Genomic DNA, 137,910 nt, shown 5'->3' with positions numbered 1-137,910 from the left:
GAGTCCCGGCGAGGCTGAGGTTGTGGTCCCGTCACGCCGCCCAGCGCCCTCCTCCCACCAGCACCCTGCGTGCTCTGCCAGCGGGCATCGCTTCGAGCACCAGCGCTCAGCCGGCTCGGCCACCCCCACTGGCCAGCACCACGCTGGGAAGTGACCCGGCCCCCGCCTGCCTTAAGATTGCCTCAGAGCATGTCATGGCGCAACACCGAAGTGTGTGAATGAACAATAAAGGGGCAATCAAGGGGCCAGAGATGGTCACACACGGCTGCTGTGGTGTTAACAATTGGGAGGGTAGAGAGACAGCCAAGGGGCTGCAAAGACATACAGGGCTGGTATGAAACACTGTCACCTCAGATGTGTAGTGGAATGGAATCATTTGCTGTATCAGAGAGTTTTGGAGCACTGGGCTATTCCTCTGCTTCTGCAAGTTGCAGAACATCAGTGTTAGGTAGAGTACAAAGCCCAGCAAGCTGGCTCGCCTGTCTTCAAAGCAGGAGGCTACTGGATTTTGTGCATTTATCTTCCACCAAGCCCAGCACACAACTCCCACAGCATACAATTTACACCACCAGGTGTTGGCTGCTGGCTTACCTGGCTCATCCACCTTTAATGTGGGAACTGGGAGCTTCCTGAACTCCCCCCAGCTTTCAGACATCAGCGTTTCCTTGATCACTGCAACTTTACTCCAATATCCATGCATCAGGACTTCCCGCTGCAAAGGTTATTTCAACTTGTTCTTGTATAGAGGGAGGAGGGAAGAAAAACCACTGTCTGTTCTATCCATTTCTCCCAGTTTGCACTATAGAACAGAATTAACCAGGTTGGAAAAGATCTTTGAGATCATCGAGTCCAGCCTATCACCCAACACCATCTAATCAACTAAAGCATGGCACGGCACCAAGTGCCTCAGTCAGGCTCCTCTTGAAACACCTCCAGTGACGGTGACTCCACCATCTCCCTGGGCAGCACATTCCAATGGCCAATCTCTCTTTCTGTGAAGAATTTCCTCCTAACATCCAACCTAAACCTCCCCTGGCACAGCTTGAGACTGTGTCCTCTTGTTCTGGTGCTGGCCGCCCAGGACAAGAGACCAACCCCCACCTGGCTACAACCTCCCTTCAGGTAGTTGTAGAGAGCAGTAAGGTCTCCTCTGAGCCTCCTCCAGGCTAAACACCCCCAGCTCCCTCAGCCTCTCCTCATAGGGCTTGTGCTCCAAACCCCTCCCCAGCTTTGTCACCCTTCGCTGAACATGTTCCAGCAAGTCAACATCCTTCCCAATCTGAGGGGCCCAGAACTGGACAACAGTACTTAAGGCACTAATAACATCCCTTCCAACCTCTTAACCACCCTTCCCAGGAAACATTTCTTTTCAGTCTGTAGAAGTCTTTGCGCTACACGACACCTCATGCTGCACGTAGAGTGAAGCGCCCGAGTTATCACCGTTCCCAACAGTAACACAGCTCAGCTAACGCTACACAGACAGGACCACAGTGTTTGGTTGTGTTTCTCAATGATCTGGACTCTGTAAACAATCAGAAAAGGCCCAAGCACTATATAGGCCCCCAGGGAATTCTGTCGCATCACAATCTTTCCAGAGGTAGATTAAAGGGAAATGTTAAGTAACACGGCACAGTTGGTTTAATTCTATTATCCCTTAGGCTTGGGCAGGAAGAAGTCAAATGAGTCTTCCTACTTGCATACAGGTAAACATCTGCTCTCTCGGGAATTTTCCAGAGTATTTTGTCATCTGAATGCTCTTTTTTATTCAAGCCCACAAGATTTGACTCTTAAATTTGTACCCCTGAGATACGTGGAGCCGCGTTTTAAAGTCAAGATGAGGAAAAACCCGTTCCCTCTGCCAAAGCCAGTTTAAACATGCAGCTTTAGAATCCTAAACCTCCAGTGTTTCTGAGGCACCACACCGATCCTGACTGCAGGAGAGTCTTTAAATAAAAGCTGATTATTTACCCAGAACAAGACGAAGGGAAGTTTATGAAGATGGGGATGGCAAGTGGGCTTGTGATCCTTCTCAGGACGATGACATGGGACCAGAAAAATTCTCAGCAGCTGTTTGGAAAACTCAGACCCCAAACAATTCCACCTGTTGTTGAAAATCAGCCAGCAAAGATTGCAAAACTCATCTGGAAGCTTGAACAAGACTCCAGGAAATGCAAGGGTTAGGCAAGGAGAGATGCCATCCATTTGAGAGAAGCCTCAGCTTGGTCATCCTCCCATGACCAAGAGTTTCCTTTTTGTGCCAGCCTCTGCTACATACAGCACAGTCACAAAGAACATTCTTTATTCCAAGCACATCATCCAAAGAGGTTTTGACACAGTCCTGTCTTCCCTTCTTCCCCCAATTCATTCACAGCTGAAGGTAAAAAGTAAACCTCAGCTAATAAATAATCCTTGTTACAGCTGGATTTGCAGCTGCCAAAGACTTTTGCACCTGAAGAGAGGCAGAGTGGTGGAAATTCAGCAGAAGGCTGGTACTCTACGGCAGATCCAACATTTCTCCAACTGAGCAGATGCTGCAGCTTGCAAGAGTGGGGAAAGTTGCTTTGGTGCCTCTTCAGGTGCAATTCTTAACAGTAACTTACTGTTTGGGTAGGAGGCTTTGAACCACACTGTCCAGACTCCTCTCAAAGGTGCAGAGATGTAGTTATGAACAGCGTAACAAGCAGAGTGGGCAACTCGCACTGCTGTTCTTGTCCGGGCATCCAGCGTCACAGACAGTGTACTCCAAAGCACTGCTCCTTGCTGGATAAAAAGATAAGCACCACTAGAAGGGGAAGTCAGTGCCCTGACAGAGTCTTCAGAGAGCTCCTTTCCTTCCCCTTTTGCCTTGTCCAAGCTTGCTTGAACTGTGAGGTTTTTCTAAGTGATCCTTCAAGAGCCCTTGCAGGGCATCAGATGGGCTTTGAAAAGACCTGTGGGCTGCACACTGCAAGGGGCTGATCTAAGCCAACAAAGCACAAAATTCATCACAAAGAGTGTCCTTTGTGTTCATTTCCTCCCAGAGAATATTCCCTCACTAAGGAGAAACAATATATCTGGGCTTCCACAACCTCACTCTTTCCCCAGTGCTCTAAAGTCATCCTCATCTCAGGACTGGTTGTTACAACCTACAGCTCTTCTCCATGATCCCCACTCCACTGCAGCTCTTTGCCTACTCACACTTCTGTTGTCTTCCTACAGCACCCCACTGATCCTCACTCATCACCTCTGGTATCTCACCTGACAGCGACACACTTCTCTCCTAGATCTGGCCCATCCCTTCTGCATACACCAAAATTCTTCACAGAGTCACCAAGGTTGGAAGAGACCTCAAAGATCATCAAGTCCAACCTGTCACCACAGACCTCATGACTAAACCATGGCTCCAAGTGCCACATCCAATCCCTTCTTGAACACCTCCAGGGATGGTGACTCCACCACCTCCCTGGGCAGCACATTCCAACGGCTAATGAGTCTCTCAGTGAAGAACTTTCTCCTCACCTCAAGCCTCAACTTCCCCTGGTACAGATTGAGACTGTGTCCTCTTCAGGGAAGGGGGAAAATTCTATCCCTCAAAGGGACTCAAACCATTTCATAAACACCAGTGGGGCCTCCTAGCATCTCCATGATAGAGTAAGCCCAAGAGTCCCATGTGATGAGTGAAGACATCAGGAAAGCTCTGTGATTAAGCACCTTGAAGGCCAAGTAAAAAAAAAAAAAATTACAACAAGGATCAAATTCCATTCTTCTATCTCCCATTTTATCCTCACACTCCTCCATCCCAAGCAGCAGGGAGAAGAGCTGTAGCACCAATTCATTCTGGCACAAAGTACCAAAACATAAAAAGAAGGCAAGATAAAGTAGAGCATTAAATGATTTGCTATCAGAACACATCCAGTTTGGCAACCACTGAACAACCCTCAGTAATCCAGAGAATGGAATGTATTCATTACAGTGGTAATATCATTAAAATAATTCCAGTTATTTAAATGCTTGTGAGTTGCCTTTTAGTACTCCACACCAGCTGATGAAAGTGTGCTGAGAAAAGGCCACAATACAAAAATATCCTTCAGCTTATTGTTCGCTTTCCATTTAAGAGATGACGATCAAGGAAACCTCAGTTGGGTTTGAAAACAAATTGCTATCCCTTAGAAATCCAATTCTTTCCAAGTGGCTGGAGCACAGGAAGTAGTCTCTCTTTGAGGCAGTCATATTATACCTTGTCATTAATGTTGCAGTAACAGTCACAATAGAAGCAGTACCCCCAAGACAGAACGACAGCGCTCAGGTTACATCCGCTGCCTCAGAAACAAAATGAAGGCACCAGAAAGGAATATTCCTTGCAAGAAAATCATCTTGCTTTGGCCACAACCTTTGCAGAGATGCTCTGTTTTGATACTGTAGTTAAATTGAAGCAGCAGCTCTTAGTACTATTGCAGGGTATTTCCTTTTGTGAACACCTCCACAGGCCAGCACAACGATCTCTCTCACGTTACCACTTGGAGCATTTCCTTACACTCTCGGCAGTTTAGGTGGTTTTATTTCAGAGCAGCCTTGCACTCCCCCTGCCCCTTCTGAACCAACATCTTAGGCCACTTAGGAATGATCCTCCGAGAGCCCTACTTAAATGGGTACATCCCCACGGTGCAGATCCTCTAAGGCACCGATTTTCAGGTGCTCTCTAAGGGTCTCACCAAACCCCACTGTGATTATCCCCATTACAGGAATAAAAATGCTGCCATTTGGGTGCCTGAAGCAAACAATTTTGGTCACATGTTTGTCAATAACTGGTAGTGTCCATTGCCACCACTGCAGCTAAACCTGTCCAAAGGACTAATGACCCAGTGAGTGCTGAAGGTAAGGTCTCACCATCCGTAAGAACCCGCTATTGGATCCAATTACAACTTACTCCACTCCTTCTAATTTAAAAACCACAAGAGGAATATTAACTAAATTGCAGAGCAATCACTTTAGAATACATTATTTGAAAATTGAGGGTAATAATGTAATTTGCCCAGGCTCCTGAAAGATCCCAGCTGTTTAGCAAACAGGAAAATCTTACTTCCCAGCTCGTGACAAGTTCTCTTTGCCCAGCTTTCCTTTAGCCTCTGACGTGTGGACTTGTAGCAGTCCGTTAGGCTAACACTGTAAACATGAGAACTGCTGGAAACCCAGCCAAGCTAAATAGCTAAGTGAACTCCAAATTGATCCAAACTGTTTATATCCCTGGACTTCCACCACTTCTGAATCATTACCCCTAGCAGCAGCTTTCTTAGTGAAGTCACAGCACCTAGCCTAAGGCTTAGGTCGCAGCTAACAGGAATCGACAGGTACTCTCTAGCAGTGAAGGAACAGCGCCAAAATTCAGCAAGTTCTGTTGTAAGAAGAGTTATTTGCAAGACCATGCAAAAGAGTTCTAAAAAAAGCAGGGTTCAAAAGCACAGGTTAGTATTTCTGCACTGCTGTGTACACAAACAGGTGATCAGAATGTGCCAGCCCACAAGAGTTTGCTAAATGAATGACAGTTAAATATACGAGGCTCTTAAGAAACTAAGTCACTTAAGGCCTTTTGATTTTTATCTCAAGAAAACACCTCTCAGAAAAGACCATTTTATCAGTTTTTGCCTGCAGTCAACATAGTTCATAAACACCATTTAGAGGCAGCCAGATTGCATGAAGCCTTGAGCAACCTGGTCAAGCAGAAGGTATCTCTGCCCACAGCAGGGGGGATGGAACTAGATGATCTTTTAAGGTCCTTTCCAACCCAAACCACTCTATAAATCTATGAATACAAGGAGCAAGCTCAGGTGAATAGCAAAGATGTTAAAAGAGATTTCAATGCCCCTTTTTTTCTTCCCCTCTAATAGCCTGTTGCTAAAGGCAGTTTTGATTTATGCTGAATTAAGGTGTGCTTCCAAAGCTGCCACACCAATTCAAAGGCTGCAAAAGCCCCTGGGTTTCATTTTTGGCAAGCCAATGGCAATTCATGTTAAATGGTCTCGTTTCATTCATGCAACATTACCTTACATGAATCCTGCAGATAAGCTCATGACAGACAAAGCACCACTCTACTAATTCAGGAGATGCAAGACATTGTTTTTGAAAGCATGCTGTTCACTACCTGTCACTTGACTTGCGTTGCCTCAGGAAAGAAAAAAATCCTAGGCAAGACAGAACAAGGGAGCTTGGAGATTCAGTCTTAAACTGGGCTAAAAAGAACCTGTATTTAAGCAGACCTCACCCCTTCTTCAGAAAGTACAGCAAGTCCAAACATCTTTTTTGGCCAAACAAGATAAAGACAGCTTTTTCCTGGAAAAAGCCTTGGCAGGATGTCAAGTTGAAAGCATTTTATACTGTTACCAGAAATCTAGTCAGGTTGAGATCCAGATTCAAAGCCAAAGAGGAAGAGATTCCGTGTCTAACCTATGACAGGTATTAGAGTGTGTTCCCCCCACCAGCCCTTTATTTCAAAGCAGCTTTTTCCAGGCTTTTGTGGGTCTGGGTATGAAAACATCTGCTCACAAGAGGGAATTCCAACCTTGGAATGTACCACCAAAGTCTAGAAGATATGTATCAGAATAAGAAATAATCTGCTTAGCAGAATTTCCTAGAATTGAAACAATGGTGTGTAGTGGATTACATCCTTCAGCTACACAGTCAAAAGCAACTGCCAAAGCAGATGCTGGATTTCTTATAGCTGCATTACATGCAATTAATGCAATATCAAAGGTCTTACAATGATGCCAGAAACCAAACAGATCGCTGCCCATCAGCTGAATGCACAGACCTGCCGTTTTGCCACAAAGTCGAAGGATTTCCAGTGCCAGCAGGCACAGGCCTAGCATTGTCCCAGACAGCTCTCCAATTCACTATTACAAAAACTGCCACCAAAAGAGTGAGCTCTGCTAGCAGGTCAATACCTAAGAAGAGCAGTAACTCACTGCAAACAGTAAGAGGTATCAGAACGTTCCTAGGACACCAGAGAATGCCTTGGGGCTGTCAAAGAGGTACACGACTCCGTGGATTTCACTGCAACCTTGAAAATTCCCCATGAGACAACTCAACAGCCTTGTGGAATGGAAAACATGACTGTCACTACCTCCCTCCAGCACTTCAGAATTCCCCCTTTCAAACAGGAACAGCAGAATGGTAAAGCGGAGCTTGGAATCTACACCACCATAGCTAAATACATCCGAAACCAGAACTCAATGCTTTTATTTTTCGCTTTACATTTCCAAGCATTTCCCATTTGATACCATGGCAAACTGAACGGTTCAAGGAATGATTTTGCTCTTTTTAACTGAATTGTTTACATCAGAAAGCATTCAAATACAAAGTCTTAAATAAACTGTAACAATACTGATGTTTCTGCTAAAGAGCGACACAAAAAAAGGAAAGGTTCAACCCAAAGGCATTAGTTAAGTAGTCCAGCATTTTAGAAGTTTGCTCAATCAAACGTTTTTTTGGCTTAGCAGAAAACACACACCACACCCCCCCCCCAAAAAAAAACAAATAATAATGTCAAATGAAGACAAAACTGACTTCCATTTCCAGTTCAGCTACTGGGTGAGTGAGAGGGCTCAAGGAAGCCTTTCATTTCTTGACTCTCCTGACTGAAAAGGAGGATTACGCTTGCTTACTTACCAGACAGAAAAGCTGAGAACTGAGAAGCGTTAATGCGCTGCAGGGAAAGAAAGACAAGCGCTTTGAGTTTGCTGGTACTCCCCAGAAAAATCAATCAAGCTGGTTATTTTAAACAAGAAGTTTATTTAAACAACAAGACGCTTTACTTGAAGGGAAAACTAGCTAGGATTTTTTTTTTCTCCTTTTTTTTTTTTGTTTTTTTTTTTTTAAAGAGTAATTTACCCCTACTTAAAGACAAGAGAGATCGCTCTACGTGTAACAGCTACGTACAAAAAAGTTATAAAATTGTCCTTGGTTTTACAATGATGAAAGAAAAAAAAACACAACCAAAAAAAAAAAACAAACAAAAAAAACCCCAACAAAACATTGAAATTATCCAATCCAACAAGGTATGCAAGGTTTGTCTCTTTTTTTTTTTGTTTGTTTGTTTTGTTTTTCAAACAGTGAGAGCAAAATAACTTACTGGAATATAAAGATAAAAGTAGGAGGAGCATGCCGCTAAACGGAGAGAGGGGCATTTCTTTCTTTTGTTTTTTTTTTTTTTTCCCCACAGAGCCAGTTTGTTTTCCCACACCCACCCCCCCATCTCCATTCAATGTTGATCAAAACATACCATTGGCCATTTAGTTAAAAAAAAAAAATATGCATTATGTCTGTGCACATACACCAGTTACTTTATGTACAATAGAAGGAATAGGAAAAAAAAAAACCAAAACAACCCAAAAAACTTCAGAGAGAGAAGAGAGAAAACTATACTGCAGTAGTCAGGATGTGGCTGAACCAAGTCTCATTTTGTTGGTTGTTTTTTTTTTCTAATTGTAGATGTGTTGCCTGTGGGAGCACAGTTCTGGAGAGGAAAGTAGCAGGTTCTTTTTGTGTGTGTGTTTGTGTGTGTGTGTTTGATTTTTAGTAAACTCCTCCTGTTTGCTGCTGGAACACATCAATTGTATCTTCATCCTCCATTTCCAACTATAGCAGAAAAGAGAAAGGGGGGGGGGAAACAAAAAAGCTTTCAGCTCTTCTCAGATATCAACTATAAGCAGGGTTGTTGCCACACTTTTCCTATATTCCTGTTCACTTTTCATGCAAGTTAACCAGCCCAGCCCCACCGCCCTCCACCACCATCACTGTGTACATCTGACCTCGCCGTCACACGAAAGCAAAGAAATTAAATGGAAAGAAAAATAAAAGCCAGCTGCTAGCTGTTGTCCTAGAATGAATTCTAGTATGGAACTTCAGGCTGCTCTGTGTGACTCCTGTGGAAAAGACTGACATCCATAATGTTAATTCTGTTGCCTGCACCTTCCTTCTCCTCTTTACTTCCTCAGCTTACCTTAGAACAATTGTCACAAATGCACTTTGCTGCTGCTGTTCCAATGGCTTCAGCTGCAGCACTAAAGCAAGCAGACTGTCATTAAGGCCCCCAGGCCAATCAGGCAGTAAAACTAACCATCAGCAAGCACAGAACAGTTAAAAATACTCTGTGGTCAAAGAGGTAATAAATTACCAGTAATACTTCATTATTTTAACTCCTTTTTGACTGATTAACACCCTGGGATGTTAATGTTACCTAGTGACAGAGTCTGTCCCAAGACTGAAGGAGCTGCTATAACTAATGTAAGTTGTATTTCTAACAGTCTCAGTTTCTGCTGCAGGAAAACAAACTGGTCTATGGCAATTACCACAACTATAAATAGATTGATCCTTGGCTTCAGCAGAACATGGATGGAAAGAAAAGCATCCTGTTGCCTCAATGATCAGTATTCTGAGGTAAAACGTTGCATAGACTGTGGCTGTAAGAGACACTTTCTTTGGAGCAACTGCTTATGAAACACAGAACTTCTATAAACCTTAAACCAAGAGTCTCTTATAATATAACAAGTGGTCCTGGAAAGCACATAAAACTGTATCACTTGGAGAGGCTGATTAAACACAGTGATGTGGAGCAGTGCAGAGTAAAACTTGAGTTGCAGTGAACCATTCTGTTCTGGCAATGGCCTTTGTTTTAATCAATTACAGATAGACAAGCCAAACTTCACAGGAGCTATTAATTTTATGCTGTTGAACTAAGAGCTTCAGATTACAACTAAGAGAAAATGACTTTTTGCATTACAAATGCAAGCTTGCTGGTAACATCCTGGCAGGCTTTTACAAGAGACTACAGGCACTGCTTCAGGAAAAACTCAATTCTTAACTCACCAATTCTGGTCTCAGAGCTGTGACTCAATGAAGTGACAGTTTCATAAGACTCACCATCTGTACTTCACATCACTGTGCTTCATTTTGTTCTTTTATTACTACAGCTATACAGAATTACAGAACACTAAAGAGTGCACAGTTTACACTAACTCTAAACTGGCTGTATCAACATAGTGGTGGGAAAAAAAGGGGGTGGGAAGCTCTGTCACTACTGTGTACAGAAGTATTTTCTATGAAGCAGAAGCCTCCACTCCAGCAGCAAATGGCAGGCCTCAGTGCTGTGGTTTACCTGTGCAGGTGTGTCTGTTTCATTAATTGGCTGCCCATCGAACCGGAATCTGATTTGCCTCATCGACAACCCCTGGGGGACAAAGAGAAGCAATACAAAGGGAGGTTAAGTCTCTTGTAAAAGCACTCAATCATTACAAGCCACCATTCATAACACAGCATGCAGACAGTTTTTGTGCTCCTCTCATGCACTGACTTTAAGGCAGCTCACCACAAAGCCTTTGCAATCTGTTTTCTATTAAAAAAACTGTGCTGTGTCCAAGGGACTGAGGGAGGCAACACTGCCCCCACTGACTGCAAGGTCAGATAAAACCACTTCTACCACTCAAGTCTCACCCCAAAGGCTTTGTAGCACTTTCTAGTACCAATTTACTTAAAAATTAGATGCAACTCTTGAATTCAACACATGTCAAACAGTAATGTTCAACACTCCTTCTGATCTTCCCCCACAGCCTAAGTATTCTAAAAGCTTTTTCTTTTTCCCCAGAAATGCAACCACCATCTATTAATCTGCAGCAGCCAGCAGCAGGCAATGGTAACTTTCAGACCTTCAGTGCCTAGTAACAAGAAATCAATGGATCAAGGTTTTTTTCCCATGTGTGGCTGGAACTTCCTAAGAAAGTAAAGCAATCTGCTTCCAGAAGCTACTGCATAGTATTTTGAACTAGCATTTCTGCCCTACAATGGTCATCTTGCTGACATCTTCCATTCCCAGAAGATGGCTTCTCATTCTCACTTGAGCCAACACATTCCAAAAGATAACTAAGGAGCAACAACCCCTTGTACTAAGCTCCAAATTCCTAAGTTTTCCAAGGTGCTCTACAACAGGAAGAGGAATGAAGTTTAAGGATATAACCAGAGCCAAGAGCTTTGGTGGCTACTTCTTTCCCCTTATTGACTCTCTCTGAGAGTCCCTGAACCAAGTGGACTGCTCATAGCTTTAAAGTAAACCCAGTACTGCAGGGTGCTCCTCTGACATCTCTGGCTTAGAAAAACAGCCTTCATTTAGCCATGCAGGAGCAATGTTAACACACAAAGGAAAACTCAATCTAGTAATTATTGCTGGGATTGCTTGTAGTAATTAATGCTGCAATGTTTGTTCCCCAAGAAAAACACCTTAACAGAGAGTATGAGTAAACTTTTTAGTAGGACTTTATAGTGCACAGCAGAAAGCCTTCTAAGGTGTGACTGAGATCCTGCAGTGCTCAGAACATCATCTTCAAGAAGACCATGTGGCTAAGTGTCATGGCAGCAGCACATTTTTGCACAGCACCATTTGGTTTGAGCTGTTTTCTCTGACATTTTGTATCTTAAAATATGTAGTTCCTATTCCAAGTGTTCTTTTTTTTTTCTCCTCTCCTCCCCAGGTTCCTGACAACTTTGTGAGCTCAATAAATGGTAGCTAAAACCAGCCTGAATAGAACTTATCATGGTGAGATTACTATCCACAGAACAATTAGGTATATTCCATGGATGGGGTTTTTTCCTATTTAAAACAATGGTGTGGAGTCTTGGACCTTCTAAACACATCAGTCAAGGTTTAGTTACCTCCATTTTAGGTTTACACTACATGCAACACAGGATTTTCATCCCTGAAAGCTCCTGAATTCTCTGCATAGCTTCCACCTCTCCAAAATGAAATGAAAAGGCCACAATCCTAAGGATTTTTAGGATTGGATATGCCCAGTTAAGAACACAACCAAAATTTACCTTTTAGAGGCATACAGTACAAATGCTTTTAGATAGTTTGAGAAGTAAGCAGCTAAGAAGTAAAATTTAAAGACAAGTCCATCTCCACAGATATAACCTTTGGATACCTACTAGCTTAAAACCAAAACCAGTAAAAAATGTCTCCCAGTCTAAAGACTTTTTCCCCCCTCTCCAACTGACATCTGTGGTTTTCTGTTGGTTTCAGGGTGGGGGTTAAAGCAGATCAGAAATCTAAGTTTTAGATTTTTACTTCTCTTTGTAGCCAAGTAACTGAATTATCAATGGTAGTTCCGAACTCATCTTTCCCAGGACTTTACAAGCAATTACCCAATCCTCAGAAGACAAGATATAGCTGGGACTTCATGTGTGCTATCACACACAGTCACTTGCCTACTAGAACATGAATTTGTATGGCAGAGGTAGGAAAAAATGAGCACACAGCCTCAAACTTTCACTAGTTTATCACTAGAACATCCAGACAAGAAGACATTCACATGTTCCATGAGAGCTGATTCTTCCTGCTTTAATTCACTGTCCCACTACAGCAAAGGGCACACTAAAGAAGTTTCTCCAGTCTGTACATAAATTAGACGGTTTTTCCCAGGGGTGAAACAGTTACCTCAGTATTTTATATACTGATGTTGTTGCATTTGACAGTGTCACTGATTATTTGTGGAAGAAACCCACCCTTCTCCAATCCCAAACACTTCTGATAAAGCTTTTTAAAGGCAAACATTCATTAAAAAGTAATGCACAGCAGTGACAAAAGTTTTCCTAACCTAAAGCTTTACAGGGAAACTCTGAAGCAGCACTGCTCTTCCACAGGTGTTTTTAAAACTGACAACAGCGACCTGCAACCCAGCAGGCTGGCTGCAGCAGCCAATAGCAAAATAATTTCTTTGTTGTCTCTCAGAGGATTAATTTGACAACCAGGCCATGAAAAAAAAACCAAAAAACAACCCAAAGCTCATAATTAAATGCACAAGGCTCATTTCCAAGCTAAACATGAGACACCTTTAAATCCCTGGAATTCTCCCTGATATTCCATCATCTCAATAGAATGATTCTAAGGTAATAAATCAGAGGTATATGACCAGATCAAGAAGTTAGTCACTTAGTTATAAGAATACCTGTGAGTATCACTCAACTCCCTCTCCTAAAATCATGCTGCAGGTTCCTAATCCACCTTTTCCCATACTGGTATTTTGGAGCAGTGGATTAGCAATTGCCTCCCCACAGCCTACAGTTAGAATGCAGATTTTACAAAGACAACAAGAGATCTTTAGTTTACCCATTTCCTGTCACAACCCAGTCAGTCCACGTTGTAACAGATCCCAAGAACAATACACTTCCCACAACACAATTACTTTCTGTTAAGCATTTATCATTTTGCATATTTACATAGTTTTCTTAAGACTTCACTGTCTCATCTATCTCTATGGAGATCATCTCTCCCCCAGCGTTCTCCTGACGATCACACAAGAGCCATACCTGTCGTTCACAATAGGCTTTCATTAGTTTACTAAGTGGTGTGTGCCTCTTAATCTTAAACTGCACCACAGACCCATCTTGCCCTGCCACCTTCAGATTAATGTGGTCATTGTTTTCAGTCTTCACTCCTTCCTGTTGAGGAAATATAAGAAGAGAGGACAACAACAACAACAAAAAGAAAGAACAACAAGAAACTCTTTTTTAAAAGGTATGAAAGAAGAAGTTAACGTTCTAGCAAAGTGCAACAGGTCATTAAAAAGGAGGAAATAAAAATACTATAGCTGTTTGCCAGCTGGAGGCTTTGGATTGGGAACTAGAGGTCAATCGTTTTTATTTGAAAATACATTAAAATTAGCTGCACACGAAGCCCCCGGTTCTACTTCTGAGATCAGTTCACATGCAAAGCCACAATGAGGACTTACTAGGACAGATGCTTTACAGCTAACTTTTTCTTCTTTAACATTATTTCTATCAAGGGCACGACAATATGCAACAAAACAGTCGCAAATCAAAGGAATAAAATCGTGTGCGTTGTAAGTATGATCTCAAGGACTATCAGGTCCCTTTTCTGCCGGATCTCAAACTTTCTCGTATCAGTTGAAATACCTCCGAAGAAAACTTCAAGATACTTTAAAGGGCTGCATTTGAAAAGGTGACAAAACCCGAAAAAGATTTCTCCTTCACGAAACAAGCGCTTAGGAAAAAGCCCTCCTAACCAAGCAGCCCCCATCCTCTCGCTTCGATTCGAAGCCACACGCAGAAAACACGCAGCCAGCCAAGTTTCAATTCGTGTTCTGATCCCGAGCAAGTTAACCATGGCAGAAGCAAAGAGAAGCTTCAACATTTATCCAGCTCCTAGGCAGCGCCCGTTCCTGAGGTGTCCAGCGGCATTTCCACCTTTTGTTTTCTTTAGGAAAAGCTGCCAGGGGCCACCGCAGAGGGTGGCGAGTGGCCGGGGCCGGGGTGCGGGTCCTCGCCATGTGACAGATGTCCCGCCACGCCACGCCGCGCTCCAGGCCTGGCCACCGCGGCCCCATACACATCGCCGCTGGCCGCTTCCTGGCGCCTTCAAACTCAGTTCAAAAATGGGGGGGGGGGGGGGGGGGGAGGGAAACGATCAAGAAACGGGGGGGTGGGGGATAGGGGGGGTGTGAAGAAGGGCGGCAGCACGGCGTTGAGTCGTTGTGGTGGTGTTTTGTGTTTTTTTTTTCTCGTTATGGTTGTTTTTAATTCCTGCCGTTGGAAAAAAACGAAGCTTCCCTCCTCCCGCAGGACTGCCCCCGGCAGCCCCTCCCGCGGCCGGGGCGGCCGGGCCCAGAGTGCAGCACAAAAGGGGCAGGCAGCGGTGCCCGCCCGCCCCTCCCGCGGCGGAAGGGCCTCGGCGCGCTCCCGCCAGCACCGTATGGGAAGGGGCTGGCGAGTGCCCCAGCCGGAGGCTGCTTACTAGTAGGGATGCTGCGCCCCGGCCAGCCCCAGCCGCCACCAGCCGCGCAGGGGAGGCTGGATTCGGCTCTGCGAGGAGGAAGAGGAAGGCGGCGGCAGCAGTCGCCTCCGGACCTGCCTGTCTCTCTCTCTGAGGAGGGCGGGAAGGGAGCCCGGATTCGCCCCCCTCGCCCCCCCCCTTTCCCCGCCGCCCTCCCCGGGGATCCTCCGCCCGCCCCGGGAGGCTGCGGCCCCAGCCCCCCTCCCCCGGCGGGGCGGGCAGGGCAGGCGGCCGCGGCCTGGGTGCGCAGGGAAATGGCGCGCACAGCCGGCGCGGCCGAGCCCTGGCCGCTGGCTGGCCGGGCCGGGGCTGGCCCCGCGGCCGGGCCCTGGCCTCCCGCCGCCGCCGCCTGAGGGGCGAAGTGAGGCGCCGGGGGCGAGGGAGGGAGGCGGAGGAGGGGCGGGAGGGTGCCTGCCTCACCTTGGGCTTCTCGTCGGCCATGGCGAGTCAGCGATGTCCGGGCCGCTCCGGGCGCCTCACAAAGGGGGGGGAAGAAACGACCGAGCGCGGCGGAGAAGAGAGGAGAGAGAGAGAGAGAGGGAGAGAGAGAGAGAGGGGAAGGCGGGGGGGGGAAAGGGAGCGCGCACGCAATGCCGCGGGGCCGCGCCTTGTCCCCGTGCGTGCGCGCGCCCGCCCCGTCCGCCGGCCTCTTTCCCGCCCTCCGCCCCGCGCGTCCCCGCGGCCCATTGGTCCCCGGCGGGCTGGGGGGGGCGGAGAAGGGGCGGGGAGAGGCGAGGCGGTGGGGGGAAGGGAAGGAGCGCGCGCGCGCCCCGGCCGTTACATAACGCGGCGGCAGGAGGCGGAGCGTGCGCGCGCCCCGGCTGCTGCCCGCGCTGCGTGCGCGCGCCCCGCCCCGCCCGCCCGGCGCAGCGGGGCCCTGCCGTGCGGCGGTATTGTCCTCCGCAAAATGGCCGCCGGGCCGCGGCGCCCCCGCGCCACTCCCCGCCGGCCGCCGGCAGCCCTCCGCCACACACCACCCTGGCGTGCCCCACGGCCCGGCCTCCGCCGGGGCACCCTCGGCTCTGCCGCTCGCCCTTTGGGCGCCTCCCTTCCGTGGCCGCTGCGCTCTCCCCACGGACGCTTTTCCCCAGCGCTCCCTCGTGGGTGACCCTCACTGCTGACCTCTTGGGCATCCCCACACATCACTGATTCTGCCCTGCTCATAATGGCCTCGGTGAGGCTACAAGGCACCTCTGGAGCCCTTGGCCTTCCCCCAAGGAAGGTGAGGTGCCCTGGAACATACAGGGGGAACTGAGGCTGCTGCAGCTGTTTCTGAACATGAAACAACCACATCAGGCTTCACTTGCATCCTTCAACCACCTAAGGACATGAAGCAGCACCTCACCCATCACAACACATTCATAAGAGGATATAGTACTAGTGTGATGCCATCATCAGAGGGCTGGAGCTCCTCTCCTATGAGGACAGACTGAGTGAGTTGGGGCTGTTCAGTCTGGAGAAGAGAAGGCTCCAAGGAGGCCTTATTCTGGCCTTCCAGTATCTGAAGGGGGCTACAAGAAAGCTGGGGAGGGACTTTTTAGGATGTCAGGGAGTGATAGGACTGGGGGGAATGGAACAAAACTAGAAATGGGCAGATTCAGATTGGATGTCAGCAAGAAGTTCTTCCCCATGAGGGTGGCGAGAGACTGGCACAGGTTGCCCAGGGAGGTGGTGGAAGCCTCATCCCTGGAGATTTTTTAAGGCCAGGCTGGATGTGGCTCTGAGCAATCTGATCTAGTGTGAGGGGTCCCTGCCCATGGCAGGGGGGTTGGAACTGGCTGATCCTTGAGGTCCCTTCCAACCCTAACAATTCTATGATTCATTCCAGTGAAGGGGAGGAGGAAATTCTCAGTCACTCGGGGGGGGTTTTGCTGAACAGGTTGCCACAAAATAGTTTCTGAGCCATTTTTTACATGCACCAGCATCATTTGTCCCGTTTCTCAAAAGAAATAAAACACTACAAAAATGACCTTTGTAAATACTACAGGGGTGGATTTCTGCTCCAGGTAGGCATTAGTCCATACCAGCACTGTTCCATGTGGTAAATACTGTGAGGGTGACAGAGCACTGGAACAGGCTGCCCAGGGGGGTTGTGAAGTCTCCCTCTCTGAAGATACTCAAAATCCACCTGGATGCATTCCTGTGTAATCTGGTGTAGGTGATCATGCTCTGGCAGGGGAGTTGGACTGGATGATCTTTTGAGGTCCCTCCAGCCCCTGAAATTCTGTGATGACATGGAGGTGGTCATTTCGTCACACACACCCTCTGCTCCTGGCATGAGAGATCATGGGCCTGTCCTGCACCACTTCAAAGCTCTTGCAAGACAGGATTTGTCTAGAATAAATCACGCAAGTAGTGGAATACTAACTGAAGAGGAACTTAAGAACAAAGCACAGCCTGCAGACTCCCTTTTCACTGATCCCCCCTCCTCTGCCTTTTCGTCACTTCACATTCCAGTGAGCACATAGGGGATTTTTTTCATTGCCATTTTCTGGAAATTGTAGAAGAGTAACACCTGATGAGGTCAGGAGGATGAAGCCAAACCTTTACCTGAGTCCACAACTGAGAAGACAACACAGCCACAACCCTACCCCAGGCAGTGAAGACGGCCCGCGCAGCCAGCTGGGTTTCCACAAAACATCGGCTATGAAGTCTTTTAACCACCTCCTTGTAGGCAAGACTCCCATATGTTGTACAATTTTCCCTCTGCTCCAGTGCTCTCTAAATAATTTCATAGAATGTTTTGGTATTTCACTCCTTCTGAATATTTTTTATGTCTCTGGTCTGAAAAAACCAAACAGCCAAACAACAACACAGGCACTAGAAGAGCTCAGTCTGACCCAGGAAGGCAACTGAGATACTGTTTTAAATTGTGACTGCAACTCAAAGAGATAATCCTTTGAGCTGGTGCTTTCCACTCCTATTTGTGTCATTTTCCTTATCATCAAAAAGACTGTTCCAATCAGTCTGTCCTGCCAGTTTTCCCTGCATTTAATTACTCATGCTGTTATTTTTCTGTTTGTTTAAGCTACTGGGAAGCAAAGAAGGACTTGTGGCTGGAGAAAACAACAGAGTTTATCAGTCTCCTATGATAGTCCTTCACATGGCAATGCCATTTGGACTTTCTCTACTCCATTATCACCACTAAGAAGCAGGACTCATATGGAAGAACAAGGGAATAAAGCATCTTAAACCCCACTCTATGCTACTTCATACAGGGCTTTTTTTAAGCAGGACTCAAAACACACAGGGTACTTTCCAGAACAAAAGACAAGTGCCATTTCCCAAAGGGCCTCAAGTTCTATTTTTAAGAGATGATGCAACATCATGGAGAAGTTGTGAAGAAGGGCATCACAAGACTGATGTGGCTTGATGGTCTTATTTTGCTCTTCCAACATCTTCCACCTCCATCTCAAGATTTCTCTGCCGCAGGTCAAGTCAAGGCCTGAGAGCAGCATGAAAGAACTGAATACAGGAATGGTGGTGAGATGTACACTAAGGCCAGCATCACAAACAGAACAAATGTGCTTAAAAGGAGACAGGAAAATACACTACATTTTATGAGAGCATATGGGATTTTGCCACCACAGCAGAAGTTCTGTGTGCTCTAAAAAGCTGGAAACTGTTTCAGCTCTATCACCCTTGGTCTCGCCACACACATCTCCAATCACAGAGCAGGTTTTCACAAGCCTCATATTTATATGGGTTTTTTTTCTTCTTACATAGCAACAGAATAAACTGATGTTGTACAGGAGCTAACAATAATGTTAGCACCACAATGTCTGTGGTGCTAAACCCCACAGAGATAACTGGCTGGACAGCCTCGCTCACAGCGAGCGGCAGGGGAGAAGCCACACTGGGAACTACAAAGGACCCAGTCCTGCAGGGTCCAGCCTGCAGCAGAGCAGGGTAATGGCAAAGCTTTTTGTCTCTCTGAGCTCCTCCTCTTCGATGCATGGAGCTGAAGGGAAGTGAATGGGGTAGCATCACAGTGAGAATTCCAGAGAAATTCCATCTCGGGGGGCGGGGAGGGGGAAATAATCCATGTGTTGTGTCCTAAAATATCTCCATGCCTTGTTTCACTCCTGTACTGCAGAAGAAATGTGATGTAGCTAGATCTTGCAGAGCATTTTGGCTTGACTCTCCACCCTCTTCTGCAGAAGGCAGGGAACAGGGATGCTCAACGTTCCCTTTCACACTGGGATTTTAAAACATGAAGACGTTTCAAACATTAAACAGCTACAAGCAGAAGGTGTCTGCTACTGCACATTAGCAAAGCAACTCTAGCCCTTCCAGAACTCTCTATCACTGTGCAGGTATTTCCACGCAAGAATAGAAAGCAAACAGTTATTTGAAGGTGTGAGTGAGTAGGGCTAAAGCTGCTTTCTCAGCCTGGACCCTGAAAGTCTGAGTGGTTTATTCAGGCTTTGCTCTTTGTTAACACTAGTTTAGCACTGGGAATAGAAAGTACCTTTTGCCTGGGGCACTGTCTGTTCTGTGCCTTCCCTATTCATGATACTGATCATTCCCTCTGTTTCCCAAGTCAGAAAGTAGCTTCCAAAATACCCATTTCACAGCCTGCTAACTCCTTCATTGGGAGAGATTGATTTTTTCCCCTTTTTCTTTTATTTTCTTTATATTTTATTTTTCTTTTATTTATTTCTCTTTCCTTTCCCTCCCCCCCCCCTTTTATTTATATTTTCTTTTATTTTAGTTACCCACAACTATTATTTGGAGTATTCCAAAGCCTTTTTTGAGCAATATAAAGTTCCATGCTGACATAGTGGTTCCAAATTCTGCTTGATTACATAAACTGAACAGGCACAGAAGCCTTGTTGCAAGGCATGCACGAAGGTCTCCCAGATATGTGCAGACCTGCAGCCAATGTTGAAGGGAGGACTAAGAAAGGTCAAGATTTCCTACTAAAACCTTTCCAAAACTGACTTTCCCAGGAACCAGTCACCTTCCTTTTCAGCCCAAGAGCAACAGACATACTGCAGATATGAAAAGCTACTTACACTTCTAGTGAGTGAGCAGAATGGACTGTACATGCCAGGAAATGGTGGGAGAGGTAAAATAGTTCCTGGACCAGCTTTGAAGTGTTTCTCTATGCAGAATAGATCCTGGGTCAGAGGAGGACACTGTCCCACTCTTAGATCTACCACCTCCATAGCCAACACTTCTCTCCATGCTGGTAAGAGAAAATAAGACCAGTGAGACCAATGTACACACTCCAGGGAAGTCAGGCCCTGCAATACAGCTGGGAAAGCTTGATGCCTGTCTTTTGGCTGCCTCTCCCTGAAGGCTGTGCTTCCCTACAGACTGATCCAGAGACACAAGTGTGTGGAAAAAGATAAAAGGAAAGCAAGAAAAACACAGGTGGCACAGTGAAAGAACACAGGAATGCTCCAGGCACTTGAGTGTCCCTAGGAAAGCCTCAGGTGGCAAGTTCTGCTACCACAGTCAATACTCAAATGAACTCACATGGAGAGAACTCCTTAGCTTCACTACAGAAGAGAACAAATAGTGACTCCCATCCTTCTAACAAGGATCTCACTTGGTAGGCAAGTCTCAGATTTCCATTAAGAGTTAGCCAGCTCTATAGTAATTATGCATTTTAGTTCATGAGTAGCATTTAGTGGTGATGCCTATACAAGCAGCAGGCTCTGGATTTTCCTCCAGCACACCATCCGATAGCATAAGCCATTAGAAAACTTCTACCACTCACCAGGCACTGATGCACTTCAAGAGGCAGCACCTTACACTTGAAGAATGGTGGCAGAAGACCTCTTACTGGTGGGTTTTCAGACATCCAGCTTTTTATCTGGAGCATTTTAGCCATGTGTGGAAATGTATTTTAGATCCAGATATCAGCACTAGCTTCCTCCGAGGTCTGCAGCACAGAGCAGCCTCATTCTATAAGGCAGCAGAGAAATCTTTGTACAACAGACTCACAATGCATGCACATTCCCAAATTCCCCCAAATAGACTCTTGCCCACAATACAGCATGAGCTTTCTTAAAACTGATGAGTCTTAGTTTCCCAAGCAGGTTTATCAAGGTTTATTTTAAGTTCTCCCACCCTGCAACAAGCCATTCCTCCTGACTGACCTGAGCAGACACTTCCTTTCCTCAGCATGACTGGTGTCACAACAGGCTCTTGCCAAAGCTAACTGCTAGCTTTATTTTTACTGGAAATGGTGGATGTAGCAGCCAATAAGCTGAAAAAGGGGGAAAAAAGGCAATTTAGTCGTGGAGAGTCACAGCATTTGTCATAGGAGGGCAGAGAATGATTTGAGCTGTCCTGAAAAATTAATTCTTAGAGAGCTTCTCTGAAAAGCACCAGTCAGAGAGGGACCCAGCTGCTTCTTGCTGTGAGTTCAGCCAGGCAGCATGGCTAATAGTTTCTGAGTTTGGCATGGAAAGGAAGAGGCAAAAAGTGAGCATGCCAAATGGAAGGATGGAGCAGTGTGTGGTTAGTGTTCTGTCACACCAAGACTTCACTGCATACTCGAGCATATGAGCTCCCACAGTTAGGAAGCTGACTGGGCAGTCTCCATGGGCAAACTCTGCCCAGTATCCTGGGGCTTTTAACTCCCACCCTGACCCCTGCCAGGCAGAAATAGGAAAAAAAATCCCATGACCCCAAGTAAGGGACTAAGGCACAGGAGTTCTTCCTGCCAGCACATCTTCCCAACCTGCTGTGATAGATCTAATGCTTCCTTAGTCCTCCAACCTGCAGGCAACTCACTGAAGTCATAAAGCACATCATTTGATTAGCCAGCTTTATCGGGGAGGTTGTCTAAGAGCTCTTGCAACTCTACTGCAGAGAAGGTCACCTTCAACAACCTGGAGGCACAACTATCTGCAAGTGCATACAGAAATAAGAGGTATTGGTTACTGTAGGACAATCAAGTCAATGAAGCAAACCCCAAGACAGCGTTGCCTGATCAACCAGCTCACGGCTCACCCACAGCCAGCACTGCATCACGCAGCACTGAAACCCTGGTGACAAGAACACCAAGTAGACAGAGATGGGCTGGCCTCCTCCGACTCGGGCCCTGCGAGCCGGGCACGAGGTATGGAGGGGCAGCTCCAAGCTGCTCGGAGGGCGTCTGCCCGAGAGCCACCGTTCACAGAGCCCGGGCAGCAGCAGCCCGCCCAGGGCAGCCGCTGCCTGACGGGGCTCCGGAGGCCAAGCCCGGGCCGGAGGCTCACCCGCCCTCCAGCCTCAGCGAGGCACCCGAAGCAGCCCCTTCGAGCGCACAGCGCGGCCCGTCCCGACCTGCCCTGTCCCGCCCCGGCGGGGCCTTGGGAGCCGGCTGCGCTTCCGGGGCGAGCGGCCACCGCCTGCCCCGAAGCGGCGGGGAGTCGCCGCGTCCCATCCGCCGGGCGATGCCGGAGCTCGGGCCGGCAGGGAAGAGCCGGGAGCGCGGCCGGGGCTGCGGGCGGAGGCTGGCAGCGGCGCGGGCAGCGCAGGCAGCGGCGCGGGCAGCCGCGGTGGGGCCTCCCCGCGTTGCCGGCGGGCGGTGAGGCGGGAGAGCAGCGCGGCCGCCGCCATGGAGGAGCTGGACGTGGAGCCGCCGCTGATGGTGTGGGCCGGGGAGGGCCGGGCCGGGCAGGCGGGAGCGGGGCTGAGCGGGGGCGGCGGGCGCCGCTGACAGGTCGCCATCCCCTCACAGGTGGTGCCGGGCGCGGACCCGTCGGCCAGACAGCTCTGCTTTGCCTGGGGCCCCGCGGAGGTGCTGGTATGCGAGACACTCTTTGGCCGCAGAGGTGGGTCCCCGTCCCGGGGGGAAGCCGGTCTGGGCCGGACCGAGAGCTGCTGCCCGGGGCGCTGACCGCGCGTGGTGTTGCAGGGTCCGGGGAGGGAGGGCCGAGCTCCTCCCGCGTCTTCGTGGTCCGCAAGGATCAGGACATCTACATCCAGACTCTGCGGAAACTCTTCAACGAGTCGCACGGGATCTTCATCGGGCTCCAGCGCAGCGAGGAGGAGCAGGCAGGGAAGTCGAGGAAAGCGCAGTGAGTGGATGGGACGTGGGAGGGTGAGAGACAACCGCTGCCTGCTGCTTCTGCCAGCCAAATGCCATTGACCGACCAGGCTGCATAGAGCTGCAGCGATCGTAGAATCATTTAGGACGGGAAAAAAGATCGAGTCCAGCTGTTAACCTAGTATTGCCAAGCCCACCACTAAATCAGGTCCTGTCCCTCCGTGCCTAATCTACGTGCCTCTGGGGATGGTGACCTGGACAGCCTGTTCTAGGGCTTGACAACCCTTTTAGGAGAAGAAATTGTTCCTCATGTCCAACCTAAACCTCCCCTGGTGCAACTTGAGGCTGTTTTCTCTTGTCCTGTCACTTGTTACTGGGAAGAAGAGACTGACTTCCAGTTGGCTCCAACCTCCTTTCAGGGAGTTGTAGAGAGCCAAAAGGTGCCCCCTCAGCCTCCTCTTCTCCAGACTGAAAAACCCCAGTTGTCTCACTCATGCCTTATGAGACATGTGCTTCCATTTAAAAGTATTTTACAGCCACTTTTCTATACGTGTGTGTCTTGCACAACCAGTGCACAGCACGATACCACTCAGGCCAATCAGCAGCAGTGCAGAAGCAGTGAGTGTTCGGGGGAAATCCTGATCCTTCCAATAACCATGCTGACCAATGCCTCCGCCTGCCTGCAGCCACCACACGCAGCCTCACTGATTCCCACTGGATTCAGCCAAGTGCTGGGAATTTCTGCTGCTGCAGAGAAACTTGGAAGGCTTTAGTGGAGCATAGTCATGAGATTAAAACTCCAGACATCTTTCTCTGACAGAAGCCTTTTTGTGTTTGGCAGATTGGTTCAAGTGAGTAAAAACTACCGATCGGTGATAAGGGCCTGCATGGAGGACATGCACCAGGCAGCCAGTAAGTTTGTGTCTTCTCTTGCTGCAATAAAAGGAAATGCTGTTTGTGATTTAAGAAAATAGCATCTCAATTGTAGGTTAATGCAAGTGCTGTAAAACAGCATGGATGGATTTCAGGAATTACCAAGATTCCGTTCCTGGCTGGGAGATTTCCAAGTTGGTTTGTAAATCTGGGCAGAGATTTATTTATCCCCCCCCCCCCCCCCCCACACAGAGTATTTTAATTGATTTTCTGGGTACTTGCAATCATTTCTTATCTGAGGTTGCAGCTTTATGGGAAACTGAGACCAAACTAACACCTTGTTTCCCTCCAAAAGTGGTAGATTTTGCTCTTCCCTTCCATCTGTGCCCTGGAGCGATATGCAGATTTGCACAGGATTTATAGGGGAAAAAAGAAAGTGATACAGTTCTATGTAAAAAATAGCTCTGCTGTGTGTGTACTCAGTAAAGTCTGTGCTTGGTGAGTGCTCAGGTATTATTGTCTTTGTCAGCCCAGAAGGGGCTGTGAAAGGGAAATACGTCACCCTTTGACTTTCCTCATTCTTCCCCCAGTTTCAGCCCGGGACCCTGCCCTGCATGGCCAGTATAGCACTCAGGTAACCTGCAGTAAACTGAACATGAATCACTGAGTGGGGAATGGAATGAAGCTGGAGGTGGGGAGATTCAGACTGGACGTGAGGAAGAAGTTCTTCACCGTGAGAGTGGTGAAGCTCTGGAATGGGTTGTCCAGGGAGGTGGTTGAGGCCCCATCCCTGGAGGTGTTTAAGACCAGGCTGGATGAGGCTCTGGCTAGCCTGATCCAATGTGAGGTGTCCCTGCCCATGGCAGGGGGTTGGAACTATGTGATCCTTGTGGTCGGTGTTCAAGAGGGGATTGGACGTGGCACTTGGTGCCATGGTCTAGTCAGGAGGTCTGTGGACAGGTTGGACTCAATGATCTTTGAGGTCTCTTCCAACCTTAGTGATACTGTGATAACCCTGACTGATTCTGTGACTAGGAAATTCATCAAGGCCAGGGATGGGGCACTGGCTTTTCAGATTTAAGTCTGGCTTAGTATAGTGGATGTGTTTATAACAAAGGGGAATAAATAGCTCCTGTATGAGAAGAGCAAATTGCTCACAGTATTCTGTCCAGTGGGCTGCAGTAATGTTGCTTCATTGGCCTTTTCCTTTTTTCTTTCTTTCCTCCTTTAGTGTTTGTATTCTTGAATCTCAGAACTGCAAAAAGGCCGAAAATAAAACTTTCTATGCTCTTTAGTATTTTTTTACTAATGGCAGATTGTCATCACACTTCCAGAGACAGTTTAATATGTGTAAAGAAGTTGTGCTCTGTTCCTACCTTCATTTGTACCTCTGAAATGTCAGTATTGCATCTCCTGTCTGCAAGAACTGAGCTTAACCAATTGCTAGGGGCAGCAGCTGCCTTGATGTGGTTAAAAATCTTAACTGGAACAATTACTACAACTTGAAGCATGGCCTTGCCTTTTTTCACTCTTCAGGTTTCTATTCTCTCTGCAATGGAGTTGATCTGGAACCTGTGTGAGATTCTGTTTGTTGAAGCAGCTGCAGGTGAGCACTGAACTATCAGTTAAGACTGAAAGGCTCTTTATTTGCATGTTTGTGTTTAAAATGTGTGTCATATTTAACCTGGTTCAGAGATGACAAGTGTCAACAAGCCTTTTAATACCTCCTTTGCTTCAGGAAATTGCTTTCTACCATGTTGAATTATGTCAAGCTCCTAGATTTGCCTTCCACTTTTCCCCTTTGTGTAGAGCACTGCAGTTCAAATTGCTGTTTTAACAGAAAGGTAGCAAAGAAGAGGGATATCAAAAGTTGTTGCAAATTTATTTGACTTGTAAGCAGAAACACATCTTGAAGCAGCAAATGTGTTGATGCCAGGCAACATTATACATTTCTTTGATGCAGCTGCTTTAGGAGGCCAGTTTTGAAGCCAGCATTTTAAAGGAAATGGGATTGTGCACACAAAAATACCACTCACACAGTCCCAGAACTCAGACCCACAAATTGGAGATTACTTAATCTCCAAAGATTAACTACCTAGTGCCAGATTCCCTCCTCACACTCAGTTAATGCTGATGAGTCAATGATAAATTAAACAGAAGCCTTCAATTGGCTTCTTTTGGCATTGCAAGATTTGTGATTGGAATCACTCACCATTTATTTCTGCAAGTAGCTGGCTGGGGTACTTTGCCAGGCTCCACCGCTGTAATGTCTAACATCTGCCACACAGAGATCCGTCAGCAGCCTGGTGCGCACCGAAGGAACTCCATTCCTTTGTGTTTTGAGGGTGGCAAATAGAAATCCAATCACTAAACATGACCTAAAGGACTGGCAAGCCACTAAGGTTAGAAGTATGTGAACTAGCAGGCTGGGAGCTAACAGAATGAAACCTTCTCTGCATAAAGCTGGTCCCCTTCTCCTTCGCCTGCTTGACTGGGTTCGACTTCATGTCTGTGATGTGGACAACATGGTCCGTGAGGTTCTGAGCAGCGAAAATCCGTCTAAGCATGAGCTCTTCTGGAACGTGGTGAGTACAGTCACCTGGGACATTCTTCAAGAGAATCCCTGCCTGTGTATTTTGCTTTCCTCCTCCCCCACTCAATGCTAAACTGCATCTCAAACCCTGCCTATACAGGTCTCAAAGTGAAGCCATTCTGAGGATCATCCCACCCTTCGTTCCCACCCTGATCCTTTCGCTTTCGTGCTCCACAGAGGGTCAAAACACGGTTTAAGCATTCTAGCTCCACTTAACTTGCCCAAATCACGAGTTCAGCTTCCTCTCTGATAATCTTCTTGGGGATTTGGTGTCCTTGCACAGCGTGGTGCTCACGGGTGGCTTTTGCAGGTGGATATCTTCGTCCTGCAAGGCCGAATGGATGAGGCACGGCACTTGCTCTCCAAAGAAGCCAGTGCTGATCCCACCTCACTGAACATGTACAGAATCTTGGATGACTTGATGAAGAAGATGCCTGTGCCCAGTGTATGTACAAAGTGGACTATTTTCACATGGTTCCATGGGGAATAGAGATCAGAGGCATGGCAGCGTTAGTCCAGTCTGTTTCATCTCTGCTGTGGCTCCTGTAACACTGCAGCTTGTTGACCACTGAAACACCTCAGTCTCAACCATTTACAGAAATAATATTTTTGTTCTTGAATTGTCCAAAAGAGCCAACCATACAGACCAAAAACCTGTGAGGTGACAAACCAACACACTTAGGAGGATCATTTTTGCAGCAGGATACATTATCCAGCTGCTGAACCAGTTCCTGTGGAGAATTGATCTCTTGTAGAGAGTATTTTCTGAAGACTTTGCCAGCAGAGGTTCCTTTTGCAGCAGTCTCCTTGTGGAGGGAAAACTGCAGCTGCAGCAGGGTTATCTTTCATGGGACACTCTTAAGGTCCTCTGATGGGTAAGGAAAGACACTTCAGGTGCAACTGTAGGGCAAGGAAAAAGGTGTTAGCAGCCTTGTGTTTAGCCTTGGAGCATGAATAGTTCAGCACAGGCACCTGTTGTGATTTGACTTGGTGTTTATTTTATGTATCTTGTCTCTGTCCAGCTTGGCAACACCCAAACACTGACCGAGATGGAGCTGAAATGGCAGCACTGGCATGAAGAATGCCAGCGGTACCTACAGGATGGAACTTTTGCTTCCAATTCCCACATGGAATCCATCTGCAAGGTGTGTTGCTGCTGGGAAGGAAGGAAACCGAACAAGTATTTGATCCGCCCTTGTTATTTCAGGAGCCCTGTGTAGCTATAAATAACTTCAACAGGCTTGATGATCCCTTCATTGAATCAAGAAATGTCAAGCCAGTCTTCTGGACTGTGTTCTTTGTTTTGCAACAGTCTTTGCAAGCCTGGGCAGATCATCTTCTCTTTGTGTCCAAGGCCATTAAGGCTGATGAGTAAACAAGGCTCTGAGGAGGATCTTTTGCAGAACGGGAGTAGTGCCTGTGAGGAGTTGCAGTGCAGCTGTGCTCAACTTGCAGAATTACTCCCTGTTTTCCTCCTGTTAGGTCCTGCTGGGAGATGAGGATGCCATACTGGAGAAGAAGGAGCTCATGACCACTTGGTACCACTTCTTGGTTACACGACTCCTCTATTCCCACCCCACCGTGAAGCCCATGGAGCTGCGCTTTTATGCACAGGCAAGGAGGACAATCATTTGTACATTCTCCATCATTTCTTGCACACAAGGCTTGCTGTACTGAAAGGAGAACTTTGGGGAGGGCTGGGTAACTTTTGGGTTACCTTACAGCAACTGCAAACCTGTGAGATCTTTCCTAGAGAGGGAAGACTTCCCTAAAGAGGGAGGCTGATAGAGCTGACAAATAATTGTTTAAGACCTGGTCTCTTCAGTGTCTGGTGTCACCAGTTTTAGAATCATAGAATCAAACAGGTTGGAAAAGACCTCAGAAATCATCAAGTCCAACCTATTACCTAACACCTCCTGACAACTAAACCATGGCTGCAAGTGCCACATCCAATCCTTTTTTGAACGCCTCCAGGGACAGTGACTCCACCACCTCCCTTGTTCCTGTCTTCCCAGTTTCCTTATGCTAAAAGAAGGACAAATCTTTTCTGTTAATGTGTTCAGTCTCTATGACTTGATCATTTCCCATAAAATAACCTAAATGAGGCTGCTCTATCCAAACAAATGTCTTCCTTTTACCATCTCACAGCTTCTGCATTTATCTTGTCTTGCAATCTCATTCCACAGTCTAGCATGGACCTGTTCCTGGGTGGAGAAAGCAGCCCTGAGCCTCTAGACATGATTTTAATGGCAGCCTTTGAATTTGAGATCCACCAAGTGATCAAGGAATGCAGGTTGAGTTTTCAGGCTTTTGATTCTCTGGTTTTACCCTTGCTTCTGTGTGCATGCCCTCCAGTAGCAGCTGGGGTAGGGGGGGATATGGGTACACCCCACCTGCTCAGCCTTCTGAAGCATTAAACAAACAGAAGTGAAGCAGGCAGCAATCAAAAGTATTCCATTAGGCCTGGGACATTGCAGCCAGACATTACAGCTTCTGTGTTGGTGAGAAATGGCTGTGGAAAACCTGACACATCCCTTGGCAGTGGTAGGCTCAGTTCTTTGCTTTCTTTTGCTTGCTTCAAATCCAGCATCGCCCTGAGCAACTGGTGGTTTGTGGCTCATCTGACTGACCTGCTGGATCACTGTAAACTCCTGCAGTCTCACAATCTCTAGTAAGTGTTTATTGGCATTAATTATTCAGACACCCAGCAGCAGGGAGGATGGAAGCAGCACGAGGAGTTTGGTTTCAAAAGGAGCATCTTGGGCCTAGAGAGAAGATGGAGAATAAAGGGGCTGCAGGTGCCTGAAGTTACAGGCAGCCCAGATGTGCTGAGAAGCACTTGCTGACCTGATGAGTTTGCCATGGTGTTCAGCAGTGCCTCAGTACAGTTGGGAATTGCTTTTGAAAACATATTTGAATCTGAAATATAATCAAGGGCCCAAATGTTTGTGGTTATTGAGAATGGTAAGAGGCTCAGCTAAAAAAGAGTTTCTGTACCTATTTTCTGAATAAATTCAACTCTGAGCAACTGAATTTTGCTCTCTGCATTCCCCTGATGTTTCTTAAAGCACGTTCAGTTATTGAGTGCTGTAAGTAGTTGGGCAGGCAGAGGAAGCTGACCTGCATGCTTAGGCCCGAGGTACTAAGCTTAGGAAGACAGCCCATGAGAAAACATGCTGCATAAATTAAAAGGGCTTGTGAAATAAAATCAGGCTCTTCTTTTCCAGGGAGGTGCACAGAATAATGCCTTCTTTGCTCTCTTCCTCCCCAGTTTTGGTTCAAACATGCGTGAATTCCTTCTGCTGGAGTATGCCTCAGGACTCTTCTCCCATCACAGGTAGAAACTGCTTAACTCAGAGGACAGACTAACACTGAGACAGCCAAAGCCAAAAACCACACATTAATGAAGTGGAAAAAAAGGAAAAACTTCTTAAAGCCACTGTTGGAATTTCAGCAAAGATGTCCCTAAGGATCATATAACACCAGCACATCTCCTTTCCTGAACCAAAGACAGAAGCTAGCTATTAGAGCCCATCAAACATACTGACCAGTGCAGAATCGCTCCTGCCACTCTGGCTGCTTTCACACAGAATGCATCAGGCTGGGAGGGCCTCTCAAAGGTCATCTTGTCCAAACCCCTTGCAGTCAGCAGGAACATCTCCAACCAGATCAGGCTGCTCAGTGCCCCATGATTTGACCATGAATGTTTACAGGGATGGGGCCTCAACCATGTCTCTGGGCAACCTGTTCCAGTATTTCACCACTTTCATTGTGCAGAACTTCCATCTTAGATCCAACCTAAACCCTTCCTTCTTATGTCCAACCCTGCCCCACTTCCAAACCATTGCCCCTCATTGTTTCAATCCAAGCCCTTTTAAACAGTCCTTCCCCAGCCTTCCTGTAAGTCTCTTCAGATACCATAATGCAGCTCTAAGGTCTCCCTGGAGCCTTCTCTTCTCCAGGCGCAGAGTAATTGGCACCAGAGCACTTGTGAGCTGCAGGTATTCCAAAGCTGTGCAATAGGCAGCAAGTAAAAGCCAAAGTCTGAATCCCAAGTTAATCAGAGCTGTTATCAGTGCAGACTCAGACTCTCCTTGTGGTTTTCCTCTTGTATTTAAGGTTTCTGACTGGAATGCTTGATGGTTTTTTTTCCTCTCTCAGCTTGTGGCAGCTGGGGGTAGATTACTTTGACCACTGCCCAGAGTATGGCAGAGTGTATCTGGAGCTGCACATTGAGCGGATCCCCCTTAACACGGAGCAGAAGGCCCTCAAAGTGCTGAGGATCTGTGAACAGAGGCAGATGCATGAGCAAGGTGATTGATTTTTTCCTTTTGTTTACATCTCATTGTTTTCTAGTGATAGAAGTGAAACTGCTGAAACTAATCCTGTCCCCCCTCTCCTCTGTCTTCTCTGAAGTCCGCAGCATCTGTAAAATCATGGCCATGAAGGCTCTGCGCAACAACCGCCTGGGCTCGGCCCTCTCCTGGAGCATCAGAGCCAAGGATGCAGCTTTTGCTACACTGATATCTGATCGGTGAGTCAGCCAGCAGCTCTCAGGGGGCTGCTGCTGTGCTGGGGTGGGGAGAAGGGGAGAAGGCAGCTGCTCTGCAATGGACCAGGATAGGTCCCGCTGCAGAGGGGGGGATTGTCTTTCCTGCAGACCAAGCGTCTGCTTCTGGACTAGAAAAGGACATCCTTGGCTCCTCTCATCTGCACCACCCTGTTTATTTTCTGCACTCCATGAAGTGTAGATGTACAACAGATTGGCTTCATCTAACAGTCCAGTCCTCCTTGACCTTGCTTTGCTAAACATTTCTCTCGACAACATCTCCGTCTTATGCTCTGCCCTTTCACTTGCTGTTTGCTGGGCGGCACAGTGAGCCAGGGAACTGAGCTGGCTGGGGGATAATCCCCTTCTGTGCTTCATTCAGCTTTAACCAGTCTAGTGCACCATGCAGTGTCCAGACAAGTCAGTGGAAGGGAATCTCAAGCTGCAATGACAAAATATGTAACAAAAAAGGGAAGGTTTATTGTATCCCTGGTTTTGCATAGGATTGTCACACTATCTGACCTTACAGGGATGGGAAGGTTGGTACACAGTTAAGAGGATGCTAACCTTAGCTTAGGCCTAGGCAACATCTACAGCACCTTTTCTGGTGCTTTCTAATCTCTAGCAGTCCATCTCTGTCTTTTTTTCTTTGGCTAATTGGAAACAGGCAGGTACCAAACCCTGTGCAGAGCTGGAGTATCATTGTGAAATCACCCCCTGGGTAGGTGGCCAGGCAGTACCCCATCCTCAGCAGTGTAAAACATGAGCAGCAGGAGATTGCTGGTTTGGGTATTGCTGGTTTGGTTCTGTTTTTCCATTTGCTCTTTGAAGTGGTGGAAATCATTAGATTTCTTTCAACAGAAGGTGAAAGAAAACATCACAGAAAGCAGCTTTTTTTGTTTCTCAGAGCAGCATAATGAAGGCTGTGACAAAAAGAGATGAAAAGCTCTTAGAATTGTTGTTGTTCCTGCTGCTTACCAACTGGGTGGGGTTTTTCTTTTGCCACACAGCAGAAAAATGGAGCTTTCCTTGTGATCTGGGAGTGTTATTTATGCATCCACCAAGCCTCAGCTTCCTGTGCTCCTTCCTTCACCTACTCCTTCTAAAGAATGGATCACAGCTATCACAAAACTAAAGAGCTGGCTGAAGTGTCTGGTTCAGCACCCATTACCCCAGGTCACTGGCCACTCCCAGGAAATGGTTTGATGGCTTCTGAAACCCTCGCAGGAGGCTGATGGAAGATGGAACTCAGTCGTACAGCAGAGTTTTCTGGGAAGGGATTAGGAGGTGCAGAATGAATGAGGACAGTGTTGCCCCCTCTGAGCTTTGATTATGCTTTACTTTTCTCCCTAGATTCCTTAAGGACTATTGTGAAAGAGGCTGCTTCTCTGACTTGGACCTCATTGATAATTTGGGACCATCCATGCTGCTTAGCGACCGCCTAACGTTTCTTGGTGAGAAGCGTCCAGGGTTTGCATTCTGCTGTCATTTAGAACCTAGTTAACTCCACAGAATCACTTGGATCTGTCTCTTCCTCCATCTGGCTAGGCCCTGCTTTAGTGATGAAGGGAAAACAAGTGACTGAAGGTGATTTTGGGCTGCAGTCTGCTTGCTCCCAGGGGACTGCACTCACAGCAGGCACTTGTTCTGCACTGCGTGGTACGGGAGAGTCCTGAATTCTGACTCGTGGAGGCTTCCCCTTTCTTAGTCTTTTTTCCAGACTTTGAAATATTAGCAAACACTATTTGGAAGACCTTAGAGGTCTTCCTTGGAAAAGTAACCCACTGGTTTAAGTTATTTTGGCAGTGTGGTGATTTTACTAACTTTGTGAAGTTCTCCAGTGCCTTCAAAGCTTACTCAAAGAACAGATCTCTCCTACACCTTCACCAGAGCAGCTGTGCCAAAGCAACAGTGGAGGCCTCTAGCTTGATTCCTGCACATACCACAGCTTCCTTCTGGCTGGCACATGTGTGGGCTGTGGTAACCTCCCCAGCTGGCTGCAGCTGCTCTGGCCTTTGATTAATGGTCTGAGACAGGAAATGGAGCTAAAATGCACCTTTCTCTGGAACTGGGGCAGTTAGCAAGCCCCATTACCAGGGCCAAAATCTAAGAGAAATCTGGAATAGCTGCTGGTAATTGGACTCACTTCTGGCTGACACCAGCATTATACTGAGGGTGATCCTGAATTTGATCTGTTCCCACTGAGTGCAGGCTTGCAAAGCTGGAACTATATTTCCTTCATTTAAACTTTAGCCTGAATTAAGCCCAGAAGCCAACTGTGAGTTACCCAATTGGTGATCCCTCATTTCTCTCTCTATGCCCAGCATCAACCAGTGACCCTTGCATCAGCCCCAGAGCTCTGTAGTGTAGCTGTGGTTATAGAGAAATCACCTCCCTTCCTGCTTTTTGTAGAGAATCATAGAAGGGTTAGGTTGGATGGGATCTCAGGATCATCTACTGCAACCCCCTGCCATGGGCGGGGACACCTCTCAAGTAGACTCAGCTGCCCAAGGCCTGATCCAACCTGGCCTTGAACAGCCCCAGGAAGGAGGCATCCACAGCCTCCTGACATCCAGCAGCCCAGGTCTGACAGACACTGACACCTTTTGCCCTCCACCACCACCACCTGTGTGCAGGCAAGTACCGGGAGTTCCACCGGCTGTACGGGGAGAAGCGCTTCTCCGAGGCTGCCAGGTTGCTTCTGATGCTGATGACAGCTCACATTGCTCCTTGCACCTTCTGGATGACCCTGCTGACAGATGCCCTTCCCCTGCTGGAGCAGAAAGAGGTGAGCACACAGCACAAACAGCCCCACACAGCCTTTCTTTAATTCTTGGCGAGGTATCTCAAAGAGGTGAGGCCCTGTCTGCCCCCAGGGCAGGACTTGCACTGCCAGTGCAAAAGGACTTTTGGTGGCAGTTTCAGAACTGTGTGGCTGTCCCAGTGTCCTGCCAGTGGGAGCACACAGGACATCCAGGACAGGATATTCAACTCTCACCTAGCAAAGAGCAGCAGAATTCCTGTATGCTGATGATTTAAGCACACACTTGCATCCAGTCCCTTCTGCTGTTTGCCTTGGAGATTTTTCTGATGTGCTCCCTTCTTCTAAGCCAAATTTTTGCTCTAAGATCCATCCCAAAAATGGCAACTTCAAAGTTGCAGCTCCATGTCTGGATGAAGCTCAGAGCACCTCCTCTGAGCTCATAGCTGACCCTGCTTGGTGCGGGCAGGAGGTGGCACTAGAGCCCTCTCGGCCTGAATTATCCTTTGACGCTGTGATGTGAAGGGTGAGGCTGGATCTGTGGGGGTGTGAGAGCATTCCCCCTCTCTGAGCTGTGTTACCTGGGGCAGGGTGATATCCCTCACCTCGGTCCCTTGCACTGTCACTTCCCCAGGTGGTGTTCTCAGCGGAGCAGACTTACGAGCTGATGCGATGCCTGGAAGACCTGACAGCAGGGAAGGCACAGCAGCAGAAATTCCAGGTAGCTCCTGCTTTGAGGACAACTGGACAGTGAATTGGTGGGGCTGTGAGGAGGGTTGGGGAAAGCAAGCTCCAAATCCTATTCCTCTGTGAGGGCAGAAAAGAGGGAGGGAGCCCAAGCTGCTGAGGCTGCTATGTGCTGGTACTTTTTAAGGGCAGCCAAATGAGGCATCAACGAGAGAGGTTTCAGTGGAGGCAAACTCAGCACAGGAGGGACTTCCACTCCTCACTGATCTGGATTGAATTCTGCTGCTTTTCCAAGAGAAATAATTGCAAATGACAGAGGCAGTGAGGAGCTGAGAGGCTGCCAACTAACAGCTCAAGCTCTGGGGCGTTCAGGTGCAGAACAAGGAGCCATTTGCTACACAGGCAAACTGCTGCAGCTGCCAGGAAAAGAAAAGGCTGAGTAGTGCTGCCTTGGGCTGATCTCTCTACAGCTACCTGAAGGGAGGTTGGAATGAGGAGGGGGCAGACTCTTCTCCTTGATGGCAAGTGGCAGGACCAGAGGAAATGGTTACAAGCTTTGCCAGGGGAGGTTTAGGCTGGATATTAGGGAATATTTCTTCACTGAAAGGGTTATCAAAGATTGGAATGGGCAGTGGTGGAGTCACCATCCCTGGGGGTGTTCAAGCAGTGTGTGGACCTGGTACTTAGGGACATGGTGTAGTGTTTGACCCCTCAGTGCTGGGTCAAAGGTTGGACTGCATGATCTATAAGGTCTCTTCAAATCAGATGTATTCTGTTAAAAGCAGGCAATGTAGCTTTTGTTCTCAGCCCTGGAACAGGTAAATCTACTCATAGTGTCTCTCTTAATGACCTTTCCTTTCCAAAACCCAGCTCATGAGTGGGTCTATCAGCCTAACCCAGACTCTGCTTGCTTTCAGGATGATGACATTGAGAACACCAAAGTGGAGATGCTGAGGCTTGCTCTTGCACGAAACCTTGCACGAGTCATCGTCAAAGAAGGCACCTTGGATGGATCCTGAAGGTGGCAGCATGTGATTTTCCTCCTCCTCTGTGGCTCACTGTACATAAACCTGACTGCTTTTCTAAGAATAAATGTCTTGTTTTGCATATTGTTTGGACATTTCTTCTTCTTTTCCGTGAACACAACTTCAAAATAAACCTAAATGCAGCGTTGAAGAGGAAGCTGCATCTAACCATTGAGGTTGCTTGTTCCACACGGCCTGGCAACCCTCCCCTGGTGAAGTAAACCTCACTACCAACAGCAGCATAAAATCATTAGGGTTGGAAAAGACCTCTGAGAGCTTTGAGTCCAACTGTTAACCCAGCACTGCCAGGTCACCACCAAACAGTGTCCCTCAGCACCACAGCTAGATGGCTTTGAAACCTCTCCAGGGGTGGGGATGCCACCACTGCCCTGGGCAGCCTGTTCCAGGGCTTAACCACTTTTTCAGTGAAGAAATTGTTCCTAATGTCCAACCTAAAGCTCCCTTGGCACAACTTGAGGCCATTTCCTCTCATCCTGTCACTTGTTACTTAGGAGACAGACCAACCCTTAACCTGGCTCCAACCTCTCAGGGAGCTGTAGAGCCAGAAGCTCTCCTTTTCAGCCTCATTTTCTCCAGGCTCATCAGCCCCAATTCCCTCAGCTGCTCCTCACCAGCCCTGTTCTCCAGACCCTTCCCCCAGCTTTGTTGCCCTTCCTCTGAGCATATTCCAGCACCTTCATGTCCTTGGAGTGAGAGCCCCAAAACAACCCAGGGCTGGAGGTGTGGCCTCAGCAGTGCCCAGTACAGGAACCCAATCACTTCCCAAGCGTTGCCTTGGCTTTTTCAGTTGCTTTTCCTCTTAACACCCAGACCTGACGTGAAGGCCACCTTTAAACCACTGGACTTCTGCAAAACAGCAACTTCTCCATTTCTGCTTTAGTTTGGGTGGTCCCAAGAAGCTGGGCTGAGAGCTGGGAATCCCAGAGCAGTGGTCAGTGAGGGCCTTGCACAGCACAGGGTAGGGAAAACCATTTATTGACCATGCAGCAGAGCAGACGCGTTCGAGCTGTATGTACAGGTGTGGCTGTTGGGATGAAGCAGGACCCTCACCCTGCAGACAAGGGACATTCATAGTTTCATTTCCAAAGCTTTGAACACTGGATTGTCACACAGCCAGACCACGGCACCGAGAACAAAGCCATTCTGTAGAGGGAACTCGAGCTCCGCTGACTCCCTCCAAGTCACAGTGAGATTCACCTGTAGGCATCTAAAGCAGTGAGACTCGCTTCCTCAGGACACACTACCCTCATGCCTACTGTGTCTAAAGTGCTGGCAAGAACATGTCTGAGGCAGAAAGGATTCTCCCCTTGTCCTCTCTATCCTAGTCCATCAATTAAAAACCCCTTTCTCTAAGGATCCAGGTTACCCATCCCTCTCACCTGCATTCCACATCTACAAGGCTGGGGCCTTCGTGAGCTTCAGACCAAGAGATTACAGGAAGCTCCCTGGCCAAGCTTTGATCCCATCTTCAGTGCTTCTACAACTACCTGGTGCTTCCATTTAGGACCTCAGGCCTTTGAACCTGTTGAGTTCACCTCTACTGGTTTTTACTTTGCAACACAGTAAGGAAAATTCAACTACAAGTAACTCCAAGCTGTGTTTGCAGTGATGGCTTTATCAGCCAACGTTAATTCCAGCAGCAGGTTCTCCTCTGGAGTTCTCCTACAACAGGCAGGGCTCTCCTGTACCGAGTCTCTCAGTGCTTGAGCTGACTGCTCCCACCCACAGCTTGGTGAGAGCTGTTGCTTCACAGCACTGCTAGAAACGCTGAGCTCAGAGTCCAAGGGCCCACCCTGCCTGTGCTTCAGTCAATGGATGATAAAACCCCTGATAATTCAAACCAGCCTGTCCCAAAGCCCATCTGAGGCACTCCTTCAGGTTGGAATTCAAGAGGAAGAAGGAAGAGGCTGCTGGAATCAAGCTCTGGTGATTTAAACCTCGTTTCTGTGAGACTGGAGCTGGAGGGGTCAGCTCTTCTGCCCCTGATTGTGCAGAACACTGATGTCCAGCCAAACTGCTTTCTCCTTTGTGGAGACAATTGCACTTAGCCACTTAATACAGGGAACAAATAAAAGAGGGCATTAGACCCAGCACATGCATTGTCAGAGCCCAGCAGAGCCTTCTTTCCTTTCACTGTCTGCTTGTTCTTATTTAGGTATCCTATAGCTCTATTATTTACATCTTGTGTGTCATTGCACTCCTCTCAATAAAACACTTTATTCTACTACAATAATAATACTGCCTGCATGAGGGGATGTGAGAGACACCTCTCCTGTCCCTGGATTCAGTCACTACACCTCACTAGTGATTGCAAAGACATTTCTGCACTCCAGGTGCTGTCCTCCACCAATACTGACCACTCCTCTCCAGCCCTCTTTACCTCCTCACTACACATTTCATTTCCTCCTTCCCCCACACGATGGAACGCAACAAAAGCAGAAAACTAACCAGTGGAACCCTTAAAATGGAGCTCAGCCCCTGCTGCCCAAAACAGATAGGAGAGGGACAATGTAAAACAAAGAGAACTGCAGACAGAGCAGTGTGGCACAACAAGCAGCCAGGCTCAGCTGACACTGAGCCTTGGGAAGGAGGCAGGGAGCTAAGTGCCACTTCAGTGTGACAAACAAGCATCCCCTCACAGAGCCAGCATTACTGCTCAACATGCTTAGTGGGTCCAGCACTGAGGAGGTAAAGTCCAAGGGAGGGCACATGTAAGGGCTCTGCACTGAGGAAGCTCATGGTGGCATCATCACCCCACCAGCCTGTAGGTATCTCTGGACAGCAGCACAGGAACAAGCCAACTAAATCCCCTCCTGCTGACTGGTCTCCCTTCAAAACACAGTAACTTCAAGTTTAAATAGAGTGGAAGATAGAACCAGATTCACCCAGAGGGCAAGATAAAAGCAGCCAGCACTGCCTGTTACTGGCTGCCACTCAGTTCACGCTTGGCAGAAATGTTCCAGGACCCCTTCAACGTGGGGCAAAACATTCTGGACTAAAGCTACAAGCAGAGTGGTCAGGACATGTAAACAAAGCTGAACATCACCAGTGGATAGCATGTGTGTCCCTCCCCACGGCACATTCCTTCCAGTCCTGTGGGATCCTCTCCTGGTCCTGTCACAGAGTCTCTGGCAGTGTCCTAAGGTCATAGGTTCCCCCACTGCTCTACCGGGGGAAACTGATCCACTTCTCCAACCTCTGTGCTGGGCTGGTCTCCCAGTGTGAAGGTCAATCTGTATCTCAGCCTCACCTTCTCCTGCAGGGAAAACAAAACCCAAGAGCAACGTGAGAACAGCCCCACTTGCTCCTGAATGAAAACACTTCACTGTTGGAGCTCTACAGAGAGCACGAGGCTCCTGCTGCGTGTAGCAGGGGGAGGAGGGCCAAGGTTAAAGGTCATGAAGCAGTTCAGCTATTCAGCAAACCTGAGTGATTTACCTGACAGGTTTTATAGCACAAAAGCTTTACTGCTGAGCATGGAACAGCAGGAGAAGAGCAGGAATGACCTGAGGTAACAGTTTGGACGCACGTGGCCAGCGCCCATTGCTCAGCTGCTCTCCAGTGTGCCTGAAGTATGCTGCTGGAAGAGGTCAACATTTTCAGAATTGAATTCCTCATCATGTGGAGGAAGATAAAAAAACAACTCCTGCTCTGCAAAAATCTCAGTGAAAAGGGAAGCAGGAGATGGAGCCAGTCCTTCAGTGAGGGGAACTCCATGTGCCTCCTGGGCTTTCAACAACCCCCTCTAACAATTCTCCTCTTGGACCTCAAAGCTTCCAGCTGATGCTTCAAGGATCCTTTTGCTGTAATTCTCAAGCAGCAACCTGTAGATTTGTCAATCATTAGAAACTGCTTCAGCACACAGCTCTGAGCTCTGTGGAACAGGCTACTGCAATGAGTAACTACAGCAAGGAAAAAAGAGCTCATCAGCAAAGGAAGTGTGAGCCACCTTGGGCTGCTCACAGGCACTTCCTCAAATACTGGAGCTGATGTGCTCTGACATCTGTCTGCTGGTTCAGGTCTGTCAGGCTACATCCCCTACACAGCACAAGTTATTTCTGCAGCACCAGCTAATTTGACATCAGTCTCACTATCATCACAGCCAGGCACTTGCAGTGCATCTGGGAGTCAGACCAGCTACTGACAGAGCTCTGACAGCTGCCCTTTAAAGCTGAGCTTTAGATGACTGTTGCCCTTTTGCTGGGACAGAAGAACAGGACCTCCCTGTACCTCTCCTTGCTTACAGAGTCTGTTGGAGAAGAGATTACATAGAGCCCTGAGCTGAAACACCAACGTTGTGCAGTGACCTCCTTTGGAGGGCAAGGTAGGAACAAACAGCTCTATCTGCTCAAACGTTTGGCTCATCCTCCCCACAGAACTCAGGTCAGAGCAAGGAGGACAGGAGAAATCCCATTCCATGATGATCTGCCCCTCTCACCTTCGCAGGGTTTGCCAGAAGCATGACCTGGGTGATGGCAGCAGGAGGCTGGATGGGATTGAATGGAGACAGCTCTGTGCCAGAGGGTGGCTGTAACTTCACTTTCATGGACTGCAAATGGAAAAGAACACAGAACCTCAGGGATCAACTCCTGCCTTGGGGACAATGAGAGATTCATACACAGGCTGGGGAGATAACCACACACATCCAGACTGGAGAGAATCAACCCAGATGTGAGGATGAGGAAGCAAGAGTCAGCCCAGCTGGCACAAGATGACAGGAACAGGTAGACTGACAAATCAGCATTGGTCAGCTGAACACCAACAGCACCTTCTTATCTGAGCTGTCTGCTGTTGGAGAACACCTTCTCAACAACAGGTAGAGCACAGCTGAGACATGCTGGCTATCCAAAATTACCACACAGAATGATCTGGGTTGGAAGGAACCTCCAAAGACCATCTAGTCCAAACCCCTCTGCAGTAAGCAGGGACCTCCTCCACTAGATCAGGGTGCCCAGAGCCCTGAGCACAATGGAACTCACTGTCAGATTTAGGCTGTCATCAGGACCAGAGAAAATGGCTTCAAGTTTCGCCATGGGAGGTTAGGTCAGATGCTGGGAAAAACTTCTACACCAAAAGGGTTCTCAAAGTCTGGAACAGGCTGTCCAGGGAAAGTGGCTGAATCATATCCCTGGATGTATTTAAAAGCCATCTAGATGTGGTGCTCAAGGATATGGTACAGTAGTGGCCCTGGCAGAGCTAGATAATGGTTGGATTTGATGATCTTAGAGGTTTTTTCCAACCATGGGGAGTCTGTGAGTCTGTCTTTCAGAAATTCTGACTCTAAAGACCTCACAGGTGGCTCTGTCCAACAGCCCTGTGCTGGACTGATCTTAGCAAGAAAACCAGAACTACCTGCAGTGCTTGCCTCACCCTGCTCAGTGTCCTCTGCCCCTGACAACCACCTTTATGTTTTGGAAGCATCACAGCTATAGGAAGGTAGAGCCAGGCCGCCCCCAGTCTCTGAATTCATGCCCAAGCATTCCCGACCACAGAGTCAGGGCCAGGCTTCCCTACCTTGGGCACAGCAGCCTGCAGCACAATGTTCTTCACAGGGAGTGGTGCTGTGTTCAGCATGGAGACCACCACCACCAGCACGTCCGACCTCCCCGGGGGGCACTCCCTGGCGAAGTGCAGCAGGATCCGGAAGCCGTTCTTGTCGTAGGCTGTCACCGGGAGGGCACTGCCTGCCACGGGGAGAAGGGCAGAGGGAGGCAGGTTTGTGCTGCAGGAATCACCTGCAGCAGCAGCAGGCAATCTGGCTGCCCAGCTGGGACACCTCATCCTTGCTTCCTGCTTTGTCAGCTTTGTCAAGAAGCTTTGCTTTCAGAAGGCATTCGGAGAGAGGTGAAAACCGTGGGATACTTACTGGGTTTGATGGACTCCAGGGGAACGTGGACATTGGCCAAGGAAATCTCAGCTGCTTTCATGGGGCTGCCTTGCTGCTGGAATGATGCTGGCTGGAAGAGAGGACTTCCTGTGCCAGCAGTGCAGCTGCTTGGGAAAGGAACTGGAGGGGCTCCTGGGGCAGTGGCTGGCAGCCCTGCGGGTGCTATCAACGGGGCGGAGGTGGCGGCGGTTGGCAAAGTAACCCCAGGGTACCCTGAGGGTGTTGCCATGCCCTGGGTGACAGTCCTGCAAGAGAGACAGAAACACATGGGAAACTGAGCTGAAAGGGAACCCAGAGAGAACTGCAGATCATGAGGACAAAGCACTGGCCTGAAGGGAGCCTGTGACTCAAGATGGTCTCATGTAAGAAGCAGAGCTACAAGCTGTGCCAGGGGAGGTTTAGGCTAGATGTTAGGAAGTGGTGGTGCTGGCAGGGTCAGGCCTCACTCCTCTAAGTTAAAAAGAAAGCAGAATTCCACCCGGCAAAGATGAGCAAGGCTCAATGGGCGAAGGCCTCTGTACCTCAGCAGCCTCTTCAACTTCACACCACACATCTGTATCAGGCAACAGCACAGCTGTTGTGCTCTACCAAGCTGTGCCTGCCTTTCCCTTGCAGAGGTGGCAGAGCAAAAGCCCCAGTGAGACATTTCTACCAAAGCAGAAAGTCTGCCTCTGAACCTGGTGCAGCAGCAAGCTGGACTTTGTATCTGCAGAGACAAAGCAAAGTCCAGGACTTTTAGTTACCCTTTGGCTTCTTCAAGGAGTTGTCCCAATGCATCCATCTTCTGTGATGTATTGCTCCCTACAGATGAGCTGAAGTACCCAGGAGCAGCTGGAATAGTCTTAGGAGGCCCAGCAGGGGCAGCTGGCCCAGCAGAGAATACAAATGGTGCCGAGTTTGGTGCTGGGATGCTGGGAGCAGTCTGAGAGGCTGTGAAAGCTGAGGGCAGCGTCACTGATGTTCCAGACGTGGTTTGTGGTGCGTGATGGAGCAGTGGGTTCCCTGCAGGGTTGCAAGCAGTCCCCATCTTTGGGTTAAAGAAGTCCAGGTCCAGCTGGTCGTTCTGAAAGAGAGGACAGACAGATGCTCCAAGTCACTGCTACCCCTGTGGCAGGCGGCACCGTGACAGAGGGAGAGAGATTTACCACCAAAACTGGTGCTGGGTGGCAAGCAGCAAAGGCTGAGGCCTACGTCAGGGCTACATCTGATCTGTAAGTTAAGCAAAGGAAGTGCTAACATCATGGGCAGCAGGATGGGAAGCTGAGAAAGCCACATTCTGGGGTGTCTACTCTGTTCAGACACAGATTTCAGGGCTAAGCCAGACTTGCCCTCAGGAAGAGCTGCCCCTATGTGTGTAGTTTCTCTGAGGTGAGAGAGTGTGTCCTGAGACCTCCCAGGATGACAACCCCTCCCTCCCCTTCCCTTGAGTCCCTCCTTTGTACCTCAAACATGCTCCACTGATTGTTTTCTGATGTCTCCTTCGCTGCTGCAGGGGCTGGGTCGTTCAGACCTGAAAGGAAAAACAAGTAGGTGACTGGAGGAGAAAATGAGCTAGGTGCCATCCCTTGGCACTTGTTCCAGAACCACCAAAATACTTCATTCAGCCCTGCCAGAGCCCAAGAACCTGATGGAAGACTGAAATGGGCTGCAAGTCTGTGTTAAGGAAAAGAGACTGACAGCATCAGCAGCTGACAGTCACCCACAGCTCTTCCTGATCTGTAGGGCTCCACAGGCAGGCTCTCTAAGGCACCTTGCTCTTTAGCACAGTCACAAAGTCAGGGGTGAAATCCATACCAAACTGCAACCTGCATGTCCAAGCACCTACAGAGAGCAGACTACAGCTGCACTCAACTCTCACTTCACTCGCAGCCTGCTCTGGGGAGATCAGAGTCCTAACACCAGCTCACTGACCGGGTTTTACACTCAGAATGGTGCAAGGGTGTGTTCTCTGGGCTCCTCTAGAAGCCAAAGGCATCTCATGCTCCTTTTAGGTACACCACACACAGCCAGCCCTCACACTCAGGCTGGAGGAAGAACACAGCATGGCTTGAGGAGCCCTTCACAGAATCAGCCAGGTTGGAAGAGGCCTCCAAGATCAAGCCCAACCAATCACCCAACCCTATCTAATCAACTAGAGCATGGCACTAAGTGCCTCATCCAGGCTTTTCTCAAACACCTCCAGGGACATCGACCCCAGCCCCTCCCTGGGCAGCCCACTCCAATGGGCAATCTCTCTGTCTGGGAAGAGCTTCTTTCCAAGACCAAGCCTAAACTTCCCTGCACAGCTTGAGACTGTGCCCTCTTGCTCTGTTGGTGACTGCCTGGGAGAAGAGCCCCTTGTCTGGGTCCTTCAGTGTCTCACCTAAGCAGAGAAGCTCCTCATCCAGCAGGGAGAGGGAGTTAGCGGTGCTGCTGTGCGGAGCCGGGGCGGCTTCCACCTGGCTGGAGGAGCTGCTCCGGAAGGCCTGGGGAGGAGGCGGGAGAATGGGGATCTCAGCTGGGGCTGGGGCTGCTGTGGGGGCTGCTGCCAGGGTGCTGGGTGGCACTGGAGGTGGCGGGGTGCTGGTGACGTCCAGTCCAGCAAGGTCAATGAGGGTGTTGAGGTTACTTGTGGAGTTACTCCCTGCAGCAGACAGAAGAGCACTACTAGGAAAGAAGGCAAAAGGCTCAGAGCAAACCCAAGGCACAGAAGATACTATGGGAGAGATGGTTTGGATGACACAGAGCTCCTCCTCCCATCTTGGCTTGTGGCTCTTTAGAACAAAGCAAGCCCACATGCTTCCCACATAACCACTTGTTGGCCACGAGCTACTCCAAACAACCCAGACCCTTAGGAAAGGCCTCTGTGAAAAGCAACACCTGCTCCAGCCACTGCTCCTCCCCAGGTACTACTTGCAGCAGAATTCAAAATCCTCTCAGCTCAGCTAAGGCTCAGGGAGAACTCACAGAATGGCAATAAACAAAAGCCAGCAGAGAGGAAAATGTGTCCTGTCTGGATCTTGGTATTCAGGACAGTCTTGCCCAGTGAGGTGCTGCCAAGAGGCATTACGCATTCCTCTGCTGCTCCCCATGGAGCACCGCTCAAGTGGCTTCCAAACGGTCACTCTGTCACACACATCTCCAGAGCTCTCAGTGGTGAGGCTGCAGTGGAAGGTGGGCAGCTGGCCTAAAGTCACAAATAGAATTGCTGGCCAAGTCAGGAACAGGACCCCTGGCCTGGCTCCCACTCTCCTGCTCTTATCATAGAAGCAGTCAGGGTTGGAAGGGACCACAAGGATCACCTAGTTCCAACCCCCCTGCCATGGGCAGGGACACCCCACACTAGATCAGGCTGGCCACAGCCTCTTGCTCTTGTCCTTTTGGGAAAAATCCTCCTCTCCCACACCACCAGTAAGAAAGAGGACAAAGGCTGAGAGGAGAATGTGTGAGAACTTCCAGCCACACAAACTCTTCAGATGCAGGTTGTCTACTGATGGTATCAAAGGGAGTCACAAGCAATGGAAACAGCAAAGCTGCAGCACCGTTGCTCACATCCAGAGCTGCCCTGTCCTGCTCTGATCCATTATTTTGTTGGCCACAAGTACCACCAGAGCCTCACTTTACCACAATTACTAGTCCAAAAGGCTCAGAGTTGCAGGATTTCAAACAGCTGGCTTCCCAGGAACTCACCTTCCACTGCAGGCATCACAGGGAGCTCCACCTCACCATTGATCACCTGCCCTTCGATGATCTTCTTATAGGAATTTATCACACGGGATAAGTTGTCACTGGCCTGCAGAATATCCCCTGTGTGCAAGAGAGACAAAAATGACCTCCCCAAGACTTCAGGCACTTTGCCCCCACTCATGAGGAGAGCACTCAGTTTTCAGCTAAAGAATCAGCAAGAAGAAACAGAATTATCTGGCTAGGAGCTCCATTGCTCTGGGCTTCCATGTCTTTGCCATGTTTCTCTAAGCTCTACCCTGACCTTCCTAGGTCCATCCACGTTACAGTAACAATAAAAACCGTGAGTCCAAGTCTTTGTTCCCCACAGCAGCTCCCTCCCCACTCTGAAGCAGCAGCTGTCCCCCATTATTTCCCCCAAGCCTCCCTAACCTCCAGCTCTGCTGTCAAATCCTTGCCTGAATCGAAATGATAAGCTTTAAGAGGCGAGGATCTTGCCTTTCATCTGCTTGCTCAAAGCAAAGTGCGTCTACAGTGAAGAGGGGTCCTCACAGCAGCCACTCCCTCCCTCAGCCCTGGCACAGTCCCATGCCACAAAGGCAATTCAGAGCAGGAGAACTGTGCCTCAGTTTACCCAAACTGCTGTCATTATCCTCAGTCTCACTGGCCAGCTTGAACAAGGTCCGTCTCTTGGTTTCACACCGTTCATACAGCTCCTGGGAAGACAAAGGTTGTCATCAGCAATACCAGCCAGCACAGAATGAGCCCTCAGACACACACTGCAAAGCCCAGAAGAGAGAAACCAGCCTCCTTGTGCTGAACATGCCAGCGTGGCTGGACACCCAAGATCCCCTGTCCCTGCCCTGCTGAAGCATTCCATGAGTCTGGGAGTCTGAGCACAGCCTGCATCACCAACACAGTATCTCTCAGTCCTCCTGCACATCAGCACTTCTGGCCAGCTCTGGTCCAGGAGGGATGTGTGTTCCATTTCCCCTAAAAGCCTGAGGAAGAGGAGAATTGTGCTTCAACTATCATGCTTCAGTTGTGCTGCAAACACTGCTCAGAGCCTGCAACCACGCAAGAAAGGTGGCAGGAAGGAAATGTTTCACAGACACAAAGCAGTTCCTTTAGCTTCTTATCACCATTTCAGGAGCTCCTTGTTAAAAATGAGGAGGTTTAACTTTTTTAGTTAGATGAGCTGCAACTCTTGGAGGCCCTGGGCCTATCCAGGCAGCCCTGGTGGATGATTTTTACCTTCCTGATGGTCTCCCAACCTTCTAACACTTGCTAGAAGTCTTCCACGGAAGGGAAGGACCTACTGTCCACTCCACTCAGCCTTTAGCTTTTTCATCCACAGAGCTGTAAGGGACAGTGATGATCTGCAATCACTGTGTCCTAACAGGAGCAAGAATTACAGCCTCCTGATTCAGCCACACTGCACTTCTGGAGAGCAGCTGTAGTTCATTTCAGGCAGAAGCAAAACTGAGTCCCTTGGTGACAGGCTTTCAAACGGTGGGTATTTCCTTTCCTGCCATTTCTAACAACTACTTGTGTTTCTCCCTGGTGCTCTCCATTTTACTGCACCTTTTGTAATTCCCTGCAAAACTCCAGGCTGAAAAAAACCCCCACAAAAATCATGGAATTGTTCTGGTTGGAAAAAGTCCTCCAAGGTCATGAAGTCCAACCACAGGCCTAACACCACCATGGCCATTAAGCCTTGTCCCAAAGTGCCACGGCCACAGCTTTCTTGAACACCTCCAGGGATGGGGACTCCACCACCTCCCTGGGCAGCCCCTTTCCAATCCCTCACCACTCTTGCAGCAAAGAATTTTTTCCTAATCTCCAACCTATCCCTCCCCTGGCATAACTTCAGGACATTTCCTCTCCTTCTATCACCTGATATTAAGAGAGAAGAGACCAACCACCACCTCACTCCAAGCTACTTTCAGGGAGTTGTAGAGAGCAATGAGGTCTCCCTTCAGCCTCTTCTCCAGGTTAAACATCCCCAGCTCCTTCAGCTGCTGCTCTCCAGCCCTGCTTTCTACAACTGAAGGGAGGTTTGTAGCCAGGTGGGGGCTGGTCTCTTCTCCCAGGCACCCAGCACCAGAACAAGAGGACACAGTCTCAAGCTGTGCCAGGGGATGTTTAGACTGGATGTTAGGAAGAAGTTCTTCCCAGAAAGAGAGATTGCCCATTGGAATGTGCTGCCCAGGGAGGTGGTGGAGTCACCATCACTGGAGGTGTTTAGCAGGAGACTGGATAGGGTGCTTGGTGCCATGGTTTAGTTGATTAGATGGTGTTGGATGAGGGGTTGGATGTGATGATCTTGAAGGTCTCTTCCAACCTGGTCTATTCTATTCTGTGTTCTCCAGACCCCTCACCAGCTTTGTCACCCTTCTCCGGACATGCTCCAGCAACTCAATGCCTTCCTGGAGTGAGAGGCCCACAACTGAACCCAGAAGCAGCTCACACTCACCTTCATGAGCTCCCTATCAGCCTCTGATGAGTCCTCTTTGCTGTAATGAACCAACATCTCATTCAGCAGCTTGACGTTGTTGTTCACCTCCTCCAGCGTGTGCATTCGTTTTGTCACCTTCTGGATCCGGGCCTCATCCTTCAGGGTGTAAAGTACAGACATAAAAAAAGTGAGTTTCCCTCTCAAGGTCTTCACTATCACAGCAGCAGAGACCAGCTGCAAATCCTGCCAAGTAATGCCTGTTTAAGGTTAAGCCAGAAAAAGGCCACCACATCCCCTCTCTGTTCATGTGAGGCTTTGCTTGCTGTCACTTCACCACCATTTAGGAACAAGTTCTTTACTATGAGGGTACTGGAAGTGGCTGCCCAGGGAGGTGGTTGAGGCCCCTTCCCTGGAAATATTCAAGGGGAGGCTCAAAGAGGCCCTGGGCAGCCTGGTCTAGGTGGGGATGTCCCTGCTGACTGCAGGGAGGTCGGACTGGATGACCTCTGGAGGTCCCTTCCAGCCTGGACCATTCTGACACAACAGAAAACCTCTGCTGTTTCCAAGCACTCTCATCAGTTAGACTTGAAGGTATAATGACACCACCAAAAATGGACAAGTTCCCCAAAGCTCCTTTCTGACAATTTCAGACAGGGGGTAGGTTTTTCTGGGGGGGGTCACTTGATGCCATTTTACAATAAAGATGTGTTTGAAGCAAAATATTTACTAGGAACAAGCAGCACACCCTGGTGGAACACATCCACCCATGCCTGATTTGAGATTCTAACTAAAGCTGTAGGAGGGTCCACCCTGGGGACAAGGGAACCCTGAATGGAAAGATTTCAGTAACCTATCCCTCCTCTTCAGTCTAGAAGCTATCTTTTCTTGGTGAGATTCACAGTGAGTCATCTCCTGGAAGCCAGGGTTTCTTATGACAGCCATGGGTGGATGCATCACAGCTCTGCAAACAGGAAGGTGTTTCCATGAAGCCTGCCTGGGAGAAGAACCAGTCTAAAGACTCAGCTGGGATGCTCCCATCAAAACCTGACATGAAATGTCACCCTGAGTGAGGAGAATGTGGTTAATTACAGGGGGCATTCAATCTTTGCCCTTCCTGGCCTTGTCCTCCACCAGAGACACCAACTGTAGACATTTGTCTGATACAAACATCTCCCACTTGTAAGCTGGAGTCAAAGTTACAGCACCCTCATGTCACACAGAGCCCTGCTAGGGCATCAGGTGGCATCCCCTTTATGCAGTAACCACAAGGACTAGATCCAAGTCAGCACTGTTGGAGGATTTCAAAGACATCAGAAGGCTGCATGTTGTTGACGGGCAGTTTCATTGGGTCCCACAACTCCACTAAGGAATTCTGTACTCACTCCCAGAGCCTGAAAATCCCAGGTTCTGCCATCTACATGATCCTAAAGCTCTCCCACCCCTTTGAAGTCCAGTTGCTTAAAGCCTGGAAAGCAGACTGTTGACTAGGACCAATCCCACAGGGATTCCTTACCTCTTTTACCATGGATTTTATGAGTTTGTTGGCCTCCTGTAAATCATCTGGGTTTTTGCTTTTCAGCAGCTTGGCTAGGAGCTGTAAGAGGAGAAGATGATATTCAGGAAACAAATCAAGGGCAAAGGGAGGCAGTGAAAGGAATCCAAATGAACAATTCCCCTTTGCTCTGCTGAGACCCCACCTCGAATACTGCTTCCAGTTCTGGTGTCCCCAGCATAAGAAGGACACAGAGAGGTTAGAGTGAGTCCAAGGGCTGGAGCACCTCTGCTGTGAGGACAGGCTGAGGGAGCTGGGGGTGTTCAGCCTGGAGAAGAGAAGACTCTGGGGGGACCTTAGAGCTGCCTTTCAGTACCTGAAGTGATCCTACAGGAAGGCTGCAGAGGCACTTTCCATAAGGATGTCTGGAGACAGGACAAAGGGGAATGGTTTCAAACTGAAGGACAGCAGGGTTAGACTGGAGCTCAGGAAGGAGTTCTTCAGTGGTGGTGAGACTCTGGAATAGGCTGCCCAGGAAGGCTGCAGCTGCCTCAGCCCTTGAGCAGCTGAGTCTAGTTTAGAGGTGTCCCTGCACACGGCAGGGGGTTGGAGTAGACGGTCTCTGAGGTCACTTCCAACCTGAGCCATTCTACGAATTCAGGGGAAAAGGGATACAGCCCAGTACTACAAAGCTTACACTGCTTCCATGGACTCAGTGACTTCAGGAGTCATTTCTGGTTTATCACCCTCTGTGAGTTGCTGCATTCTTGCTTCTACACAGGACACAGACTGTGAAATCTTGGGAGACTTCTGCCACTAGGTTAATTCTGGTCCTGTGTGTGAAACAGTCTCTGCTTTCCAGCAGGAAGGTTCTTTAGCAGGAACAACTTCACTATGGTAACACAGATAAGGCCTTAACTGGAACTTCAGGTTAGGTGGTTGGACAAGGCAATGAGTTCTATGAAAGCCCACACCAACCCCCCCAGAATACAAACCAAACCAGTGTACTTCCTTGTTCAGAGCACGCACTGAGCAATCGCTTTTCATTAGTGATTACCACACAAGTCTTCACTGTACCTTGGATTTCTCCTCATCATCAAACACAGGGTTTTTGGGACGGGGTGGTGGAGAAGGAATCAGGGTTCTGTCTGCAGGAATCACAGGATCAAACATAACAATCCCTGAAAGCAGAAAGGGAGCCCAGGTGGGTTGGCAGCAGGTGCAGCCACGGCAGGCAGTGCACCCCATCACCCACGGGCTGCTGCCAGCACGAGCGGGCAGGCAGGCTGCCCACGGGTACACTGCCCTAATGAGCACTACAGGAGCAGCTCACTGAGTGGTGCCAGCTGCAAAGACAAAGACAATTTTCTTTGATAAAAGCCAGAACCCCAGCAAATGTGTTGCCACGTCCATATTGCTCCTCTAATAGCTCAGTACAATCAATAGCTCTCCACTATTTGTCTTTCCCCCCTTTCACTTTAGCTGTTGAACCACTAAGTGAAGTCCCAGACAGCCCAGCTGTGTGCCAGCTCAAGGGCATGACACTGGTTAGGATAAATGAGCTGAGCAGGAAAGCAGGCAGCACTGCAAAAGGGGGTGAGGAGTGGACCCCTAACCACGAGTGGGGAAAGAGCTAAGCTCCCTGTGGTTCCATTGGCTAACCCTTAGATCCATGTTCCACATCAAGGGCTTTCCTGGAACCACTTTTCCTTGTGCTGAAGCCACATGGCTTCTCAGCTGGGCTTTCTGCACGCTGCCTACACAAGAAATTTGTACCAGTTGAACTAGAGGTACAACTGTAAAGCAACCTAGTTGAGAGCACAAAAGGCTACAAGGAGGCTCTCCTTGCATTTCAAATTGGCCTTCCTCAAATCATTTAACAACCAGCTCCAGAGAAACTAGAGAAAAACCAAAACACCAAGGCCTTGCAAACCAAACCAGAAGTGTTTGCAGGGCAGTAAACTAATCTGGTTAAAAAAGCCAACTCAGCCCAGCCCAAAGCATTACAATACAATGAGAAGGTTTGCAGGGACTTTCTCCCTTGTCCTGCCTCCCCTCAGAGCTTGTCTTGACTCCATGTAATTAGAGGCTGTGTATTAGAAGCTGTGTTCAGAAGGTCTAGGGAGGTTCTCCTCTCCTTCTGCTCTGCCCTGGTGAGACCACACCTGCAATACTGTGCCCAGTTTTGAGCTCCCCAGCTCAAGAGAGACAGGGACCTGCTGGAGAGAGTCCAAGAGAGGCTTCAGGGGTGGTTGGAGGACTTGAACATCTCTCCTATGAAGAAAGCCTAGGAGACCTGGGGCTGTTTAGTCTGGAGAAGGCAGAGAGGGCATCTTATCAGCATCCATAAGTATCTGAGGGGTGGGTGTCAAGATGAAGGGGCCAGGCTCTTTTCAGTGGTACTCTGTGATAGGACAAGGAACAATGGGTACCAGCTGGCACACAGGAGGTTCCACCTCAACATAAGGAGAAACTTCTTTACTGTGTGACAGAGCAGTGGAGCAGGCTGCCCAGAGAGGTTGTGGAGTCTCCTTCTCTGAAGACTTTCAAAACCCACCTGGATGCATTCCTGTGTGACCTGCCCTGGGTGACCCTGCTTTGGCAGAGGGGTTGGACCCAATGATCTCTAGAGGTCCCTTTCCAGCCCCTAACAATCTGTGATTCTGTGACTCTCCTGCCCAAAGCACAGGCAGGAGAGAATGCACGAACGAGCAGCTGACTTCCCACCTTGTCTCTTCAGCATGTAGTAGGCATCCTTGATTTTGGATTCCTCTGGCAGTGCCACTGTCCAGCTGTACAGCAACTCAATGACTTTGGACTTCACCTTCTCTGAGACTCGGTCTCCCAGGTACTAGCAAGGGGGAAAAATAGGTCAATTCTGCACAGCCTTTTGAGAAAGAAAGCCTACAGCCTAAAGCCTACAGTGCTCTACATTGAAAGGTGATGATCCAAGTTCCAAGATGATCTAAGATACATCATCTTAAGCGGAAAAAAATAGTGCTCCTCTACTGTATTTGAAAGAAGAGCGAAGAGGAGCTTTGTGATCCCCTTCAGCAAAAGCAGCAGCAGCTATTCTGCTGGCTCCAGGATTTTGCCCCTTAAAAACTACAGAGTACAGATAACCACCCCCTCCCCTGTCTTAGGGGAAAGAATCTGGGAATGCTTTGCTGCATCAGTCATGCCATGGGGTGCTTCTCTCTGGGTTTTGCCAGATTAAGCTGATCATGAAGGTGGGGGTTGGTCTTTTCTCCCAGGCAACCAGCACCAGAACAAGAGGACACAGTCTCAAGCTGCACCAGGGGAAGTTTAGGCTGGAGGGGAGGAGAAAGTTCTTCCCAGAAAGAGTGATTGGCCATTGGGATGTGCTGCCCAGGGAGGTGGTGGAGTCCCCATCCCTGGAGGTGTTCCAAAAAGGCTTGGCTGTGGCACTTGGAGCCATGGTTTAGTTGTCAGGAGGTGTTAGGCGTTAGGTTGGACTTGATGATCTCTGAGGTCTTTTCCAACCTGGTTGGTTCTGTGATTCTATGAGTGCTGAGGGACACAGCCAGGCACTCTTCACACAGCAAGTCAGCAGCAGCCCAAGGACTGGAACCCTACAGCGCTCTAACCTCTGCATCACACCTCCCTTGCACTGATGCTGGAGTTTTGCTTGGGTTTGTAAGACATGCAGCCAAGCTTTAGGAGCTCTTGAGCTACAGGAAGGCTTAGAACAGTGCAGAGATGGCAAATGAGTACAACTTACTGAGAAAAATAGTAAGCAAAGCATTAAAACCCCCCAAAACTTGGCCCTGGAATAAACACAATGAGCCAGCCAGAGCACTGCAAACATTCTGTGTGTTGCCCTGTAGCTTACTGAGGCCACACACACAAAAGGTAAAGCCATAAAGCTCAGGCACTAACCTTTGGAGACACAACTTTGATTAACTCGTTTAAAAAGCGAAACTTCCCTACTTCATTATGAAATCTTCTTCCACAATTCTTCATGCAAGCTTCCAGCACCTGCATTCAAAAAGCAACAAAAGCAAGGGGCTGAAATGAACACCACAACTCTGCAGTAACAGTGCAGCTCAGAGGGCAGCTGAAGGACCCATGTCAGTGGGACCCATACTCCAGCTCTGCCATGCAGGCATGAGTCTCCTGCCTCAAGGCAAGCTGGGCTCCCATCCTCAGCTGTGTGGACCTGGGTCAGTGACATCACCACAAGGTCTCACAAGGAACACAAATCTTGCCTGAAGGAAACAACCAAAAGCAGCTGAAACTAAACCCAGCCAGAGTTGTTTCTGATTGCTCTACTGCTCATGAGCAATCTGGAGTCTTCAGTCAGTAACTGAGCTCCCTCTCACTGCCCACTCCCCCAGCAGAGGGGAATCAGGGCATTCAGCCCCAGTGAACCCCACTGACACTATGGGCCCCTCACCCTCTACACAGATGTCATTAAATGATACAGAACTAGATTTAAGAGGAGGGGTAAGGACTACCTACTGTCAAGGCTTGGACTGCCTCCCATTCCTGTGGTGACTGGATTTTATGAGCCAGGAGTCTCACAGCTATCTGTGGCCTGAAACAAAGCAGATCCCCATTACAAACAAAGCAGGTGAACACTCTGAAGGCTTTTCCAGACTTGCACAGGTTCTGCTGTGCTTAAATGAGACACTTCTCTCACAATTCAAAGGAAGTGCCATTCAGTACTTTTCATCTTTTCCACTGGTGCACAAAGCCTAACAAGAAATGTTTGGGGCATCTCCACAAGCCTGTGTGTTTGCACACAGGATAGGAAGTGAGGGCTGGTAGTCCAAGCCAGCAATTCCAGATTCCTGCTTGGGAGTGGCCAAACAACTCCCAGTACAGTCCCCAGCTCAGGAAATCACTTCATTTCTCCTGCATGAGTTTCCTTTTTCCAGAAGAAAACACTCCTTCCTTAGCTCACAGGAATGTTGTGACCCAGGAGGTTTCTCCAGTTAAGCCTTGTGAAGATTTTAAAGGCACAAAGCCCCTCCAGGCACCCAGAGTTATAACCCCATTTTCCAGCCTGGCCAACAGACCCAGCCTGGCTGGGTGAGAGCCCTGCAGCTGCAGGAGCTGACAGCAGAGGCAGATTCAGAATTCCCTTCTCCCAGTGCTCAGCTGTGTCTAAGCCATGCTGCCTTTCATCAAGGAGAAACCACACTTTGCAGCAGCTTGTTTCTCTTGCAGCCAGATCTTCCTTGTGGTATCAGCATTTATGAAAGGGAAACATGAAAGTCTGAGGAACAAATGACACATTTGAAAGTGTGACTGCTGATTTAGCAAGTTCTACCCACCCTTCAAGTTCTTTGTTGATCTGGTCACAGAATCCAATGATGTATTCCCAGTCCTCCTGCCTGTTAGATGGGTTAGTGGCTTTATCTTTGGCAAGGGAAAGAGAACATATGACGAGTCAGGCACAAGAAACAGGACAAAAGGCCATGCATTTCCTAGAGAAAAGCATTTGATAGCCATTGCTAGCTGCATAAAAAGGAGAAAGAAGTTCCCACAGGGTCTGTCTGGTCAGGGGAAAGGGTGTGTCCCAGCTGAGACATCCCAACCTCCAGCAAGAATCCCTGCTTTCCAAAACACACAGGAGCCAAGCCTCCAGCACTTCGAAACGTGCAACTTCCAGGCTGTAACCGAGAGCACAAGAGCAACCATCTGAGCTCTCTCAGCTTCCCTCTGCCTGAGATGCTTAGCTCTTCCTTGAAATTCCTTAAAGGCCAAAGACTCACAATTTTCTACAGAGGGAATTCTTTTTGTATTCCATGGGAGTTTCACAGAAGAGCTGCCACATCAGCTGTTTAACAGAAGTCATTCAGCACTGACACTTGCATTGAGAGTGCCAGATGATTTGGTAGATGTCTTGAGCATTCCCCCTGGGAATTATGAACTGAAATTTATTATGAGACATTGAGTTGTTCTTGCAAGTAATAAACACCACAGCCTGTACCTGATCAGGAATTCCAGCCCTACACGCACTGCTGGCTGGGCTATTTCAGGCTCCTGAAGGATCCTCCCTTGGGTACCAGGCCTTGCTCATTGTACTGATTGCAGAATAGTGAGGCTATCAGCATCTCTCTTTTTTTCTGTTGTGAATGCATCTTCTGCATGTGTTCTACTTAGCTCTGATGGAGCACTACATTTACAGCAGACAAGATGCCTGCTGTAACCCCATTTCCCAGCCAAGATGACTGGACATGATGATTCTTCTTTCTTGTGAGGGAAGCAACACCACACTGTAGCTATGTATCTAAGGGTTGGCATTTAAGAAGCCTTCCTCCAAATTTTAATGCAAGGGAAGGAGCTAGAGAAAAGGAAATACTGCTGAGCCAGATAGTACAGAGCAGAGGATGATGGAGAGGAAAAACCAGCACACATCCCTGTACTTTCATCACAGAGAAATAAACACATGCTAGGTTACAAAGTGTCATTTGTTTTCCCCCCCACATCATTAAAACATTTCTTTTTACCTTTCCACAGGCAGATGAAACAGCTGCCAAACATCTACTCCAACAGCTCACTTTCACAGAGCACCTTAGTCCTCCTACCGTGGCAGCCCTACAAGGCTTGCTCACGTTTTCCTCCTCAGGAAGGACAGCTGGAAAGCCATTCTGTAAACTGTTCCATGGATTCCATCTGCAGAGGTGAATCTGTGCCTGCTGCTGACTGGATTCCTGAGACCCTGGGTAAGCAAAAGGCAGCAGCCAGGGAGGACTAACTGTAGGATCACATCTCGTCGTACAAGCTAAGCTGCCAAGATACTTCTTGAACTCAAAGAGATTCAAAGGAGGCCCAGTTTAAATTGCAGCCTCTGCAGAGCCAAGCAACTGTTTAAAACATATGTGGCACTCAAACCTTATTACCACACTCACAACTGCTGCACACTCTGGAAGCATCACGAAAACAGGGGCTTAAAACAATCTGAAGTCTTTTCATGCAAGTCAAATGGCATTGAGCATGGTTCAGCGCTTCAAAGCACCTCCGCTGCTCTGCAGGCCTAGATGAGACAGAGAGTTCTTGGCTGGAGTTGATGGAATTTATTTACTAAATGCAGGAAGAGCACAAAGAAGTAAAGACACTCAGCTAAATGAACTCCTTGTTGGTTGCACATCCTGAAAGCAGGAGGAAGATCTGGTGCAAACAGGAAAACCCAACCAACGTTTCCACATCCCGAGTGTTAATTTTAAACCCGCTCTGAACATCTCCAATGACTTCTTGGAGTGACCCTGGGTTGGTTACTTCACACTCTCAGACCTGGTTCAGACTCATCTAAGCTTCTGCACTGAAGGCTCTCACACAGTGGAGACTCAGAAGGAGAGATTACTGAAGGGAATTTACATTCCACATGAAGAAACTCCCTGGTTCCAACATTCATACAATCTCCATGTGAAACCCTTGTTCATAAAAGTTAAGAAGCTTGATCAGGAGTCCTGCCCTGGCTCTGGAGCCACTCAGTTACAGCTACATGAGCACAGCACCCCCAGTGAGCTGAATTACCTTGCTTAACCTTTTCAGGACACCCCTACCTGAAGGTGCACCACGTCTATCAAGGCATCTATGTTTATGTAGAAGGCTTAAAATGTGGGCAGGGAGCTCCTCTGCACTGCCTTATAAATACGCTTCAACCCTTATCTGAAAGGTTTCATTCCAGGAAGGAGAGTTTGGTGCTCTGGAATATCAAATCCTTGGCTTCTCTGCTGAAACCTTGTCCATGGCCCATTTGGTCACAAAGCTTGCTTTCAGAGACACCTGTCCACCAGGTCCCATCCTGAAAATCCCATTTCACATTGGCAACCAAGTGAATCTGAATTGACAACCTGGGAACAAAAGGCTCAGCACTACTCCAGTCCTACCACCGTCTCTGCCTTGGCTTCCAGACACAACTGCACTGAGGACACGAAAAGCTGCTTCATACCTGACCTAAGTGTCAGAGCCTGCCAGACCCTGAAACACTAATGAGTCAACATTCAGATGCATCATTAGATATGGAACAAAGGTGCTCATTTTCTCTGTAGAGAAAAGATGCTGGAATGCAGAGAGCCACAGACCATTAACTGACTGGTAATGAATGCCTTCTGTTCCTGGGTTTACTTCTCTACTGAAATGAGCCAAAAGCCACCCCAAGAAAGAGTTTCCCCAGGACAGGCTTAGCATATGAACTGGGAAACTCCAGCCCAGGCACACTGAGTCCAACCTCCTCCCGGGGGTAGTTTGTATCCTCAGGAGAATGTCGACATGCAACAATAAAAGGGGAAAAAGAAATTAAGACAATGGTAACATTTTATCCATCTGCATCTACTGCACACCTGGACATTGCCTAGGCCTGACATGAGCATGACACAATAAGCTTCCCAGTGGATGCAGCAGGAAAGGCAGCACTGAAGTCAAAGGATCCAGCTGTGTTTGCACAACTGACATTATTTTCTCACCTCCTGTTTCAGCTAAGAGCAGAAAAGGAGCCTGCCCACGAGGAAAGCACAGGAAGGGATCACCTGCTCTCATGGCAGCTGCCTGAAATGAGCAAGGAGACACGAAGATGCCAGATCAGCCCTGGCTTAAGTGCAGATCTTGCTGCAGTATCAGGACACGAGGATGATGTTACTTCATGGGCCTGTGACTCCACCTGATGACAGAGACACGGCAGCGTGGCAGGCTGCACACCGCCGGTACAGGAGAAAATCATTGGCAGTAAGACATTTTCCACCTTCCTGTGCCTGGGAAGTTGGCTGGGCAGGGCTGGCCCTTCCCTTTCGAGCACACCCTCAAGGTTAGCATTAGACACAGCTCTGTGATGCTTACAAGACAAAAGCCCTCAGGAGGCTTGGTGAAAGCTCTCAGACGCAGGAGCTTTGCACTCTGCTTTCCTGGCCTGCAGGACTCCTCCGGTAATTCACCTACAGCAAAGGCTGCTCTGCCATGGGAGGAGCGATGCAATCACACCAGCACAAATCACTGTGGCAGTGACCTGGCATAAATGCATCCTCTGCCATGAGAGAGCAACACTCAAGCCCTGAAAAATGTGTGCACCCCTGCAATCAGCTCGCTGCAACATTTTCTACAGTGAGTAAGGCCTTTGCTACACCACCACCCCCCTTCAGCACACATCCCCCGGTGGAGAGGACCCTAATGCTTTGGCCAAGCACAGAGAACTTCTCTCTCAACTTCCACCATCAGAAAAATAACCCCCACCAAACAACCAGCCAGGAAGCTTTCCAGGCTATACAACCCAAAATATCCTTCCTACTAGAGATATTTTCACACACAAACTGAACTTGGTGAGTCAGTTCTCCTTGGAGAAAGATTAAAAGGAAGGGATGTGGGTGTTGCTTCATGTGTCTCACTGGCTACAATAAAAGATATTGGCAAACTGTGGGAGTTCAGAGGAGGAGCAAAAATGCTAAAGGGACAGAAAGGACTGATCTGTAACAAGGAATAAGAGCTTTCAGCTCATTTAGCCATTAAGTCCTGTAACAGATGAGGAGATGCTGTGTATGCATTCATATTTTAAATATGACAGTAACAAGAAAGAATAAGAATTATTCCATCTTGTTAGAGAAGAAGAACCCCAAAAGGACAGCTGGGTTTATACTTTAAGATCTTCAGGGTAATGGCCACCTTCTGCTGGTGCCTGACTACTTAGGAACCTCACTCACTGCTGCAATTAAATAACTATTAAAAAAAAGAGAAGAAAACCTAGGCAAGAAGCTGGTGATGTGCAGGACAGGCTGCTGGGGACAGCAGCAGGAGCCCCTGTGCATGCAAGATATGGAAAACAATTCCTCTTCTGACTGATTCATTCCAGAGTCACCTCCCAAGCTGCCAGCACCAAGTCAGGATCCCGCAGCACCAGATTCTGTGCAGCCAACAGCCCCAAAGCTCACAGGCAGCATGGACAGACACCCAGCAAGGAGATAATCAGCAAAGGCTGTGGATCAACAAGCCATGGCTGGGGCTTTTTCCCTCCCCACACACACACTATCTCCAACGTTTATGATTCTGTGTCAGAATCACCTTATCCTGACAAAGGATTTCTAAATAGTCCAGTCAGTGTGGAATGGACATTGACAACTCCTGCCCTGAAACTGCAGCTAGGCATAAAGCAGAATGTATCTGCTTGAGAATCAGGGTTGTGTAACACACGGATGCAATTTATTTGGGAAAACCCTACGGTTCTCAACCTCACCAACAGCGCCGAGGCTGTACACTTGGCCAACCAAATCCAGTCGAGGGAAGAAGAGGCAGCAGGGACCGGCACGGGCCACGGGCATTTATGGCCAAATAAACTGAACATCCTTGCAGGTGTTGAGCAAGACGAGCTACGAACCCGCCCGCTCCTCACATTTCCCGACAAGGAAACTGACTAACGGCCCCAAGCCGCTGCCTGCCCCTACAACCACGGCTCTGCATCTGCCCTGCTGCTGTCGCGCCGAGGGCGCTGGCACCGGCGCGGGCGAGTGACCACCGGGCAGGGAAGGCCCCAGCCCCCTGCCCCCAGGAGGGAGCGTCCCCCCGCAGACAGAGCCGTGTGCTCCGGGGAACCATCCTCAGGGTGCCCACATGCCCCCCAGCCTCCCCTGGGCAGCACCGACCCCGGGTCAGCTGCGAGGCTCCCGCCTCGCTAATGCAAGGAGAAGGGGAGGGCAGGAGGAGGGTGGCGGTGAGGCGGTGGCGAGGGCACGGGTAGAGGGGAGCCAGGGCGGAGGGGAGCGGGGCTGCGAGCCCCAGGCAGGGAGGCTGGGGGCAGGGGGTACTCACTCAGCCACGACTCCAGACTCTCCCCCTCCGCCTCCGCCATGTTGCCGGCCCGGCCCCGGGCCCCGCCCCGGCCGCGCGAGAGCCGCGACAGGAGGGCGGGGCCAGCTGCAAGGACCGCCCCCTTCGCCGCGCTGGGCCCCGCCCCGCGCCTGGCCCGGCCCTGCTCGGCGCGCGCAGGGAAGATGGCGGCGCCCAGCGCGGCGGGGCTGAGCCGGAGGCTGCGGGCCTGGCTGCCCCGGTGAGCGGGGCTGGGGAGCGGGCGGGGGGCAGCTCTTCCCCCGGGGACTCACGGGCGAGCGGCGGGGCGCTTCCCGGGCCGGGCAGCACCCGCCTGAGGTGTTTTGTGGGCTCGCATGGGAGGCCGTGCAGGCAGGGCCGGGGGTTGTCTGCGTGCGGGGCACGGCGCAGGCACTGCAGGCATCTGGGCACCCTCCTTGCTCCTCTCCAAACCACACTAAAATGCCCCCTATTCCTGCGAAAATTAACGGAATTCCAGTTTCAGGTACCCAGCCCATTCCTACGAGCACAGAGCTGGCCGCAACCTAGGGGTCAAGCCGCGGGGCTCTGGGGAGGTCGATCCCTGGGTACAGGGAGCTGTGCTCAGCACTGCCTGGAGCTGCGGCGTGGGGCTCCTGTTCGGACCCATCCAACTCTTGCCTGATAGTTTTGCAGCAAAACTGGTGGCCTCGTTGATTTCTGGCTCTTCTGCAACAGAGAAGTGCAGAGGAAAGCGGAGATGCCGCTCGCATCTGACACACCCTCCTGAGATGTGCTCACTTCTGTCCCCATCGCGGCTTACAATCCCCCTCCTCCTCTTGTTCTTTGCAGGCTGATGCAGGTGAGATGGACTCGCTACAACCCCAGTTATTTAGAGCCAGAAGTGAACAAGGATTTCTATCAGAAGCCTTTGGAGGAACTGTCTGAAGAGGAAAAGGAGAAACGGGCCCTTAGGGAAGTTCAACCCATAAAAGCTGCTCCTCCCACAGTCTCCAGCTCTGTATTCAGCGACCCTATGATCAGGTCAGAGAAAGCGTTGTCTCCTCTCTTACAGCCAGGTTCCATGGAGCCAAAACACTTGGAAGCTGTGCTGTCCTCCTCAGCCTTCTCTTGCTGTGCTGCCCATTGCCTTTGTGCAGCACAATCCCTTTATTCAGGTTAATCTTTTCCCACAAAGCCAGTCACTGACGTGCAGTGATTAGAGGTAATTGCAGCAGATCTAGCAGCACCCAGACTTAACTATGGCAGCAACACAAAAGGGGGGTGGAGGGGCTTTTTTCTGTGGGTGATAACAATCAGAATGTAAGTCAGACCTCATCTGGCTTTGTGTTTCCAGTAAATTCACCAATATGATGATGAAGCATGGAAATAAAGTGCTGGCCAGAAGCCTCATGGCTCAGGTGAGAACTCATGTTTCTTCTCACTATTATCTTTAAAACAATGCAAGATGGAAAGCTGGGATGGCAGCCCCACTGGGATTGGGAATTACCAGCCTTTGGGTCATCCCTGCACACACATTGTCACCATTGTTTGTCTGATAAGACATACTTTGTACAAGCCCAAACCTCACTAAGCTTATAGCCCAGCTGGTGACAGCTTAATGCAAAGCATTCTCTTTCCACTCTTCAGTATCTCTTGGACCTTTGTACTGCAATGAGCTCAGAGGATACCCTTAAAAGCATCATTTTCTCAACAGATCATCATTCCAGCTCTCTTCTGTATAACTTGCCAATTAAATCCCATAGAAGTGTCACCTATATGACCCATCTTTGACCCCTGCTCTGACCTACAGTAACTGGAATTAGCTGGTGGACCCATCTGGTGTGTTCCACCCTTGAAATGGAGACACAAAATGCCCTGGTGCTCCCCAAGTAACTGCTGGTTCCTTAGGAGAGAAAAAGACACCTAGGCTCTGTGCTCCTGAGTCCAGATTTTGGAGGGGGGGGATGCTCAGTGAACACAGAGCTGTGTTCCTGTATCCACTTTGTCCCTGTCCTTCCCTCCTGGCCCAGATTTGTGCTATTTGGCCCCCTCACCCCAATGCAATGTGTGATCAAGGGCCTGAAGAGCTGGAAGAGAGTGAAGTAAAACTTGAGTTAGAGAATCCCCTACCAGCCTGTTGCCTATAGGGCTAGAAAGCAGCTGCTCAAGTGAAAATGGGGTGCTTGTGAGAGTGATGTAACTGCATGGAGTGGAATGATCTATCTGCTCTGCATGTCTCCTCTCTTGTCTTTGTCCCAAGACTCTAGAGACCATTAAGAGGAAGCAGCTGGAGAAATACCACAAAGCTCCAGAAGGAGAGAAGGAGACAATTGAATGCAACCCTTATGTCATTTTCCACCAGGCTGTGAAAAACTGCCAGCCCATCATTGGGCTCAGCAGCATCACAAGAGGAGGCAAAACCTACCAGGTGAAAAGAGGGGAGGGGGAGCTGGGAGCACACCTGGTCAGGAGATAATTAGCTGGGGAAGCAGATGAACTGGTTTCCACCCCTTGGGAAGAGAGGCACTTTGCAATCTGGATTAAAGCAGCAGCTAGAAACTCTGTCCAAGATCAGGACTCCAGCCTGTGAGCATGGCAGTTCCTCTATCAGCAGTGGTCTCTGCTGCTCTCACCAGATAAGAGGAGGAATATGCAGGAAATGTTGTCCAAGGAGACAGAGATCAGTAACTGGCAGTCCCAGGGCTCCCAGTTCCATCCTCTCTGCTGCATCGTGTTTGGGTAGAGGTCCCAAAGCCCTGGGGCAGGTCAGTGTATCAGAACAGATCAGCTAGTTACAGTGTGATACTTAAGAGAGGAGCAGACCCTGTCTCATGGTATGAGCTCTGCAGTACTTGAGTTCTGTTGGAGAGAGGAGATGTGGAGACATCTCTCTAGTCCTTCAGTGCAGGGAAGCAGTGACCATCTCTGCTAGCACAAACCAGCCTGGATCCAGTGCCCAGATCAGCCAGAATTCCTTAGACAGGCCACTGTCTGCAGTACCCAGGGCTGATCAGAACTTCCTAGGTGGTAGCAGTGGCCAGGTTTCTACAGACAGAGGAGGTGACCTCATCCATGTTTATGAATAGGTGAAGGGTGAGTGCCCAGAGGATGGAGCCAGGCTCAACTGGATGATGCCCAATGGCAGCACAAGAGGGCAGTGGTGGAAGTTGAGGCATAGGAAGCTCCATGGAAACAGGAGGGAGAATTATTTCACTGGGAGGGTGACAGAACACTGGAACAGGCTGCCCAGGGTGGGTGTGGAGTCTCCCTCCTGGAGATATTCAAGACTCCTGTGTGTGAGCTGGTACAGGTGCTCCTGCTCTGGCAGGGGGCTGGACTGGATGATCTCTCGAGTTCCCTTCCAGCTGCTGACATTCTGTGATTGGGCACAGAGCAGCTGTTGGGACCTGGTCATACTGCAGAGCACAGCGTGCTGCCCCTGGAGCTGCAGCACATCCACACCTGTCCAGCAGGGCCTGTGTGGCTGCTGGAGCACCCCTGCAGTGTGGTCACTGTCGGTTTCATCCTCGCCCAGGTACCAGTCCCTCTGAAGGACAACCGGAAGCGCTTCCTGGCCATGAAGTGGTTGATCACCGAGTGCAGGGAGAACAAGCACCGCAGGACGCTGATGCCTGAGAAGCTCTCCCAGGAGCTGCTCCAGGCCTTCAACAACGAGGGGCCCATCATCAAGAAGAAGCAGGTGCTGCACAAGATGGCAGAGGCCAACAGGGCTTACGCACACTTCCGCTGGTGGTAGAGACTCTGTGCGTGGGACGCGGTGCCACCAGCCCAGGGCTGCCTGCCTGCTGGAAGCTGGGGAGAAGAGGGAAAGGTGACACAGCCCCCTCCAGGCAGCTTCTGAACTAAACCAGGGACAGCCCAGCCCAGCCCCACAAGGTTTAGTTCCTGTGTGCTCGTTTGGGTGGGGGAAGCCTGAGTTACCAACCCTGCAGATGATTCTGTCATGATCGCTGCTCTGTGAAGAGAAGCCTGAGATGTTTTTCTTGGAGCAAGGCTGTGCAAAATAATCTTCCCTTTCTGTGTTTCCTGGGGGACCTCCAAGCCTCTCTGCTCCTGTAATCAATGGGTTTGGTTGCACTGCTGACAACAGAGCTGGATGTTTTTTTCCACACCACAACCAACCTTCGTGGGGTTGGTACAAAAGGCAATAAAAGGCCCTGTTTGATTTTTTTGTGGGTTCTGGTCATCAGCAGCAGTGTCTGCACAGACCTGATAGGCTTGTTAACAGCAACAATAAATCCAGTTTTATGGGGAAGGCCTCTTGATTCCAAACCTTTGTCTGTGTTGTTTGAATCCCACGCTGCTCTTTCCACACCCTGATTGTGTAAAGCCATGCTGAGCCTACACGGAGGAGAAAATGAGCATTGCAGCCTTAAGGCTTCAAGCAGGAGCAACCTTTCTAAGTATTGTTGATAGCCCAGCAGCTGCACAGAGAGCAAGCAGGGCACAGGATAGTGGAAAACTTTTTATTAGAAAAAAAAAAAATCCTTCAATAGACCTAGTTATTTCCTTCCTTCCTCTCCCATGCCTATAAGAAACCACAGCTGAAACTTGCTAAGTTCTGGAAAAAACCATGGCAGTTATTGTATAAAACTTAGAAAACCTCTTCCTAGCTACGTCTGCTGCTGCAGGCTACCCTGGGGTAGGTATTGGTGGCTTGTGACCTGTGGGGCAGGCTGTGTGCATGCAGGTGCAGCCAGCATGCTTGAAGGATAGCCTGGGAAAAACAGCACTTGGCTGAGCCGTCTGTCAGGCCACTGTTTTCTGTGACTTGTCCCAGGGAGCCAGGTACAACCTGAGCTCTGAAAGGTTTTCCCTCTGCCTCCCGCAGCTCTGCTGGTGCTCAGGTGAACCAAAACCTCCTCAGCCTAGACTCTGCTTTCCTCAACACCCATCTAAAATGCTGGTTGGACTCAAAGCCTTCCTTGCCCTTTGCTGGTAGCAGCCCAGTGTTGGGCAAAACCCAGCGGGAGAAGCTGGGGGGGGTGAAACGTTCCCTTGCCCTTTCCCACCTCGCCAAGCCGCCACGGTCAGGCCGGCTCCGGTTGGCAGCCCGACAGTTACCTGCCCCGAGGCTCTGGCCAATACAAATCCTATTTACAGGAAGTGCTAGAAAAACACCAATGTGAAAAGAAACTCAGACTTGGTATGAAGCTTGCTGGTGAAAGTGCTGGGGAGCTCTCTTCCCCCCCGGTGCAGAGGTTAGTCTGTCACTTCGCTGTAATAGTATTTCTGGGCAGCGTCCGTCATCTTCCAGTCGGCTGCTCGGAACTCGATGATCTCCAGCAGCAGGAGCTGGGAGAGGGAGCTGAGCCCTTCCTGCAGCAGGAAGCCGTCCCGGAGGAGGGAGAAGAGCTCGTCCATCCGCTGGGAGTTCATCTTCTCCAGCTGCTCGCCAATGCGGTGGAGCTGTAGCACCAGGCAGTCCACCTGCAGAAGGAAGAGAAGAGGGCTTGAGTACGCTTGGGTGCACCTCTGTGCAAGTCCCCAGCAGTCACTTAGGGATCAGCTGAGGCTGTTCCCTCCGTTCTGCATTGCCCAGAGGCTACAGTTCTGCTTGCCCCAAGTTGACAGGAGAGGCTGAACGTCTCTGGCAAAAGCACATCCTGAAATCCCCTGTCACGGACAAAACTCCCATAAAAAGGCACCCACAACAAGGGGAAAAATGTTAATGTCCTGCAGGACACCCAAGAGATGATGGCAAGGCTGAAGCTGAGGCTGGAGCAAGGAGGTGCCTCTAAAGGAACACAGGGAAGTGGTTGAATGTGCGCTGAAGCTCTCAACAAGTCCAGTGTCCCCTTGCAGCCTGGGCAAGAGAGTCACAACGAGCACCTCCATCCTGCTTCCTTCTGGGCTTCAAACCCTCCTGCCTGGTGGTCTCCTTCCAGCACACACTGGGGAGGCAGCTCTCCCTGTTCTGCACCCCCTGGGCTGTGCCCTTGGCAGGCCAAGGGGGACATTCACAGCCCCTCTGCCCTGCACTCACCTCCTCCTCCTTCCGCAAGCTGTCAGGCTGTGCCAGCCGGAACAGGCAGTCGTACACAGGGTTCACCAGAGCCATCATGGGCATGTTGTTCACCTGCAAGGAGGCAGGAGCCAGGGTCAGCTCAGGGGCAGAAAGGGGAGAGGCTGCACTTACTTGAAAGAGCTGTTCCCTTGCTGCTCTTCAAAGGAGAAGAGCAGAATTCAGTTGTGCTGCCAAATGCCGTCCTGGTGGGATTTACACAGAGCAGGCATTCAGGTCTCCATCGGGCAGAGAAACTGAACAAATGGTGTAGGAAACATCTAGTTGTAACTGTTAGCAGGTAGCCATGGGAAACAAACTTGTGGCCACAGCATTTTTCCTGCCTGCAGCTCTACTTGCATCATTTTTACATCTACTCCAAGTGAGTATCCAAGCACACAGCACAGCGAAGGCCTGGGGTCAATCCCAGAATGTGGGCTGGAAATTACACAAGCACCCACGGGACCCCCAGCACCTCACAGCCACTAAACTGGGGGGCATCTGGGAGCAGGCAAATCAGGGGACTGCAAACATCAGGTACAACGTGAGGAAGCTCAGGCTTTGTGACTCTTCCCAGAGGTGGCTCTGCCTCTCCAAGCCTGTTTGCTTTCCCGTGGGTAGCACCACCTCCAACACCATCCTCGTGCTGAGAACCAGCTCAAGCTCCCACAGCTGAGCCTTGGAGCTCTGTCCAACACCTACCCAACCCCGCTGCCCTGGTGTCTATGAAACCCTGGGCCCTTCCAGCAGCTCTGGGCTGCTCCTGCTCTGGCTCCTTACCCTCAGGTAGTCGAAGATGTTGCAGATGAAGGTGACGTAGCAGATCCAGGCCTGGAGCGAGCGGCTGCGCAGCTCCTCCCTGTCCTTGTACTCCTGCTGCAGCCGGTTCAGCAGGCTCCTCCGGAAGATGCTCTGCCCAACTTGTTTGCTCTCTGCCTGTGAGCCCACAAAAACAGGATGGAGGGATGAAATAAGGGTGTGAGAGGGGCAGAGGGATGCTGCTACCCTACAGAAGCCCTCCTGTGATGGCCCAGAAAGGCAGAAAAGCTGCAGCTAACTGCCTGTGCTCACTGGTTGCTGCTCTGCATGCTGCTACTGCAAGAAGCAAGTGGCAGGAGAGGAAAACTTGGCTGAGGGGACAGAGCACTGGCCTGGGGCAAAGCCTCTCCTGGCCCAGCCCAGGGAGAGCCCACACAGCTGAAGTGTTTCACAGTGTGGACAGGAGGTGCTCTCACCTGGATGATGGTGTAGCAGATGCGCCCTGCCTCCTTGCTGAACACACAGTCTTTGAGGGACTGGTCCACAATGATATTGGCCACTTTCTCCAGGTCCACATTGCTGGGGTCTGCAGAGAGAAGAAAAGGTCAGGATCCAGCACCCTTTGTTCCTTGCTTGCTTTGGGGTAACTGGCAAGAAACCAAGGTATACCCTGCTGCATGGTGCAAAACCTCATGCTCGCTCCAACATCAAGTGTCACAGCCATCAAGTGTCACAGCCACTCACACACCAGCTGCTTTGGAGTGGTCCTCCCAGGCTGAAGACACAGCCAGCATGATGGAAAAACAATGGAGGAACAAAGATGGTACAGAAAGGAAGTTGATCTGAATCTGAAATCCCAGCAGTCCTTTAAAGCTGGCTTAGCAGGAGCCAGACATACAAATTCCCACTGGGCTTAAAACAGAGATGTGACTGGTGAGCAGGAGACCCCAGGGGCCAGGAGGGCAAGGTGGCCCTGCAGCTGGGAGGGGCAGAGAACAGCACCAGAGAGGGGTGACAGACCAGGCCTGGGGAGAGAGCAAGAGAGAAGAGTACCCTGAAATTAGAGAGAGCCCTCCATGATGAGAACCTGGAGCTGAGTTGGATCAGTTGCACCATTAAACACTCAGGAGGTGAGAAGGGGCAAGAGGAAGCAGGACACAAAGACCTTCCCAGAGGAGATTCACCAGCTGGACCCAGTCAGGGATGAACAGCATTTATGAAACAGCTCTTCTGCTCTTAGCAACTGGTGTTCCTTAAAGGGGTCCAAGCATCCAGCCTTGTCTGCCGGCCGAGCTGCACCCCCCAGCGGAGCTGGTAAGAGGCTGCTGACCTTTGAGGGCTGTTTTCAGCAGCTTCTGAGTCTCGGTGTCGAACGACTGTATTTTGTACTCCTCTTTGCCCGTTTCCCCCATGGCTGGATTCCTCAGGCCAAGCGTCAGGGCAATGGATGGGCTAGTGACAGTCCCTGGGGAGAGAGCACACACAGCTTAGTTGGATGCAGAGGTAGACCTCCCCCCAGCAAATCTCATCTAGTGCTGGAGCACTGGCTGCCATCTGACACCCCCCACCCCAAGGAAACTTCTCTGCTATTAGAGCAGCCTGCTCCAGCCCTAGATCTGAGCAAAGCTTCACTCCCACATCTTTTTAAGCCTTATTTCCTAATGGCCTGTCATAGGAGTCCATCTTACATTTTTCTGGTACAAAAACTGTGTTGCTGTCTGTTACCTGCAGGTTCAAAGTGGACAGCACACCAAGGCAGCCCCAATATATACCAGCCTCCTCTCAGAAGGCTTTCCTGTGGCTGTATCATGGGGAAGCACAGGCAGGAGCATCCCATGCAGCCTCTCCCTTGTGCCTTTGAAACACCAGTTCTGCTGGTTTCACACAACAGCCTGGGAAGAATCAAAGCTGGCTCCTAAGCATCCAACACAGACTCACCAGAGTGAGCAGAACCCCTGTGAGTCAGGCTTCCCCAGCTCCTGGGACACAGCAAGCTCTGCAGCCAAATCCCCAAAAGCAGCAGCTCCTATCTCATCCCCTGCAGCCAAGCAGAACTCTGCAGCACCAACAGTGCTCCTAAGGAGTCTCTAATTTTCTTCCACTTCATGCTAGAGTGAAGACAGCAAGGAGGTACACATAGAACAGAGGAGAGGAAGGGCTTTCTTTGCCACAAACATGAGATGATCAGCTGGGTTCAAATTGCTGGGCTGGCCAGGCCAGCAGCACAAACAGGAGAAGGCAATTGGCTAAAGGAGTTTTGCCAGCTCGTCGAAATTCCTGGGCCATTACTCATCCCTCTCTGCAAGCAGGTTCCCACCCGGATTACAGCTGACAGCCCATGGCCCTTTAGAGGCATGGGACACAGAATGAGGCACCACCGGCAGCCCAGCCCCTCGGACACACCACTTGCCATGAAGCTGGGGCACGACAGGTAGAAACAGGAGTTTGCTGGTGGGTAGAGGTCCATCCCTGCCTTCCCCACGAAGACCAGGGCAGACCCTGCCCCACATGATGACAACCTGCTCCTGCTGCTCTCACAGCGATGCTCTCACCTGCACAGGGTTACCTGCCCTGGGACCCACACGAAGCTTTCTTCCCCAGGTGGACTCACAAGCAGCTGGGTGCCCTCTGTGCCACGTCTGGTTGGCAAACACCTTCCCAGCTGGCCTCTTCTCCTTCTGCACCGCCCTGCCCCCCGGATCTGCACTCACACTATTCTGCACCATCAGCAGAGTGGCCCCAGCTCTCCAGCAGCCCTGTGCCCCCCACCAGCAGCACCTCTGCACAGAAGGAACCCGGCCGGCGGGAGCTCAGCGCTGCGCACAGTGAAGCACGAAGTGCCCGAGCCCGCCTAGCAGCGTCACTGCTGCCACCGCCCAGCACCTCCCGGAGCATCCTTCCCCACGGCCCCCCGGGAACGGGGCACGGCTGCTTTGAGCTGCTGTGCCAAATAACCCTGCCCAGAGCAAACCACAGCGTGTGAGTACAACCTGCCAGACCTCGTGTGCACCACAGATCCTGGCAGCACCAGGACCACCCGGCTGGTGGCAGTGGGTGACACCGGACACCGCAGCACCCGTGGGTACCGATTCCTCTTCTGCAAGTGGTCCCCGCTAGAGGAGCTGTCCCAGGGACTAGCGTGGTTGGGGTCAGCACCCTCGGTCATCCTGGGTTTTACCCGGCAGGGTCACACCCGGCCATGGGAAGGAGAGGGAGAGGAGCAGCCTTGCTCTGCCTCCCCTGAACAGCCACCCGAGGGGCACCACCAGCCGCCCGGGAACCGCGTCCCATCCCTGCCCAGCCGCAGGAGGAACCCCGAAAGCCGAGGCGCCTCCTGCCTGGAGCTCTGGGCCACCCGAGACTCCCGGGCACCCCCGCTGCCGCCCCGCCGAGCCCCAGCCCCGAGGACGGCACAAGCCGAAGGGCCCTGGGGATGGAGAGAGCGACGAATCTCGGGGAAAATACCCCACCCCCGGTGACCCCGGGCAGGGCAGGGGGAGTCGGCCGCAGCCCCACCGACCTGCCGGCCGCCCCCGCTGGGTCCTCTGGCCACCGGGGCATCGTCGGAGCGTCCCGGGCCCCGCCGCCCCGGCCCCGCTCACTCCCGGCACGGCCCAGGTTTCCTCTTAGGTCATTTCCTCGCCCGAGCCGGGGGAGGGACGGGCCGGGACGGGGCGGGAGAGCGGCTGCAGCCGCCGCAGCGCCACCGCCTGCGAGCTTCGGGCCACGGCGGCCCGCGGGGCTCGTCCCCGGAGCCTCCGCCTGCCGCCACGGATGGCCCCAGTAAGTCCCGCAGGGCACGGTCGGCTGCCTCCTGGCTCCCCCAGGCATCCTCACCTGCGCCTCGGGCACTCCTAGGTACCGCCAGTTACGCCCCGGCTGCTCGGTTGTTCCCCATGGCACCTCAGGGAACCCCGCCAGCCAGGGGCGGCTGCTCCCCGGTCCCTCCCACCAAGCACTTACCCATCTGTCCCAGTCCCCTCTCGGGGCTCCCCCGCCGAGAGCTGCCGCTCTCCGAGTGACAGTCGCCTTTAACCCGCCCTTCCCTCCGGGCCGGGGCAGGCTGCATGGGGCTGGCATTGAAAATCCCATCAAAAAAGCTAAGGGAAGGGGAGATGCCCTGAAGCAGCTCGCTGCGAGAGGAGCCGCGTGTGGCACAGAGCACTGCACCGCTGTCTCTCAACTCCCCACCGCTTCGCTGTGAAGATGCCTCAGGGGGTGAAGACTTTGAAAGGTTTAGAGCATCCAGGCTGCTGAAACCAGAGATGCCTCAGGCATTTTCTGCAGCGCTGCGTGGCCTGGCTGCATACACACACAGCCAGACCTCATTCCCCACGGGTGCAGGGCTCGGGAGCAGCTGCCATGGGTGACGGGATGGGGGCTGCACAGACCGCCTCAGCTGATCCTCCTTAGTGTGGTGGTTCTCAACACCACCCAAATCGTCACCTCACACCACACAGGAGATGGGGACAGCTCTACCTGCTGGTGGTGAGCACTCAGGAGCCAGTGATGGGAAGGGAAAACCAGAGGGCTCCTGCTGCCCCACACTCTGGGCTCCAATTCTCCCTTTTGGGCAGCAGGAGGGCTCTGCGTGTGTGTGTATCCCGTGGGCTCCAGCTGAACCTACGCTCCAGGAGGGAAGGAATAATCAAACTGCAGCCAGACAGGAGCATAACAAAATATTTAATGCACCTCTCTCCAGAGGCAGGCAAGTGCTGTGCACATCATGCTCAGGGGCCTCCAGACAACAGCAGCAGCAAAACGCCACAGAGGACGACAGTTCTAGGTCACAGGAGAAGCTTCACCCCAAATTAAATACAATCTACTCCAAGCTCCACTGTGAAACATTCATTTCTTTTTCAAACACCATGCTGTGCAGCTCTAGATGAGCACCCTGAGGACAGCACTGTGGTAGGAACTCGGTGAGCCAGCCGAGGACACAGAGCGTTCACCATGGAACTTGTGCGTTGGTGTCCTGAACACTGCGTCCCCCCCAACAACCACAGCACAGCTTGCATTCAGTGCTTGGCCTGCTGCTGAAGTGCTTTTTGGATGCTCTGATGGTAAAAGGCACCAGAAGAAAACAAGTGCAACTGCTGAGCAGCTTGTGAGGTGAATTTCAGGCGACGCAATGCCCACTGATAGGATTACATGGGAGTGAGATCCCAGCTCTGCCAACGGGAAAGCCCCATGCAGCCTCACAGCGAGTCACCCACCCTGTGGAGTCACTCACACTGAGCTGCTGTCTAGTCTGAGAGCAAATCTGTCCCAGCTCATGGGAGAATAAGCTGACTGCAGACCTCTCCCCTCTTCCACTCCTCTGATTCTAGGAAGTTTAGCTTCACAGGGTGTGTGTTGTGCCAGAGCATCATCAGAAACCAGACCTGCCCTCCTAGTGCTCTGCGCTGACTCCTGCCCAAAGAGAAGACAGCTTTCCTTGACAGTCCTCACCCCTGCTGTGACTCCACTGCACTGGAGGCCAGGGATGAAGTGTCTGCTAGATGCAACTTCTAATACCCCACAGCTGAGGTCCTCACTTCTTTCTCCTTCACTCACTAGACCAGGTGCCTTCATGGGCTGCAACACTTAGGACCAACAGCCCCAAGGGATATACAAACCAAAGTCCTCCAACCAGGGAGTGTCTCTTCCACAGCCTGGGCCAGCCCGGCACAACTTAAACTGGCTTTGCCATCTGTTGGATGGAGGCAAGCTCATTTAATGAGGCATGGAGGAGAAGACTACTCTAGAAAGGAAAAGCTGCTCAGTGTCACCCTCTCTGCAGAGCAGCCAAGTTACTCGCCCCTAAAGCTGTTTGCCTGCATCACCTCAAGCTCCACAGCACACTTGGTGAACATCACCTCAGCAGAGCACACGGTTTATGTCCTTTATTCTTTTACCCCTGTGTCAACCTAAGCAGCTCACCTCCTCCTGTTCCAGAGGCTGCTCACTTCCTGCCAGTCTTCCCCTGTTTTGTGCAGTTTAACAGCAGCTCTTTGACATGAAGTGGTAAAAAAGAAGAGTCTCATAAAATTTAGAGAAGATGGATGGGATCCAATTTCCTATGGAAGCCCAGGTCAGCACAGAAAGCTCCCTGCTGTGGCCAGTCCTGTGGCTGCTAACCATGAGGGCACTCCTCTCCACCAGCAGGCAGCAACAATCCTGACCTGTTTGTGCCTACTTCAGATGAGACATTCCTGCCCTTCAGAAGGATGTCATGGAGCTAAGTTCATGCTGGTTATGATGAGTTTCCAACAACAAGAGAAGAAAGGCAAAATACTGTTAAGAAGATTTAAGTGGACTCTCAGAAGAGCCTAAATAACACAGAAAGTGTTTCTCAATAGGACTGAGAAACTTCACATTTTCTCCTCCAAGCAAACCATTTTTAGAGTACACTAAAACTAACACCAGTAGTAGGTAGCTAACACTACCTCTTTGAAGCTCACATATTTATCAGCCTCCTGCCACTGATGCTGCTCAGTAAATATAATTTTAGGTAGCCTGTCACCTGCAGTCAAACAGCCTCTTTGCACTCAAACCACAGCAGATGCAGTCCTTTGGCCTGGGCTTGCAAGGGATCTCTCTAGATATCTCAGCCACCAGTGAAAGAACCTCTCCCAATAGCTCAGGGTAAGTGAGCCACACTGAGATGCTCAAAATCCCCAGGAGAAGTCGCATCAACAGAATGGAATTGGTCATCGTGGAGCCTGGCCAGACCTTTTGGGCTTAACACCCTGAATGCTGCAAAAGGGCCACCAAAAGCTCTGTGCTAAGAGAACAGCTGTCAAAGCATGCTCTGAATAACTGCTGTGCTCTGCCCTATCCACCACTGGCCAGATGACTAACATGCTTTTGTATCACAGTGCCTCTCCCTCGATGTCTGCCTTCCACACACTGCTCCCACCACACCCTGCTCCGCTTGAAAAAACAGAGAATAAAAAAGGAGGAAGAAAGTAATTTTCCTCTTTTCCCCTGTTACGTAAATCAGAGCTGTTTTCCTGGGGCTTTAACCACTCACAAGCCCTTTGAAACTGCAGAAAAACACTTCTCTAGCTCTAACTCAATCATCTTTTCCTTCTCAAACACCATGTCACACCGACCAGATCCCACCGGGTGTTCAGTCCTCTCGCTTAAATCTAGTCAAAAGGTTTTCATCGCTTACCACCACTGCAGGACTGAAGATCAGAAGTGTTTTGAGGCCACTGCAGGAATACTTTCTAGAAACATGCAAAGGTGCTACTAAACAACAACAACAAAAGACATTTAGTAGTTTCCACAGGATTTTTCCTTCATTCTCCCAACTTAGACTAAATATTTCTAAGACTCTGTAAAGCTTTTGTTTACTCACTGCATTGAAGCAAAGAACCCTGAAGTAAGAATTGGGCTTGTGCATTGAATCCCCTTGAAGAGGGGTTCCCAGTCTTCAGGTCTGCTTGGAAAAAGGGTGACTGAAGCAATGCAGGACCCCAAGAAATGTATGGCAAAACACAAAGGAAGACAAGTGGGCACTTGGGATACAATCAAGCTCACCAGAGTTGATGAAAGAGAAAGTTTGGGACAGCATGAGCCACTAGATTCTGTGTTTAAGGTGGCTGAGGACATGCAGCCAGCAAGTGTTAATCAGGAAGCAGCAGCTGGCAGCAAAGAGAAGGCAGAATGAGGAGCTGTGCACATTAAGGAGGTGTAACTGACTTCACAACAGCAGGACAGAGCTACCTGTGCAACACTGAGGGAAAAATGTGCTGCAAGCAGCAGGCCGCAGAGCAAGGAAAGAAATCTGTGCGGATGCAGCGACACAAAGTGGCTTCATGTTGGGTAAGCAACACTAGCCAGGCCATGAGCCAGGCAACTGCAGGAATTCACCCACTTGAGCAGGTGCCTTGTGAGAGCTCAGGCTCTGATAGGTAGTGTCTGCTTGGTTCTCCTGCTCCCCACCAAATGTGTGTGCTGATACTGGGGGAGACAGAGACAAAAGTGCTCAGTCGAACAACTTCCAGCAAAGCAGCTCAGTGTCTTCTTGCAGAACTGCAGTTGCCCTCTCCTGCTTGGTCCCAGGAGGTGACTTCCCACAGGCTGGTGGAGCTCTGATGTTTCCAGCATGCCTGTGACAGGGCAAAGCCACCAGTTTCTGCTCCTCCAGGAGAACGCCAAGTAGCCATGTACACGTGCCTGTCAACCTTCCTTCCTCGGAGTTCTATCGCTGCTCTTTAGGGCACACAGCAGGCTGCAGAACAGCTCATACCAGAAGAAGATCAGGCCAGTAGAGACAGCAGCCTTCAGCAAGCTGGGTGAAAGGCCCTTAAAGAACCCACCTGGGCCCTCCTCTCTCATGATCTGCCTCATGCAGTCCAGGAGCCCCCTGTACGTCCGTACCTGGGAGAGGCACAGCAAGAAGGTTAAACAAGAAAACTCCAGCACAGACTCCCTGGAAAAGAACAGAGACAACCCCAGACTACACAGGAACATCATCCAGCCATGCAGCCTGGAGATGCCTTTCTGTCAGTTTGTGGAGTGGGGGTAGAGGAAAAGCCACCAGTGCTGGCTTATGCAAATCATTCTGATTGAATGCCTGTACAATCTTTATGCTGCCACAGCACCAATTATTCGTGGTACAGGTTTGTGAAGGAATGCTTTCAGACTTGAATCTGATTAGATTTAGAATCCTCCTGCTACTGGTGGTTTCCACTCCCTTCACTCTCTAAGGAGGGACAACTTTCCAGTTTTCTGACAGAAAGAAAAGACAGCTACAGCACCAAGAGGTCTCTAATGAGCCACCTTACATGACCGTGTCACACAGTGAAGGTTTAACATCTTTCTGACACATCCATGCTAAGATCAAATTCTGCACCTCACTGGAAAAGCATCCAGTGCAATGGGCTAAGACTTCAAATTCATATCCTAGAGTTTCTTGAGGTACAGACTGATTTGCCTCTGAGATCCAAGGAATTTGAAGGAGAAAAAGAAAATGTCCCCATTTCACAGAGAAAGAGAGAGTTCCTCCCATCTCTGTACTTCGAAGTGGTAAGGATGGTGCTAAAGGACACTGGAAGTATTTAACTTGCTTTGAATTTCAGGATATTCTGGTCCATAAGACACACTCTGAGCACTTGGTGCCCATTGCTTGCATCAAAATATTAAGTGCAAAAGGATCCTAAACAGCCAGGTGATCCCAGCATAAAGCTGGTGTCATTCGCTGCTAGGAATTTAGTCCTGAACCAGAAATACCAAGCTGCAGCTAGGCAAGTAAATTGAAACTCCTGTGCCTGCCTAACTCATCACCAGCTCTGAGAGCCAACCTGCTGGAGATGAATGAGAAGGCAGACCACAACTACACTGAGCAATGTCATAAAATGATCCCAGCTTACTCATTTATTATTCCTGTTACTAAGTGAGACCAATACTCAGCTCCCAGAAGTTCCCTGGGAGCTCCCAACCCGAATCTGAACACGACAGGTCCAAGGGTGAATCAGCACTGCGTTCTGGTGCAGTGGACTGCCTCTGGGCTGCCTTGATGCAAATCCATGCTCATGAAAAATCAATCTCTTCCCAACATTTCTCACCTGCCCAAAGGCTGCCCGGGCATGCTCAAAGCCACCCACTTGCAGTCTTTTTTTGAAGACATCGAAAGGGTAGGTGAGGGTTTTGCTGAGGATTCCAGCACAGCTCCCACAGATGAGATTTTTCATGTTGCCTGAGAAGCAGAAACAAGGAGAGGGGGAAAAAAAAAGAGTTATTAGCAGGGAGTTCTGATTAAAGCTCATCAGAGGTAAATAAAAAAACCCAAATCACTTCTTACAAGAAGGAAGGCCAGAAAGGCTCTTTGAGGTCACACAGAATTGTTTAGGCTGGAAAGGACCTTTAAGATCATCGAGTCCAACCATTAACCCGACGCTATCAAGTCTGCTGCTAAACCATGTCCCACATGCACCACATCCTCACAGCTTTTAAACACCTTCAGGGGTGGTGATTGCACCACTTCCCTGGGCAGCCTGTTCCTAGGCTTGACAACCCCCCAGAGAGAAAATATAGAATAGAATAGAATAGAATAGAATAGAATAGAATAGAATAGAATAGAATAGGACAGGACAGGACAGGACAGGACAGGACAGGACTGGACCAGGTTGGAAGAGACCTTCAAGATCATCGCGTCCAACCCATCAACCAATCCAATCCACCTAAACAACTAAACCATGGCACCAAGCACCCCATCAAGTCTCCTCCTGAACACCTCCAATGATGGTGACTCCACCACCTCCCTGGGCAGCCCATTCCAATGGGCAATCACGCTCTGTATATATTTGACGATGCCGAACCTCAAACTCCCCTGGCACAACTTGAGGCCAAGTGCTTACCTCCATTCTTTCCTTCAGCTGGAAGCACCCATTCAGAAAACTGCTGCAGGATGTTGTAGAAGGAGAACTGGAAGCCAGCATATGGAAAGACAGCAACTATTGTGGGGGTCAGACCCCTATAGAAAGTCCGAGGCCCTTCTGTCTGGTACATGGTCAGCACTGCATGGCGGAGGTTGTGATAGATCTGGAGAATAAAGAGAGACTGACTCGAGCAAAACAGACTTCAAACCAGCAAACCAACAGCCAGCAATTTCCAGTAAAGAGGACAGGCATTTCCCACTGCCCAAAATACAACTGTCTGATTTTCAGCACAAAGAGATGAACCAAGCGACTCTGCACATTGTCACATAGTATCCTCAGCTAAGCACTTGTGACTCTTACAAGTAAGCTGACAGCCGTGACCTACCTCTGAGCCACAAGAGACTAATTAAAGGATGTCCCTTAGCTCTGCCTCGGCTGACGTTGTACCCTACAGCCAAGCTGTGCTGCTGAGGGGAACAAACAAGGCACAGAGCCGAGAGCTGCGGCCTGAGACCACCTTTGGCCACTTTTAACAGCTCTGATCGCTCCTACAACAAAATTTATCCAACATATGTTGTGATTCTACTGCAGGCTAAGTCACAAATCATGAAACAGCTCTGATACAAAACCATATGAGTCTAGTTATTACAGGCCTAATTAGCATGGAGATCAATTCTTGCACAAAAAAGAGCATGAAATACAGGGGAAAGGTGACTGGTTTCAAATAGCATCCCCACCATTATCCAAACACGACTCTGCAAGTGGAAAGTTTCAAACACACAATGTTCTACAGCCTGGAGCATGCATGCCATAAATGGCCAACAGCAGGAATGAAAATTGAGTTATCCTGGTAAGGGCAGTTTCTCCTCCTGGATCACCTGTCAGGAGTCAAACACAAGCAGGAGCAGCCAGATGTCATTCAGGAAGCTGTGTCAACAGCACAGGGGGGGAGCTTGGCAACACCACAAACACTGCCCAGAAACACCACCTGCTCCTTTAGGCTTTTCAAACCTCCTGTGCTCACACAGGTGAAATATTGCTGGTGCTGTGTGAAATAATTGGCTTGGATTCGAAGGGACCTTAAAGATCATCCAGCTCCAACCCCATGCCATGGGCAGAGACGCCTCCCACTAGACTAGAGCTGGACACAGCACTACACGTGAGGTCTCCTCAGAGCAGAGGGGCAGGAATCCCCTCTCTCCATCTCTGGCCACTCTTCTTCTGATGCAGCCCAGGCTGCCCTTGGCCTTCCTGGCTGCAAGTGCCCAATGTTGACTCCTGTCCAGTTTCCAACCCACCAGCACCCCCAAGGCTTTCAGTGCAGGGCTGCTCTCAACTCATTAGCCACCACCTTGCATTGAGATCTAGGATTGCCCCAACTCAGGTACAGGACCTTGCACTTTGACTTCTTGAACCTGATGAGATTCTCTTCAGCCCATCTATTCAGGTCCCTCTGGCTGGCACCTTGGCTGCAGGATGAGGCCTGGCTGAGTGCAGGCAGCCCTCACCTTGCACCCCTGGAAGCCCGAGGCATACCTTGGGCTCGCCCTGGGCAGCGAAGCGGGTGCGCAGCGTGTCGACAGGCTGAACGGTGACGGTGGCGGTGCAGGCGGCCAGCCCCCCGCAGACGAAGTGCACGAAGGACCCGCGGGCGTCATAGGAGGTGATGTTGTGCACCAGCTTGGTCAGGCTCTCAAACGCCATGAACTTTCCAGAGACAGACACACACACACGGATCAACTCCTTGACCTGTCTGACTGACACCCAGCTTCCACTCCCCTCCTTCCACCAAGAAGGCTCCACCCACCGCCTGTAGCCTCTCTGTCCTTCAAAAGTCCTCCCCGGCTTGCAACCTGTTGCAGCTTTGTGTGCTCAAAGGATACATCGTAAAAAGCACCCAGCAGCCCCGGGGGTGCTGGAGATACTCTGATCCCTGACACTCCTGCTAAAGCTCGCACTTAGGGAAACCTCTGCATGCCCTGAAGAGTATTTGCTGCATTACAGCTATGCTGTCCACTGCTCCTTCAGCTTCTCCTTGCAAACCATGTTGTTACTGCTGACAAATCCAGCACAACAACGGTGTCCAAAACACCCTCAGCAGCTTATTTTTTTTCACTAACTTGCTCTTAAGGTGACAGTATGAACCAAAGCAAAAAAAAAATACACAGGCCTGGAAGATGAGCAGCTAAGCTAAATGTCAGGAACAAACAGGGCTTGTCTGTGACACCTGATACAGCCAGCACTCGGTTTACTCTAGCTATGCTGCAGGCTGGCCAGGCAGGCTGCTCAATAAGCTCAGCAATACTAACTTTAGAACTGTACAGCTACACATCTGCAAGACTGCAGCTGGATTGCATCAGTACAGGGAAAACCTGCACCTGCCCGCACAGTCAGTCTGAAGAGGGGCAAAGCAGAACCCTGTCTACATGTGCTGGGCCCAGATGGTGTCTGGACACCTTACCTGAACAGCTCCATAGCCAACTGAAAGGAACTGAGCAGGAACATGGCCCTTCCAGAAGGCTACCAACCCCTCTTCCTGGAAGATGCGTTGTACAGCTTGCAAGATGCCATGATACTTAGCCCCTGGGTTTCTGGAGGAAAGCTGCTCAATCTGCAGCTAGAGGGAAACAGGGAAAATATTTTCAATTCCATGTCACATTTCAACAAGACTCAAGTGTCCAATTCAGGAATTCACAAGCCTAATAGCCAACCAGCATGGGAGATGATGCTCTGCCTCCCCACGGTATCACATCTGCAGCTGACTGAGATGTTATTTACATGGGGCTCTAAAAGAATAAAACCAGGCATGCAACTCAAAGTAGGGATGATGGTGAAACAAAAACTCATTCAGAAAAGCAGAGAAAGAGAGAACAAACTATGAAAAATACAAGATACCATTCAAACACACAAGTTGGGTTAGATAAACAGCAGCAGTGGACTTTGCATAACCTGTATCCAATGTAGGTGAGGGCTGCCCAGCAGATTTAGCGCTCTCTGCTTGCACAAGCGAGCTGTTCACCCAGGACATGACCAGCTCTCTAACAGGCTCTTTCACCCCTTGTCCTCAGAATGCCATGAAGCAGGTACCTGAAAGCGGATCTTGATGACATCCAAGGGACTGACAAGGACCCGAGTGACTAAGCCAGATGCTGATCCTGCTACAGCTGCTTCCACCGTGGAGACGCACCTGGCCTCAGGGTCATAGCCAACCATGCCTGCCTGGTGTCCCCGCAGCCTGGGCAGGGGAACAAGGGCATCAGTGAGCCTTCCCCAGCTGGGAGGCTCCTTTCCATACCAAGAGTCTCCAGCCTCACCCCATAAACTCCTTCCTCACTTCAAGAGCCAGAGGCACCCTCCCTCACCCCAAAAGCTACAGAGACCCCTCCCAGCCCAACCCCCTCCCGCACCCCAAGAACCAGACAGCCCCATTCTCACCCCAAACGTCACACAGACAGCCCCGTTCTCACCCCAAAAGCCACACAGACAGCCCCTTTCCTCATCCTAAGCACCACAGAGACACCCTTCTCACTCCATGACCCTTCCTCACCGAAAAAAATCCGCAACTCCCCCCCCGCCCCGTCCCACGACCGCTCCCCAGCCCAGGACAGCCTCCCTTCTCCCTACAAGCCCCTCAGCAGGCACCGGAGGCTGCCGCTTCCCCGCCGCGGGCCCCGCCGCGCTGCCTCACCCGCTGCCGCCGGCGCCCCTGCGCCTCCATGCGCCTGCGCGCCGCGGGGGCCGCTGGGAAATGGAGTCCCCCGGGCCCCGCCCTTGGCACGCGGGTCCGAAATGGCGGGTCCGGGACCCGAGCGCTTGGTACCCCTAAAGACAAGGGCTGCATAGGCAGCCGTGCGCTCCAGCTGGCAGTGAAACAAGCAGGGATTGAGGCTTGTCATGCAGCCCTGCTGCTGCCCCCGTCCCACCCCCTCCATGCTGGTGAGGGGAAAGAGAATCGCCCCCAAAGGACCCACTGACAGTAGCTCTGCCACCAGGGCCTTGCCCTTATACAGTCATAGTAGCAACACACGTTTCTTCTCTCCATACAGCACAAGGAAAGGAAGATAAACTTTGCAGTAGATACCTGAAGTACAAATAACACAATTTAATCAAAATGTGTTGTTTACAGCATTACAATACAGCCAAGAGCTCCAAACCATGCTGCAAATCGGCTTTGCCTTGACTTCACACAGTGGCAAACAAAGAACCATAGACTATCCAGGCACTTCCAAACAACCACAGCCTGCTTGGCTGTGTCTCTATTTGAGCATAATCACCAAGACAATTGTTAAAGACCAATCCAAACCCTCCTCTGGGCCTTTTCCTTTTGTATACTAAGCAGACTACAGAATTCACAGGTGCTTTCTGACCATCAGCAAAGGCCGAGGAGAAGCTGCACAGCCAAGACTGGCAGCTCCTGACAGGTAACCTGCCCACAGACCTCATTAGCACAATGGAACAGTTCACTTTCTTCATGCAACGAAAGCAGAAACAATCTGTGAGGCACTGATCAAGCAGAGCAACAGCCTGAGCCATGGTGGTTGTGCTTCCACAAGTCATGCCTCCATCTTCTCTCTTATTTCACCAGAAGTAACTGGTGTGCTGCTCTCCACCACTGGCTTCTGATGACATTACAGTCTGTACCACAGGTGCACGTGGACAGGTCAGTAAAAAGCCGAGAAAAACACCCCCACAGAAGTGCTGCCCTCCCACTGTTTATAGATACATGGCGTTCAGTCCTGAAAGCGACATGATCATTCCCATCCTCTCTGCTTGCTACTCACAATGCCACACCTGCCAAATGACGTGGCTCTCCACCGACTTAACGAATCCAGCCACAGAACCACAGAACCGCTGAGGTTGGAAGATACCTTTGAGATCACCAAGCCGAAGTGCTCGCCTACAGCTCACAATCCCACTGAGCCACTGCTATTCCCTCAGCACCACATCCATGCATTTTTAAAAAGCCTCCAGGGATGGTGACTCCACCTCCCCAGGCAGCCTATTCCAGTGCCCGAGAACCCTTTCCGGGAAGAAATTGCTCTTAATATCCAGCTGAACCTTCCCTGGCACTACTTGAGGCTGTTTCCTCTTGTCCTAGTGCTTGTTGCATGTGAGAAGAGACTAACTCCCCACCTGACTCCAGCCTCCTTCGAGGTCTCTCGTCAACCTCCTCTTCTCCAGACCAAACAACCCCAGGTCCCTCAGCCCTTCTTCACAAGACTTGTGTTCAAGGCCCTTCACCAGCTTGACATCCTCCAGCACCTCAACCTTCTCAGAGAAAGCTGCCCAACAGATTGAACTACATCTATGCTAAACACTGAGGAGTCCAAGCACACCAGGCCAGAGCACCCCTTACAGCTTTTCTCTCCCATGGCAATTTAACATCCTCCAAATTAGCTCGGCCAGTCGTATTTTTGGTCACTTAACTGAAATAACAGACAGATGCTCAAGTGAAGAATTCAATGTATATTTATTATTCACAGTTAATTACTATCTACCAAATGCTGCTGCAGAGTTAAAGGATTAAGTACATAGGCCTTTTTTTTTTTTTTATTTAAACACTGATTTTTTTGTTTGTTTTTAATATATATACACACACAAGACATATGTCTGCAAGGCTGCATGATATACACCAATTCCAAAATAAGGAAACAATCAAATGGTCCAGGTGTAGAATGCCATAGATTCCTTTTTCCAATCACTTTACAAAGAAGGAAGAAAGTGAGTGACAGCTAGCAAGGGAGGGGGGGGGAGGGGGGAGAAAGTAATGCTCTACAGGATAGCTCTCTCTTTCATCTGCTGGAAAATTAAAAGTGTAAGGCAAAGTCCATCTCAGGAAGAAAACATTTGTAACACTTCAGTACAAAAAAAGGCACCCTCCAACAAAAGATTGCCCGTGCTTGGGCAGGGCGGGAGGAGATCTCCGCTGCAGGTTTCGGGTTCGTTGGTGGGGTGAAGGGGTCCAGCCAAACGGCCACCAAAAGGAACAAGAACGCAACTGAAGATTGGCACAGAGAGCGCTGCAGCTTGATTGCTTTCCTGTCCATCCAATTTAATGTCACACACTGCTCTGGTGGAGGAGCAAATGGCCACGAGAAATGCCATTACGGTGCGGGGTGGGGGATTACAGTCATCACACAGCCTGCTGTGAATGGGGAGTAGGGGGTGGGGGGGGTGGGGGGGGAAGAAAAATCTACTTCAACAGTAACACTGACCTGAGGAGGGAGGAGAAACTGGAGAACAGTGATGCCAACCCCACTTTTCAACAGTAACACGACTGCAAATATTCCCTATCCAGGCCAAAGAGACAGGCTGATTACATGCATCACGTAGAAACATTCACTAATAGCATAAAGTTGTGTTTTTTTTTCAAGCACTATTTCTTGAGGTTTCTCTGCATTATAAAGTTTTCCATCAAAGGAATGTACATTTTACAGGACATGTCAGGGCTATTATTTTTCAAATTCCCCCTACCCCCCCCTCCCACCCCCCCCTTCCCCAAAATATTCTTCCTCCTTTTCCCTGGTCATAACTTCCCCCTTCCTCTTACTTTTTGAAGCTCCTGGTCGCAGCTCCTCAACTCTGAGCAGCCCAAAGTGGCCACCCGGAACACCTCGATTTTTACTTTGCTTGGAACAAGGGAAGTTCACAACAGTAAGACAAATCTGAAGATGAAAGCTCCATCTCTGGAGATTTTGCTCAAATGTCCATTGATAAAACCACCCTCCTTTACACCCTTTTTCCCCCCAAAAAAGTATTTATTTACACATAGGCAGAAAAAACCAAAAACCACAACCCCACTGAAAAGCTCTGGACTGTCCTTTTAACTTAAAAATAATAATAATTAAACAAAAAAAAAAAAAAAAAAGAAGAAGAAAAATAAGGGAAAGGCACTATGGAAAAAATTACAGAATGTGCTCAACCGTACACCTTTTAAGAAAAACCAAAAGAGCTGTCAGCACAGCATCAACAGACTTCAGTTGTATGGTGGAGTTTCTCAAAGCAGCTCTGTGACTCAAAAGGAAAACAACAAAGAGAACGAAAAAAAAAAAACTAAAACAGAAAGCCACACAACTCTTCTCCCCTTCCCTTGCTTGGAACCTGCTGAGCTTCGGAAGAAAGTGCCAAAGGAGAAGAGAGAAAAATTAGATGAACGCCTCATCTTTCCCAGGCAAGAAGAGCTGAATCTTGAAGGCAAAAGCAGAGACTGGTGATTTTTGTTGTTTAAGATTCCACCCCCCAACCCCCACCCCTAAAGGCAGGACTGTGGATTTGGTTCTTCTCTCACATCCCTTCATGCCAAAATGAAGACCGTTTGCAGAGAGAGAAAAATACCAGCAGAGTTTCTCCCTTTTCCTTTAACTGCATGGCTAGGACTTTATATGGCATTAAAACTTCATGCACTGATGGGACAGAGGAGGAGGGGAAAACAAAAAGAGTGAATGAAAGGGGGTAACCCAGGAGCAGCTGAGGAAATTTGTTACTTTTTTTTTTTCTCTCTCTCTCTTTCTCTTTTTTAAAGACAAGTTTTGGTGTGTAAGTTGAACTCTTCCCCCCCACCCCACCCCTGAAGTTCCGTACTGAGTGAAGGAAGGATCACCTCATGGAGAGAAGGTGACTCAGGTTTTTATCGCCGTGTGATGTTAGGTCACTGGCTGCAGTTAGGTTCTGTATGTGTATTTACTGTTTCTCTGGTTGCTTTAAATAATCTCTAATATTTCTCTCTAGATGTTCCGGTTCACTGGGGTCACATAGTTGCGTGGAAACATGCCCGTCTGTCCGTGGCAGGCTCCCTTCCACCAGTTGGGGTCAGAATTGTCAAGGACTTGGATAAAGTCTCCGCGACGGAAGCCCAGCTCTCCTTCCTCTTGGGGATCAAAATCAAACAGGGCCTGAACGTATGTGGGTTGCTGAAAGAAGAAAAAGATACACAAAGTGAGGATCGTTTGCAGCGCTCCAGGCGCCTCCTCCCTCAGGCAGGAGGCTTAGCAGCAAAGGTTTGGGCTGCTTCGTTTCGCTGGGCTGAAAGGGTTCTCAAAGACTGGAACAGGCGGTTGAATCTTCATCCCTGGAGGTATTGAAAAGCCTCAGAGAGAGAATCATAGAATCAACCAGGTTGGAAAAGACCTCAGAGATCATAAAATTCAACCTCACAGGTGATGCTGAAGGACAGGGAGGAGGGAGAGACACTGTTTACAAAAGCCTGTAGCGACAGAACAAGGGGCAATGGTTTGAAATTAGAGAAGAGCAGATTTAGATTGGATGTCAGGAGCAGGTTCTTTGCCATGAGGGCAGTGGAACACTGAACAGGTTGCCCAGGGAGGTAATTGAGGCCACATCCCTGGAGACATTCATGGTGAGGCTGACAAGGCTCTGGGCAACCTGATCTAGTTGAGGATGCCTCTGCTTACTGCAGAGGGGGATGGGAGAGAGTATGATGCGGGTTGGAAGGGACCTCTGGAGATCATCCAGTCCAATTCTCCTGCTAAATATACAACATGATATACAAAGCTCCCCCTAAAAACTGGATGCTGGCATTAAGACTCTCCAGGATCAAGTAGTGCTGTCACAGCTCATTTTGCCTGGTCAGCAAACGCTTCCATTCTTACAGTAAAGCTAACAGTTCATTTAAAATGCATCTGTACTCTTAAAATCATGAGGCTAAGAAGGTATCTTCATCCTTGTCAGACAGATGTTTTCTCATCCTGTCTTATCACTGACCAAAAGGTGCAGACTGGTTACACAGACAAATTAGGGCAAAGGGTGCCCATAGCACCTGGAGAGCAGCATGAATTCCACAGCCCTGGTCTTCAAGCTAGAACTAGAATGCTGCACATGGAAGCAAGATGATTTAGCCAATACTGACCAAAAAAAATTATAATTCCACTTACATGCAACATAACATTCTGATTGCCCTGGGAAATGGAACAAAACAAAGAGCTACCTAAGCACAAGCTGCTCTGCTGGCACTTAGCATGGTTTTTGGTTTCTCTTAACACTAACTAGATCCAAACCAGAAGGCTTGAGCTGTTCCATATGCCCCTACCTGTAAATACCTCTTCAGGAAAGACCAGGACCAAAACTTCCCTGGCTGCTGAGGGATACAGTTCTGGCTATGAACCAGTACAATTAAACTGTTCTTTCTTACTGTGTGTTAGAACCCATTTGTAAGTCACAGCAATCAGGTATTTTCCTGCAACAGTATCCATAAACAAGCCAAGAGTTGAAGCAGCAGCAGCAATAACACTTTGCCAGAACTGAAAACAAGACCAGGGAGTTCTCAGGTAGGCTCTGCACAGCCAGCCAGATTATTTACCAGTGGAGAAGGGAAGACTGAGAGGAGCTGATAAGCTCAATGCTTATCACCATCTAAAGGAAAGGGGTCAAGAGGATGGGGCCAGACCTTTCAGAGGTGCCCAGTGACAGGATGAGTGGCAACAGGCAAAAACTAGAACCCAGGAGGTTCTGCCTGAACATCAGGAAAAGCTATGCTGTGAGAATGCTGAAGCCCTGGAGCAGGCTGACCACAGAGGCTGTGGAGTCTCCTCTGGAGAGATTCCAAACCTGCCTGGACATTGTGATCCTGGGCAACCATCCTGTAGCAGGGAGTTTGGACCGGATGATCCCCCTGAGGTGCCTTCCAACTCACACCATGCTGGGGATTCTAGCTGCAGGATCTAAAGATGCACTTCCATCCCTATTCATTTACTCCAAGTTGCAATTCAGGTTCAGACCATGGCTGTGACAGCCTGAACAGTGCACTCCATGAGGACATTTCTCTTACCTGTGGCACCTGTTCAATGTCCCGGAGAAATATTTGCTGGTTCCTGGAGACAGATGTGGATCTGTGATAATCTACCAGCTCGTTCAAAGAATTGAACTTCACCACCCAGAGGAAATACTTGCCAGCCCCATCTCTGAGCACCTTAAAGTGCTGCACATCATTTCCAAACCTGTATGGAAAGAACAAAGAACACAAACCAGCACACCCTTAATCACAGAGTACTTCTCCTTTGGGATCATCAGCACAAAAAGGTCCTTCAGGGCACAATGAAAGCTGACAGTGCCACTGGTAATACAGATACCAGTTGGCTGCTGTTAAAAAAAGATGTCTGAAAACCACTTGTCAACTGCATTTTCCAGAAATCAGTGATCAGAGAGATAGAAGCCAAGAACTGAATGTAGTTGGAAGCAAATCCTGCAAGCTACACCTGACCTTTTCTGCCAAGATGACTTCGGTTTAAAACCAGCTCTTCAAACCACTCTGAATCTGCAGAAGTTTGAGGCCTTTATTCATAAAGGATGTGTCACAACCCTCTGTGGCTTGGATCACTTGAACTATTTCAGCTTTTTATTTTACACAGCGTTGTAGCTGGCACCCTGTACTTGGGCTTCTTGAGGTACATATGCAGTCACCTGAGTCACTGAAGACAGTACACAGAATTCCTAAGGAACAGGCTATGGCCCTTGCAGTACAAATACAAGGTAACATTGATGTAGCTGCTCCATGGTGTCTTCCACTCCACATTGCCAAATACAAGCTCTTGAAGTCAGGCAGCACAAATGCCCTGGTTTAGCTCTTCACATGCAGCAATTTCCCAACTGACCTGAGCCAGTTTAGGTTTGTGCTATTCTTGCTATGGTCCTGCACTTCTTAGTCCTTCCCTCACACAGCATCACTGGCTCTGTGATAATGCAATCCACAAGCACCAGTCCCATTATAGGAAAACACTGCCACAGGGAAGGTAGGAGTGCATCTTGTGGCAGCCAGTGTGGACCTAGGCAGAAGCCTACCTTGCAGAACAACCCCAAGACTCCCAGATGTTCAGAAGGTGATGCAACTTCTGTGCCAACAATTCTTTCTGACAAATGATGGCACCCACTAGAAGCTATTTTCCCAACATTTTATCCTGACTACAGAGGAACTGGGAATTTCCAGGTGAATGGCACCTCAGTCTTTTCACTTCATCACTTCATTCAAAACCACTGAAAGCAGAAGAAAACTGCTCCCCACTTGGCATGCAGCAGGGCTTCTGTGTTGGCTGAAAATGTAGACACTATCTTGGCTGCAAAGGTCATGCAAAACATCTCCTGAATACCACCCCTGCTCTCCTTTTTGCAGCCTGAAAGCTTCTGACCATTTCAGATCCTGCAGATCACTGTTTAGGAGAAAGATTTTTCTAACTCAAACAATGAAAAAAACCCCAAACCAAAACAACAGAAAACCCAGCTGAGAAATTACCACCAGGTGGCAATGCTAAGCTAAGAGGCAGGCAGAGCTTTGCTCTCCCAACTGTGTTTCTTCAAGGAATGCACTTTCTGGAATGAAGCTTTCATTCATCTCTAGTGTTCCAGCTCTGATGATTGGATCCCAGACAGAAATACAAACGTCTCTAATAACCAGTGGCTTTAATCCAGTTTGTTGGCATGACTCAGTGCTGCTGTACTGAAGGACAAAAACTTGGTTGCAGACCAAGGATGACCAGGAAAAAAACCCCAACACATCACTGGTAGCCACAGAAAACAGAAAAGTTGGACTTGTGCATAAATAATCCAAAAAGTGTTGTTAGGACTCTAAAGAAAAACATTTTTCATTTCTGGTAGGAAAGGGGAAGATTATAGAAAATATTTTAAAAGCTAACATCAGCTGCTGAGGGCAGAATCCCTCCCACCCCTAACTCACATTTAATTATGTAATACACCCTTTAAAGTTTCTAACACCTCCACTTCACTGTGAGTTGAGATGGGCAAGACAGGCAGCATGGCACTGTGTGGGCCATGGCTACCTAGCAGGAACTCCTGCTGGTTAACAACCAGGACTTCTAAAGCATGAGAACTGCTCCTCCTCATTGATACTATTAGACTCTGCACCAATGTGGAATGTACCTGTGAGAGAGGGAACAGGCCTCTGTTTCCACAGCTCATGTCCCAGTGCCTCAATATCCCCAAAGCATGTGCCAAGCAGACATGAAAAATATGCTTGGAGGTGTTGCACTACCCAGAGAGAAGACAGCGTAGGAATTTACACTGCAGGAGAGGAAGGAAAGAGGAGAGCAGAAAACAAGTGGCTGTACAGAGGAGAAATGGGATCCACAAGCAAACCAACAAACCACACCTGGGACTAGATGAGCCAGACAGCAATGTCCACCAGCTCAGCCCTGTAAGCTCATTACAAACCAGAGTGTACACAGTTGTGCTATTTGAGAAGGAATAAATGAGTATCACTGGAAGAACAGGAATGCTACAGGGCATACGGAAGATGATTCCTGCTCCTCAGCATTGACAATCGCCTCACGAGTCCAACTGAGCAGTAGATGGCCTGATTACCACACACACTTGCTTCAGGGCATTACTTACTTGACTGAGAGGGAGAAGTCCCCCGGAGCGCTCTCACTCTCTCTGATGAGGAAGGCACCATCGTGTCTCTGTTTGCCTAACATCTCCTCAGCCTTTGCTCGGGGGATCTTCCCAAAAAACCACCTGGGTAGTGAGGAAAAGAAAACAAGAGTTTTCATCATTTCATGGAAGAGCCCTGGGTACTCACACAGAGATGAAATTATTCCTAACACCAATAACCACACTGCACCTCCCTCCAACACAGGCTGCTGAACCACGCAGCGTTTCACAACGTTTCATCCTGACAATGAAGCAACTGTGACTTGATAAGCAGGCACTTGCAGTAGCCCTATTTCACCTAATTTAGCAAAGCAGAGATGTGGTAAGAGAGAAATCCTCAAATTACAGGATTTGCTTTCAGAGGTGGGAAAATCATGCTCAAAATTTCCCACATTATTATGCACACTGTTTTGCACCCAACTGTATCTGTGAGTTAGGACAACAAGAACCTACTGTACATAACTGCTTCACAGCAAAGTCCTGCTTTGGGACACTAAGACAATCACCCTGGCAACTGGCTACAACCTTGGACAAAGTTAGAATGTCTTCTGTGGTCTGCACTGTTATCTTCATAACCAGGCCTCACACCCTAAGGCCAAAGAGATTAATGCCCAGCTCAAGCAAGAAACTCAAGTGCCTTCCTCTGTCACTAAGGAATAGTCTCATATCTCTACATGCACAGTTTTAATTGCCCAAACTGTATGATGCCATCAACTCAGAGACAAAAAAGCCACAAAGAATCCTGCACTGGTGACTGGGCACTACAAAACTTCCCCAAGATACAGCAGCATTTATTTCACTGTTAGTACCCAAAGATAATCAGTGGAAAGCAATTACACAATCTCATTATTACTTAATTACCTCTGCTTTAACCATTTTCTGCAGAGCAGAATATATAGAAAAATGGAGTTATTAAGGACTAAGCACAGAAACAGCACTATTTTAGTGGGCAGAAACCTTGTAGTAGTTGAAAAATGATAAAAAAGAAAAAATGAAAAAGAAAACAGTGCTTGCAGATTGAAAGGGAAACACTGGGAGTTCACTCACAGGTTTCTCTTCAGAAGCCTCACAGCTGTAGAAACAGGATCCTATGTGATTAACCCATTCTGCACAAATGCAAAGTGCACTTTAAATCAAAACCAATTCCTACTCTCACTTAGATCGAGTGGCAAGGCACAACTGCTTCAGCAGAGGAGGAGTGGCTGCATTCAGCAGCTGGTTGCTCCCTCAGCCTCGAGTTCAATCTGACCTCTAACAAAGCACCGTGGTCCACGACAGGGATCAGATGTCAGAAAGCTAAGGCAGGTGCGAGGAGTGGAGTTACCAAGCAAGAAAAGTTCCCTCAAGGTCTCCCTGCTTCACTGCAGAGGAGTGCTGAGCTGGACATGCAACTCAGTTCTAGGAAAGCTGCTGGTAATTCTTGGGTCAACAGCGAATTTTCTTGTCTCCTCCTGCAGTCAGGACAATCCCACAGCTTTCACATAAGCTGTCACATGAAATAACTGCACCATGGAAGCCACATCTGAAATCCCAGGCAGCTGTGCATAAATCCAAGCCATAGGTTGACCACCGCTGTGCACCGGAGGGTAAACCTATAGGCAACCAAATTATCAACGCTGACCACCAGCTCCTGGTCATGGGATTCTTACCCACATATGTATTTGCATTTCCAGACTAATCCAAGATTAAAGGCAAACAAGAGCTGAGTGGTAGGTCACAGAGTGTGGGAAAAGCAGAACCCTCCTCACAACCAAGAAAGTACAGCTTTCAGTTCTGACTAACAGATCACACAGGATAGAAGCTCTTACCACAGCCTATAACCATGCAGATGACTGACCTTAGAGGACAGCATTTAATAACAAGAGCTCCACTCACAAACTTCACTTCCTACAGTGAGGGTTTGGGGGCAGCAAGAAGAAAGAAGCTGCCTGAAACAGTCTTTCCTAGGAGCAGCTGAAGCTTTCACCTTTTAGGTCTTGCTAAAAGGAAGCTATCTCTAGAGGTAAAGGACCACAGATTACTTGATTACCATTCTGCAGCTATTGGCAGCCCTTGCTCCTCTCACTGGCTGTCTTCACTATCTGCTCACCATAGCAGGCTACACAGAAACATATCCCTGTATTATATCAAGGTCATGAGGCCACAGATGTATTTCTACTACATGCAACATACCAAATAAAACAACCCTAGGACATCCCCCTTGTAAAAGGAGCATCCAAAGCATTTAACTACACAGCTCCACTTTGGCACTGAGAATGATACATCTGTTTCCATGACCACCTAAGACATGTTTTATTCCCTTTCAAGTCTTTTTGTGTACTTGTTATCCCATGGAATGGAAAAGAAAAGCTTTTCCCCACAATCATCCTACTTCCAGTTATCACTGGAAGTGCTTTTCTGGGGGGTGGGGGTGTTGCATCTGTGCCACTTCTGGGTACCCAAGGTGGTGGTAGAGGCTGTGTCTACTTGTCTCTCACTGCACTCTGCTGCATTCAAAAATCAACCAAGAGGCACCATGTGATGTGAAACCCAGGACTCAAAGGTAGCATTTGGTTTCCTGGGCTGTTGGCCCAGTTTTCAGAAAGGGAATGAAGTCCTGGATTTTGCCTCTGACCGATGCTGCATAAAGCAAGCTTTGCATTATGACTTCAGATATTATGCCACTGTGCTTGTTTACAAAGTGTTTTAATTCTGTTTAGTTCTCAAATAACTCTCAATTACTCACATGGGACTTGGAAATTAAAGCCTCACCTTAAAAAAAATAAGGAACACACCTCAGTCATGAAGGAAAGCCTCCAAGAGCTCAACAGAACATCTATGATCCTTCCTGAAGCCTCAGAAATACATCAAATTTCCCCCCTAAATTTTACTGAATCACTACAAAGTACCAATGTACACTTTGATTAAAAGAAGTAACACTTCCAAACTAACAGCATCATCAAATTCTTCATTTCTTCTGCCAGCTGTTTCTGAGTCACTTTAAATAGAAAGTCTAAAGATCTTTCACAGTTCTTAAAACTCCCCTGCAGTTTTGGGACCTCACCACTCCTTTAGACCTTCAGAATAAAAGGAGCTTGAATTCTAAATATAAATAAGATGAAAAGAAAAAAACCCTCCCATAGATGAAGGAAGCAGAGTTATTTTTAAAGACTACAGCCTACTTAAGACCACATTTGTAAAGGACCAGAAGCCTTGTGCATGTCCAAGTCTGCCACAGGGGTGGGAGGAGGGGAAATCACCAAGAATTACTGTCAAAAATCCCACATGCGGAAGCAGGCCAAAGAAGTGGACTACAACACTTCCACAGCTTCCCTGCTGAAGGGCTGAGCTTGGTAAGAGAGCTTTCCAGTTAGCTTTGCAACGTAGGTGAAAACTTGTCCACTCAGCACTGCACAAGCAAATCCAGGCGCTGCTGCTGCTGCTGCTGCACTAGAGGGAGATGCAGTGGCCAGTACACCACAGAGCTCTCACTGCTCTCAGGCTCACTTCAGCTGGCAGTGTGGTAACTCCTGGCTTTACTCAGCACAACGTTTTAGTTTGGCTGACTTCCTCCAGAAAGTCACAACAGCGCCAAGCGAGACCACAGCAATACCTTCAAGAGAAAGCCGATTAAGAGCACAGCCACTTGAGATCCATGCAGCAGGCTGCTCCATGAACAGCAAATCCTTCCCCTGCTCCTTGAAGGGGAAGGGAGAGCAGCAGTCCTGCCACTGAACTGCACTGCTCTGCCTCCACAGGAAGCCTCCCTGCCCAGAGCTTCCTGCAGCTCTTCTCGAGTATCATGCCAACGTCTGCTTGCATATTTTCTTTGTTAATTGATGTGGCAATTCAATTAACCCTTCAGATTCCTGGTGACTCAGCTGGTGACTCTGAGCCCCCCATCTTTCTTTCAGCTCCGTATGTTAACAAAGCAAACCCCAAGATGTACAAAATACAAGCAAGAAACAACGCTGCATTTAAGACCAGCTGTGGGGCTGAAGGATTTAGGGTCAGATCTCAGGACAGGATTTAAAGGCATCTTCAGTTGCTTTCTTTCCGAATCCCCTTGAAAAGCTCTTGTGCCACCATCCAACAATACAATTTGACACTAGTCTGAGAAAAGCAACATTCTCTTCCACTCCTGGTCGGCTGCCTGCAATTTGCCTTTTGTAGGACTACTCAGAGAGCTCTGCATGACAGCTAAACAAACACTATGCTGTAAAAACTTATGCATCATTTCCCAGGGTTGTTAATGAGCAGGGTAGTTAAGACTCCCAGCCCCACCGACACATGCAGCTAACTCCATCCAGCTGCCATCAGCAGTTTAAACCTCTTCAGAAAAGGTCACATTAACTTCACTTGAAAATCACTACCAACTTCACCCACTGGCAGGCTCACACACTGTTCATTCCCCTTTGATATCAAAAAGGGAAAACCTGGCAGCTCTGTCCCTCCAAAACAAAATACCACAGGTGATTACAGAACAAACTGAGCACCGTCATATCACAGGAGACATCACTGCAGAGTAACTGTTTTGAGAAGACATGTGATGACTCAAATCAACGAGAGAGAAATTGCAATGCACATTTGTGATCCCCAGTGGACAGCACCAGCAAGGAAAACCAAGCATGGTACTGCAGCAGACAAAGCTTGAAATGATTTCAGAATTTCCTTGGGCATCCTTGCTTCACATCTTGCTTGGCTGCACTACAGCAGCATTGCCTCCTCTCCTTGGGGCACACTCCCTCAGTAGCTTCCTTCTGCTATTTCAAAAGATCCCTTAGAAAAATAATTCTTGATTGAGCTGCAATACCTCTGTGATAATTACAGCCAATTAACAAATCAATCATCAGGTTTTGTGAGCAACTGAAACGCGATAGCTCATCATCAAAACTCTGATTACAGGTCTTGCTGCTTTTCTTCACTTTAAATCTGTTGCCCAGACCTTGCTGTTTTCTTGTTCAGGTGTTGAAGGATCTCAAAGGTTGGCAGAACCAGAGTTTAGTAGAAGACAGCAAAACCAACATGAACTGACACAAAGAACATAGCCAGTCATGAAATGCTGCTGTTATCACATGCTAGGTTCTTTGTGTCTAAGGGGAAATGTTCAAAGCAGTTACTCAAACACAGCTCTCTGGAGCTGCAAATCAATGCAGCTATACTTGTGTAAGAGTACAGACTCTGTGATGTTGGCCTGTTTTGTGAGGGAGATGTTGGACCAGAGGTTCTGTTCCGGGTCCTGTTCCATTTGAACAATTCTCAGGATGCAACACAGACAGAGTTCAGCTCAAACATCCTTAATCATTTTGCTGGTGAGCTGTGAATGCCACAATTTTTCCTCTTACCTGCTACACTAAGGCAAGCAGAGAATTATCACAAGAACACACACACTTGCATCATCATAGAATAGCTTAGCTTGGAAGGGACCTTAGAGATCATCTACTCCAACCTCCGTGCCATGGACAGGGACACCTCTCGACTAGACTTCATTGCTCAAGGCTTCATCCAAACTGGCCTTGAGCACCTGCAGGGAGGAGGCATCCACATCCTCTGGGCAACCTATTCCAGAATCTCACCACCTTTGTACTGAATAACTTCTTCCTAAGGCACTGTCTAAACGTACACTTCCCCAGCTTAAAGCCACTGCCTCTCCTGTCACTAGACACACTTGTGAAAAGCCACCCTCCAGCCTTCTTCTAGGCTCCTTTCAGGTATTGGAAAGCAGCTCTAAGGTGTCCCTGGAGTCTTCTCTTCTTCAGGCTGAACAACCCCAACTCCCTCAGCCTATCCTCATAGCAGAGCTGCTCCAGCACTTGGATCATCTTTGTGGCCCTCCTCTGCACTCACTCCAGCAGTTCTCTGCCCTTCTTATGATGGAAACACCAGAACTGGATGCAGTCTGACCAGCAGAGCACCAGAGCAACCACCAGAAAAGCTTCCAGAGCTATCCTGCCCTTCAGCTGTGATCTGAGTTACAGCAAACAGTACAGCCAGAGCTACAACTCAACAGGCATCCTCCAGCCATCCGTAGGTATGGTTTTGGTAGACGTTGCAAGGTGCACCTTGCAAACTATTTGGCAGCAAACCTTCCTTCTGTTTGAGAGGATGTGAAAAAGCAGTATTAGGGGTGGCCATCACCAAAGCTCTACTCACGGGTGTGGTTTCATTTCTATGTAGTTCTTGGGAATGAAGCCATCCTTGCCATTGAGCTCTGCCTTGTACCAATTCTGATCGCATTCTTCGTTCAAAACCTGAAGGAAGCAAACAGAAACATCACGTTATTTCTTCCTGTTCTGGTTTCTAAGAGTGCTCTTCTAAGATGAGCTTACGAAAAGCTGCTAGCCATCCTGCTCCACTGCATCTCAGGGGTGTTGTTCAGAGCTGTGGGGGAGCAAAAAGCTGGACGGGCAATTTAAGGCAGCCAAAGGATTCCAGTGCCAAATCCCCATGCTCGAGAATAAAGTCACGGTAAGTCCACAGGTACTTTTATCAAAACCAGACTGAGATCTGTGCCAAAGATAAGCTGGCTGCATAAGCAAAAAAATTCTGTTTGAAACCTGCAAGCCAGGAATCCCTGATTTGTTTTAATCATTTCTAATGATCTCTTTTTCCTGACTTCAGCTGATGAACCTGGTGCTTTCACCCAGCTTTGCTGCATCTGCACTGGTGGCATGCTGGGTTATGTTTAAGATTCCAGGCAACATCTATATTAGAGAGAATCACAGAATTGACAACATTAGCACAGGTCCAGCTGCAGATCCAACTGGCTGCTTCAGCTGGTTTTGGTGATACAAGTTAAAAGCAGGTTAAGTAGGATGGCAGAAACTGCCTTGCCTGTTGAGCGTTTTTATGCTAACAAAGCAAGTTAGACACAAACCAGCAGAGAAATCAGGTGAAAAAAAGCTGATTCTTTGAATTGCACCTCAAATACTGGGTTCAGTTTGGGGCCCCTCACTCCAAGAAGGACACTGAGGTGCTGGACTGGGTCCAGAGAAGGGCAACAAAGCTGGTAAGGGTTTGGACAACAGGGCTGGTGAGGAACAGCTGCGGGAACTGGGATTGTTCAGCCTGGAGAAAAGGAGGCTGAGGAGAGAGCTTCTGGCTTTATAACTCCCTGAAAGAAGGACGGAGCCAGGTGGGGGTCAGTCTCTTCTCCCAGTAACAAGGAACAGAATGAGAGGAAATGGCCTCGAATTATGCCAGGGTGATTTAGGTTGGACATTAGAAGAAACATTTACACCAAAAGAGTGGTTAAGCCCTGGAACAGGCTGCCCAGGGCAGTGCTGGAATCAGTGTCCCTGGAAGGGTACAAAAGACATGCAGATGTGGCACTGAGAGGCATGGCTTAGTGATGGACTTGGCAGTGTTGGGTTAACAGTTGGACTCTATGACCTTGGGAAGTCTTTTCCAACTTTTAAGATTCTATGATTTAACTTTTCCCCCCCCTTTTAAAAGGATACTGTTCTTCCTGTAACTTTATTCTAAAGATCAGGAGTTACAAGAGAGGAGCTCTTAATAGCATAAATAGGCAGCTTTACAACACACAAAATGATACTTCAAAGCACACTTGCTCTGAAAACTTCAAGGTGTTTTACTTTTCAGTGCTTTTCTGTCAGCTGGTAGAGTGCAACAGGCAAGCCTTGTACACTGCCTTAAAGCAGTCTCATCTTGAGTGAAGTAGTATTATGTTCTGTAAACAAAGCCATGCTATAGTTTGAAACCACCTCTCCTCAAAAAGATTTTGATGGAGTTGGAAGGAAACACTGCCCCCTCTCCCCCTTAAAATCAAGCACCACACCACCACTTTTCCCTGAGCACTTCCATTTCTCCTCAGCTATCTGAGGCTCTTTTTATTTTGACTTTGGTGGCAACGGCCAACAAAGAGCCTGATCTGAGCTTTTAAAAGAAAGAAGAAATACACTTAAAGCCTCGAGTCACAAAAGTATCACATGATTAGCACTGCCTGAATGCAGGAAGATGAGGAAATGTAAAGAGAAAGGCAACGTGAACACAGATCCAGAGATCACACAAAGTTAGGGTCAAGAGAGAACCTCAAAATCATCGCAAGCAATTATTGCTCTTTCTGACTTTTAGGGTGGGTTGGGTTTAGGCTTGGTTGTTGTTTTTTTTTGCTATCTCACTATGTTTCCTTTTTTGAAAGGGTGATGAGAAGAAAAAGGAAAAACAGACAAGAATTTGTCATTGTAGGCCTTAAAACTCTTCCAGCCCATGGGACTGCTTCAGAAAACTGAACTCTGAACATCCAAGTCTGATGCCACATACCAACACCCTAACCTGCCTCTTAGGAAAGAGAAAAACTCATCACCTACTGAAATGAAACCTGGTAAAGCACAAAGAGAAATGACTCAGTCTCTCCTCAGTGAATTCCAGTGCTTAGCAGTTACCTGGCTACTCCTTAACTCCCAGCCATAGAGGCTGATGGTGGATGTCCACCCCCCAGTGCCAGCACTTCCACAGGGCCACATCTACAGAACTTCAGCTGAGCAATGACATGCGTTTTACAGCCCATTTCAGGATGTTTTCAGTTGAAGAGACTTTAACACTTATGAGATCCTAAGTACTTTTATATGGATAGAAGCACCCAGGCTCTCTTTTGTGCAGCCACTACTTTGGGCTTCCACGTATCTATTTACAAGCGCTGTTTCAGCATGCATTGCAGTTCAGCCATTTAGCAAGGATAATCTGAGCACGGGTCATGAGCAGTTCAAGTGCGGCTCTGTTACAGGCTAGGAGGTAAAAGCCTGCACATGGAGAGTCGACGCCGATCAGCTGATGTCTGCTGCACTGCCTGGAAGCAGGAGAACGCTGCCCATCTCTCACAAGCACTGTCCTGACTGTGAGGCAGCACTGCAGAAACTATTCAACCCCACATCACCAAGTGAGGGCGGATGACACCAGCAGGCAGCTCTGAGCAGGAAAGATGGAGATTTAAAGCTGGTATGTTTAAAAAAAAAGTGCATTCATGAAGATTAGGGAGACAGAGGGCACAGGTTAAAGCCCAGATCTACAACTCAAGTCATGCAGAGACTTTGGCACATAGCGTGAATGGCCAGGAAGTTTGGTTGTTATGCAGCTCAGCCACCATCACTGGAGTCGTTTACAATACAATGGAACACAAAGATGAGCCATTCGGATGTGATTTCACATAAGGCGAATCCTCTGCCACAGCCTGCATTCCTTTATCAAAGCCGGCACAGATCACATCTTTGATAAGACTGTGTACTACAAATTCATTTCATTACCATCAGAGACCAGGTAAGGGCTATGGCAGAGGCTGCACTCCTCCCAAGAACAGAAAAAGCCCTGGATCAAGTGCAGCTTCATAGGAAGGATGTTACCCCAGATTTGTGCTTTCAGCGGTAGGTATTTTAAATGATCAGAAATTCTAATGCCCAAATGTAAATGACTTTAATGAGTTTTATCTCGCTCTGAAGATATGCTAATAGATTTGGAGGAGCCAAATCACAGAGGGCTTGGGGTACTCATTAAAGCTTGGCCAGGAGCCAAATACCAGCGCGGGAGCACTGCTGAGGCAGGCACTAAGCTTTGTGTCCAGAAGAGAGGGGGAAAGAAACCCCAAACTAGCTGGATAAAAGGCTTGGTGAGGTGAACTGCCTACACATACGCATGTACAACCTGTTCTGGGGACTTCAGCTGCAACAATGAATCCTCCCCAGCTCCCCCCCGCCTCCACCTTCAGTGGCTTTGTTTGCTCCAAGGACTTTTTCCTGCTTCACACCCAGGCGGTGTCACCGTCGGTTGTCCTTTCTAGGATCATTTTAACAAGCTGTCAGGGCTCCATGCACACCCTGGCAGACAGCCAAAGTATCCGTGCCCTACGTTATATACCAGAGAGCTTATACACACACAGCCAGCATGTAAACGGCTCTGTTTTCCTCCTCCTGGGTCTTTCGGTGTGCACTCTGGGACAGCAGCACATAGCCTTTTCGTTATGCAGCTCCACGCTCAAGGGGAGTCACCTCCACAACACAGCTACCTACAAACCCCCCTTTTTTTTTTTTGAACTGACAGTATTTCAGACGCTGCTGGAGCTATTCCCAATGCTTAGTCAAGCAAAAATGACTTGTACTGAAGAACCTTACATTCAGGACAGCTTCACAGTCATGTGGCACAAGGCTGGAATGCTTGTGGCTGCTATGAAGTTATGCAGCTATTATTTGTGAAGACACAGAATCACAGAACAGTAGAGGCTGGAAGGGATCTCTGGAGATCACCTCCAACAACTCCCTGCTAGCTCAGGTTTGCCTAGATCAGGTTGCACAGGATCATTTCCAGGTGGGTTTAAAATCCAGAGAAGGAGACTCCACAGCTTCTCTGGGCAGCCTGCTCCGGCACCCTCAAAGTTTCTCCTTTAAGTTCAAGTGAAACCTCCTGTGTTTTAGTTTGCACCCACTGCCCCTTGTCCTATCACTGGGCACCACTGAGAAGAGCCCAGACTCATCTTCTTTCCCTCCACCCTTTAGATATTGATCAGCACTGATAAGATCCCCTCTCAGTCTGCTCTTTTCCAGGCTAAAGAGCCGCAGGTCTCTCAGCCTCTCCTTGTAAGAGAGATGCTCCAGTTCCCTAATCACCCTCACGGCCTCCCTTAGACTCTCTCCAGCATTTCCCTGTCCTTCTTTAACTGTGGAGCCCAGAACTGTGCACCATACTCCAGGTGCAACTTCACCAGGGCAGAGTAGGAGGGAGGAGAACCTCTCTCAACCTGTTGGCTACACTGTTTTTAATGCAGATAAACTGCAGAACAGCTTTCAAACAAAAATGGGGCCACTAACATCCAGTTGTGAAATACAATTAAAAACTGAGTCTGGAACACATGTGAGGGCTCTGCACTGGTGTATCTGGCTCGGACACATCTGTAATGAAAGAGCTGGCTTTTAAGTAATGAAACCATTTTGCTGCAAAACATTTTAAGAAAAAGCATCCAGCAAATCCATCTCTCTCCTACCTCCAACTGGCCTCCAAGCCATTTCCAGATAATAATGAAGATTAAAATTTATCCCAGCCAGTCCTCTGCCTCTGAGGAAAAACACAGATTCTCCACTGAACCATGCTAAGATTTTCCCAGGCTTACCAAAGCTATAAAATTTAGTTGAAGTACTGCATGTGTCACTGGATTCTGCTTTGAAAACTCCCCCAAGTACAAATAAACACAGATAAACCAAGCAACAAAATGAAACGAGGATTTGCTGCTCCAAACTAAGACAGCCTTCAAAGAAATGGAGAAGGCACAAACATTTGTCTCAGCAATTGTTAAAAGCTGCTGCTCCTTGCATAGGTCAACACATAAAGCATTCCTCTGCAGCCAATCCCCTTGTCTGCTGTAGATCTAATCAACTCTATGCCAGAGTGACTCTTCCTTTCACACTGGGGCATCTGTGCCTGAGAGGAGGAAGAAGGAAGGATATTTTTAGCCTCTACATTTGAACACATACTGCCATGTGATGTGCTCAGTCTGCAGTCAGGCCTGTTTTACAGCGAGAGTGGCTCAAGTGCTGCCCGTCAGTTTCCTAGGTTGATAATAGATTTGTTATCAACAAAAGCCCATCTGTTCCCATGGAAGTGGAGAAAGAGGCACTGCTGAGGAGAGCCCAGTTCCCAAGTTTTAGCTAGAACAGCTCACAGCACCGAGCACCCCCAGCCATTTCCAGTTCCATACCGAGCCGATATTCCTAAGCACAGCTTTTCCCCCTTTGTGAGTCGCTGCACACCAATTTTAATCCCTTTAAATCCAAACAACTTTCAGGAACACACAGGCGCTGAACTGGAACACAAGAAGCAGATCTGGCATCTCAGCTCTCAAGCTGACTCCAACAGGCAAGCATGCAACTAAACATAAGGCCTCAAAAGTGCTCATGTGCTTGTGAATCTAGCAAGGCTCAGAATGCGTGGGGCTTGGAGACAAAACCCAACAAACCCCACCAGAAAGGGCTCTGAGTTTTGGCTAAACCTCCTCTTTGCCCTGAACAGTAAAGTTGGGGGATTCTTGCTGTGCTAATTGGAACAGAAGGCAACACGACCACTCCAGAACAACCTGCTAGCTGCCAATGTGGTTCTTCCTCAAAGTTGTGCTCATGTTGCCACAGAGGAAACAAAGCTCCTGACACTCAAACCAGGGCAGGACTTCAAATTTAGAAAGTGAAGAGGATTCAAAGGCAGCAATTCTGAAACACAATTATGCCTGGAAATTACTTGTCCAGGGTTGAAACAGTGGCTGGGAGGACGTTTCTCACCCTCTTCAGAAGTATTTCAACACAGCTTTTTGTTTCAGAGAAGAATGCCCCCCTTTGCTGCTGGAATAAGAGCTATGAACTAGCTACAAACCCAGCACGCAGCCACTGCTGCAAGGGAAACTAACCTGCAGCAAGTTCAACACACTCCATAATGTGGAATTCTCCTTCACCACAAACTGACTGCAAATGGCATTGAAGGACATCACAGAATGGTTTGGGTTGGAAGCGACCTCCAAAGGTCATCTAGTCCAACCCCCGGTAGTGAGCAGTGACATCCTCCACTTGATCAGGTAGCTCAGAGCCTTGTCAAGCCTGACCGCGATTATCTCCAGGGATGGAGCCTCAACTATCTCCCTGGATAACCTGTTCCAGCGTTCTCATGGTAAAGAACTTGTTCCTAACATCCAATCTAAACCTACTCTTCTGTGATTTCAAGCCATTGCCCCTTGTCCTGTCACCACAGGCCTTTGGAAACAGTCCCTCTCCAGCTTTCTTGTAGGCCTCCTTCAGGTATTGGAACGCTGCTGTCAGGTCTCCCCAGTGCCTTCTCTTCTCCAGGCTGAACAGCGCCAGCTCCCTCAGCTTGTCTTCATAGCAGAGCTGTTCCAACCCCTTGATTATCTTCACGGCCCTCCTCTGGTACTGCTCCATCAGGTCTATGTCCTTCCCATGTTGAGGGCTCCAGAACTGGATGCAGTACTCCAGGTGAGAGCTCACCAGAGCAAAGTGGCAGAATCACCTCTCTCGACCTGCTGGCCACACTTCTTTCGATGTAGCCTAGGATGTGATTGGCTTTCTGGGCTGCAAGTGCATGTTTTTGGCTTATGAACAAATTCATCTCTTCAGGGTTTTGTAGAAGACAACCCAAGACCCTGCAGCTCCCAGCCACATCCTCAGGTCGCACAAAACCCTCTGAGGAAATGAATCCTCCTCACTTTGGCTGCCTAATGCCATCAACAAGGAGGCTGCACAGAGGAAAACAGCATCTTAATAAAATCTAGGATAACCCAGACAACAAAATTGTAGCTCAGGTCAAGCCAAATCAGAACTCTTCTCTCCTTGGTTTACTCATCATGACACACAGTACAGTTAAAAATTGACTTCAAACATTCAATGCAAAAAGGTACATTGGACAATGAGGGCGACTAGCTGAAGACCACACTGCTGCTAAAGCCTTTCAGGCTTTTTCTTTCATTCAATTTATTATCATCACACATAGGAAATGCAAAATATTCACATTTTTCAGTGCAAACCCTAAAGCATCAAGTTTAGGCACGCTTTAGGATTGTGAATACTTGCTCTCTAGGTGCAGATGTTGGTCAGTTAGAGGCCAGAAGGGCTCTGCAGAGGGACCTCGACTGACTGGACAGATGGGCAGAGTCCAGTGGGATGGCATTCAACAAGTCCAAGTGCCAGGGGCTGCACTTTGGCCATGGCAACACCATGCAGAGCTACAGGCTGGGGTCAGAGTGGCTGAGAGCTGCCAAATGGAGGGACCTGGGGGTGCTGATTGACACCTGCCTAAACATGAGCCAGCAGTGTGCCCAGGTGGCCAAGAAGGCCAATGGCATCCTGGCCTGCATTAGGAATAGTGTGGCCAGCAGGAGCAGGGAAGTCATTGTGCCCCTGTGCTGCTCTGCATTGGTTAGGCCACACCTTGAGTACTGTGTCCAGTTCTAGGCCCCTCAGTTTAAGAAGGACGTTGAGACATCTGAACGTATCCAGAGAAGGGCAACAAGGCTGGGGAGGGGTCTGGAGCACAGCCCTGTGAGGAGAGGCTGAGGGAGCTGGGATTGTTTAGCCTGGAGGAGGCTCAGGGGTGACCTCATTGCTCTCTAAAACTACATGAAGGGTGGTTGTAGCCAGGAAGGGGTTGGTCTCTTCTCTCTAGCAACCAGCACCAGAACAAGGGGACACAGTCTCAAGCTGCACCAGGGGGGGTTTAGGCTTGAGGGGAGGAGTAAGTTCTTCACGGAGAGAGTCATTTGTCATTGGGATGTGCTGCCCAGGGAGGTGGTGGAGTTACCATCCCTGGAGGTGCTCAAGAGGGGATTGGACGTGGCACTTGGGGCCATGGTCTAGTCATGAGGTCTGTGGTGACAGGTTGGACTCAATGATCTTTGAGGTCTCTTCCAACCTTAGTGATACTGCGATACTGTATAAAACAAGTCTGAAAACACTTAACAGCCACTGAGCAAGTTAAATTGCACTCAACTCCCCAGAAGGACAGTCTCTAAATAATGCACAGAGACTGCAGTACATCCCATGTGTTATGGATACATTTTCACCCTCACCCCTACCCTCATATTCATTATCACTACAGAACCCCTTCTTTCACCCTTTGTAATGGCACATAAAGACCACACAATACTAACTCCAAAACCAGTATTTCAGGTCTTCCCACCAGGACAAATCTGCAGTGCAAGGGCCCTTCCTCCCCCCTCCTCAGCAAGGCTTTTGTCACAAGCCTTATCTGAAGTGACAACTGTTACTTCACCTCAGTGCTCACACTGACAGCATCTTCAGCAGGACAAGCAGCTGAAAGCAGAACCCAAGAAAAGTAACTTCTGAAGCTGTGCAAATCAAGAGGCTAGTCTTTGGGTTACATGCTACCATCTCTGGAGGTGTTTTCCCCTTAAAGAAACAAAGTAATTTCCATTCCTCTTGAAGAAGCCTGGTAACCTAGTCCAAAATAAAAGACAAAGCTGAAGGACAGCAAAGCAAAAATGTCTGTGCAGGGCACTGCATAGCCACTCTAGAATCGAAGCTTCTCTTTCCAAGCTGTAAGCAATATTGTCCTTCAAGTCTATTGCAGCAGTCTGCTCATCACTGGAGTCCTAATCCATCTAAACATTTGTAGGTAAATCCAATATTCACCTAACCTTCAGGAAGGGCTGATGGGGGAAAGTAGCTGGGTAAGACTACAGGAGAGGATATTACTTTTAACTATGTGAGACAACAGCAAGTTGCAATTACACTTCTACGCAATGTTGAACTCCAGAGGAAGAGACAGTGGCCCAGAAATCCATAGCAACACTGGCTGGCAAGTACAGTAAAGACTGTCCTAACAAAACAAAGTCCAAAAAGAGGAATGCAGTCAGGATTTAGCATTCAACTTTCACATCAAAACCACTTTGATTGGTTTTTTTTGCATGTGTGCATGTAACACAAAAATACATGAGGCAAGTTAGCTGAGATACAATGAAGTCTAGCCACACAGACAGGACTCAGCACAGACTAACTTACCCTGCCTCTCAGGCCTTGCAAGTCTTGTGCTCTGGCAATTATGAAGAGTTATTTATGTAGTTAATAGGAGGGGAAAAAACAGAGAAGTAAACCAAGAGAACAGTCTAGACAACTCTCTCTCCCTATGGCTCACCTGCTGTAGTTTTACATGGCACAAGTTGATGGGAGTATTTTCAATTATATTTGCAGTGACCTCCAAAATGTCTTAATGGAGATCCTGGAAAGAGTCAAAGCTCAAGGAACTTTGCCACAGGTCCCCTCTTCAATTAAGTTTCCTTCTGTGCAGGAAGTTTCCACTAGCACAAACACAGAGGTAAAAGGATAACAATTTCACCACTTCTGCCTACGGTGAAGGATAGTGAGCTGTCAGCCTCAGCAATTACAGAATTATCTTCAATTTAGTCCTCCCACTACTACCATTTGTATAAAGGTTAAGCTCTAGCTACCACAAACTGCAGATTTCCAAGGAGGCTGGTGCAGAAAGAACAAAAAGAATGGCAATCTGAAGACAAAATCACTATTGGTGATTTTATAACCCAAACAAAAATAGCTTGACAGAGCTAGAAGTAGCTACAGCCACTGTTTTAATTAGGCTTCCCTCATCTATGAGGCCCCCAAGTGTTTCAGTAGCATCAGGGACTCTCAGAAGTGAGATTCATTTTATGTTCAGTAACTTTGATGGTGCTGAACACTAATTCTGATGAACTCCATCACACAAGGACAACTGCTGAACGTTTGGATGCTGCCGCGAGTGCGCTGCCTCCATTCAGTGCCTGATCAAAATGGCAGTGCAAAAAAGGGAGAAAGATGATGTTTATGGCAGCCACAGCCCCACAGCTTGGCTTGCAGACAGAGAGCAGAATATGCTACAGGATTCACAAGAACAGTTTCTTAAAAAGAGGAAGGGGAGTGTTGTTTTTTCCCCAACAGACAAGGGTTAGTTTACAGGACTAACGACCAGGACCAGCCGCCCTTCAGAACGAGCTGTGGCGCTCAGGATGTTATCACGGAAACAGAAGACAAAACATCCTTCCTTCACCTCAAACCCCATCCACATCCAATTTGGAAGCACTGAAGAGCAACAGCACTTTGTCAGTGTTCTGTTGGGCACTGTGGATGAGTTTACTCAGCTACCAGTGGGGATGGGCATTTTGCAAGCTAATGAGTGTCTTTCCTCACTGGGTTTTTATTTCCAAAGTAAACAGATCAGCACTGTTTAATTTAGCTTTAAGCAGGGTCCCAACAGGAGAACCATCAGTGAATCACACAAGCTGAAGAACATGTCAAGCTGGGAAGCTTAGAGAGCTCTATACCATTCTCCCCCCTCTTTTTTACTGAGCAAAGAAAATAACCTTGAATTCCAAGTTAAAAGCAGCTCTGTTTGGGAAAGGTTCAAACTAAAAACCCCACACCCCAAATTAACCCCGATGCATGAGCACATCTGTACATAAAGAACAGGGTATACATTGACTGAAGTATTTAAATAAAGCCTCAACTTTGAGAAGAAAAATTCTGAATGAGCTACTTTTTACCTAGTGGTCAGAGTAACATCTCCTGGTTTCTATTAACGCATCTGGCGCTAACCCAGATGCCATAAAATCCAGGCCCTCTTAAAAGAGAGGCTGTTTCCAGCTATCCCCTCAAGTTTAGGGGCATGAAACATATCTGTTATCACATGCCCCAAGTACAACCAGCTACAACTTTTCAGGCCATTAATGAAATCATAATGGCTTTTGTAAGAGCTCTTGGCACAAAGCTCTGACAGATGAAGGTCAAAAAATCACTCTACCAGAAAATAATAACAACCACCCAAAAAGCTCTCAAGCATTCCAGCCAGTGCTTCAGAGCTACCTTCAAGCTCCACAGTGCAACACTGCAGAAATGGCAGCAGTGGCCTTGTGGCAGTTTGCAAGCCTATCAAAATCATGCATTTCTCACTCACACAACTTCTCATCACCCTTGGCTCTGTTATGAACCATCACCTGGTGTGCATCAAAGAGAAAAACTGGAAAAGGCAATGAAGAACAAGCAGTAGTAACATGTGCTTGCCACTGCAGCTGTGCTTGCCCTTTTAGATCTTTACAATACAAATGAGGCTGGTCACACACAGTGAAAGTGAAAAATACCCTGGGGAAATACAGATGCATGACAGTCCATAAATCAGACTAGATTCATGGCTTGTGAAATCCCTTCTTAATCTGTTTTGCATAACAATTTCATTTCACTAGCCTATAGTTCCTATTCCTATTTGCATGTATCTATTTTGTCCTAACCTCTCTTGCTAAAATACACTGCCAGAGAATGTGTTTCTCACCATCTCTGAGGAAGGATACATACCTAGTTCTCAGAGATAGGGACAGTTCCTCTAGGCTCAGAAGGAGAAATTCCTTGCTTAACACCCCATGTGCTGCCTTTAAACACAATGCAGCAGTCTCTTAGATGACTAAAACATTCAGTAGAGGATGAAGAAAGGCCCACATTTCACTGAAGGACAGGATATTACAACAGTAACAACCAGCCCTCAATCATCTCAGGCTTGATACCCCAAACCTCGATGGACAACCCCCAAAACTCCTCTGTCAGGATAAGACATGCCCAAATTAAGGCACTCATGCTCTCTGTTCCAGTTGGAGGACACGAACCTTTATCTCTCCTGTATCTCACTGCCCAAGAAACCACGAAGTCCAACACTCTACTCCTCCACTTTCACTTTTAATTACTGCTTTTCCAAGCATGCCAACTCCAGTAATTTCCCTATCACTTTGAACCAGACAGGACCAGTTGTTTGTAGAGTGTCATCAGGCAACGGCTCCATGGAAGAGGTTCTCTATTACAAACCACTCTAATATGCTTGTACACCACACAGTTGCTCTGATGTCTGCGAGTAATAGGAGGTTAAAGTCTGAAAGGATGTGTTAAGGAAGACAAACTGCTTTAAACAGCTGTGCAGAGCAACCTTCAAAGCAGGTGACTGCAGCCTCTGAAGTTGAATACTGCTCAGTTCACTCGGCATCCTGCAAGAATGCCACACCACAGAGAGCACCGCTAGCCCAGCGCTGGCAAAGCTGAGCAGGAGGAAAGGTGATTCCTGGTGGAACAACCTGGACTTCATCTTCAAGCAGGAGTTTGGAGTATGTGTCTAGAGAGCAGTTTTATAGTTCTTGTGGACTTCCAGGGACAGCCAAGACTGTGCACACACTGAGTTGAAGGATTTCATTGCTTGTTTTATCAGTATCACAGCCCTGTCTGTATGTCTCATTGCTAGTCCTCAGAGCATGACAGCACCTCCATTTCAACCAATTTTCCACTGTGACATCTGGGGTATTTTCAGAGGAACTGATACCCAGCTAGTTATTCCCCATCCTGTACTGGTGCCCTTGATTGCTTCTGCCTGCATGTAAGGCGGTGTTAATTCTTGTTGAACATCTTCCTGGTTTTAGAACACATTTCTTCACACCACCAAGATAGTTTTAATTGGTGTCTTCAGCATGCATAACTCCAACTCAACCAACAGTCATCACAAATACTACAAGCCTGCTTTATTTAATCACCCAGGTCATTAATGCAACATTATCATACTCAAGATTACATTGTACAAAGACACTCAGAGCCTCAGTGAACTGCAGCCACCTGAGCTCGATTGTGGTTTCCTGAGTAACTTCACAATCCCTCCGACAGCAGGTTTCACCTAAATAAGGTCTCCCCTGGTTGCTTATAAAAAGAGGCTGCTCATGTCACTGCACTACCAGCCTCGACACTCCAGGGTGTCCTGGCAAGTTTAAGTTGCTAACAACATGTCTAAAGGTACATCACAGAACATCAGACTGGAAGGAACCCCAAGGATCATCTGATCCAACCTTTCTAGGGGATAGTATAGTTTAAATGAGATGGCCCAGCACCCTGTCAACCTGACTCTTAAAACTGGCCAGTGTAGGGGAATTCACTGCTTCTCTTGGAAGAGCACTCCAAAACTGAATACATCATGAAAACAACACTCCTGATGTACTTTGAAAACCTGAGAAGAGTTAAAGAAAGAATGGCCATGTCTTGTACTGACAAGACTATTTGATGAGAAGCAACACAGACACCAATGCCAACCGCCTGCTGCAAAGCAAGCCAGGAGGAAAATACGTAAAGGTTGCCCAAAACTACTACCAAAAATCAACTACATTTTGGTGGGAAACACTAGAAACACCACCTGCTACACTGTAAAGCACATCAAGAAGAGATGCAGCCCCTAAAGGAGTTAAAAAAAAATTTCAGATGGGCTCAAAACAGAGATTCTTGGCTTTTGGTTTTAAATGAAGCAAATGAACTTGCTCTGTTTTCTCCAGTGAAAATGCTGTCACAACCACAGGAGCAAAAGGTCAATCATGCACCTGAAGATTCACAGATTGGTTTAGGTTGAAAGGGACCTTAAAGATCATCTAGTTGCAATCCCCCTGCCATTGGCAGGGACACCTTCCACCAGCCCAGGTTGCTCAAGGCCTCATCCAACCTGACCTTGAATACCTCCAGGGAGGGGGCATCCACAGCCTCCTTGGGCAACCTGTTCCAGCCTGTCATCACCTTCACTGTAAATCATTTCTTCCTAATAGCTATCTTCCTAAGATCATGACAGGGGGCAGATCCCTGCTGGCTATTAGCAACGTTATGGGGGGGTGGGAGGGGGGGGAAAGAAACTCACATATTCACAGCATAGATAATCTTCAGAATCTTCTTTCCTTTAAATACATGACCTTGTTTAAAGTATTTTATTATAGTATTTATGCTGCACTTGTTTTACAGTGTGGACAGGTTAACAGAGCAATAAAAGCCTTAACTCTGCTTCATCTGGTTTTAAAATCGAAGGGCTGGAGGATTCTACTAGCACAGATTCTTGCATTCAGTATCACTTGCTCAATATTTTATTGCTTAATATTTTACAGCATTGTAAATGTTACAGAATGTGTAGCAGCCTTACTCAGCTCTTTACCAGAAAGATACCAGGAACAACATTTGACAATTACCTATAGGACAAAGTTCCCAAATGATTCACACCTGATTTGCTCTATTGAAAGCATTCACATTTCAAAAGCTTTGAAACACTTCAGTTGTTCTCCTATTACTGAACTTTTGTAGATTTCAGGTCTTTTACTAACAGTGCTCAAAACCACTTAAGTTGTGCTTTGAAAGGTGGAACACTTCTTCAACTGAACAAAGAGCTACAAGCCAAAATCCAGATGATTTCATCCTGCACCCAGGAATGAGGATGCTGACAGGAATCTGTCAAAACAGTCATCAGTGCCACTGTTAATACTGATCTTGTAGGCATCTGGACTTCAGAACTAACAATTTCACTACTAACTCACACTTCTGAGTGCGAATTCCTACCCAGGTACAAACTGTGAGGCCACCCTGACCACTTTGTGGTGGCTGGCTGCTGGCAGCAGCTCTGTTTGAGCCATTTCTGCAGTCACTGCTGTGCAGCTGCACCCTCCCACACGCAGCCCATGCAGCAGTAACAGCCTCTTGTCTAGTTCAACAGACTGGGGAACTGATCTGACTGCAGGACAGCTCAGGGAGGTGGCATTTTTCCACTTGTCTCAGCTGACTGGTTGGCTACACAGCTAGAGCTACCCCAGCAAGTGCAGGGTACAACTCCAGGACTGAAGCAAGCAGTGGAGGTGGGAAGGACAGGAATAGGGCAGGACTGTGTGAGCAGGCTCTGCCATCAAGGAAACACCCTTCATTTCAGTTTTGGATGACAGAAACCAGGTCTGCTCTACAATTCTTGCAACAAACCACCCCAAACCCTACATATGCAAGAATTAATAGTTCCATTATCAATTCTCCATCAGTACATTTCAATCCCTACCCTACTGGAAGCAAAGCAAACATGCTGACATTTCATTTTGAGATGAAAAATGAACATTACTTTTAAAAGGTCCACATAGGATTTTATGAGCAGTTGTTGCAAATAGTTCCACTACTGATTCCACCAGTTCCACAAGTTTTATCTTGACTGTTAAACAAAGTAGAGACAGGGGAGAGGTGGCCAAGAGTTCAAGCAGGAGCATGTGGGTAGTGTTGCAAAGGGGCAGCAAAACCCCAAGACTCAACTGACTGCAAGTAGGAGGAAGGGAAATGGGGAAGCAGGAGTCAGGGACTCAGCTGAGGCTTACAGAGGTTTCTGGGTCTACTGATGACAGGCTTATCTGGTCAAATAGTAAGACAACTTTCATTTCAAGCTGTATACAAATTGAAGCTGGGACCTTAAATGGGTAAGATGGGAAGAAAAGTTGCCTTCAGCCAACCAGGTTAAGGCAAGTTTCACAGTGATGCTGGCAAGAGACATCTGTAGGTTTCTGCAGCACAGACAGAAACAACACAGGCTTCATGCATAAAACACCTCCCAGGTTCAGGGACACTTACAAGGAATACTGGTGGGCTGATCAAGTTTCCTTTTCTGCTCCATACTTTTCAGCACTGACAGCTGTTGGTCCTTCTGACAAGGTTAATTCTTTACAGATTACATCACTGCCATGCAGGGCAGAAGTCATCCCTTCCATCCAACCAGACATTGCGAAACTGCACACATGAGAAAGAGCAGGGCTTGATGACTAGAGGTTTAAAAAATTGCATGCTCATACCAGCACACAAAACTCAAACCTTTTAAACTTCAGATGTCAAGTGAGTGTTAACTGCAGTATCCTTTCTGCAGCAATCAGTATTTACTACCAGTGATCCATCTTTGCTAATTCCCTGCACACCTAAGACACACATGGACTTTCCTGCCAGTCCCCAGAGCACACTGCAATTTGCATTTGAAAGTACAGAAGGAGGAAAAGCCCAGGTTCCATTACCTGGAGCAAGCTGCCCCAAATGCCATCACCAGTCACTTCAGACCCCAGCTGCACTTTGGGCAGTGAAGCTGAAGTTGCCATTTCCTGTTAGCACCCAAAGGGGTGCCTTAATGGTCTAAGGACAGTACTATCACCGGCTCTTTGCACGACATTTCCCGCAGCTTCAAAGTACATCCAACGCTTCCCACCCCTGCATTACAATCCCTGTCCTACTCAGAAAGTGAAGTAAACAGGGTTAAAATCTCATTTTGAGACAAAAAAAAAAAAAAAAAAAAGAAGAATATTACTTTTAAAAAGTCCACATAGGATTTTATGAGCCACCACTGGAAAGCAACATCAGTGCTCTGGGTCAGGAGAATCCCTCCACAAGCAATGCCAGTCCTCACAAAGAAGTGTTATTTCCTACTGGTGCTAGGACCAGCAACAGCAGCTGTACCTGCACCTTTGGGAAAACAGACCTTACCTCTGGCCATAAAATTTTACAAGGCATACTGGTGAAGAACAAAATGATCTAAGCTATTATGGGACAGAAGACACAGACCTTTAGTAAGCAAATTTCACACACTGGCAAAATGGAAAAGCCCAATCAGTGACAATTAGAGAACTTCAAAGCCCCTCTTCTACTATGTTATGAAAAATCAGCCTCCATTCTCAAGGTTATGTGACTCTTTCAGGTGTAAGACTTAACTGCACTTTCCTTAGAGCAACAGATACCACAAACTGATGACCTGCCTCATCAGTGCAGAGCTTCCACAACTCACTCTGCTTGTGCAGGAGTCATGGCTCACATTTACAGAGACGATCTTTTACTCTGACTGCAATGTCCCCTGCTTTGTCCACAGTGAAGCTCTGGGGAAGAAAATGAAAAGTTTTGCATTGTTATAGAAAGAGTTTGCTGTGCTTATCTAAATTATCCTCCTCTTACAATAAAGATATGACTCACATCAAATGTCAAAGTCACTAAATCCTCAGCATCTCTTATTTTTCCTTCCACCCTTTACAGCTCCTCACAGAAGTTATTACTGAGGGAGTGTCACAGCAGCAGCCCTTACATCACCATCTATTCCCCCTTCCTCCTCCGCTACCCCAAATGGAACAGGCATGCTATCACTAAGCCAACTCATGCAATTCTTTATTCTTTGCAATTTCCTACCTCTCATTTGAAAAACAAATACTTCACTGTTATCTAAAAATATATTAAAACTCTGCCAGCAGCTCAGCACTCGAAGCAAAACAACCATCACCACCCAGTGTGAACGCACAATAGAAGCAGCGGTTTTGGTAAAGCAGAATTTGAAGGAGTTCTTGAGAGCAGCAAGAAAAATAACTCCAGTTATTGAGCAAAAAGAAAGGGCTGCTCCACAGTCACCTAGAGAACGCTGCTCTGCCATCATGAGACTCAGCCAAATGTATATAGCCTGAGGGCAGGAATGAAGGCTCCAGCCTGACAGCAGCAAAAGCCTTCAGCGGCAGTGCCAGCTTATCCAATTCCCATGCCAAAGCTGGTCTCTCCCCAGTGCAGCCAGCACAACTACTTTAAACCAAATCAAAGACAACCTCAGCTAAAACAATTCAAACAAAACAAAACCCCAACAAACCCCTCTCACTGATGGCTCTGCTCCCATACCAGTGCAACTCTACAAATGCCTGCACTGCCACAAGTACCAGCGAGACACAAACCCCAATATCCTGTTTGTAAAGCAAAGACATGTCCCCAAGGCAGCCATTCCACAAGTGAGGTTTGTGACAGAGCTAAGCCAAGCTTCTCCCAGTACTTTCTTCCCTCCAGCCATTCATTCTCACCTCTGCACTCTCCATACCTACCCCGTGCTGGACCAAGTGTTTGAGTAGTTAAGACTGACCAACAGGGTGAATTAAAAGCATAATTTGCAAGGGATCCTTTCTGCCATCCTGCTCAGTCCCAACAGAGCTTGGTCACTTATGTGAATTTTCTATCAGAGCACAGGAATTAGCAGCCAGAGGAAAAGCTCAAGTGGCCCCCCGTACTACAAAACAATGCAGCCTAATTAAGTTACACACTCAATGTACTCTAGACAGCTGAGGCAACCAACTTCAGCGGTGTTTCTGCATTGTGTGCTTCTCTCCAAGCCCAGATGTAACAACACAAACCATTCTATAGAAAGTGCCACACAGGAGGAACTTGCTTCCTTCTATTCCACCTTTGATGTACTAACATCTCTTTTCCTCTTCCATTCCAAACTTCTTCCCTGTCCTGCAAATGCAACTTCAGGATGGGAACTGGAAAATACATGTTCAAAGATGACCAGCAGAATGACCAGCAGAACAGCCATAGCAATATTCTAATTCTAAAAGCTTTCCTTGCAGTAGCTAATCTAGAATTCCATCAGTGCAGTACAATAGTCTCCAGTACCCAATCAATCTGTTTGAACAGGAATTACAATAGAACACAAATCTCTTAAATACAGAGACTCCTATTTGCTTTTTAACTCCCACAATCAGCAGCTGTCATTTTGCTTTCTTTTCCCTTACAGGCCTGAAGAAGCAATAATATTTGTTTCCTAACTGGTGCCTGAAACTCTGCAGAAAGGCCAGAGCTTCCTCCAAAAGTTTAAGACAAAGACCTCTTGTAATCCCCAAAGTCCACCTGACAATGTTTGCTTGAGTGCTCCCAGTAAAACATGTAAGCCCAGTGCAAAGTATCCTTTTCTTCATCAGGGACTGGGAAGTTAACCTTTCCAATCGATTAAGCCAACTGACCTCCCGGTAACAGCAGAGCTGTGCTGTAGACACTAAAAAGACTCTCTGCTCCAATTCACTTGCCCCTTCTTTATTTATATGCTAGTTTAACAACTTCACCCATGACAATTTAAAACCCTCAGCTACATCTTTTCCAACATCCTGCACTAACTTCTGTGCACTTGTAAGGAGATCAGGAGACATTCCATTCAGTTCTCCATTTTTGTGTGTCAAACACTGGGACAAAACTCAGGAAAATTCCCTTTTCAGAGAAGCTAGGGGGGAAAAAAACCCCACCACCACCAACTCAATCTCACCTATCATGAACTAAAGCTCTCCAAAAGGTGCTCTTATTTTAGATTACCCAAAGTATTAAGATGGGGATGGAATCCTTAATAACCATTACTTATTTGTTATCATATATATAGGAGGAATTTTATCATTTGTAAGTCCAAGAGATTGTCTGAAATGGTGAGGAGAGAAACAATTTGGACCAAAAAAAAAAATCATCAAACCCCAAAGTGTATTATTAGTAAGTCAGAAAGGCTTTAAGGGCTTATTTCAGGATGATCAAAACATTTAAACAGGAATTTACAGAACATACCTCAACTGCCTTTTCACCACCTGTTTGGGGTTTTTTGGTAGCTGTTGAAGAAAGGGTTAAACCCAGGCCATTTTGAAACCTAGAGACTAAATGTAATGAGATCAGAATAATAAGATTACCATAATCTGCCTCACACACATAGCTAGGATCAGCCCTAATCTCTTCATTTTGAGACAGATGGAAAAAGCATGAAATCAGAGATAACAGGAGGCCAATTTCCTAGAATAGGCAGCTTTTCAAGGTTCCCCATAGCTGTAAGTCAATATTTTGCTAGATTTGTACCTATTTAACCAATTCTAATAGAACATATTGGAAGGGAGAATCAGGCATCCTCAAATTACTACATAAACAACAACAAAAGTAATACATTAATGCAATTTTAATATGCTGCAGAATATTAAAGGCTAACCAATTTACTGAGACTCTAGCCAATACCACTCCCAGATGCTTTAACTGGAAACTGTGAGCAAAGAGCCAATCATGTGAAAAACAAAGATCTCAAAATGCACACGACTAGGGACTGCTTATTGATTTTTATTCTGAGGTGGAGAAACACCCTTAAAAATAGCAATTTGCATCTGTGACCTGTTTGACACAAAGCAGCTGCAGCAAGGGGCAGTTTTAACCTTGGTTTAAGATAGTATATTACAGAGGTGCAGCATGGAGAGACCCTTTCAATCTTCTGTTCTACAGGATATGAATATTTGGGGGGGGGGGGGGGGGGGGGAAGCATGAAATAGCCTCAGACACACAAGATAGCTGAGAGTGATTATGGTGGCTACTACCCAGCTACCTCAGTGAACCTGGCTTAGAATCAGCAATAGGGAAACATAAAGACAAGAAAGAAAATTATGCTGTATTTTAGCACTATATACAAGCTGGAAGATGCCTTGAAATTAAGTAACACCATTAAGAGAAACAGAGGTAAGCAAGAAATCATCCAAGGAATTAAAAACAGACTGGTGGTTGTAAGATAAATGGAAAATTATTTTTTCAAGCAGCTAACAGCTCCTAACTCTTTCCAGAAACAAAAGTTCTACCCTGTAGGTCAGCAAAAGCCTGAGGCTCTCAAAATCAAAGCCTGCAACATGAGACCTTTGAGGCTGGACGTGAAGTTTAGCAGCACTGTCAGCTAGTTATGCAAAGACCTAAGAAATGGAAAAAAACCCAAGCCCCAAAACACCACAAGATCCAATCTCTTCCCAAGCAGGTTCACCTGTCAGCTCAGACTAATTACTCTGGTAACTCTGGGTATGTTAGCAGTTTGTGTGCCATCTGCTTCTGGCCAGTAATTTTACAACATGTCTTGATTAAGCCCACAAAAAGCCTGTTCACACTGCTGCAGCCCTCATGACTGTGTATCATAATGTATAGACACAGCCACAATTAATTATTTGGTTTTTATCTGCACCAAGCCCTTTCTACTGCCTCAGCCCTGTTTGCACACATTTGTAATTTGCTGCCTCACCTCTTACCTGTGCATTTGCACCCTTAAATTTAACTCTCCTTTGTGGGAAGACATGGAGATCTGAGAAAAGCACTTAGCACTCATTTCATTTGGGGATGGCTCACTGAAGGAAGCTAGAGGAGAAGATCAAATGATCAGATCAGTTCCACAGGGCTGGCCAGACAATCCTGGCCACAGAAAAGAACAGCAAAATCAATAGCAGCTCAACTTCACCCTACTGGCAGGGCAGAGATTTTGTTCCCTATCAGAATCTTAACCCAAGCGAGTGTAAACAAACCCTTGCTTAAAACAAGACACCTTCCTAACTAGATAAGAAATTCAGCTATAAATCAGCATTGACTAACGTGAAACTAATCTTTCCCTCTACAAATCAAGGCAATTTCAGGGCACACAACTGAAAATACTTTGGCTCAGCATGACCTCAAAGCTCAATTTTCCACAGTGTAAAACCCACCACTTAAAGGGTACCTAAAATACTAATTTATCACCAAGAAACTGCAACTGCATTCATCAGAGGTTTGTCAGCTGCAGAGGGATGGTTTTAATTGGCATATTTTTGATGGATGTAGTTTATTTAATATGGTTTTACTGACTTAATGTCTAGCCACATCATGAACTGGAGAAGAAATGTGCAGGCACTTGGTCTGGCTGATCTTGGGAGTAAGAATGCTTAAGAGAGACAGGAACTCTTCTTGTTTTCCAGTAACTGCAAAGCTGCTCAGACTTCCTCTCTAGTGGGACATGCACACACAGGAGGAAGACACTTGCAAATGGTATCGTCTGACTCACTCCTGTCACATTTGCATCATGCAAAGCACACCCAGAGATCTTGCAAACCACTCTGAGAGCCTAAGTGTACATATCACACCAGGCAAACTCTGGGCAGCTTCCACAATCTGCTCTAGAACATTATACCCACTTAAAAACCTTTTGCAGGATGTCTCCAGCCTCATAAAGCAGAACCAAAGAAGTGAGATGCAGCTTTACTGTACATTACATGAGCAGCAGTGATTCTCCTGCCCACTCAACACTGAATTAGGGAGAAAGAGGATAATAAAGAGGCCCTTTAATGGAAAAAAGATTTTAGGAGACTTGCTTTTAAAAGACCTGAGATGGAGGAGTTGCCACTTTCTTGCACCCACGTTTCACGGGATGGGCACAGTTCACACTGCAGCTCCTGGCAGTCATCAGCCAAACTTAAAAAGCAAACAAACAAAAACCCCAATAAAAACAACCAACCTGGCTGGTTTAAAACACCCCAACCAACCAGGATTATGCTGCTGTTGCACTAATCAACTGAAGTTTGAAGACAGTTCAAAGAGTCCATTCTTTCAGGCTCTTCAAGCCACCACTGGAGGCTGATAGATGCAACAGAGCTTTCACCAAGTGGCATTGGTCATTTCCACCTAGTCAGGTTGTGTTAAGAGAAAACAGTAACAGATGTACTGGAAGACCCTTGTTAGCCAAAGACATCATTTACACTCCAGATTCAAACTTCTGGGCATGCAGGAAGCAAACCTCAGTTAAAAAACTAAACAGTCAACAAAGGCAAGGACTTTGGAATAAATAAAACATCTAGGACAAAAAGGGATTTCAGAGGGGTTTGCAGCTAAATAACCTTTGTGAAAATACATTTAATCACAATTCAGCTTCACAGGTTGTTTTGAGAAATGTCTCTAAGAATTTTAAAGGCCAGAGAACCCAAGCAGAACCAGCTGGCTATTCCTAGTTACCTTTCTTAATCTACAAAGCACCCCAAACAACTCATTTCAGCTCTAACTCTTCACTTCTTATCCATGTTTCCTTAGCTCTTGCAGCATGAGGGGTACAACTTGTCCCTCAATATTCTCAACATTGCACTCTCAGTCATTTATGAGGAAGATTTGGGCAATACACTGACCCAGGATCAATCCCAGCTTTTACACAACTGCCATCAGCCTTTTGTGCACAAAGACTCTTCAGTGCTTCCACAGCGCCTTGCGCCTTGATCAGATGTGAACCACAACAGGCCAAAAGCACCGAGTCCTATACAAACACAGAGCAGGGCTGGTGTACTAACATGTCATGGTGATCTTTAATTCATGCTAATTTGAAGTTTAAGAAGAAATGCATGATTGTTTTCAGTCTGCTACAGAATAATGAACTATTATATCCCAGAAATCTTTTAATGGCATTTAAGTTTAGCCCGTTTCTGTGTCAGGCTTTAGTTAAAAATGTTGATTTACTCCAATGCTAATGCTTCATTCATCTCCAAACTCATAATGAGATTATAGATCCATTTTTGAAGAACCCAGAGCACCTAGAATGAAACACCAACAACTCTGTACTCACACAGCTGGAATAACAAAATTCAGAACTACAATGGCCTCAGTTTAACCATGAAATGCCCAATGATTTCTGGCAAAACAGGAAAGATCAGCCTTTCAAAAAGAACACAAAAAAACACTCCATCAGAGGCTGTAAAAATAGGTACTCCCCAGTAGACTCAAAAAAGAACTAATGACAGTCTGAGGAGCTAGAGAGGAGGAGTCTGAACCATGAACAAAGAACCAACAACTGAAGAATAAGGATCACTCCTTTCAAAAACAAGCTCTCAGAAATACATGGCCTACATCTAAGCCCAAAATGAAGCCCCATATGGAATGCCAGAAGCCATTGTGAATGGCAAAAAGTGGAAAGATACCAGTAACCTCCTCTTTGGAAAGAAGAGGAGGAAAGATGATCACCACACAGTAAGGACCACATGCATGCGAGAGCTACTCAATGGCCTGGAACAGACTCAATCCAGTGCCAAAACAATGCTCCTGCTCTGACTTGAACTGGGAAGTGCAAGGCCCAAGATCTCCAAAGCAGGTTTAACTTGCATTCATGATAGAAAAAGGCCAAACCCACAGTCGAGGGGGCTTGCTGAAAGTAAACTTCTGAATGGTGCACTGCAGGGGAGGGGAGAGGGGAAAATGAGGAGCATAAAACCAGAAGTGCCATCTGCATGTCTAAGTGGTGCTTTACAAAATTTCCCCTTGCGTTATGAAGTTCCTCTTTCTTTCATTTCAGAGCTAAGAACACTGCATTAGTTCATGTCCAGGCCTCTCCACAAAAGGAAAGTAAAACATTTAAATAGAATTTGCTCACAAGACTTTAGAGTAGGAGAGCTTTGCATATTCAAGAGACTACCTACAGTATCTCAGAAGAACAGAGCAATAGGAAACTGAGAAATACTGACACTTTTTTAATGTACCATACTATTAGAAACATCACTAATCTCTACAAGAAAAAAAAAAGGTCTATTGCTGCTTTCCTGGCTTATGGGTAAAAAAAAAAAGGAAAAAGAAAAAAAAAATATCAAAGAGTCTTCTTGCATGAATAATGCAGAAATGCAGATACTAAATGCCAAAAGCAGTAACTTCCTCCAGAATCCTAAAGTCAAGGCAGCTGAGGCACCAATTTCTTTATGGAAAAGATCAGAGATAACTAAACCCATCTCCTAATTAGTGTCTCAAATTAGAAGAACTGATCCAGGTCATGAACAAATTAAAACAAGAATAGAACTCGTTATGGCTCCCTTGCAATAACCTGGAAGGGATATCATAATGCAGGACACTGACACCCTAGGGTGTATTATTTGACCACAGACTAATTTTAAGCTCCCAAGTACATTACAGTAGCACAATACCTCCATTGTAAGTCTCAGTAAAAGCTAAGGCACTAAAATTCTGCCTTACTGGGAGGTTCCAGGCGGAAGATCAATGCCTTGACCACAAAAAACTCCCCCCCCGGGCCCTGACAAGGGGTCAATCATTCCTACACAACCAAAGGGGATTTATAGCCCATGTGTTAGTAAGGATATTTTTAAAACTTTCCCAAAAGTGGAGTTCTGTGAAGACCTCAGTATGTGGAAGCCATCTCACTAATGGACTCACAAACCAGGATCTGGTCTTATCTGAAGATATTAAATACATATATTGCATCATGACAGATGCCAGTCGGTCCCAGCTGGTTTGCAGCAATATTGCTAGTGCGCAGCCATAAAACCTCCTTGGAAATATGGCTATCCAATTAAGTTGACTTTCAAGCAGCTGTTTGGAAGCTGGGCTCTTCTGGCAAAGCTATAAAAGCAAAGAGAGTCTTCACCTCAGACCTCTATTTAATCAGTGGCAAGAGAGAACAAAAATATAACTCCAGATAGAAGACGGACGAAGCACTAACTAAGATAAACCGGAACAGCAGCAAGGCCAAGACTCAGGCTTTGCTAGGGTTTATGGGGCTGTTTCACTTAAAAACCCCAAACTACCCAAACCAGCTCATGTTTTCAGCTACTCATCTCCACTAACGCTCTCACATGTACTCAACACAACACAGAAACCCACTGTCAGCAGCTGAGTAAGAGGCCAACAGGGAAAGCAAAGGGTCAGAATCCACAGGGGAGGGAGGCTGGACCATAGGGATCCCAAGAGAGGCTGTGCTGCTCAACAGCTTCACCAGTGATCTGAGCAGGCCACAGAGGTGAAGTGGCAAATATCACCAAGACACTTATTAAACATACTCCAATCTTAAAATTCATGAGCTGCACAGCCACTTTTTACTACTAAGCTATAAATGGCAGATTAAACACAACATACAGAATAGCACATGCGAGGAGGGCAGTTTAAGACTGGATATTAGAAATTATTTAGTGAGGGTGGTGAGACACTGGAACAGGCTGCCCAGAGAGGTTGTAGATGGTCTCTCCCTGGAGGTGTTCAAGGTCAGGCTGGATGAGGCCTTGAACAACCTGGTCTAGTGGGAGGTGTCCCTGCCCATGGCAGAGGGGTTGGAACGATGAGATCTTTAAGGTCTCTTGCAACCCAAACCATTCTGTGATTCTATGAAAAACTCAACCAATCACCTGTAGCTGTTATGAAGTGCAGGTTTTCAAGTAATAATCTTTGGCAAACATCCTGGAATCTTGGGGGGTTGTAATCAGAAAACATATCAGAAACATTACCTAATATTCTGTTAAGAAAGAACCAAAACAAACATTCTGACATTGTAAATCTGCTCTGTGGCAGCCCCTGAACACCCTGTGTACCTACCCTCAACTCACCTCAAAAAGTATTAAAATGAACTGAAAAAGGTGAGAAAGAAGCATGAGTAAATGAAAGTATGGAATGGTTTTGCACTACAGGGGATCAGACTCCCCCCAGCTTCTTCCTCAGAGGAGAGAAAAAGAGAAAATTTGCAAATCCATTCTTCCCATGAGAAGAACAGGGAGAAATCAGAATAGTCAGGGCAGGAAGGGACCTCAAAGATCATCTAGTTCCAATCCGCCTGCCATGGGCAGGGACACCTCACACTAGATCAGGTTGCTCAGAGCCACATCCAGCCTGGCTTAAAACCTCCAGGGATGAGGCTTCTACTACCTCCCTGAGCAGCCTGTTCCAGTGTCTCACCACCCTCATGGGGAAGAACTTCTACCTAACATCCAATCTGCACCTACCCACTTCTAGTTTTGCTCCCTTCCCCCTAGTCCTATCACTACCTGACATCCTAAATGTTTTCCTATTAGCTCTTCCAAGGGGAAAGGGAAAGCAGAGGGGAAGAGATCCCAACTTGGTAAAATTCCTAGGTAGTATGTTTCAGACCAACAATGGGAACAGCTTTTTTCCACAACATGTGTCTACGTTGATAATTTAATGCTGTAATGTACAGATGGACAAAAAATGGCTTTAGAAAGATGCACAGAAGGTGTGGTCATCAGTGGCTGCTGAAACAATAGCTCAGATAGAGTTTCCAGCTGAGAAAGTCACTAAACCTTGACTACAGGAAGCCATGACCTTAAACAAGGAGGAAGACGGTGTCCAGTGCTAAATGTCTCATTTGACAGAGGCAGCACTCAAGGGGTCCATCTAGCCCTGTCTTTAATGGCAAATACAGCTACTGAGAGGAGGGTAGAGGAACATCATGCATAAAGAGTTTTCTATTACTTTTAGTCATGAAAATGACACATAATGCACTTCAGATGGGAACTGCTCTCATCACGATAAGGAACAGCATTTTGCCATTGTGAAGGGTAGAATTTACTTCCATAGGAGAAAGTCTAAAGCATAATCCATTATAGAGGTGTAATAAACAGGATTATCTGTGGCAGTGAACAGTGAGTAGGCGAAAGCTGAGTAATACAGGTAGTTGGCAACACAGTACAAAGGCTATGTTAAAGGTCAGCTCAAATCTCTGTGCTAGTGCTGAAAAACCTTGCCAAACCCATGCACACCCCAGCAGGGTTTCTTGTTCCCTGCATTAGGACATGAGACTCAGCTCTATTCATTTGGATGATGGCACCCTCCCCTCCCACCTAGTAAGTGAGGAGCTTTGGGGACCATGATCGAGAGGAAAAACTGGGAGGGTTACAGGAGTTTTATTAGACACGACCAGACTTTTTGTTTGCACTGCAATCCTGAACAAAAGCAGCTAGATCAAAGCAAACTGAGAAAATGGTAGAACTGCATTTGCTTTGTGAGGACTTTAAGCAGCCCCAAAGGGTCTGGAGTCAGCCCCTTGTGGGGCAGCTCAGACACTTCCACAGAATTTTAATCTGCAACTCGCAGGAGCCACCCCTGGGGAGATTTCAGGAGCTAAGCAGCTGAGCCCCTTTTATCAACATATTGCCTTACATTTAATAACTTCAGCTTTTTTTCAAGTTTAAAATAATTGTTCTCCTCAACAAATAAGCTTTACTGGGAACTTATTACTCATAATGCAAATATCAACAGTCTCTCTAATCTGACTGCAGCATCAAGCAGATGTTTGTAATCCAAACACAGGCAGGTGGAACAAAACCCAAACTTCTCAAGGAAAAGAAAGATCAAGAAAGTTCACAGAACTATCAGAAGCCTCCTTTTACCTGTGGTCTTCCTTTTTTTTATCACCCAAATAAACTTGGTGGAGGTAGCAGTTTGCAAGATTTCCAGACATGAGCTTCAAAGGAAGGTGTGGAAGCCAGGAGAGCTGGGTCAGCTACAATCACTTTGCTTATCTCTATGTTTTGTGACTTGTTAGTTTCAGTCAGGGTCTTCCTAGGTACAGTCACAACAGCTTTCATCTATCCTCCCTGGCAAAGAGCACTTACATTCCCAACCTCAAAAGTGTCCAGGAAAAAAATTAAGGAATGTATCACTTCCTGCTAAGGAGCAAGAAAGTGTCAGGACAGCCTGGTGCTGAAGAAAGTTTAAGCACCCTGGTACAAATGCTCAAAATAGACAAATCCACACATTTGTTTTTGACAAACTGCAGCTTCATTAGAGGCAGGGCAGAGGTGTCAGTGCAGAGCACATTTTAAGCAATGAGGACAGAAGTCAATGCAAGGAGGAAGCAGAAGTTAACTTCTGCTTCCTCCAGTGCAGTGTGCAGGAGGAGTCTGGATTGTCAGCCCATGCTTTATCACTTCCGGGGTGAAGGACAGGTCTTGCCAAAGCATTCTTCAAGGGCAGGCAGAACACAATTTAGCCCTAGAATATTCACAACAGGTTTTCCTAACATGGCCTGAACAAGGCACACTTGTCAAACTGATGTTCATCTCACCAAAATTCAAGTACCATTTGAAGGCAAGGTTGGTAAAAACATTTTAACTGCCAAACTTCACCTTCAGAAGTTTGCATTGTGCTTGCCTCCATTATGGCTTCCACTTCCTCTTCATTTTCTCTCTTGCATTTGCTGCTTGCCTTCCTCTGGAGGACACACTTTGAGCACTTGTTTGCCTTTGCTCACCACCCCAAAGAATCTGGTACTTTTTCCTGTTTAGTTATGCTCCCACTGGTAGTAAAGATTGGAGAACAAGAGCTGAACTACACAGGAGCTCAGGAAAATACTTCTTAGAGTAAAAATGGCAGATCTTCCAGAGGAACTAGAGAAAGAGGGTGACTTCTGGAGCTCATAATCCTTCTTGAAACAAATCCACTTCAACCCAGAATCTAAGCATAGCTCTTCCCAATCACACCACAACCTACTGTTAAGAGCAGAAAATAAGAGCCAGATCAAATGGTTAAGATATCATTTTCATATTTATGCTAAAGCAGCATAGGTAACAAAAGAATACTCAAAGCTTGTTTGCACATCAGGATTTATAATGGAAAAACCCACTCAAGCTCAACAAGAGTTGCCAGAGTTTAGAATTTTGTGCCAATTTCTCACCAACCAGAGGGGCTGATTGGCTTAGACCAGAAGTCTTCTGCACCAGTAGAGCTGCTATGATTAGTGGAACCTGCTGGCTTATACATAAATCATGAAGAATTCCCCCCCTTTCCTCCCAAGGGAAACAACTTTGCATAACAGCAACATTTTTTCCCCCCCCTCCACACGTAAACCTGTGGAGTTTTAGTACAAGTCAGAGCAAGAAGTAGGTTGGCTCAATGCAGAAAGCAGGAATTCCAGAGACAAATTATTTAAATAAGAGGGTTTAGAGACTAACAGTATAATTACAGTTCATTGCAACTGAAAAAAAAAAAAATGAAATAAAAATGAAATAATGCTTTCTGCTCCTTGCAAGAGGTCCAGCCACAGTGGAGCCAACACACAGCTCCTGACAAAGCGTGCAGGCTGACATGAACACATGCAAAGCAGCTAACTCCAGCAGGTACAAACAGAATTAATCTCCCCTGTTTAGTATTCCCTTACTATATTTTATTTATAAAGGTCAGCAACGTTTGAAGATCACAGTTATTAATTAATTGCTCTACAGAGGCTGACAATCTACTTCCTGGACAAAAATAACTGCCCTAACTTTTGACCTGCATACACGGGATCAAAAACCCAACTGATTTGACGAGTCTTCAATAACAACAGGTCTGCCTGTTTTCACCACCTCAAACAAGTGGAGGCAAAAGGATTCAAGAGCAGGTACAGAAACTCAAGTAAGCAATCAGTCCTTCAGGGGGGACTAAAACCTTCTTAGGCTCTTCAAGACAGTGAAGACATTTTTCAAAGGGGCTTTTATTCAGTGTACAGAGAAACCCACTATTCTTTTAGTAAATACAGGCTGAGGAAAATTATGAACACAACCATTTAAAATGCAAATTTCAGATGCATCTAGTAACTAATCAGGAAGTATTGTAGAGTAGCATCTGGGTTTTCAAGTCTATAATAAATATCCTAAAAATAATGATGGTGAGCAGTTTGGGAGACTGTCAGCTCACTTTTTGCACTTCAGAGCTCAGCTGTACAGCCCCATGTGTTTAGCACATGTCACCATGAAGGAAAAAAAAAAACCACCCCACATTCTTAAGATTGTTAAACCAATTCTCACTTGAGTTGTCAGATGGTGGCACCAATCATGCATAGAAGACATGGGAACAAGTTCAGGCTCCACCACAGACAGTCTGCTTCACAACCGTTGCTCGGTTCCATTCGAACACCTACTCTTATGAGGTGTTACAAGATGACTTCAAAGTTGAAGGCATGTGCCACTCATGAGCCACGCTTGAAATACTCAGCAAGGGGGCATGAGCCTAGAACGTGACAAACAAAGAGCAGCTCCGAGCTTGACAGATTGAGATCAGCAACAATATGGCATTTGGGGGGAAAGAAACAACTTCATACAGCATTCCCCAGGCTGTAGATAATGCAACCCGCCCCCCCGCCTCCAAAGCCATAAAAATTATTCTCCTATCTTATTTTCTCTCCCAAGGCCCAAAGCATCTAAAAACCACATTTTGACTTCCTTGTGTGTATTCTAGTCACTGATGTTTGCCCAGCTTGGGAGATAAACATTAACTGTCACTGCAGGGCCAGCAAAGGAAATGAAAGAGCAAGAACTGCTGGGGGATAAAGCTGCAGATAAGAACTTGGGCATCAAACTGCTGCAGTATCAGTGCGCTGATCTGCGGAGAAATGCACAGCGCATACAACTCACCCACTCGTTTGCATTTTGCATTTAACAGAACCTACAGAGAAAACTGGAAATGATAGAGATCAAAGGCAGCTTTCCTACCAAAATGCTAAATAAAGCAAGCAAAAAAAACCCCAAAACACCGAGACCTAGTGCCTCTTTTCACCAGTGCCCCAGTGAAATGGCTTACTACACTAAAGCTCCACTGCCAAGTCTGTAAGAACAAATGCATCTCCTTCTTCACTCTTCTACCTAAATTTACTCCACATGCTTAGAGATGACCTCCAGAATCAGCTGCTCCATCACTTTTCCAGGGATGGAGAGGAGGCTCTGTTGTTTCCTGGGTTCACCTTCCTCCCCTTTGTGAAGACTAGAGTGACACTGACATTACATTCACAAGTCACAGGTTCATCTCTAGGCAGCACCTCTCCCACCAGCACTGAAAGATGGGTGAGGGCAGGGAGAGAAGAGAAGAGAAATGGGCTTACCCTTTGCTACACAACTTGCTAATGAACACCTCCAGAGCAGCTAGCTCAGAGAACAATGTATCACACATCCTGTAACACAGAACTAAGCACAGCAGCGTTCACCTAGAGTCTCCTGGAGGTTTTGTTAATGAGGTTGAAACCCCTAAGATGGTTCTCATTATTCCAGCTACCTGAAATTTAGCTTGGTCACAGCCACAGAAAATACAGTCCCATCTCTTGACTACATAGTGCAGATGGCCTTGTCACCTCTGTGCAGAGGAGTGTGATAGACCCCCACGCAGTTCTGCTTCTGCTTTAAGACGACTCTGCTGTCAAACCCAGAAAAGACACCTGCAATTCAGCACCCCTGACCAGAACTGTGATGCTACACACAGAGCCGCATAGAAAAATTCACCTCAGCTCGTTCATGTATGTTGCCAAATCCTTTGCTGATGCTCATTACATGAATGGTCTTAAATGTGCTTTTTATTCGTGGGGTAAGAGGTGTTTGGATTTTACGTTGTTTATTATTATGATTCTAGAACTAGCTTTGATTTTTCAAGCCTTTCAAGACCTACACGAATCAAATCATTAGCAATTTAGCAAAGGTTTTAATTCAGAGGTAATCAACAAGTTACATATGGAAATCTAAAGAGCCTTAAGTAAACACAACAGCTCTGTCTCACAGCAATGGTGAAAATGCCATAATGTTATCTTCAGTAGTTGAGTTTAGATTTAGATTGTAAAATCCATCAGCTCTGGCAAATTACCTTCCCTTTTTGCTCCATGTGAGACTGTAAAAATCTGTGTGTCCAGTGCTGTTAGGGGACTGATGTATCATTTTCATTCATTTTCAGAGCAATTTCAAAGAATGAGTTTTGCCCAGCACATGTTTTCCCTGAGGTTTAGGCTTCAGTTATTGATTTCTGGTACACAACCAGCGGCAACTTCCAAACACAAGGGATTTTATCAAGGGGTCATACAGTTCACTGCCTATGGTAACCTGAGTACACAGACAAATTGGAGTCCTTACCTCCCCTCACTTAGTTGGATCCTTACTGATTACAATGAGAGATCAGAAAAGTCTGGGTTTCACTACAAATGGGATCCCTCCTCCTCCCTCAATGAGCAGAAACTTGAAAACTGTGAACACTACGTTTATGACACACTCAATCCTTTATACAAGCCACTGAAAGCCATACTCCCTCTTTTCTTCCATGAACTGTGATCAAGCTTTTGCTATTTTCATTTAGACAAACAGCTAAATCAAAGCTAGTCCATCAACACTTGTGATGGCCCTCAGAATAACAGCTTTTTATTGTCTGAAGTTCTCAAGACATTCCCTTATTGTATGTTGATCACCAGAGAAATGTCAATGAACCAGAGAGGAGAGGAGGCATTTTTGTATTGCCAGGGGATAGTAACAAAAGCACATCACACTGGTTGCAGTTTGACACATGTCTTGAACAAGGCAGAAAAATAATTTAGCAAGCCAACATTTGCTGCCATGCCTGTGCTAACATGTTTTAGCCTGTCACACCAGTCACATCAAAAGCTGGACCTTGCAGAGAAGCTGTAACAGCAGCGCTTCCATTACACTGGCAAAAGGCAGCTGGAGCTTCAAATTAGCCTCATTTCCCCTGGCTATAACAGAAGGCAATGCATGTTGAGTTCATATAATCAAATTAGCTGAACTGACCACTAGCTTTAATCAACATCTTTGTTTGACATTCAGGTAGCACACAGCTCACAAGAGCTCATCTTTCCCTGCTTTCAGTGACAAGTTTAGATAATCATCACAAATAGCTCCACTAAATAAAAACAAAGATGCCATTTCTAAGGAGGAATGTGTCTGCTCCTTGCTTGCAAAGGCTACTTTATGCCTTCAGTCTGGAATACTCCACATTTGTCTTCTGCAAAGATACCTTCAGCAGTGCAATCTTGTTCTAAGCACCTCCAAACTCTTTCACAAACAGAGAACAAGAATGTTCTCTATTTTTGGGCACATGCATCTTGTGGAGGTTAGGTAGTTCCTTCTCATGACCCATCCTGCTAATACCTAGAGAAGTTAGCTAATAAAACACACCCCACCTTCAGATAACTCTCATATGTAAGAGGAACAATATTTGAGAAGTTTATACTAAAAACACAGGCACTGAGTAGTCGGGCAGACAGAAGAATGCAAGCTCTTAAAGCAGCATCTCTTTGTAACACAGACCTCCAACTGCCAGGGTACAAAATAACTCCATTTAAGGTAATTGTCTTTATGAGTCTCTAAGTGTTGTATTCATAGAATGCAATACTAATCACATATTGATGACAAGTATCTCCATTCAAGGTCATCAGCCATGGAATATGGTCTAAGTACATCTTTACAACCACCACATACAAGAGAGTTGCCACTCACAGCTAAGTTGCAGAACGAGATGGTTGGAAAGGCCTCTGGAAGTCACCAGCCCACCCTCCTGCTCAAAGAGAGTCTAATTAGAGCCAAGTGCTCAAAGACTTGCCTGGGTATCTACAAAACTGGGAATTCCACAACTTCTCTGGGCAGCCTGTTCTGATACTTGACCTGTTTCACTACAAAGCACCCAGTGCTTGAGACTTGCCTAAATCATTAATTCAGAAAACCTTCTCACATTCTAATTTTATCAAGACCATGCTGAGCCCAAACCCTTACAGAAAAGGGGGAAAGGTTAAGGAGGTATGAAAGGAAGGGAGAGGAAGTGTGACAGTAGGACATTTTCACCCCAAACTGAGCAGAAGTCTTTGCACTGTTCTTTAGCAAGCCATGAATTCTTTACAGTTAGGGTGACTGAAGCAGACTGCCCAGGGAGGCTGGGGAGCCTTCTCTGGAGACTTTCAAAACCCACCTGGATGTGTTCCTATATGCCCTGCTTTGGCTGGGGGGTTGGACTCAATCTCTGGAGGTCCCTTCCATCCCCTAACATTCTGTGATTCTGGGGATTCCTATTCTCTAGCACAGACACCACAACATAACAGCCAATGCAGGTGAGGTCAAAGACAAAGGGTGAGGAAGAAGAGAAGGGAGATGATGCTCCTCTCTCATTTATCATCCTCCTCCCTTCATTCCAAAATGTTTCTCTGTATCCAGACACAGAAAAATGGTTTTCATGCAGGAACTGAAAATGCCACCTCAGCATCATCTGTTTGCAAACACTCAATCCTCTTAAAGGCTGACAGAAAGAAAATCAGCCTAGGGGCAGTCACGTGAGCAGAACCTCTGGCGACGGTCAAGTGTACTAAGGAGCAGGGAAACTGTGAAGCGATCAACATCCTATGGAGGAATTCCTTCTTTCAGCACACAGGAAAGCTGGTTTGTATGTCACACAAAGTGAAAACCTCCAAATGAAGGATGATGGCCCTCTATTTAAAACACTACCTGAATAACTTCACTCATCCAAACACTCTGTAAGTGCCTCTGAATTAACTATGCTAAACTACTGAGACAGGAACTTACTACGTGCTTCAGAAGATCCCTTTCCAGTTATGCCTCAACCCTAGAGCAGAAACAGAAAGAGGAAATGGAGCAAAAAACCCTCATTCTAACATTCAATATATTTATGAATATGTTTAGTGCTCCTGTATTAACCATGTAGAGCATCATGGTATTAACTGTATGCTTCATGTTGGGTGTAGGAGGAATAAAGAAGAGAAACAATGATGAGATGAGAAGAAGAGCGGTGACGTTTCTTCTCTCATCCCCCTCCAGCTCTTGCCAAACCACCAGCAAGCATTAGCACACTTTAGGACTGGATACTTGCCAGTTAGCACAAAGGCCAACAAAACCAGAAGCTGCTAAAAATACAATAGTTTTTGGGGACACAAACCCCAGAGACTGAGGTTAACAACTCCCAACTTCAACAAATACAGCAAGTGAACAAAGACTGAAAGAGCATCACGGCAACTGTCAGCTATTCAAAGTGAAAAACAGTAAATGAAAAAATTCAAGTAGGAATCCCTCAGTTTCCTTTTTTGCCTTTTTGAGAACAGTAAAGGTCTATCTCCACAGCACCATTAGGACACCAGTCACCAACAAGTTTTTGTGAAGCAATGTCCTGGTTTTGCTGGGACAGACTCACGGGTGAGGCACGGGCCATCAGCACTTTGGAGCCAGCCAGGACAGCTGACCTGAGCTGCCTACAGGTGTATCCCAGACCAGAAACACCACACTCAGTATAAAGGAGGAAGTTCACCAAGGAGTGGGGAGCCTCCTGCTACAGCTTTCTGCTGGGCTTCTCATGACCTTGCTCCTCTTCCTTCTCCTGTTCTTCAGGACTACCTCCCTGTTTAGCGTGAGTGCTGTACTTTTGTTGGGCTGAGTGTAACTTTATATTGGTATTAGGATCAGTTTTGTTGTTCCATTAGATCCATTTTCATTTCAACCCACGGGTCCTCCCTCCTTTTCCTGATTCCCTTTCTCTGCTGGTGACAGAGTAACTGCTGTGGTTTAGCCCTAGATATGAGCTAAACTGAGACAAGCAACCACCAGTTCATAAAAAAATGTGGTATTAGGAGGTGCAGCACCATGCTGTAATCAGAAGACACAGAGGGAAGCAGCAACCTTTCCTTTCTCTGAAAAAGGCTTGGCAGGGAGTATTTAGTGTGTTTAAAAAGTTGAAAGCAAGCTTTGAGTTTGCATCTCCTGCATGGCAATACCACATACTGCTAAAGAAGCCCTAAACAGGAGTGTAGAGGGGATCCAGTGCTCTGCCAGGCTTACAAAAATCACAGAAGCAGCTTTTACCATGTAGTGCCCACAAAAGAAAAGGCCAAGCACTTTTCCTCTTCACTCAGCTGTTTTACAATTGCAAGCCAAAGGTCAACTATCCTCACTCACTTTTGGAAACCAGCCACAAGATTACTAACCACCAGCTTAATGGCCACAGTTCAAATGCTGCTCAATCAAGTTCTGACTATGTGGGTATACAGCAGTAATGGCACCATGACATCATAGGCAAGTTATCTGCTAAAATCAGGAGTCAGACAGCCTGCATCTTTGCCTTCTCTCCCCACAAAGAGAAACTTGAACTTCCACGGAGCAGGCATTAAAGTGATCGAGCTTTGGTACTTTCCTTCGTGTGGCCAGGGCATAACAGTTTGCTATGAAACAATCCTTTGCATCATCATGTGTGTCCATCAAACTAACTCTGTATTCTAGAAGTGCACCAAGACAAGTGTCTAACAGCTGGATTTGAAGAAGTTTTCACTACCTGCCCAGCTACATGTGCGCCTCAGCTATGGCTACCTGAAGAGTGAAGCGTGCAGGTGCATTCAACATGCTGCAGGTTCATTTCTCTTCTCAGTTCACTAAGAGGCAGCAGGATTGACCTGATTAATAAGAGATCATGAGGCACATAAATGGGATACCTTGAGAGAAGAGTCAAGAGAAAAGTACTAACAACACAGACCTGGCATGTCTGACAGAAGTTAACCTTCACATCCTGAAACGCATTTGAAGCGAACCAGACTCTCAAAATGATGTAGTGTCAACTAAAGGTGGCCAGCTTAAGTGAACTGTAACAATTCTAATTGGTTTTGCCTTATTTGTCTGAAGTTCACCAGCTTTAGAGGGTGAGCCTCATCACTCTGCACAGAACCCATCTCACCTATATACACTGAAGGAGGATTCCTGAAAGTCCCGGAGTTTCCACTAACTTTAGTGATAACCTTGAGCAATTAATTCTCTGTGTGACTCAGCTCACTCATCTAAGAAGGAAATAAGTAACATTGGTAAGCATTTCCAGAATATGAGCTGAAAGGAAATACAGTTTGAAGAACTGTTCATCAGTGCTTTGAGCAACGTCCAGCCCAACTTTTTGGTAGAGTAGGAAAATCCCTGCCTGTATGCTAGGAAAAACAAAGAGATTCATGTAGTGTAAGAGCATACACAACCCCAGGTTTCTCTTACTGTGACAGAATTTCTATGTGACAGGTATCTACGGGATGACATCAAGTGGCTAGGAGTCAGAACATCTTGCTGTCACCCATCCTCTTCAGCTGGAAGAGTTTTAGCACAGACTATACTTTCAGAAGTCTAAAAACTTATTCTTCCTTTAATTCTTAGAGAAGAAAATATTTGTCCATGAATGAAACTCTTAACCAGACATTTTTCATGTCCTTCAGCAAACTTCTGCACCATACTAGGTGAAAATAACCACCAATACACTTTGTAATAAGCTATGTTTCATTGCACTTCATTTTTTCCCCTTCTTGTTCAGCATATTCTACAAGCTGTCTTCAGTGATGCCTTCCCTCAGATACACTATGAAAGCTGGAGGTGGCTAGCAGTAAAACAATAGAAGAATAGAGCTCATCTTAAGAAAAACAAAGGTAAGATTACCACAGAAGACTTCTAAAATCCTGAGTCTTGAATGTTTTGTAACAGCAAAAGGAAATACTCTGATAGTTCACAGAAACACTGGCATTGAGGTGTACCGGTCTCTCAGGCATTTTTGGCTGATTGTGGGCCAGGGTTATGCAAGATATGAACAAATGAATTATTTTAGTGTCAGACAGGATACATTTTTGGACCCTTTCAATGGCCACACAGTAACACCTCACCTTTAACAAATCATCAGCTATGCTGTTGAACTATCAGCTGTAAAAGATGCACATTAAGGTTACATGTAGAAGTTGTTCTTGCCATCTCAAAACAGTAGTTAAAAATCAAGCCCTTCTGTGGCAAAAATTTTGAGCAGATGAGTAATCCCACTGAGGTCTGCAGGACTTGATTTGTCAGCATACACTAAGTTACAGCCTTGCATCTGCAGGACAGGCACCTCTCAAAAGAGTTTGTATTCAGGGCATTTTAGAAAGAAGCAGCTTAAAACACTGTAACACCAAATACATCACACTAGGAATATGAAGCCCATCTTACACGCTACTAGAGAAACTGTGACTCTGAATGAAGAAAACAGTCTGCAACACAGCTCTTGTAGCTGGAAAGCAACAAAGCTCAGAGCTATGCTTCACTCAGGCCAAATCATGGTGGGAGTTTGGTATTTTACTCTCCTTCCCCACCCCCAAATAAAATGTGGGGCTCATTCTGTGTGTCCAGTCTGTCTTAAGATTTTAGGAATTCAATTATTTTTCAAATTCCTTTAATGTAGTCAAGATGAAGCCCCAAAAGCCTTCAATATATTGAAAGAGCTATAAACCAAAATTCCTCTAATGCACTCCAGCATCCACTTACATCTGCACAGAGCCATTAAATATTCAGCCACAAGCTTATCACTTGCATTCATCAGGAGTGGAGATAAAACTCAGCACCGATATTTGACAGCCTGATGCTAGAAGATTATCTACTGAGAAATAATCTAATCACTGTTCTTTGATATTGGAATCTTTGACAGAAGGCAAGGGAAAGGAACACCAAATTGATCTTAATGACTTTAAGGGTTTCCTCTTGTAGAAGGCAAATCAATGTAGGGATTAGCTTGTACTTCTGCTTATTTGCCACCAAGTTTACGACTAAGTTTTCAAATATTCCAATCCCAGAAGAGAGAAATGAAAGACTTTGGGATGCACATTTAACATGGAAACAAAACGGCCTCTCTTGCTCTTGAAGAGGTCTGATCGCGATTGAGGAAATCTTAAGGTATCCTAGTAAGAGCAGATGGCGTTCTCCGGGGACTCGGAAGAAGGTCTGACGGACAGGAAGAGACTCCGGAGAGAAGCTAAAAAGCCCAGAGCGAAGGAGAGCACTCCCGAGCCCTTACCCTCCACTTACCTTAAGGATATCTCCCCGTTTGAAACTCAGCTCGTCGTCCGCCGTGGCTTTGAAGTCGTACTTGGCGATGGCTTCCATGCTGGGGCTGCCGCGCAGGGCGGTGCGGGCGGTGGGAAGGAAGCGCTCCCCGAAGCCTCCGCTCTTCCCGCGGCGGCTGCCGGCTCAGCCCTCCCGCGGCCCGGCTCCGTCCGAGACGCCGGCCCCGTCTCTCACATACAGGGAGGCCGGGGGACGATCCGCCCTAGGGGAGGGGGAGGAGGAGGAAGAGACAGGCCATTAGGGGAAGTGGCACGGATCGATGGCCGGGACCGCGCCCAGAGCCGCTCCCTCCGCCCGGCGCGGCGCAGCGCGGCTGCCGCTTCCTCCCGCCGTCGCTCGCCCAGGCCCGGCTCGCCCGAGTGACGCGTCCCGCGGCCAATGGCCGCTCCGGCCGATGGCCCCCGGGGGCGGGAGGCGGCCCCGAGAGCGGGTCCCGGTCCGCCGGGAGCAGCTGCCGGCCCCGCGATGCTCCGGCACTGGGGAGCAGGGCACGCTGGGCCCGCCGCCGCTCTGCGCAGCCCGCCTGTGCCCGGCAGGGCAGGTCAGCTCCGCTCCCGCACGGGAGCAGCACCGCCTCTCACGGGAAGCCCCCGGCTCCCCGCAGCTGTAATAACCGCCGGACACGAGGGGCAGGAGAGCACGGTGAGGTGCCGCACCCCCGGGCTGGACATCCCCGCTCCCGGGGCACGCAGCTGGACCCATCAGCCCCCCGGCCACCATGGAGACAGGCGGCAGTGGAAGGGCGATGTGCTCCCGTCCCCCACACGGGGGAAACCCCGCCTGGAGACACGGCGTACATCAAGAATTTGGTTCCCCGACCCCATGCACACTGCTCGCATCAAATTAAATACAGCCAGTTAGACAAGGCAGAGAATCCTCCCGTGCCTCCTCTGTAACAGGACTTCCCTGGACTTGAAGTGTCTATCAAAAAGTGACCTAAAATAGCGTTGCATAGAGACAGAAGTTTGGGCTGACTGCAGCGTCAAAGCACACATCCTGAAACTCCTGCATCTCTAGCAGCAGCGTGCGTTTAAAAACCTTCGTAAGTACAGCATGAACATCAGCAAGTTTGTTTTTCTCTTACAGGCCCAGCATCAAATGTGGAGAGGCACATAGAGACACTCTGAGGCCACTGAAAAAGCTTCAATCTTCATCTCAGGTTAGGATAGGAAGGATTTAATCTAACTCCATCTATATTTGATAGTGGAGACAGTGTGTGACCAGAAAAAAGTCAAGTAAGAGAGTCTCCAAGTTAAACCCCATCCTGAACACCCCTCTGAAGAGCTGGCAGTGCTACGCTTGTCAATGACAATTCCAGACAGCAGAGATCTGACAAACACCACTGAACCCACGCACCTGCTAATTCAGGCCCAGAAAGAGCCCTGCTAGAGCAGATGGCAATAGTATTTTCTCATTTCTGAGAAAAACCTGCCTTACATAAATGTAGTTCAGCAATTAACATGCTTATATATTCCATGAGTCCTATGTTTGCCCAACCTTCAGCTCACCGTGAAAATTAACAAAGCTCAAGGCAAACACCAGAACAGAGATTTCTATCGCAGAAGACTAGCAGAATAGGAAGAGGTATTTACAGGATTTACCTTGAGCAAAAAAAGGGGCAGCTTAGTGAAGTCCTCGCATGGACAGGGCTTGGAGCTTTCTCTGGTACTCCTACCCAGCACTACTGGAATGTCAGCAAGACTGACAAGGCTGTCAGCAGCACAGAGATCACAACTGAGCAATCTGCCTGTGCCACTGCAGCTATCAGAAATAAACACACTGGATCCAAGCTTCCACCAACACACATAACTATAACTACAGCCAAGGAGTGTTTCATCTTAGCTAGTTTGTTGATTCTAAACTACTTTATTTTTGATGCTGATGAAATCTTTCTGATGCGAGTCTGCCACGCTGCTCTAGCACACTCATGTAAACACCAGCAGCAACTTTCCCTCACCAAGAAGATTTTCCCCTGGCCAGGCTCTACTGTACTACTTGCTTCACTATCTCCTCAACTTTATCACCAGCCTTCTTTGGGCTTATTCACTGATGGCATTTATCCTTTTCTGCTATTATAGCAGAATGTGAAGGAGCAAGCAGGAATGATTGCATGTGAAGCAACAGAACATGCAAATTCAGGCATTACCATCTGCACGTCCTGTACCTTTCATGGTAAACACCATCCCTTTCTATTCCTTCTTAAAGGATAAACATTACTGGCAGCAAGATTTTGGTGTTTCAAATAGCACAATGCATCATGAGGTGTTAGGTATTAGGCAATAGCTTGGACTTAATAATCTCTGAGGTCTTTTCCAACCTGGGTGAGCCTATGATTACATGGGCATGCAAACACCTTCAGCTAAGGGAGAGCCCTCACTTACAAACCCCAAAATCTAACAGTGCGTTGCACAGCTTCAAGAAGACAGCAGAGACTCAAGACACATTTAAGAAAGGAATTACTGCCAACTGGTAAACGTTCCTTCCTTTGGGGTACCACAAGTGTTGCTGCCTACTGTTGCATTAGCAGCTAAGAATCTTTTTTTTTTTTTTAATGGAAGGAATTAATACTCAACTTTCTAGGAGAAATTGATGCAGCATTTCCAAGAACTCTACTGGCATTTCCCCGAGCCTAGCAATAATACAATGTTGGGAAATTTTCCAGCACAATTCAAGATGAAAGAGATTCATCAGGCAATTTTCTTTAGACATGCGTTCCCATTACTACCACCATCACATGCATTGTCAGCACATAAAGCAGCCGATGTTTCTAGGTAACAATACTAACAACAGCTGCAGTGTAGAACAAAACTTGAACCATCAGGAGTTTTAGGCAAAAGTGTAGCTGAAGTTTTGGCATGAAACTTACATGTTAGGAAAAGCTTTGAAAAGATTAAGCCCAGTTCACACAGCAAACTCAAAAAGGCAAATTCCCTTAAAGTCACTTAAAAGCATTTGCTGTTCACTAATCTTATTAAGTAACTTCTTAATAGACAGTTAGACACATAATTACTAAAATACAAACCAACCAACTGCACAGCAAGGGGAAAAATAAGCTGACTGGGGAAGTGGCTTGTGCAAGGACCCTGCCCACTGAGAGCACAGCTGTAGGTGTTTGCTTTAGGCCGACAAAACCGAAACAGGACACGTTGCAGATACTGGAACATACCCCAGCTCCAGAGCCCTCAGATGGCATAAGATAGGTATGAATGGGTAACACTCAAAATATGAACACAGGTTACAAGAATTATCAGATGACCTTACCAGAGAAATTACTAACATTTCTCAGAATATCAGTATGGTTTTCACCTCTTGCCTTACTGTAATTTGGGGCAGGATACCATTTTTTGCTCTTAAAAAATCAGAGGGGACTGGGGAGGGAGAAGAGGAGAGGGGAAGAGGGGGAAAGAATAAAAGGCAGCAGATGCAGCTAACAGTATGTTCTTATTAGCGACACAGAGCTGCGAGTCAGGATAGAATCAAGTCATTCTAAATACAAACCACCCTGTTGCAGCCAACAGGAAACAATCCTCATGTTCTTCTCAACAGCTATTTC

The 137,910-nt window shown here is 47.7% G+C and overlaps 7 protein-coding genes across 9 annotated transcripts; 2 read left to right on the top strand and 5 right to left on the bottom strand.

The window, feature by feature from the left end:
• Window positions 1-8,508: 8,508 nt before the first annotated feature.
• SUMO2 (small ubiquitin like modifier 2) lies at window positions 8,509-15,512 on the bottom strand. Its single transcript, XM_054170496.1, has 4 exons — window positions 15,233-15,512; window positions 13,330-13,461; window positions 10,130-10,201; window positions 8,509-8,610 (listed from the first exon to the last, which is right to left on the bottom strand). The coding sequence occupies exons 1-4, from the start codon at window positions 15,251-15,253 to the stop codon at window positions 8,548-8,550; spliced, it is 288 nt and encodes a 95-aa protein (XP_054026471.1). The 5' UTR covers window positions 15,254-15,512; the 3' UTR covers window positions 8,509-8,547.
• Window positions 15,513-22,154: 6,642 nt separating this feature from the next.
• NUP85 (nucleoporin 85) lies at window positions 22,155-35,387 on the top strand. Its single transcript, XM_054170587.1, has 19 exons — window positions 22,155-22,403; window positions 22,494-22,587; window positions 22,671-22,833; window positions 23,644-23,714; window positions 24,266-24,309; window positions 25,212-25,281; window positions 26,139-26,260; window positions 26,579-26,713; window positions 27,291-27,413; window positions 27,751-27,882; window positions 28,455-28,561; window positions 28,856-28,939; window positions 29,540-29,605; window positions 30,430-30,581; window positions 30,685-30,802; window positions 32,171-32,271; window positions 33,454-33,605; window positions 34,213-34,299; window positions 35,183-35,387. Exons 1-19 carry the CDS (start codon window positions 22,371-22,373, stop codon window positions 35,282-35,284), a joined length of 1,956 nt encoding a protein of 651 aa, XP_054026562.1. The 5' UTR covers window positions 22,155-22,370; the 3' UTR covers window positions 35,285-35,387.
• A 1,293-nt stretch (window positions 35,388-36,680) lies between these two features.
• Window positions 36,681-59,656, bottom strand: GGA3 (golgi associated, gamma adaptin ear containing, ARF binding protein 3). 2 transcript variants are annotated; one of them, XM_009897951.2, is made up of 17 exons: window positions 59,576-59,656; window positions 54,112-54,196; window positions 53,294-53,369; window positions 52,712-52,810; window positions 51,539-51,662; window positions 49,889-49,992; window positions 48,833-48,913; window positions 47,338-47,475; window positions 45,496-45,577; window positions 44,868-44,984; window positions 43,561-43,821; window positions 42,641-42,708; window positions 41,942-42,261; window positions 41,178-41,443; window positions 40,826-40,995; window positions 39,750-39,860; window positions 36,681-38,567 (listed from the first exon to the last, which is right to left on the bottom strand). In XM_009897951.2, exons 1-17 carry the CDS (start codon window positions 59,613-59,615, stop codon window positions 38,457-38,459), a joined length of 2,253 nt encoding a protein of 750 aa, XP_009896253.1. In that variant the 5' UTR covers window positions 59,616-59,656; the 3' UTR covers window positions 36,681-38,456. The 2 variants fall into 2 exon arrangements, with proteins under 2 accessions (XP_009896253.1, XP_054026520.1); XM_054170545.1 differs by lacking the exon at window positions 54,112-54,196.
• A 71-nt stretch (window positions 59,657-59,727) lies between these two features.
• Window positions 59,728-63,828, top strand: MRPS7 (mitochondrial ribosomal protein S7). Its single transcript, XM_054170624.1, has 5 exons — window positions 59,728-59,813; window positions 60,404-60,595; window positions 60,909-60,972; window positions 61,815-61,982; window positions 63,090-63,828. The coding sequence occupies exons 1-5, from the start codon at window positions 59,758-59,760 to the stop codon at window positions 63,309-63,311; spliced, it is 702 nt and encodes a 233-aa protein (XP_054026599.1). The 5' UTR covers window positions 59,728-59,757; the 3' UTR covers window positions 63,312-63,828.
• A 782-nt stretch (window positions 63,829-64,610) lies between these two features.
• MIF4GD (MIF4G domain containing) lies at window positions 64,611-69,966 on the bottom strand. The gene is made up of 6 exons (XM_054170664.1): window positions 69,859-69,966; window positions 67,669-67,803; window positions 66,815-66,924; window positions 66,360-66,515; window positions 65,562-65,654; window positions 64,611-65,005 (listed from the first exon to the last, which is right to left on the bottom strand). The coding sequence occupies exons 2-6, from the start codon at window positions 67,748-67,750 to the stop codon at window positions 64,778-64,780; spliced, it is 669 nt and encodes a 222-aa protein (XP_054026639.1). The 5' UTR covers window positions 67,751-67,803; window positions 69,859-69,966; the 3' UTR covers window positions 64,611-64,777.
• A 3,026-nt stretch (window positions 69,967-72,992) lies between these two features.
• SLC25A19 (solute carrier family 25 member 19) lies at window positions 72,993-80,413 on the bottom strand. 2 transcript variants are annotated; one of them, XM_054170931.1, is made up of 7 exons: window positions 80,397-80,413; window positions 79,796-79,943; window positions 79,170-79,325; window positions 78,245-78,415; window positions 76,688-76,871; window positions 75,896-76,026; window positions 72,993-74,708 (listed from the first exon to the last, which is right to left on the bottom strand). In XM_054170931.1, the coding sequence occupies exons 2-7, from the start codon at window positions 79,919-79,921 to the stop codon at window positions 74,508-74,510; spliced, it is 969 nt and encodes a 322-aa protein (XP_054026906.1). In that variant the 5' UTR covers window positions 79,922-79,943; window positions 80,397-80,413; the 3' UTR covers window positions 72,993-74,507. The 2 variants fall into 2 exon arrangements, with proteins under 2 accessions (XP_054026906.1, XP_054026907.1); XM_054170932.1 differs by having other exon boundaries at window positions 80,351-80,399.
• A 3,808-nt stretch (window positions 80,414-84,221) lies between these two features.
• Window positions 84,222-95,340, bottom strand: GRB2 (growth factor receptor bound protein 2; the record flags this gene model as incomplete). The annotated part of the gene is made up of 4 exons (XM_009897946.2): window positions 84,222-84,618; window positions 86,493-86,661; window positions 89,066-89,188; window positions 95,237-95,340. Coding segments are annotated over 4 exons (582 nt in total), but the record flags the coding sequence as incomplete, so codon positions are not given.
• Between the last annotated feature and the right edge of the window lie 42,570 nt (window positions 95,341-137,910).

The sequence above is a fragment of the Dryobates pubescens genome, chromosome 20, assembly GCF_014839835.1.
Source record: "Dryobates pubescens isolate bDryPub1 chromosome 20, bDryPub1.pri, whole genome shotgun sequence".
NCBI lineage: Eukaryota > Metazoa > Chordata > Aves > Piciformes > Picidae > Dryobates > Dryobates pubescens.
Note: the sequence above shows the minus strand (reverse complement) of the source record. Positions and strands in the feature narration are given on the sequence as shown.

Coding starts and splice junctions, on each gene's coding strand:
- SUMO2 (XM_054170496.1), bottom strand. CDS start 15,253: ATGGCCGACGAGAAGCCCAAG. Junction 10,202..13,329: donor AAGCCTATTGTGAACGACAG/GTATGGCTCTTG, acceptor TTTGTCCCCCAG/GGGTTGTCGATGAGGCAAAT. Junction 8,611..10,129: donor AAACAGACACACCTGCACAG/GTAAACCACAGC, acceptor TTTCTGCTATAG/TTGGAAATGGAGGATGAAGA.
- NUP85 (XM_054170587.1), top strand. CDS start 22,371: ATGGAGGAGCTGGACGTGGAGCCGCCGCTGATG. Junction 30,803..32,170: donor GCTACACTGATATCTGATCG/GTGAGTCAGCCA, acceptor TTTTCTCCCTAG/ATTCCTTAAGGACTATTGTG. Junction 34,300..35,182: donor CACAGCAGCAGAAATTCCAG/GTAGCTCCTGCT, acceptor GCTTGCTTTCAG/GATGATGACATTGAGAACAC.
- GGA3 (XM_009897951.2), bottom strand. CDS start 59,615: ATGGCGGAGGCGGAGGGGGAGAGTCTGGAGTCGTGGCTGA. Junction 45,578..47,337: donor CTGATAGGGAGCTCATGAAG/GTGAGTGTGAGC, acceptor TTGTCTTCCCAG/GAGCTGTATGAACGGTGTGA. Junction 40,996..41,177: donor CCTGGAGTCCATCAAACCCA/GTAAGTATCCCA, acceptor TCCCCGTGGCAG/GCAGTGCCCTCCCGGTGACA.
- MRPS7 (XM_054170624.1), top strand. CDS start 59,758: ATGGCGGCGCCCAGCGCGGCGGGGCTGAGCCGGAGGCTGCGGGCCTGG. Junction 60,973..61,814: donor CCAGAAGCCTCATGGCTCAG/GTGAGAACTCAT, acceptor CTTTGTCCCAAG/ACTCTAGAGACCATTAAGAG. Junction 61,983..63,089: donor GAGGAGGCAAAACCTACCAG/GTGAAAAGAGGG, acceptor ATCCTCGCCCAG/GTACCAGTCCCTCTGAAGGA.
- MIF4GD (XM_054170664.1), bottom strand. CDS start 67,750: ATGGGGGAAACGGGCAAAGAGGAGTACAAAATACAGTCGTTCGACACC. Junction 66,516..66,814: donor TCTGCTACACCATCATCCAG/GTGAGAGCACCT, acceptor GTGGGCTCACAG/GCAGAGAGCAAACAAGTTGG. Junction 65,655..66,359: donor ACATCTTCGACTACCTGAGG/GTAAGGAGCCAG, acceptor GCCTCCTTGCAG/GTGAACAACATGCCCATGAT.
- SLC25A19 (XM_054170931.1), bottom strand. CDS start 79,921: ATGGTTGGCTATGACCCTGAGGCCAGGTGCGTCTCCACGGTGGAAGCA. Junction 76,872..78,244: donor CTGCCCAGGGCGAGCCCAAG/GTATGCCTCGGG, acceptor TTTATTCTCCAG/ATCTATCACAACCTCCGCCA. Junction 74,709..75,895: donor CCCGGGCAGCCTTTGGGCAG/GTGAGAAATGTT, acceptor TGCCTCTCCCAG/GTACGGACGTACAGGGGGCT.